The sequence below is a fragment of the Thermobia domestica genome, chromosome 5 (genome assembly GCF_964235325.1).
Source record: "Thermobia domestica chromosome 5, izTheDome1.hap1.1, whole genome shotgun sequence".
NCBI lineage: Eukaryota > Metazoa > Arthropoda > Insecta > Zygentoma > Lepismatidae > Thermobia > Thermobia domestica.
Window position 1 is genome coordinate 203,995,222 of NC_137458.1, and position 144,179 is coordinate 204,139,400.

A 144,179-nucleotide genomic window follows, 5' to 3' on the forward strand; every position below is an offset into this window, starting at 1 on the left:
AGAATGGAAATAAAAATTCTTTATTGAAAATAAACAGGATGGGCCTTATGCAGAGTCGTTTTGACGTATGATTAGCGTCATACTAAAGGCCTGACTACTGCAGGAAACATATGTTAGTGGAACACTTTAGTATGTCGCTAATCGCGCGTCAGAACGACTCTGCATAAGGCCCATTGTGTCCTAGCATTTTTTAAAATTCTCCTATATGGGGGAGAGGGGGAACTTTCTATATATGGAAAATTTGTAGTTTGTTTATAAAAATGATCGAAAACGATCGATATTAGTAAAGAAAAAATTCAGAAACAAAAAATACAGTGCTTCGCTTCATATATCCATTGCTTTCTACTATAATAATTGCTGAAGTTTATGTTTATTATATGGAGCGCTTGCAACACAGGGCAATCAACCCATAAAATTGTGAGAAAAATACACAAAATTTGTACTGTAAGCTTAATTACACGGAAATTTTAAGTTTGGATTATACGCATAATTATATGGAATATTTTACACTTTTTTCCCTTTACGTTAGTCTACTTACCTTGATTTGGGACTTTCAAATATCATCCTTTTTTCACTGAAAAGTATCGATAATTCAACAAGGAAATAATTATAGTGTAATAATTTAATTGAAATTCATCGTAATTTGGCCCATGACAAACAAGTGTGGTAATTGAAGGGGAAGAAGGAGGTAAATTCCCATTCACCTCTCAACACTTTCCCGGAACTCGTTCTTTCTGGGGGGAAGGGAAGTTGGTAATGACATCAAACCTTCATGTGTAATTACAAAAATTAAATTTATAAACAAATAAGAAATCATCATTTATCAGGCTTTAATTGATAATTTATGCACAAGATTCTCTATCGAAGGCGTGGTAGATGAAGTTTCTGTTCTCCATGAGTTGACATTGCCAACTGACATGGGCGATATGGAAAAGATGTTGTATAATGATAGAGAGATTACACTTCTTGCTGAGTATTTCAAAACTGACCGAGAAAAATCGTTATCAGACTTAAGTCTAACAAGCAGATTGTCGACGAGGAGCTGCAGAAATTTCTACGTATTACCAGTTTCCACGACAGAGTGCGAACAGGAATTTCCCCTTATGACTTTACAGATGACTGATATTAGAAATAGACTAAGTACTCAAACATTGTCTAACTTGTTGATCATCAATGCTAATGGCCCTCCGCTAAACAACCTCAAAGTAAATGAACTAATTATTTCTTGGCTGAAGGATGGACATCATTCCGCTGATGATGATTTACCACGAAAAAGCTCTGGAGACGAACAGGAAGGAAACCGGATTTCAGATTTGTTTTAAGTTGGCAAATTACGAGTTATGGAAAATGTATACTTGTTTTACTAATGGCTTATTTGTGTTATTCAACTTTGTATCTAATTTTTAATAAGTATCTTCTTTGCTTTTTATAAACTTCAAGGTAAACTACTTTGAATAAATATTCATAATAATTGCAGTTATGTATATTTGTAACTTAAATTTAACGTGGTGTTTTAATGATTACACAAATTATAATTATGTGCATACTTTATGGAAATGCTCTCACAGAGGGTACCCGAGCACCTTTATACGCCATGAAAAACTGATTTTTCAAGTCTTTAGTGAGAAAAATACTGTGAACTGAGAAATCATAACCTTTTCCATATTGTACAAAGGTATTTCCCTTCGAATAGAAGTTTCTTTTGGAATACGTTGAGAAATTAACACTTGCAAGAATACTCTCTTAGTATATATCTTGTAACCCATTGTGCAACAACACAGTTGAACTGCAGGCACATCTTTTGTAAGTACTTTATTTCAAATTAATAATGTTCATTAGTGGAAATATTCTTCAATCTTAGTTCAGCTGGTATTGTTTAAAAGATATAGGACTGCTTTTCCCTGCACGAAATAAATATATATAAAACAATACATTTGGTCTTAAGTTGCTATTTTTATTTAAATTTGTATATTGCGTATAATTCATTTCAAGATTGGGCCGTGGTGACGGATGCGCAATTAGTGTAAAAGGTTCTAGGTTTGAAACGGGACCATGCCACACCACATGAGATTTCTGACGTACAAATGCCGTATGCATTGCTTTTCTCGGGGCTTTCCTGTTTCTCTCTAGCCGATTCACATCTTTCATTCGCGTTTGATTTTTATTATCCTGCAATCAGTCACGTCAGTGACGTATGGCTGTCAGTTGTTCAAGCATTTCACTTCATTGGGGGACTTGCATTAAGCAGGATAAAGTGTAGTAATTTTCCTTTTTATTTTCATAATTCGTTTAAATATTGTGTGTTAAGCTGGATCGCTAGTCACCTTTAGGGTAAAACTTTCTCACTAGATGGCAGAGCACATTGCGATACATGCGATGTTGCCACATGAGTTACGGATAGAAAAGTGTTTAGACACGAAGCTATAGGGTCTGAATACTTTCTTTTCATTATAGGGAAAAAATCCAAGCTTTACGGTTTTATGAATTTTTAAATACTAACTAGAGAAGGTTGCGGGATATTACTCTGACTTCGCTTCGATATTATGCTCAGTTGACGCCTTTTTACATATGAAACAATAAGGCAACCGGAGAAATCCTCGATCGCAACCGTGTTCGAATTATGAGCGTTAAAAGTTCAAAATTGAACAGATTTTGCAGAAAGTTTGAAGTACCATTTCTTGAGATAGACGCTTCAGTTTTGATATCAGGGAGTTCTCCTGGATACCCAACACAGTAGTAAGATCAAAACGTATGCATTTTGCAAGATAAGGGCAATTATTTGGAATGGTGTGAAGGGTAATGGCGTCTTACACCATGCAAATTGCTTCCCATTTGGTGCCATTGGGCCAACCAGTGGTAAAAGTGGATTGGAAAAGGTGGGGAAACGGTAGGTAGCGGGATGACGCCACGCCATTCCCCTGCCTATCTATAACCATTATACTGTAGTTTCTTCGGAACTGGGGGGACGCCTTAATTTTTTCGAGGTGGGGGTACGGCGTCCCCGTATTCTTCTTCACTTTTAATTCTGGGGCCAATAGGCTAATAAAATGTATTTGATACCCCTATTCGACTATATTGTTACTCAAATATCACTTTCCTGTGTGGCCACCTTCAAATTGAACAATCACATTTGTCTTGGAAACGCTTTGCCAGGCGTGCAAAATTCAATGAACAACGAAGTGATATTCATAATTAAACTTGTGATGATCTGTATTGTTGTGTTCTTCCCAGGCCCGTATCCCGGGGGGTCTAGGAGGCCGGGCTCCCCCTAAATTTTTACTGTTCCCCTGAAATTTTCACGATAAGGTTGCAAATGAACAATAATATGGTGATGAACTATAATATGGTTGGATCGGCCCCCTAACTTCTACCGCTCCCCTGCAATTTTGGACTGACTACTGGCCTGGTTCTTCCCCTTCTGTAGCTAGGTCCAAACAGCTCGAGCAACGCCAGACAAGCTTGCCCTGCCGTGGTACTCCGAATCCTGTCGGCCTATGCTTATGCATCGCAGAATATGGTGTTCTAATACATCATCGCTAGCCATGTGCTTAGTTTTCAGCAATTGGAATGTCGATTATGGGGAAATATTGGTCAAACTCCAGGAAATATTTTAAAATATTCAACGAGAAAATAGACCGAAAAATTTAAAGAAGAAAAATATATTCACATAAAAAAACTACATACGTGTTACAGTTTCGCCAACTAACACGTATGTAGGTTTTTTATATGAATATATTGTTTTGCTCAGCAAATAGTTGTTTGTGTTTAAGTATATACAAAGCAAAGCTTCTACTTATGGAAAATATTAAAGAAAAAAATGGTTAGCGAGAATGTGCGCTCAAAGTTGTGAACCAGGTGACTTATTCTCGAGAAAACCGCTGTTTGCATACATCATCTCTAGCCGATTGTTTGTTTTTTGGTCACATTTCTCGCGAAATACCGTAAAATATTGTATGAAGTTTGGCCACTATTTTCAAACAATCGCCATTAAGATCCGTTGAAAATTTTAAAAAATGGCTAGCGATGAAATATTGAAACACCGTCTTTCACAATGGATACAATCATATCCATTGGTTTACTCGGGGTACTCCAGTTTTCTCCCTTCTTCTCATTCCATCAATTCTTCCATCATCATTCACTTGCCTTAATCATCATCTTCCTTAGCCTAAAGGGTATAATCATCGAATGTTAAACTGAAATATTTCATTTTTATCCACAGTGCATAGAGGTCAGCTGGGTTGGGAGTCGCGTTGAAGTTAGTCCCGCGGCAAAGCGTTTCGGAGACAAATGTCATTGTGTTTAGGTGGCTACACAGAACGTTACATTTGAATGACAATACAGTTGGTTTCAAATAAATTTTATTAGCCTATTTATCCGGTGTGCCAAATAGGATGCAATTTGCAAGTTGTAAGACGCCATTACCCTTCAACCCTTCCCCAATAAGTTCCCTTATCTTGCAAAATGTGTATGTTTTGACCTCACCATTCCCTCGAGTACCCAAGAAAACACTCCAGTATCAAAAATGAAGCGTGTATCTCAAAAAATGGTTTCTTCAAACTTTTTTCAAAATCTGTTCAATTTTGAAATTTTAATGCCCATAATTCGAACAAGCTTACGATCGAGGATTTCTCCGGTTGCCTAATTGTTTCATATGTAAAAAGGAGTCGACTGAGCATAGTATCAATATGAAGTCAGAGTAACACCCCACGATCTTCCCTAGTAAGTTGGATTAATTACTATTTTCCACTAACGGGTTCATCAACTATTCGTGTATGTATGAAAGCTCAAAAACATATATAGATTATTCTCGAGAAGATATAATATTTTTACCTAAGCAAATTAAGTTTCAGCAAAAATAAAGAAAGGAAAGAAGAAAAAGAAAGAACACATATTAGACTACATATTTAACGTTCAAAATGATCGTCAAAATAAACTGTCTTTGTATTACGTGGAAACAAATAGCTAAAAATTGAAAAGCGCTTAGCTGTTTCTTCAATTTATTCTCCCTTTCTCTTTGCTTCCTTTCGCTCTTCGATCTTTTACTTGGAGTTGGATTCTTCTTTACATATATATATATATATATATATATATATATATATATATATATATATATATATATATATATATATATATATATATATATATATATAAATTCCTTCCATTTCCCCATTTTCCACTTTTATTAACTATAATAGTTTTATCACAATTCACAGGTTTCGCCTCTGGACTTCAAACGCTAACAAGGAATTGCCCTACTACTCTGACTGTAACAGTACATATGTAAGTTTGGCAACGAAGCATTATGGCGTCCTGCGTAAGCATGAGATTCAGCCGCTAAAACTATTTCCGTAAACATAGAATAATATTTTTATAAAATGTAAAACATAACACGAAAAATGGTAATATAATATCCATATTCCGTAATGAGACAACTACTTGTAAAATAATTTATGCTTGTAAGTAAAAATTTCATAAAACTGAGCACAGGAGTAGTAGAATCTAACAGCAAGCGCCATCTTGCGTACCCATCTTAAAACTGATCAAGTTTTCCTCTTATATGTTATTTTTTTAGCTAACAGAATACATAAGCACAGAAAATAGTATCTCATGTTGTAGCTGACGTATAACTCTATTTTATAGTGTAATACTTATAATATGTCCCATTTCTTTACGCGTTGGTTAAGGCAAAGAACTAATGCTTATACTGACTTCCGGGTAGTGATCCACCTTAATATTACGTTTTCATAAATATGTAACATATGTAATAGTACATATTCAAGGGCGCCCATGTTGTGGTTTCCAAGGGGGGGGGGGCAAATATAAGCGAGGTTTCAAATATAGTTTCAAATTTTGCTATAACTAATGTAAAAAATCTATTGGGTTTTCGATATTTCGAAGTACGATTTTCTCTTAGGGGGAGCGAGCGCCCCACCTTGCCCCCCTGATGGGCGCCCTTGTACATATTCTTATATAATATTACATATTTCTTACATTTTAAGCGATTTTTGTTACATATTTATGTACATATTTAAGGGGTTGATATTACATAAAAATCCGGACTCTACTAATCAGCATAACTTTCGATACAAATGCTGTGTGACATGTGAAATTAAATAAAATTCTGATTTAAAAAAATAATGCAGAACATTTTATCCGATTAGTCACTTTATTTAATTAGTAAGTTCATTCTCCTCTTTCTCTCTGATTGGAGTAAATTTGTCTAATACATGCTGGTTAAACACTAGTATTCCCATTATGAGGTCTTTTTCGATGGAAAGTATCCTTAAAAGTGTGAATTCTTTTCGATATGGAAAAACACCTATCTCCTTTTGCTGACGTCATAGGTACAGTTAGTATTAATTTCAGAAGCTTTGTAAATTCACTAAATATTTTTCTAGATTATTGCGAACAATTCATTCTAGCAAACCCAGTCCCTGAAAGTGATCCAGATTCATCTGCAATGTAGACTGAAGAGAGTTCGTGGTTCACAAATTGCTGTACAAGAAGCCTTCATTATCTATATAAGCTAAGAGTTAACTTGCAAATGCGTGTTTACTTTAATTTGTTTTCTACTCTATTACATATGTTCTATCTTATTTTGTAATTCTGCAATCACTTTTTTTTTTTTTTTTTTTTTTTTTTGTCATTATATTGATTTGCTTCAGTATAGTCCCGTAATTTAAAAGTAGGAATGCATAAAAATAAATTCCATTTGCAATTGGTAGTGAAACAAAATTCAGAAATCTTATTTAGTGCGAAAAAAACCTTCTCGTTCACTGGAAACCGCTTTGTTGCAGAAGCACTGCAACGATCAGAGCCTTTAACTGCTGAGATAGGGGAAAGGAGACTTAACATTTGTTCCAATTGCCGCACTGAAGAAATTTGGTCGTTGTATGCTCGCTGCAACGCAATATAAATTAGAGACTCTATGACGGATTGTGTTTCGCTTTTTAAAACGGATTTTACAGTTATAGAAGTAAAAAAATGTTATTTAAAATATATGGAAGTGTTAGAAAGTATTTTTTTCTGTTCTTTACTACTACTGCTAATAATATTTTTTCTCGAAATACTTTGGTCGTTGCGCAACGGTGCAACACTAACATTACCCGCCACTGCCTTGCACCGTTCCCAAAAGAAGGCGCCCAGACAAAACGCACCTTTGTTGCAGTAGAAATGTCCACCAGGTTTTGTGTCACAAAAGTTATAATATTATTACCGTGGAAGCCATAGAGAAATTTCCCATCGAAGACTTGATCCTAGGCTATGGTTCGTTCTTTTATTTAGCCCTAATAGACGTCCATTCATAATGATAAGGGACTCCAAAAATTTGGCAAAACTTTACAATTTTGAATTCAAGTTTTATCCAGCTTATAATCACAGTGAACTTGCGATTATTGAAATTTTCAAAAAAAAATAAAAAATAAATAAATAAATAAATAAATAAAATAATAATAATAATAATAATAATAATAATAAATACAGAATTCGCTTAATTTTTTGTACAGGAAAATCAATCAATATGGCCAAATCGAGTACTACATATAACTTTTGGAATAAGTAACACAATTCAAATAGGAAATAAATATTATAGTTTCTTTCTTGTCCATGGAATTGAACTGCGTACGATTTTGTGACTCTAAACTGAAAGCAACACCACAGTCAAGTGAAAAGGGAACTCTTAAATAAAACACGAAAAACTGTGAAACTAAATCTTTTAAAAGTGCACACACTCCTAAAAATATTACAATAAGAAACATACGAAAACCGAGTACAGTCCAGGCGATAAAATCTTAATCTTCTTCCCTTTCCGCACGAAGAAAATCGTCCAATTCTAGTTTTGTAGGCCTTACTCCTATTATTGAAAAATTAAACTCCAATTTATATAGAGTTCGTTTACCCGATACCTTTAAAAACGAGATCAAAGATATATCTATTGTGCGTTTGAAGCCATATTACGAAGAATAACACAAGTGCGGAAGGCGAGGCGTATGTACATCGCATCTACTGAAGAAAAAATAGCATTTCAACAAAATAAACATTCACATGTCTAGGCGAACGAGAAAACAGAGGAAGAAGAAAAGAAAAAGAAAACAAATAAAAGATGTCACCGCTACCCAGGAAGAGCTATGAAATTCTGAGGATCACCACAAATGTATCAGACACACTCTTAGTTTGTAGTGGAGCTCTGACAGAACCTTAAACACTCCAAGCCTCAGCTTGCACAAGAGCTCTCCTTCCCACTTAGTTTCCAGCTGAGCTCTGTTGAAAACTTAACCCCACTCTTAGCTTGCAGTGGAGCTTTGAGAAATTCCTCGCCACAAACCACCCAGCTTGCTGTGGAGCTTCATGGTTCTTCTTTTCCTGCCTAGCATGCTGTGGAGCTCTGCGGAACTGAAGAGGAAACGAACTCAAGATCTTCACAGCTTTCTGACTCGTGTTTGCTTCGGGAATTATCAGCTTCTTTAGCTTTGTAGCACGTACAGGGTGTCCGAGAAGTCCTTCCCTGATTACAGAAATTGATAACTCAGGCTAGAAATAAGATAGAAATATAAAACTGGTGTTGAATTGTTTACAAACTATAAAAGTTTTGGTCACATCAGTATACTTCCACATGAGCACCCTTGGTAGCACGTAGCACCAAACATTCACCTTTGGACTGCCTCTGGTGAACTCCCTGACCTCCCTGGGGGGTTCTGAACCCCAAATGCGTACATTATGGCGATTCACTACTCCACTGACAAAGAATGTCGCTTCGTCGGAAAAGGCAATTCGTCTGAGATAACCATTATCGTCCTCAATACGTGATAGCATTTCGACCGCAAAGTCATATCGACGTGTACCGTCGTCGGGCAACAAGGCCTGAACGAGTTGCACTTTGTAAGCACGAAACAATAAACGTTTGTGTAAAATGTCATGGATAGAGCTTTTTGGCATCTGTAATTCACGTGAGGCCCTGCGCACCGATTTCTTAGGACTTCTCAGAAAAGACTGCCGCACAGCCTCCACCGTGTCTGCTGAGGTTCTTGGTCGACCAGACCTCGGAAGGTCAGCAACCGACCCTGTGTTCTTGAACTTCTCATACCAGGCTTTAATGCTCTTGACATCAGGTGGAGTCCTCCCAAATGTTGTCTGGAACTGTCTCTGCACCGTGGTTGGTGATCGTGTCTCATGGTACCACAGGACACACTGTGCCTTCTCCTGGTTGGTTGGCATGGCTTCTTGGGCTTCTTACTTACGTACTACAAACCTAAAAAAAAAAAAAAAAGAAAAAAAAGAAAGAGACTTGGTAAAACAGAACAAACTAACACAGACAAAAGCTTTTATAGTTTGTAAACAATTCAACACCAGTTTCATATTTCTATCTTATTTCTAGCCTGAGTTATCAATGTCTGTAACCAGGGAAGGACTTCTCGGACACCCTGTATTTGTAAAGAGCGTGGCGTTGTTAAACTTAAGACATGCAGTGTTGCCAGTGCACTCGGAAAATTTTCGTATTAACAACTAATATTTTCAAGATAGTAATTTCCACCCCTATAAGTTCCAAAATGATACCTCTAAAAATAGATTATAACAATGTTTTAATAATAATTAGGTACTGGCAACATTGAACTCTCAAAACTCAAATTATATAAACTTACTATCTCCGCCATTTATCAACGTATTTAAAAAAAAATCAAACGAAGTTAAAAAGCTTATTAAACACACAACTTAATGAGTACATTGGCAGCTGTTTACCTCTAAAGGCAACACCACAAAAAGTTATATATTATCGCTATTTATAAAAAAATTTGAAAATTAAAAATAAGAGCATAATATTAATAAAATACCAAGACTTTTATGGGGAGTAACATTTTTCCGACAAGTATAACCCGGTAAAAAGTCCTGAATTTTTTATTTCGCATATCTTGGATTGTTATGGACCAAATTTAAGAATTCAAACGACAATCAATAGAAGATTAAAACTGAAGCTTCCTGAGTGTATTGATGGGTGCGTAAATGCATGGACAAAATCATAAAAATGTATTATTTGTTTTTATGGCTTTTATAACCTTAAAGATCATATAATTTTGCATAATAATTGCGATAATTATCTCGTAATGGAATCTTCTGTGAACTTCGTTTTCACTTAGAAATAATGATTTTTAAATTTAGTTTAATGGTCATAGTTTAATGCGAAGAAAATCTATTAATTTCGAATACCAATTATGTGTTACCTTGGACATCTTTCACAATTTCATTGAAACTATTAGTAAGAATAAATTTCTTTTGAAGTTCGATACTAAAAACTTCTTTTTCCTTAGAGAATTGTAAAAATTTCATTTTAGGCTCATTTCTAAATATAACCGATGCATTCGACATCCATTAGAAAGGCCCTTTATACCGTGATAATGCATCAACAGTTTCTTTGTCTTGAACACTCCATCTTGTTTTGCATCATTAGACCTTTATGGTATTAGGGTTTGATAGTGTAGTTTCCATCTAAATGCACTAATACTATCTCAATTGGTCTTGTTTGGATCGATTTCCATGAGCTTATATGGTTCACCTTTCTCTAAATTTTGTACATTAACATTTCTTAAAACTTTAATGCTGTGTTTGTTTAACTGCGATACCATTACATAGAAAATCTTTTTTAAAATATGCAGTTTTACTAATACAAAATTCTAAAGTCGGATAATCATCTTTTAATTTAATACATTTAACAGATAACCTATCTTCAATTATCTCATCTATCATATGTTTAATAAATCTAGGAAGAAGAAATATTCTAATTCCTCACATTCGACTAAAATACGTTACCTAAACTTTGTTTCTATGCTCTCCAACTTCTTAATCTTATATTCTATGCTTACTTCTAGTAATTTAAAACCAATAACTAGTTCTCGAACAACATTTCTAATTTTATTTACGAAACCAATATTTTGCAATTATTTTTTATATGAAACATCTTCATTTATGATTTTTATGGAATATATCCATAGTCAATACATACCACATTACAACATAATTAAAATTCTTCAATCGTTTCCCCATTTTTCGAATCATATACCTAGGTATAAAGTTCTGATCGATTATTACCGCATAACAAATTGTATTATCAGCTAGAGCTTGTGCAAAATTTACAATAATTTTTATATATTTGTTCTTTCATTTACAGATATAATTTTCTAATACAACAATTAATTACATACATTGGTCTATTTTTAATGGATTCATCAGGTTCAAAATATATTTCTACATGTTATTCTCTTGAAAGCAGCATAATCTTCATACATCTTACAATAATAATTATTAGTAATACCTAAATTTCTATTTTCTTTAGGAAATTTCATTCCGACCGTAGCATCTATAGTTTGATCTTGACTTCTACCAGTTTGGGAAGTTACAAATACAAAATAAAGCATGTCGAATTCTCTTGAGTTAACACGTGTAGATACGTCAAACTCATATAATGGACCTGTTGCTGTTTTTTCAATACATTCATACATATTCAATAAACACACGGTTTTAGTTTTTTAATATTTCTAATTTTATCTTCCCTCATAATTAGGCTCGTATTGTTATTCTTATTTCCATGTTGCTTATTGTTAACTTTTCATTATGAGGCGGAGTTGCGCTGGCTCCTGTTCCAGTCCATTTATCCGAAACATCATTATTGCTATTAGTTTTAGTAAATTTTACTCTCAATCCTCCTTTCCACATTATATGTTTTTAACCGTTAAAAGTAGGGATGGCCACATGTTTTCGAAAACGAAAAATGGAAAACGAAATTTTTTTTCGATAAACGAATTTTTTTTTTTCGAGAAGCGGAAAACGAAAACTGCCGAGAAACGGAAAACGGATAATTTTCGTAAAACAAATTGAATTCATTTGATTTGTTAGTACTTCCAAACTATAGTATACTATTCATACGTATAGGAAGTTCTATAGAACGGCTATGTTAATCTGTCTGTCTTGTCTACCCATCCGTTCGTCTGTCGGCTGGCATCAGAGCAAGAGCGGTAAGAAATAGCGAGAAGCATAGGTTTGCAACACGAATAGATTCATCTAATGCATTTGACTTTTATTTAATCCAGAAGTGGTAGAGATCTATCGCTTTCTGCTACATTGTTCATCACCACAGAACACAAACAGTAATATATAGAAAGACGCGGTTTTCCAGAACCAATTCAGTGTCCCAAGAATATATTCAATGTTCGCCCCTATTACAGTTGCAGATTAAGCTATGCGTAAGTGTCGAGAGTCTTTAGAATGGCTTTGTCCGTCTGTCTGTCGACAGGTGTGAGAGCAAAAACAGTAACAGATATTGAGAAGTCGTTTCTTGCGGTCGATTTAGAGCCCCTAAAATAGGTTCGATCTCCTCCATTAACCCTCCATTCAAACCGTAAGTGGTTCAAATACCCTTTTTTGCTTACGAAAAGAGTAATAGATAGCGAGAAGCGATTTATTGCAATCAATTTAGCGTCTTAAGACAACATATAACTATCCACAACATTCAATCAAAAACAGAGAATGTTTATATTTACTATTATTTCCGGTTTCAACACTGAATTACGAGATATCGAGATGTAGATTTTTGCAATCGATTCAGCGACCAAGAAATAGGTCTATCTTTTCCGTTAATCCTCTATTCAGATCGGAAGTTGTTTAAAATATCCATTTTCGGTTTCAACATTTATCGATATAGAACAAAAATAGTAATAGACAGCCACAAGTGTTTTTTTCTTCAATCGAATCCACACAGCGTCTCAAGAGTATATAAGCTATACATCATCTCAACGCACAATACTATCGAAACCGTAAGTGGCTGAATTTACTAGTATATTGTTTCAATACTAATTTTTATAAAGCAAAAACTTGGAGAAATCATGATGCTGTTTTTCGCGATCGACTAAGCGTTCTAAGAATAGGCTCTACCTTCTCCCTTGATCTCTATTCACATCAGAAGTGGTCCAAATTAACGATTACAAGTTTCAATATTTATCGTCACAGAACAAAATTGGTAATATATAGCGAGAAGTGGTTCACCTACAATCGATTCAGGATCTCAAGAGGAAATACCATTCAATCCGCAACACTCCACAAGGGCAGAAATTATTGAAGTTTATTACTATTTTTGATTTTATAGGTAATACTAATTTTCATAGAGCAAAATCGGTGAAAGATATCGAGATGCATTTTTTAATCAATCCAGCATCCCAAGAATAGATTCCACCTTCTTCGTTAACACTTTATTTGAACCGAAAGGTTCAAATTAACCATTTCCGGTTTTAATACTTGTCGCGATAAAACAAAAATTGTAATAGATAGCGACAAGCAATTTTCTGGAATCAATTCAGGGTTTTAAAAGAACATATCGTCATAACCTGCTTCACTCTTTTGTAACCGGAAATGCTTGAAATTTACTACTACTTTCGGTTCCAATACTTATATTCATAGAGCAAAAACTATAAAAGATATCGAGAAGAGGTTTTTCTGAAATCGATTTAGCGTCCTAAGAATAGATTCCATCTCCACCCTTAACCCTCTATTTAAGCCGGAAGTGGTTCAAATTAACCATTCCTGCTTTCAATCTTTATCGCCATAGAACAAAAACGATAAGTGATAGTTAATAATGGCTTTTTGATACGAATTCAGCATCCGAGAAACAGATTCTATCTTTGACCTTATTAATATATTCCAACCAGGAGTTTTAGTTGTGCTACTTGTTGTACTGAAGTTTGAGTATTCAATTCGCATAGATTGGAAGTCTACCGTAGTTTTACACTATGGAACGAAACTCACTTGTTTCTCTACAAAAACAGGAAGTAGGAAAAATGTATCACAACCAGGGACGGATCCAGGGCGGCGATCGGGGCAATAGCCCCTTCTCCCCCAAAAGAGGACACTTTCTTATTTTATATATAAACTAGGAAGCGACAAACTCTCTTTTAAATATATAATTTCATAAATCCAAGAAAGGATTTCAAGCCCTGCCCACTGGTCTAGTGGCTAACGCGTATTCCTTTGATGCACAGGGTCCCGAGTGGGAAAACATTGAACGTGTTATGGTGGTTCGGATTCCACTTTAAAATGTAGGTCCACGTCTCGTAGAGTCTCACTCGATACTAAAAAGGGACGCTGAACTTCAACAAACAACCAAATAAAAAATATTTCATCTTAGTAGTATTCTTCTACTGAAGTTAGTAGCAGTAAAAACTAATACGAAAACGAAGACCCACCTCTTTAAAATTTGAATTCTCGTTTGATGAGATTATTATAGTCAGATACTTAGTTCTTTGTCCTACCGTATAAAAAACATCTTTAGAACAAATAAACCATTCAATAGTATTTTGTTAGTATTAAATTGCCTATTTTCTGAAAGCAATCAAATTGTTTTTGATAGTGGTAGAGCGTTCACCTCTGGTGCTTGGGGTCCCGGGTTCGATCCCAGCCCCCGCCAAGTGAACTGTGGTGGACAAACACCGTGTGCGTGGGTTTTCTCGGGGTTCTCCCGTTTCCTCCGACTTTTTTCATTTCACCATTTCATTCATCACTCATCATCACCGTCTCCTTTAGCCTAATCGGCATAACGTGGGACGTAAAACTTAAAAGGTTTCATTTCATATTTTTGTTTTTGATACTGACTTAATTAGTTATAGAAAATAAGAGAAATGAATGGGGGATCTTAGTGAGAAGTCTTTAGAATCAGTATCAGTACATATAATCACTTAATGTTTCATATTTTGTTAAAATCAATTGTTAAAAGTCAAATTTATTACAGAGTTGTCTGATACTATCACGATCAGTTTATACAGGATCCTTCTATTTGGAAATTTACCGGGTCAATTGGAGAATTTATTTAAGTTTATGAGGAAGAGTGATTGAAAGTCAGGTAAGGGGAATAGTAAAAGCTCAGAAAGTGATTGTATTTGCTGGTTATTTTTGATGCTGTAAGCGGCACTGTATGTGGAGGCGGATGGACTATTTCGCGGAGAGGTACACTTGTTTTACTATACGGATCCATAGATTGTAAAATGTACAGAAAAATTTGGGCAAATCTTTAATCTGCACATTTCATGTTGAGAACAGAACCCAACCAACCCCTGCGGGGCTTCTAACCCGTTCTTATTACTACTACTTCTACCACTACCCCTACTCCTCCTCCTCCTACTACTACTACTACTGGTACTCATACTCCTCCTACTACACCGTTCGATTATCACCTGTTCCATTCCTTGGACAGTCAGCTTAGAGGACGTCAGTTGAGATCTCTAGTAGAGGTGCAAAATGCATTTGATACCTTCTTCGCTTCACGGCCCACCAAGTTCTACCGCGATGGAATACATGGCCTTCCAAAAACGTTGGCAGAAGGTCGTCGATGCTGATGGAGACTATTTTTGATCTATTTTTGGTATGTCTTAGGTTACATATGATGTTTGAAGGTGTTGGGTGAAAAAGCGACAGATCTTTCTTGGTTGCCTTTATAGTTACTAAGCTCGTCAAGATCTACCACCTTGCCAGGATTGGTAAAAATTGGATGAGTTCCATCTTTCGCGCTTTAATGAAATTTCTTGATTTCACTGATTCCAAACCTAACATTGATAGCTAATATCTCAGGAACAAAAAGTCTGTACACCATAATATTTTATACTGAGCTTCCATGCATACCAAGCTTGTCAATATTTACGATCCTACCAACTTTCGTCAAGCTGGAACTAAAGTCCAGAACACTTGCGTACTAAATACATCGCAGTCCATAACCATACTAATTTTGGTCGTAATTGGATGAGTTTTGTCAATAGTAGGCATTATGCACTATCCTTTCATTAAATCCAAATCCAAGGGAGCACGGTAGCTGTGTTAGAACGCTTACCTCTTGTGCATTTGATCCCAGGTCAAAACATCGTGTCCGTGTGTTTTCCCGGGGTACTCTCATTTCCTCCCACATTATCATTCCACGAATTCCGAAACCTTTTCGAAAAACGAAAAATCATCGAAAAACGGAAAACGATTTTTTTCGATAAAACAAAAACCGAAATTTCCGATAATCGAAAAACAGATTTTTCGAAAAAGGCCATCCCTAGTTAAAAGACCGAGTATCAGTCTTAATGGTAATACAACAGTATTGCTTTTTGTCAGTATTCATTTAAAAATTCTTTATTTAAATAAATGTTATAGGGGACTTTGCAAGGTAGCTGTAAATGTCAATAAAGTCATTGGTAGGACAGAAAGAAATAGAATAATACGTTAGGATCAAGAAAAACGTGAGACTCAAAAAGTACTTTAAATACAACCTCTGGATTTACAAAAAAATTTTTTTTCGAACGAAGCATAAAATCAATATACTGAGCAACTAACGTAACACAAAAACACAGAAAGGAATATCTACTAATAGTTTTATATGTTAACAAAGGAACTTTTCTTAATTTATACAACTTAATAATAAATTATGGTATAATATTAAGAATTTTAGAAACAAAATCAGCAAAAGTAGTTTATTAACCAACGTTTGAGTGTTGAAATTTAACCTAGCAATAATATCGGTGCATGCAGTTATCGATCGAGCGCCGTTCGAGATTTTTTTTTATGTGTGTGTGTAACTTCCCTTTAGAAGAAGCTAAATTATTCCTTTAAAATTTCTTCTTGTAACCTAAGAGCCACACATCTCACTCTATACCCAGTAGCCCAAGCAGTAGATGAATGAAGTCAGCGTTTCAGAAGTCAGTATGTTATAAAAAAAACAACCTTGTATTATGTGTAATAATTACCACGTCGTGTCCCTCGCATACTTTACATGAATAACGGTACAGCGAATTTAGATTATTTTTTATATTCTGCATACATCATAAATACTTGTAATTTTCCCATTTGGTATATTTAAATAGTATGTTTAATTTAGTTTGTTAAAGTGTAAATAATATTGCGTGTACCAAAAGTTTCCTAGTAATTCTCTACTATAAATTGTTTCCGGAAATTTCATTAAACTCCCTTTGTTTATACACGTTAATGAAGGACGAGGGAACGAACACAGACACAGAATAAAAATTTTAGCTACAAAGTTATCTTTTATATTTATTGCCAAATTAGTTACAATATATATATATATAATTTGAGTAAGTCATATGTACAATCTGTACAAGTCATATATACAATATATATGAGGAAAAAAAGAACATGATAACGAATATTAACATACGTATAGAAAACTTGTTTTGAAAACAGTTTTATTGAAAAAAAATCTACTTCATTTAGTAAACTTTCTGATAAACGTAAAATCATTATTTAGTTTGGGTACAAAATCTCGCAGGCGAAAACTCGCAGACAGAACCTCAACTGGCCAAAACATCGCCCACCAACGTCTCGTCTACTCAGAACTTCGCGGGACGAAATCTTGCCTAGCACAAAATCTCGCTACAGCGATTTGTTCAGGGTAAAATGTTCAAAATATTGCTTTATATATATTAAAAATGACATATACAATGGAACTTCAATTAGCAGACACCTCTCAATAACAGACATAATAATATGGACCATTTTTAGTCCCTGCGAAAATATATACAGTTTAGATATATATTGTCACGGAAATTCTATTTGACGGACAATCTCTTTCCCTCCCCTAATATTTTAGTAACTTCTTCATAACCGACAAAAAACTATTCACACATTAAATATACTGAGCACAGAAAACACTTTCTGCAATTAAAAAAACGGTACAGTTTAGTCGAGAGAAAATACAATTTCCAGAAAATCTCTTCATCATATGTTAATTACCTGGTGAATCACCACACAACAGTTAGAAGCTGAACTTTATTATTATTTTTTTTTTTTCTCTGTGCATAGTAACTTTTCATTATTTATAATGTTACACGTTCTTATTGCGTTACATTTAGTACAGCCAATACGTGAATTAAAGAATTTTTACAGGGGAAAGGACAACATGAGCTCGAGATCAGGCTCTCTTCCAGAAGATTTTGTTCGAGGTGGGAATCAAATTCATAGGGGGTGACTGGGATCTTAGAATTCCTTGATCGTACCACTGAAGATTCGAACAACGTGGAGTTTTGCTCTAACACGGATTTTATTAAATGTATTTACGAACTGGCAATAGGTTTTTCAATTATTTTTTTTTTAAATAACCACTTTTCTTACTATCCTAAATTTTTGTGATAAAAAAATTCGATTTAAATCCATCATAAACAGACTTCGAACAACGCGATTTTGCATAACAAGAAACCAATTAACTGATTTGCAAAGGACTGTTGTATATCCATATTTGCCATTGAAGCTCTTAGGATTTTGACAAACACTGATTACGTTCTCGTGCACCACCCTGTATTTACTGCATGATCTACACAATTACCGTATGAGCTGTCAGTAACCTAAATTTGTGTAACCTGTCTGCAACGGCACCTCTCATTTATAGACAAATAATCACGGCCCATCGGTGTCCGTTATGTTTAGAGTTCACAACAATTACATTGAAACAATACGTAAGATAATTTCCAATGTACTTTTAGAAAATAATTATTATTATAAATAAAGGACAAGACATACAACATAAGCGATTTTACTAATTTTAAAAAGAGAATGAAGGAAAGAAAGCGTAGCAGTTACTTCCCTATACATATAACACTGCCTTCAAAAATTATCGCAGTTCACATTCAATAAATAATTTAACCGAACTGGAATTAATGGATAAGGTTTCTATAGTCATTCACTTTGAACCCTTCATTTTTTTTTACCCTTGTCATGTTTAAAGTAAGCAATTCTGATCCCATGTTATGTAAGTCATCATCATCATTATTATTATTATTATTATTATTAGTTTTACATCTCACGATGACTTTTAGGCAAAGAAAACGGATGATTAATGAAAGTGAATGATTGTGAAATTAATTTTTTGTATTCTCCCACTGGAATCGTACCCGGGACCATGTGTACAAAAGACTCATGCACTAGCCAGCGGAGGGAGCTATTATCATTAGTATTATTGTTACGATTATTATTATTATTCCGTAATTACATGTTGTTATGGTGGGGTTATAGCCACGCGAGATTTTGAGCGGCGATGTTTTGGCCAAGAGATTTTGTCCGTATACTTCATTATTATAGAATTCAGAACGAAAAGAATAATTTGATCATCTCCTCTTTCCTTTCAACTTGATTAATATTTATCATTGTTATGTATAAATTGAATATATAAATTAAAGAGTAACTAATTAAACATACAACATTTGTCCTTGAGTGCCTGCCATGATGATTAAGCGACATAAACACGGACATCTTTCGGATCACTTCACCGTCTCTCATGCGAGTACAATAAATAACTACTTTGTAATTAATATGGTTACACTATTCGCTTTATTTCATACAGGGCAGAAAAGAAAATCTAAATACAACACTGCTTATACTTGCATAGGCAAAAAGATTATCTAAACTTAGCTTCTTACAATGCAAACTGAGAGATAATATTGGCAGATCTTTGAAGAACAAATAAAATTCTTACGAGGATTTGAAAGTACATAAAATTGAAAGTGCCGCCAAATTTGTATCCCAAATTTGGTTGTGATTAAACTGACCTGAACTTACCAGGTTGTTCGGAAAATATTGGCCGATTTGGAAATGAAATATACACATCACAGCACATTTCTTTGAAATTGGCTTCGTTAGCAAGTCTGTTGGTGAGTGACAGTGCTTAAACATTAGTTTAGAACACATACGGCTGCTGAATGGGAAAACAATTCTAGAAAGTAATTTTCGGTCTTTCCTCGGTTTCTGAAGAATCTACCCTTCAGATAGCTGGTCACATTCATGAAAAAGGGGAAATTAGTAAATGACATTAAAGGAGAGTATACAGGACGTAGGAGGATTTGTACCTCAGATAATATACGACTTTTCATCACTTGCGACATATGAGGCTTTGTGCTACCATTGAATAGATGATAATCTTCTCTTTCATCAACAGTCGTTTGGAACAACTGGTTCTGCACAGCATATGATAGCAGCTTTCAAAAACTAATTTTGTGAAGCATCATGCATAATTCAGCTGTCGCAGTTGGTGTACGATAGGCATGTGAAACTCGCAGCCCACATGCCACCCTTGGTCGTCCCAACGTTGAGAAAGTGACAGCCCATTTACAGATGAAAGCGATAGAAATCCAGTGCGACTCAACTCTAAAGCAAAAATTCAATGAAGTGGGTATCCACAAATTTTACAAATGCATTCCTGAGTAGTTCCCCGCAACCTGCAAATTTGCATCGTACGTGATTTTTATGTTTAGTCGTATGAGTCAATTGAACAACTTTTCTCATTTATGAAAAGGAACAAGTTCCTAGTGAGATCCAGTTAACTGAAACTCATCTGACTTCGGTTCTGAAAATCGATAGTGAGGCCATCATGTCTCTAGACACTCAAAAGCTGGTTGCAGGAAAAATTGCCAGGTGGCGGGAAAGAAAAAACAGGTATCCACCAAGTACCAGGATTTTCCTTTGTTCCTTCTATTTAAAAATAATAATAATAATAATAATAATAATCATAATAATAATAATAATAATAATAAAAACTACAGTATTAGGTACGCTTTATGTATTTAGTCACTTTTTAAATGCATTACTCAATAAAAAAATGGCTTTTATTTTCTTGCGGCCCGCACAATTGTACGCTGATGAACATATGCCCTACACTGGGAATATAAGATACGTAACTGATTTTGACATTCCTAACTCAGGATGTTTCAATAGACCAAGGTTGTCCAAATTTTTCCAATTTTCTTGCATAAATTAGTTCCTTATCACAAAGTTAAGGGACTCTCTTTCATTCCAAAACAGACTTTTACTGCTAACCTTGAACACGCTCTGCTGCTCAGCCAAATGTACGGTTCTTAGTCTTACACAGTTGATGATATTCGGATATTATTTACACTGACACAATGAACCGTCCCGACAAGTTCTCACAGTGTATCGTGACCTTTCGAACATTATTCTCATGCCTCGTCATATTCAAACTCAAAACTCGTGTCAATAGAAAGAAATTTTTCAAACCACAGACTAAAAGACGTTACCATCTCGTCAAATCCTTCGACCACATTACGAAAGATTTGTCCCGTACGCGTATTACAGACAATTACTTCCTAACAGGTTACGCAAATCGCTTTTACAAGATTAAATAGCAGCTATAGCTCAATCACCTACATGAACATCATGCGAACACTAGTAAAAATCGCGCTATAATTGAATTGGTCGCAGGGCTTAAGGAGCAGTGCAATGGAAAACCTCTGAAAATCGGCCATTATTATTATTTTCGAACAATATGGTTTGGTATGTCTTGTATTTAATACATTACTTCAGAAACAAACTTTCATATCCAGCGGGTAGCATACATATGTATCTCATGTCAGCTCTTGGTTTGGGAAACTTGTGAGTGTTTTTATTTTCTACACTGCTAAAAAAAACCTTGAAAATCACTGCTATTCTTTGGTATAAAACGCAGACTACTTTACACAGTTATTAAACCACCTTAAGCTTTTCTTGACCGCTACAACTAGCAAAGTTGAGATGATTACATTCTATATGAATGCAACAGTTTGTATATTCCTCCTTACTTTAAGAATAATAAACAAAAGACACGTATTTATATTGAAATACAATTTAAGACTTTTGTACTCTTCTTACATTTTAAAAGTTTCCTTAAATAGTAACACCCATCTGAAGAATAAGTACCTGCATTAATCTTGCGCTAAGATGGTGACTTACTAACACTTTGGACCTTGACTACGCACTGTGTAAGTTTATTACCTCCCTGTTGCATTGGACTCGTTATCCTGCAACGTCGGGCTGCATGGTGAAGCGTTGCGACTGGAATGTTGAAAGCTCTCGCCGCTGGTTTTATACCCATTTCCCCTTTCCTTATCATTTCCAGAGCATCCTTTAAAAACAAAAAACAAAATTAATTGTGAGAATTCAAAATCGCATTCATAAGAATTTAACTAGTATATAACATACGATAGACAACTATGTTTTGCTACGTATATTACGAAGTGAACGCTGAGTTTTTCAGTAAGATAATTCTATGCCACTTTATGCCATGTGGTAGTCTACGATGTATAAAGGAGCATCTTATGTGGGTGATAACTGACAAGAAAAAAGTATGTGAGTGTCACAGCAACAATATTAAAATAACGATTAGCTGTAAAATGGACAGTGTAGTAATTAACGTATCGACAAGTCGGAGACCCGGGTTCGATGTGCATTTTTTCACACTTCGTGTATTAACGAATATCAGGTTGTCTATTAAGTACTGAGCCTTTGGAAGTCCGTGCTATACGGTGGATGCCTTAAAATCTCTCAGCCAAGTTCTCGCGATTTCTAACGGGTTATTTAAGATGTACGCTGCCTGTCGTTGACAGTGTGACATAAGACACCCATTCTGTTGCGAATTCCGGTAGTTTCTTGAAATGAAATGAAATCTAAGTTTTACGTCCCACGATTATGCCGGCTAGGCTAAAGGAAACGGTGATGATAAGAAATGAATGAAATGGTGGAATGAAGAAAAAAGGAGGAAACAGAACCCCGAGAAAACACGCACACGGTGTTTGTCCACCACAAAGTTCACTTGCGCGAGCTGGGATCGAACAAACGACTCCACGAACCAAAAGTGAACGCTCTACCACTGAGCCACCGCAGCCCCCAGCAGTTTCCTTTGAATTGCTACGTGCACTTGGTGCTAGTTGCCGACAGTACAGATCCAAGTCTATTATTCTGCCCCGCAGCAGCAGCTTGTGATGCACGATGCTCTTCTAATCCCATCAAAACTGCACAGCATAATTTTCTTGTAGCTGTTGTTGTGGGTTTTGCGACAGACTGTGGACCTTCTTCTCATTTCGACCACGATCTTTCTGACACATTGTTGTCGTAGGTTACCTACTTTTCATCACTCGTAAGCAACGGTTACGAAGTGACTGGAGTTCGTTACGTTTCAAGAGATTCGCAGACGGAAATTCAATCGAGTTAATGTTTTTGAGTCTGATGATGTGGCACCCAAAGTTGAACTTCTTTCTGTAGCCAGCTTCAAATAGTTTAGTGATGGATGTTTAGGCCACTGCCGAAGTCATGACTACGTGCTATCCCATATGCCGCTCTTGGTCGACATATTTTTTTTATTTTAAATAATATCATCCATTTTTTTCTGTGATTGGTCGTCCACTTCGTGGAGCATCTTGGACATCGAAATTTCCGAAACGAATGCGATTGAACGACTTTTTGTCTGTTAAGTTTAATAACGTATCTTAGCAGTAAACAACACAAATATTTTCACGGGCTACGCAATATCTGCGTCTTCATCGAAATGAAATTGCATAACGTAGTGAAGTTGTGCGGACAGTTCACTCAACTTCACGGCGCAACATCTTACGTCTGGTTACAAGATTTGCAACATTTTTTGCACATCAACTAGTTTCAACTGTCAAATAACGTTAGGCCTGACTCGCTCCGACTCGTACATCTTGAGATTTGGGACACTAACATCACCTTGTGCGCAGAAGTCTCAATAGCTTTTCGATACCTTAAATATTTATATATGGTTTCTATGTTTTCGTTGATTTTTTTTTTTTTTTTTTTTTGTCTGAAAATTTACATATCTTTATTCAATTCTTAATCATGTCGCCCACATGATGTAGTATCAACATCCCTTCAGACCAAAAATAATCTTATACTGCTGAGCTTCTGTACTTCCCCAAGAAAATCAGAAGATACAGAAGGTCCATCCACATTTATGGAAACGAAGTGGAACGTCCGCCAGGGGCGCTGGCAGACAGGAAGCACAGCAGAGCAATCAGAAACCAGTTGTGTAGAGAATTCGGTAGCAGGAAGTGAAGTGCTCCGAGTGTAAAATGCCTCCAAATGTGACCCCATTCTGGAAGGGGTACTGCCAAGAGTTATTGCCAATGTACTCAAACGCAACAAAAATGCAGTCAGGGGAAGCGGATGTGCGCACAGTGGTACGAAAACAACACCCCCGTTCCAAACATACAATGGATGTGGTTCGACAAGTGCAGAAGTTGGTGACCCAGAAGAATCCGCGGCCACAAAGAGACATTGCCAAGAGTACTAGAAGATCCAAATCAACTATGCAGAGGATAATCAGCCAGGATTTACGCCTGCAAATGAAGCATAAGCCACGTGTTCACACTCACAGCCAAACACATCCGGGAACGCAGGGTCCATTGCAAACGGCTCTATGAATGGTATTTAGCGGGTAACAAATGGAAATATGTGGTTATGTTAGACGAGGCCTGAATCTACTTGTCAAACTCCAAGCTGGTTCCAGCCACTTACTATCATCCCAAGGATGCCAAGGATCATGCCAATTGGGTCTGCACGTGCCGCGAGTTTTTCCAGTGGCTTCACAGTGGTTGCAGGATTTTGCCATAGAGGGAAACTTCCCCTGTATAAAGTTGCACGAAATGTGAAAATTAACGCAGCATACTATCAACAGCACGTTCTGGAGCCATTATACCGGCAGCGTATTTAGTCGTTGTATGGTGCTGAGGTGTCGAAAGTATTAGACAAAGCAGCCAGCCACACAGCTCGAACAACTGTGGCATACATGGCTCGCAAAGCGCGTGAAACTGGAATCCATGCTATCCCATATTCAGACATCCCTGTCAAGTCTCCCGACGCTGCACCAATGGACTTTTGTGCTTTCGGGTGTTTGAAGCGAGCGATTTCCTTACGTCGCCCACGCACATTGATTGGCTTGTGGAAAGTTTGTAAGGAGGAGTGGCCCAAACTTGATCAGATTTTTCTGAACAGAAGCCTACGTCAATGGAAACTTCAGTGTCGGGCTATAGCTTATAGTCAGGGTCGTCATATAGAGCACAAACGCTGGTAGAAATACGGCTTTACGCCCTATTGTAGGGGGACACAAAATCGTTTCCGTAAATGTGGACCAATCTTCTGTACTTCGAAATGTATTTCAGGATAAATCCCGATATACTGAATTATTTTAGCTAGATGAAGCATGTCCAACATCTTGGTAATGATTCATGCTAATGTTCGACCTTCACAGCAGTGACACTGCAATATTTTAACGAATCGCGCCACTCGTCAAACTAACATAGATATATATCCTGTCTAAACATCGATATGAACTAAATTCAAATTATCTTGTATGATCATTTTGGTGTCCAGGAACATGCTGCAGATATATTCCTTATGAACTATTAATGGAGGAAAATCGCACGTGTACTAGTACAGGAAAATGTCAAACTAGGAATTTTATACTTGAAAGGAGACCTTTGATGCATTAGTTTTCACATGTAAATATTAACGAAGTAATTCCAAAACGGAAAATTGAGTGCTGAGGATGCAAAAATAAAAGTAAAATAAAATATAATAAATAAAACTATCAATTCACTATATCCTCTGTCTTTCTAAAGATGGCAGGAAGAATGGGGGGGGGGGATATAAATTTACTAGTCAAAATAATCTACAAAATCTGCATTACAGTTCACGATCAACTATTTTTGTTTTTTAAGCGTAAATGAAGATGTAGAGCAAATTGCTGCATTTTATAGGTGGATCCATCTGTTGACAGCCACTGTAACTGATGTAGTACGGGTGTGCTGTGGCCAGTCAAATAAAACGGCTAATGTTGATAAGTTGTTTTGCTAGCGTGCACTACTTGAATTCCTGGTCAGTGGTACGCACTCACGTCTGGTTCGAGAAAGTTATGGTAAAATACAAAGGAGTCAATAGCGTTAGTAAATACGCAAAGCATTTTAAGGATGAAAACAGAGATCAGCAACTATTCGCGTACAAATCACCGCTGAAGAACAACCTCCAATGGAACGCGGTTGTGTGTAGGAAGAAACTCTTCCAAGCAGATATTCGCATTTCTGTTAGGAAGTTCTATGCATTGTTGAAATAGGACACACTTCTATCCAGGAGCTGGTTAGCGTATAAAAATGCCGGGAAGTGTATTGCACGATGAGCGCCATGCATTGGGAGATTATATGACAGGGCTATTCTACACACAATTAGCGAGGGATGTGGTTGCCAGATTTGGGTGGGAAATTGTCCCACACTCTCTGAAGTCCCAATCTGACTCCATGAAACTACCACTTATTTGATTTAGTACTAAAAGCACAAATACAGGTAACAGGTACGCCAGCAACAAGGAAGATTTCTGCGAAATGCTACAATAAACGTTACCTGTGTAAAGGAAGTTTTGACCTACCAAAACTTGACATAAACGTGCCCAACTCAATGGAACCCATGACGAAAACTAATATATGTATGTACTTGTGCAAGAATACACCTTTCAATATTTCTGTAGTCTCGTTAAAATATCTAAATATTACACTATGCAGAATCCTGGGTGTAAACTACACAGGAGAAAATATTGATGAAAAGGTTTTGTAGATAGTAAATTTGCATTATTATTTACCTGTTAATTCTTTTATCTTTCATTTCTTTTCTCGTGTCTATTTGTTATTAGTTATTTAAGTTCTCAAAGCTTCTTAAATATGCTATAGAAGAACTTTGGAGTTTAACTAATGAAAATATTATAATGCAAAACAATAAAATATTTTCATATTGAGAATCATCAGATTGTTTCTTCATATTATATTCGTTTTCCGTGTATCATACAAAAATAGAGATGCATTGATTGTCTTTCAGCACAAGCCTATAACGGTGCGCACTAACTATTAGTCAATTTTATATAGTTTGATTGATTGGTTAGAGTTTAACGTCCCTTTCAGTACGAAACTTATATAAGACACGGATCTACAGTTTAACGATCCGAACCGCATGAGCTTCCAGCGGGAGTCGAACCCGGGTCTCCCGCGCCGAAGATGTGTGCACTGACCATATGACTGTGATAGAGCCACTCTTTGATTTGAAGTTGTTGTAAAATCAGAACATATAGGAGTATGTTGAAATATACGGTGCTAGTGAATACATTCTCAAAACGTTTGTTTCTTGTTTATCTGCAGAATCCTTGTACTATTAGGAGGCAGTGAAATCAACTTCAAGATGACACTCACCAATGGCAATGCAACTGGTGTGTGATTTTAATTCAACAAAAAAGTGTTGAATTGGTGCAGCGTGCTTTCAATCACAAATTTTATCTGAACTTATCTAGGAACAAGTCAATTTTGAAATAGTATAATAATTTTATTGCGAAGAATACATTTGTGACCAGAAAAAGGAACATTCAGACTAACCACCAGTTTCAAATCAAGTTTTGATCGCATCAGATAAACCATTTTGCGAAGCCCGGAAAAGTCAACCGAGCTAATAAAGAGTTACAAATCCCAAACCGCCTGGTAAGCAAGATCTTACGCAATCGCTTCCACTTCCAGCTTACAAACTATGATTTGTGCTATAGTTCAAACCGGATAAAATCCAAAGAGACTTAAATTCTGCACTGATCTCCAGCAATTAATGGACAAAAAAGACAACCTGTTATCAAAGATTTTTTTTTTTTATATTTTATTTTATTTTTTTTAAGTGATGAGCCAACATTCCATGTATAAGGAAAGTGAACAGACACAATGTGCGAATATAGGTGAGTGAGAATCCGCATCCCATACTGGTAGTTGAGGATTTAGGATTTAGATTTCTGGGCTTTCGGCATCTAAGGCCATTTAGCCCGTCACGATTTGAGGGATGACGTCCCTCGGCGAGCACACAATCCGGGGAAAGGAAAGGAAGAAAGGATTGGGGAGGGAAGGAGGCGGCCTGGGACCTATAAGTTAGGTACCACCCCGGCATTTGCCTGTTGTGAATGAGGAAAACCCAGGAAAACCTCATTCAGGGTGGCTGGCCTGAAAAAGCGTGTTACACTTTTTTGACCGAGTGACCCCACCGGGAATCGAACCCGGGACCGCTCGCACCCATACTGGTAGTTGAAAGTGACTCTATAAAACGCAATGTATCACTGAGTCTCAATTTGGACACACTGGATATGCTTTGGTGAGCGTGGTCCGAGCTTGATGATCGCATGGATGTTTGCCGGGTAACACGTGGAACGCATCTCGAGTGTCTGTAATGAACTGATACCACATAAAACCTGACGAACTGATGAAACTTATCCACAAAAGTAAAAATATTTTAATAAATTTTGATCTTATGGTTACTTCAAATCAAGAAATCTGTAGACATGCTGTATATTATCAATACTGAGGAGAAAAAGGGCAGGAAATACACCTCTTTGAAAGCATGAAATTCGTAGTTTATATTCGTGAAGTTTTTAATGAACTCGAAAGCATTCAACGTGCACTTCGTGAGTCAACCTACAAATATCTTGTTGGTATTTCTATTCTTGCTAAATCTTTTGTATTCTTGTCTTGAGGATAGGGGCTTTGGGGTTTTGATCCCTGTTCGTTATTAGGCAGTGTAAAGATGTAAACATTGTCCTTTACAAATGAAAAGATTAACATCTGTCATCAAGGAAAAGGTAACAAAGGATGATTCGTTCCAACAAACCTTCGTTTTCTCACTTAATTGCAAGGTATCGCAGAACGCCGGACGTTTGGTTAGATCAGACTATATTTTTTGTGCCAGGTGCACTTTGTACGGGTACAATCTCAATCGTTTGATTAGAAGCTTCCTTATTGTGGACTCAGAGATATTCAATACCCGACAAGCTCTCCGCACAGATTTCTTGGAACTCAGAATCGACATTTTACGCAATGTTTTGACTATTTCTTCGGTAACACCTGGCCTTTACGCGTCATCTTCCCTCAATGATAGATGCATCACCCTCGTTTGTAAAATATATTGTTTACGTTCCTCTACCGGCATTACGAAGGTGAATCAAAATCGCTAACCATTTCACTCAAAACCTGCTGCAAGACGTTTGGCAAGAATGGAGTACCGACTGAATATTTATAGGATAATATGTAGGGGCATACATTGAATTAATTTGATTAATTAAAAACGTCATAAACGTACACTATTGTGACACATGACTCCGATGCTGACATCTCCACTAACCCATATCCCAATTCAATCAATCAAATGTACCCTGCGAACTTCACTCTTTCAAATGGTATGTATTATGTATTTATATATCTCTCTTTAGTATTGGTGAACATGAAGTTGTACAAATTCAACAAGAATTTGTGTGCTCCGAGCTCCCACTCGTAACCCAAATCTTCTTGTTCAAGGTGCGTACATTAACCATATAGTTACTGGGGAAATCTAGTGATACATTTGTCTGTCCCTACACTTACCTGCATATCTTTTTTCGTATATTGTCTCTTATGTCTTGGTGGTGATGGATTTTGCTGTACTTTAGTAACCAAAGAAACTGGAACAGAAGAAATTTTGATGTTGGGTGACAACACTGTAACAGCATTTTCACTTGATGTCACGCTAAGTTGAGACGAACTCTGCAATACAAGAAAACGGCAACGTCACATCTATTCGAAATCTTCAATAAAAATGTAATGTGGAAATACTGCTAAAACAAAATAATACTAATAAAATTACAATAAAAACAAAATACAATACTAAAGATAAATCTAAAATAATAATAAAAATAACAATAGATAAATGAGAAACGGATGGAGGGAAGTGCCGTAGTCTTGTTATAGACTATTACGACAAGGGATGTGGTTCGTGGGAAGAAAAGTACTATGTTTTCCCATCTATTTCTGAGGAACATGGAAGAACCGGAGAAAATGATTTTGAGTATACATACTAAGAGTTGATGGATAATGCCAGTCGAAGATATAATTATTCTTCACTCAATACTTGTTTACTTATTTTAGGTTTAGTTTTGCCTTATCTATTTACATAGTATTTAGCATCAGTAATTACACTTTTCCACTATCTCCTCTATTGTTGCCACAATTTTTGCTCTTCTTCTCATTTTAAATTTGCACTTTCAATTTTTATTTTATTCACTTGATATTTATTCAACCGTTAACTTTTTCAAATAGCAGAGTTTTGGTTTTCCTGTTTTCACACAAATAAATCTAAACTAAACCGTTGCCGCAACAGCTTTTAGGAGGTCAGGATCTACCAGCCGCCTAGTGGCATTCATGCTTTTGGAATGATGTATGATCACCGTAACGGCTCCTCCGCCATTAATCGAAATTAGACACTCTTTCTTTCAAAATGAAATTTTTCAGTTTAAAGTCCCATGATTGTGCCTATTAGGCTAAGGGAGACAATGATTTAGGGAAGTGAATGATGATGGAAGAATTGGTGGAATGAGAAAGTGGGAGGAAACGGGAATACCCCGAGAAAACCCACGGACACAATGCTGTCACCACAAACTTTCTTGGTTGGGGATCGAACCAGGGATCCCGCGCTCAAAAGGTAAGCGCTCTATCACTGAGCTACTGTGTCCCCCCCAACTCTTTCTTTCAAGTAGCTCTGCTGAGTACAATAGTCTTTCCTGAACAGATCCAATACTGCTAGAATTTGCTAATCTCACGAGATGTAGTATTTCAGTGCGGCTTGGGCGTTTTTTTTTTTTTTTTTTTTTTTTTAATATCCTAACCAAAATTTCGCTACATATTCATACTTGTTCATATTGAATTTTTTCAATCCTACTTAAATCTGGGACTGCATCCCACAGGTCTAATCCTACCAAGGCATTTTTCAATTTTCTTCCGTCAACAATCCAGTCATATTCTTTATGTCAATCCACTGCATTCAACTTTTATTGTATCAACTCTTGAATTGCACATATCTTATACAAATCTCTTTTCATTGAAATTCGGTTCCTCTTGAGAATACTCATATCCGTTCCGATATCCCACACTGCCGGTTTACAATGCTCATGTTGGGATTTTTTTCTAATCTACTTGAACTTCAAAACGAATACTTATCTAAACTCTTCTGACTTCGTCTCACCACCTTATCCGTGTGTCACTCAGTTGAGTATGCCTTGTTTATTCAAATGTTGAAACACGGTTGGTGGTTCTTCCTAATCACAATTGTTTTAAACCTGTGTTTTCTTGAGACTGCCGTCAATTGCCAAAATCTCATTGTATCTTAAATTCGCCTTTAAAAACGTTCTCGATAGTTCTGCTTTCAAAGAGTTGATATCTGGACAGCAGTACACCAATTGTACGTCAAGCATTTCAACAAACAAATACAAAGGTATCTTTTAAGCTTAAATTTCCATGTTTACACGCTAAAATCAAGCACTTCTCATCATTACTCACAAGTGCAAGAAGCTATTACGTTACAATGTTTCGTGTAGTTAAGGCCATTTATCACAAAAACTACAGAGAGTGATAAGTTGCGGTTAATCAATTCCATCTAATGCCAATTACACTGGTATACAATAAATAAATAAAATAAAGTTTCTGTCACAACAAAACAAGCTGTTTCTGGACGATAATTGACCCTGAATCCAGATCAAATTGCACAATTTCTCCATCGGCCTCAGTTGTCATGTGAAAGTGGTTTTGTGCATGCCTATGGCAGCTTACGTATTATATGTATTTGCCAGAAAGACATTGTCTCGCAACAATAGTTTCTTACATAAAGTTTTTAAAAATAGATATTGGTACACAAAGGAATCAAAGGAATGAGATGCATAGAAGTAAATAAAAATTAACAAACTTATCTAAAAATATTTTCTACCCGATTTCCTGCGAAAATTCGCCTCAGGAAAGTCCCGTCGTAAGGTCCAGCAATAGTCAGGCCACATTGGTTCACTCCACTTCCCTTGACAACGCTCGTCACTAACGGCACCAAAGTTATTCGGGAAAAAGTCCAAAAGGTCGTCCAGGAAATGCAGTTTAAGTGACATATTACATTCCATACGGTGATATGATCTCACTGGTTCATGTACACTATCGCCATAATTCATTGCCTTATGGTTGCCTAAAAAGTTCTTGCGCACACTTACAAAGAATAGCCATGCTATTTTCTCAACATTACTCAACAAGTCAACAAAATTCTCCTCATTCTTTAATTCCCTAATTTGCGGGCCTACAAATATTTCTTCCTTTATTTAGCATCTCTAATCTTTGGGAACTTTTGTCGCAAGTATATGAATGCACGTGATGTTTGGTCCATATCATTCACAAAGTTTTTGATAAGTCCCAATTTAATGTGCAGTGGAGGTAAATACACATTTTTTTAGGGTCAACAAAAGGAGTGTTCGCCACATTTTTATGTCCAGGCAGCAGGTCATTTTTTTCCACAATAGTGATTTTTTTCTGTCCCCGCTGTCCCACTCGAATAAAAAGCAGCAGTACTTTGTGCACCCCAGTTGCATGCCAAGCAGAATAGCAATTACCTTTTAGATATCCACAGATATTCCATTTGTATTTGTCATATTGGATAAGAGTGAGAAGCAGTTTAAGTCTCATAAGTCGCCTTAAGGTTAATTGCGTGAGCAATCGGAACAGAAGGAAATTTATTCCCGTTGTGGAGAACTACTTTGACACTCAATTTACTAGAATCTATGAACAGACGCCACTCGTTTACACTGTATGCATGGCCGAAAGTCTCCATACGGATTCGATATTGTTACAAAAAACCACGTCACCTTCTTTGGAGAAATATTCAGAAAAAAGAGCATGGTGGTCACGAAAAACGATCACTTTTGGATCGCGACAGAGAAGATTCCATCCTTTCAATCGCGAAGTTACAAGCTAAGATTGCTGCTTAGATAAATTTAAATCACGAACAAGATCGTTGAGATCACCTTGTATCAAAATGTGTGGGGTACTTGATTTACAGGGCAATTCAAATGTTGGGTCGGCATGAGTGGATCCTCCATCTTGGAGGCACTGGTACCGGTAATTCCTCGCTGTGGCATACAGTTCTCACAGTAGATGGTAAATTCGGGTATTGCAAACTCTCTGTTTTCGACGTGATTCTAGCTATTTTTGTTAGACAAAAATAACAGTCTGTTGTGTGTTTTGTTGGTTCCCGCCAAATCATGGGAACAGCGAATGGCATATGTCGTGATCCTTTTGCTCAGACTGTCAGGAGTCTAACACGTGTCAAGCATCATATGTGGGGGATCCATTTCTTGTCTTGGTCGCCAACGTTACACCCGACATAAAGTTTGTAGCATTTCATTACGAACGGGGTCAATTATTTTTGTAACTTGAGAGTCACCTCTCCACAGACAACAAAAAGAATTTGTATTATTGACACAGATATGAGGCATTTTTTTTCTTCTGAATGACCATAACACTCAAATTTCATTAATCTAGAAACAACATGCAACCACTTCCCACGCTATCAGAATTCACAATGCTGCGACACAGGTGGTAAGAATCACAATGTAATTCTATGTGATTGAATATGACTCATCGGCAATGTTGTCAAACGTCATTCATTTCCTGGAGTGTGTTTTCTTTGACCTCAGAGGCATGCATCCGAATTCCTTGCACTTTTCTGGATTTTATCTCACTTTCCCTCAACCTTATTTCAATCAGTAAATCTGCAAGTTACTTAAATTCAGCCATGGCATAATAAACCATACGCAGCGTTTTTGCCGATTTTCAAGGATTTCAATACGGAGGGGGTAGCATATCAAACACACACACACAAAACAGCCCGATAGACAAAAACTGATTTCATTTTCGAATACTCTCGGCTTAGCTTAGAACACTATTCAGATTCCCTGTGACAAAAACCTTGTTGACCAGTGTTATTAATAGGAGCTGAAACAAGTCCTGAGTAGACAAAAGCGGTTTCGGTATCCATTATTCGGTGTTGATTCAGCATTGTGAGGCCAGTGGAAAGTTACTTGAAATAGAAGGCAGCAGATTCCGGCCTAGAATCAGAATAACGATGCTGGCAGTCAATCCACCAGCTATGAATCATCCATTGAACTCATACAACTATTCAAGGCCTGCATAGCAGGGTATTTGATTTAATAGCAAGTATTTCGTTACTGTTCCAATTAAGGTGGTTTCCCATCATGTATTTCTTTTAAGACGATCAACTTGCATTATTTTTGTTTAACAACGTCTGATTGCATATTATACATTTCTCTCTCTGTTTCAAAGAACACTCGCTGTTAATTACGTGGAATTTCCCTGAACTTCAATAACTGAGGCATCACACTTAAAGGTTTCTTAGTACGTACTAAGTCGATCGTCAAGTGCATGTTGTCAGCACATTTATTTCATCCACTTTCAACCCTGACCTTTACACGGTCCACTTTCGTGTACGGAATAGGAGATTTCAACTTTGTGTGTTATTCACTCGTAACTCTTAGGTGAGAGCTAGCCATTGCTGCAGAAAGGAGCACGAGGAAAGATCCCGCAGTACCAACCGGGAAAACCACATATATAAATTCAAGTGGGTCTATTGGTATCGCTTCTGACGAGAAGACCACGTTTAACAATTATTCTTCAAAATAATTTTCTGACTGCAGCGCTGAATGCAGGGAACCACTGTGACCAACTCACTGATTGGGGGGTCCCCAAAAAACCTTCATGTGGCAGCGCACCGAAGATTTGTTAGGGCGCTGAGTATGTTATATGCAGTACTCGAAATGGGTTGTATATTCCAACACTTCTTTCCATTAATTTTTATACCAGCATCTTTCATACAAAGTTTATAACTGGACATTACACTCGAAAATTCATACGTAAAATATATAGGCTACGGGCGCTGGCGTTTGGCATTTCCCGTTTCGAGAACTGGTTATATAAGAATTGTTTCGAAACCTAGAGGATTGGTAATCTTGAAGAAATTAAAAGGAAGGAACGCCGTTTCTCCTAATTCGAGCATCCTTGTTTGAATGAAACCATTTCTGTAATGGAGAGACGACAAAAACTGTCAGTGGTTGTAGGGTTTTGAAAAAAAATTATTATTTCAAAACCGAAATTCAATTTCGATTTTTATACCAGATGTTTGATTTCAAAAACTGAAAATCAGTTTCTGAAACCAAAAAAATTATTTAAATTTTCAAAACCGAAAACTGATTTCTGTTCCTGAAACCGAAAGCCGGTTTCGGTTTTCCGAATTAGATAAAAACAATTTTGGTCTTCAGATATTCTATTTTTTAAAAGAACGAAAATCGAAAATATAAAATGTGAGCAGCATTATTAGAGACATTAAATTTGATATTTGGACTTTTTAATTAAAATAATTAAACACTTGTTCCAGCGTTTTTTGAAATCTGACTTAGAAGGGAGAAAAAGGGGATATGTGTGGTTCACTATGATCTATTCGACTTTTGTAGGAGATTTGGAGTTTAGAGGTATCTTATATGAAAGATGTAACAAGAGGAGGAACCAAAAATACACCTAACTGTGGCCTATGGATCCCGGAGGTTCAATGTCACGTTCACAAAAGCTCTCTACTGACTTCTGTCCTTAGACAACTGGATCCAGTTTCTACTTTGTATTCCAATTTCTGCGACATTCATTTTAATGTTGTCCTTCCATCCCGCCTAGATCTTCCTAATAGTCGTTTTCTGATTGGATTCTCAGTTAAAATTTTGAAAGCGTTTTAACCAACGCTCTTCCTTTTTCTATTTTTATTTATTTTATTTTTTTTTTAATTAAAGATAGCTGGGGTCGACTTTTAGGATCGCTGTCCGCCAGTTTCTATCTTGTGTCATATCCGCTGAGACACCACACTGCACCATATCGTTCTTAACACAATCTCCTCGCTCCTTTTTTGGCCGGCCACGGACTCGTTTCCCATTCAGTTCTATAGCATCCACTCTGTGAGCTATATATTTCAAAGGTCTTCTTACATGCCCAAACCATCTCAGTCTACTTTCTTGCAGTTTTTCTACTACTGGTATCACCTTTACTGTTCCCCGGACAACTTCATTCTTAAATTTTTCTTCATTTTCACATCTCATCTAGTTTCGGTGTTGAAAGGGACAATAAACTCCAATCCAATCAATCAAACAAAGCTTGGCTTGTCTTACTTGTATATTAAAACTGCACCTCAATATACTCATTCAGTTTCCTATACACCTATTTTTATCTTGATACGACTTGGAGTAACATTAATTCCTTTATCAATTACAATTTGTTTCATGTGACTCTTTCAAACTACTTTTTCCGCTTGTACATTCTAATTCTTCATTTCTAAAGTAATCTAGTGAAATAAAAAAAAAAGTTACGTACGTAACAGCTTAAAATTATTACCTGGCAATCCATTACATCCGATATCATAATCTCCTGCCCTGCTGGTAAAATTGACACAGAGTTCCTGAAAAAGACATTCACGAATGAAACTGTTTAAACTAAATACGAGTCTGTGCGAGTAACTGTTTGAATAGTCTGTGTGAGTAAGAAACAAACAAGATATTATAAAGAAATGTCGTTGGGGACGGACAATACTAAGATATGAAATCTATATTGTTATAGGATGTTATTAAATGCTATGGTATTTGGGTTCAATTCTTGGTAACGCTATGATACATTATGTTATTGAAAGTAATTTAACTTAATTTTATTTGCATAATCACTTGTGTTTACTAAAATCATGTTCTTGACAAAGGAAAGAGGAAACAGCGTTATGAAAATTATTTACATTGTTCATGAATTGTTATCTTTGTTACGAAAAGCAAAAACTGCAACTTAGTCAGATTACGTTAAAGAGAATTTACATAATGAAGTTATTATATAACTGTTAAATAATCACTATTAAATCAGCATTTTATTTTCAGAATTGTGTACGGAAATGTTTGTAGCACTGTAAGAATTTTATTGTAGAAGAATATTCATCTTTTCCAGAAATTTCTTAGACTGACAAAATTTAAATTATCCGGAAGATTGCATCTGGAGATTTTAAGGATTTTTGGTCAGCAGAATGTTCTTTCTCAACTGAGTTTTCTCAAGTTCCACGTGCTGGCTGGAGTCATTGTTGTCCTGAAACATCTCTGAAATCTGCAATCTCATGTTTTCGATTATATAAAACTGTTTCCTTGGAAAGAGAGTAGTTAGTAAAAGACCGGGAACAGAGTGAGTAAGAGATCAGAACCGAGAGAGTAAAGATTGAGAGTCGAGAGAGCGCAGACCGTAGAAATAGACGCGACGAACTAGTAAACGCGATGAGTCGTAAGTTATAAACAAAACGAACATGTCACTTTGTGATACGGAACTATACTCTTAAGTAACGAGATAGAATTAATCATTTCAGTTCAGTGTTCGAAATGCTCGTGCACAATTCTTATTCGAGAGTGTTTTACGATTACAAAGTTTCAATCTTCCGAGGACATTTTGTAACATCCAAAGCAGAGCTGCAGAGGAGGATTCTTAACAACATGGACCCAGAAGTACTCAAGGTATGACATTCTTTTTGGCCAGATTTCCTTTCTTTTCTTCTAGACAATCTTTCAGATATTTAAAAACGTCAACTCTGAGAACACTAAATTCTATGTCCAATAAACTGATTTGAAATGAACGCTAAGCTTTTCTCTAAATTAAACACCAGTTTCATTAATTGCAACTTGAATTAGTTTTAGTTTTCATTGTACACAATTTTGCCTAACTTTCAGGGGCTTGTTTATGAGAGAAATTTCAGATATTTTTCTAAGTTTAGTTTGGTCTTCTCCTTTAAGCTACAATCCCCACATTCACTTTAAACTAGAGTAAACCAGGCTAACAATATGAATCGTAATTAAGAGAAAGGTTCAGATCATAAAGATAACCATAATAGGAACGATAACCTGAGTAAAATAAGATTACTGATGAGAGTAAATGATTTAGTAGTCTAAGATAACTAAGAATTAAGCGCATTTCAAACCTTTAATTTTATAACTATATTACAAAGTAATGGCGCAGTCCCGCTCAGCCAATCTACACTCTGTCCTTTGGGAACAAATCCAGAAGTTGGTTGACATTAATGTAAGAATGTGCACTGCAGCAGAACTTCAACAGCGAGACTACCAAATTGCGTTATTAGAGAAGGGCATACATTAACACAAGCATCCAGATACAAAAGTTTATAGTGTAAAGAGCAAGGATATCAAGCATTTCTGAAAAGCCCAAATTTTGGAAAAAATTTCAACAGTTCACGCAGATAAGAGTTGCCCAGCCGATATCCAAAAGATGTTATCCATGTCTTTTCATTGGATATTACGCTACGGCACATTTTTCTAAAAACTGATACCCAAATTAAAATGGAAACAGCCTATGAAAAACTTGGAAGTGTCTTTGCTATTCGAGGAGGAACAAGTAATGCAAGAATCTGATCCTAGTATTGTGAAGAGATGTTATATACGGACATTTGGAATCATAGAAATACTTCTGTAACACCCACTTATCCCGATGACAAGACAAGAAAGAATTTCATAAATATGTTAAGTCACTCTCTTTCATACTTGTAAATGGAATGGAAATAAACTAGCAGGCTATTTAGTCATGTTCTGCATTCCTAAACTCAGGCGTGTATGTGATGTATCTTTCTTGTAAGTACCTTTCGAAGGAACGTGGAACGTCACCAAGTATCAATGAACGACAGGGCACCGACCTAGGGACTGGAAGAAACCAAGGTGGACAGTGGTTTACAGAGGATTGTTAGGTAGGATGGTGTGAAGTAATGTGGTCCGAGGAGCCAAGCAAATCAACTAGAACACTGTCATCCAAGGTCTAGACAGAGATGCCTGTGTTAGACATCAAAGAGGTTCATCACCACAGAAGTGAAGTTTCATATGGATATGGAAAGAATTTAATCTTCCAAGTTTTCAAATATCTAACTATCTATCAACGCCTTTGGCAACTGACTCTGATACATCGTTGCTTTGGTTGTAGACGGAATGACGGAAGGATATTCGTCCGGCCATAGCCCTCGAAGCCGACCACTAACCATCAGATAGAGGGAACTATGTCTGGGAGCCGTCTACATCTAACCGCTGAGGTACCATGCTAGAATTAATCCCTTCTCTTTCCCTTTTTTCGCCCTACATCACATAATTTGCTTTACTTTTTTGGAAGTATTAAGTTTCATTTCATGCAACCGCAGTCCATGATCCTAGTTTGCAGAACATAATCCTGGGACTGTTATCCTAAATCCCCAATTATCCCCGATTCTGCTATCTAAGACGAGCTCAAGAGCTATCAACCCCCTACCTGTAGAGTATCTCTACGGCAGCAGCAGATGCGAATGCACAACATGCGTCACCCTTAATAGTGTTCAAAAAGAAACAAATACGGAAGAAGGGGACAAGAAGCTGGAGGCAAACATGCTGATTGTTAACAAGAAGCGTCACTTTGCTGACGTTGGGTCAAGTGGCAAGGAGTAGTTCAGATGCTACTTTTGGTTATGAAAACTAACAGGTACGGCAACCAGGAAGATCAAGCAGAAGAGTTCCAGATTTCAACGGAATGTAGTAGCTTATATATATATATATATATATATATATATATATATATATATATATACAGTAAAACCTGTCTTCAACGGACCCTTTATTAAACGGAAAACTGTCTTAAACGGAAATATTTCACGGTCCCATGAATTTTGGAGAACAAAACGTGTAAAAAGTCCCTTCACTAAGCGGAAACTGTGTTACGCGGACAACGGAAAGAAAAATAAACATTTAACGGAAAATTCTGAGTTCCGGACTACATCGTTTAGAAGATGTTTAGACATTTTGTGAGACATATACATTACACTGTCTGCGATAAAATATTCGTTCTTTTGTTAAATATTTCTGGACAGTGTTTATCTTCCTCAACCACTACTCATATTCACCCCCACAAATTGTCCTTAATCTCCGCAACTTAATCAAGAATCATACGGAATGTCGGAAAGAAGAAAACGAGATAGAGGAAGAAGAGGAATATGATACCCAGTTCGAAGAAGAGTGTAGAATAAATACATATCAAGATGCTCTTAGAAGTTTAAAGGAACTGCAAAAATTTCCCTTACGAAAAAATGATTCTGATTCACTTAGTATAATTTCTCAGGGTAAAGTGTATGCGGAAAGTCAAGCAGCCAAGCAGCAATGTACACAGAAAACGCTGCTTGGCTATTAGAAAAATAAAGAAAACGTGTGCATAGTATATTTTGTATTCATTTTATTTATTCATTCATTTATTTTTGTGTATTTATTCGTAGAAGAAAGAAGTGCTGTAATCGAACAATGTACGTACAGCAATATATTTTCTCAGTATGCCCCTTTATAAGCATGTATTTAAAAAAAAAAAGAAAGAAAGAAAGGAAAGGTCTACCTCCATTAAGCGGAAACCTGACTTTAACGGAAATTTTTGCAAGTCCCTCTCGATTCCGCTAAAGACAGTTTTCACTAATATATATATATATATATATATATATATATATATAAATATATAAGAGTTCTAAGATGTTCAAAAAGATGTACAGGTGGAGAGTGTTGACAGGAAATGTTTGGAAATAATGTGCATGCCGAGTTTCGCAGCAATTGCCAGGTAGATAGTCTGTGCGAATAAGAAACAAACAAGATATTATAATTAAACAGCGTTAGGAACAGATGATGTAAGTTTTGGGATTTATAAGAATTGTAATTACAAAAAGTGTTCAGATTATGAAGATAATCACAATAAGAAATACCAGGGTGGGAAAAAATCATGATTTTTTTAAAAAAAATCATTTTTGTTGATTTTTTTGATTTAAATCGATTTTTTTGATTTAAATCAAATCTTTTTCCTCGTATAATACAAGTCGCGAACTGAAGAAAAAGCATTAGGAATTAGTATTAAATGCTAATTATGCCATTTAAGTGAAAGTATTGGGGTTGAATTTTGAATTATCCCCAATCGTTAACCTATATCAATCCCAAACAATGTTTCTTAACCCTTTTAAATTATGGCTCTTTTTAAAGGTAAATTAAAGACTTTCAGTCAAGCAGCTACAGCATCGTCCCTATTTATCATAGGATCATGGTACATTCATCACTCTCTTTAGAATAGAACAACTGTTGAAACGGTAATATTCACATTTCCCTATCATGTCCCTGAAGCGGGAAATTTTGAGAGTAATCGGCATTTTTTTAAAATTTTGATCCCCTCTGGATCCCCTGTGTTAACACACAGATCTCAAAATCAACTAGGAAACACTAAGGGCTGTACTAAATGTGTATACAAAATTTCATGATTCTATCTTGAGTAGTAAGGGTGAGGAAACTATTTAACAATGAGCTAAGAACATTCCCACAATGCCCAAGATGACCCGGATGTAATATAAAAATTTCCTCAGAAATTGCTATTTATCCTAGGATCATGATTTGTACATTATTCTCTTCAGAATAAAACAAATTTTCAAAGGGTACCCTTCAAATGTCTCCATCATGTATCTGGGGCGGGTAAATCACGAAAAAAGGAATTTTCTGTTAAAATATCTTTTTTCTTAAATTTTTACCGCTGTGGACCCCTTCCCCTGTTTTAAGGCAGAGATCTGAAACAAATCTGAAAAATACTGAGGGGTGCACTGAGTAAATGTGCAAATTTCAGTCTTGTAGGTGCAAAAGTAAGCCCGCGAAAAATAATATTCCCCAAATACCCCAGATTCCCGTAGGATCTCAGATAACAGTTTACTGAAACATCCCTATTTATCCTAGGAGCATAGTACGTAGATAATTTTCTTCAGAATAGAACAGCCTTTCAAACGGTACCATTCATATGTCTCCATCTGAGGCGGGAAAATCACGAAAAAAAGCTGTTTTTGTTAAAAATATCCTTTTTTAAAAAACATTTTTGCCCCTCTGGACCCAGCTGTTTCCACGCAGAGACCTGAAAACATCTGAAAATTATAAAGGGGTGCACTGAACTAGTGTGCAAAATTTGTCTTCTGAATGCAAAATGTAACCCGCCAAATAATAATAATAATAGGCATAACCAAAAATATCTTTTTAAATTTATGACGTCATCACACACTATGCCTCAACGCAGAAAGGCATGGAAGCATATGTAACGTGTTCTAAAATGCCTCCAGTCTTGAAGAAAATGAAGTAAAAAGCCTTATTGGTACTTTTTAAATCGAATAATGAAGATTCTGCCCTATCACCTAAAAATAGGTGATATAATTTAAAATGTTAAGCATTAAGGAAAAAGTACAGCAACGTTTATCAAAATGACACTTTTTTTTTTTAACAAAAGTTACTGATATTTGGAAGGAGCCTATTTTTAAAAACTCAGAACTAGCTTGCGGCATGAAATACATAAATTTCGCCTAAAGTTATAAAATTAACAAAAAAATTGGAGACGCGATAGGACCCCTCTAAATACGCCCTATTATCTGGGAACAAACAAATAGACACACACAAAAAAGATTTTTCGTCTTAAATGTCGATGGTGATTTCTTCGTTGGAATAGTTAACGATTTTAAAACCCAAACCCAATGCTACGAAAAGAAGAAAGCAGGATTGCTCCGTTACCTGTTCAAAACGGGATTTTCCCTAATCATCCTCTGCATGACACTTGTTTTCATACTGTTGTATTATGATTATTAACTTCCATAATAGAAATAACAGAACAGAAACGGGATTTTACTTATTTTCACTTTAAATTAATTTATTTCGGAATTCGATTTAAATCAACGATTTTTATTTAAAAAATCAAGTGATTTAAATCGTGATTTAAATCAGACTGATTTAAATCAATCCACCCTGAGAAATACTAAATGAGTAGGATAAGATTACCGATGAGAGTAAGTGTCTGTCTGCAACAGTCTACGATAATTAAGGATTAAGTACAACGTATCTCAAACCCTTACTTAAGTTGTAACGATCTGAAAAACGATCGTTACAAATCTGATTTGTTTGGTCTACATTATTATTATTTGATTGTTTTATTTTATTGTAAATACTTGTTCATTTCATTATAAGATTGCTGTTAATAATTTTTAAATGTTATAATCAATTTTCAACTCAAACTTTATTAAAACGAGTCTTTGAATTATAGTTTCTATTATAGCTGGGATACTAAATGAATCACTGGGCGGAAAGTGCTTTAAATTCTGTATATATGCATTTTTATCTTTTTCTTATGATTGATCGATTGATGGATATACAAAATAAATAGTGAAAGTTGATAAACGTAAAATCGAATTAATTTGACGTTTAAAGCCAAGTTTTAAGTGCTAATTAATCAAACTGCCATAAAATATTGAAAATTATATTATTTTGTGCAGTAACTAAATATAAATGGTAAGACGTGTTTGTGGAATATCGTTGAAATGTACCATAATATGAATTGCTAAGAGCCTAGCACCGCCTACTTCCGTATCCCAGATGATTCCCAATGCTAAATTATTAAGTTATATTTTGTATGAAGTAACTATTGTATTAAATAATATGGAGTTTCTTGAATATAGAAGGCTAATATTACAGCTTATGTTCAAACTACGAGATGGATGTTACGGATGTTTTATATGTATTCGTAGCCATTGTTTATAAAGCTTCGCAGTCGTGTGGAAATACGTCGTTGTCTTGAAATAATATATGTACTGGCTGTAGGAAGTAAAGTGGTGAGATAACTGGTGTATCCTAAAATCCGGATCGTTTAAAAGCAAACAGCTGTAATATGGCTCTTCTATCCTGGTAATTGAAATAAGCATTAAAATTTTGGAACTGAGATTTGGAATCTGTATTATTATTGTTATGATTGTTAAATGCTGTGAATCTACTTCCACGCATGATATCCGGACCTGTTCTACTGGTGCTACTCCTAATGGAAGTCCGAAATACAAATTGTCTAAAAGTTAAAGTTTTCTTAGGGCAACGAATGGTTGTTCCTATAGAAAGAAAATGGGAAGTACTAGTGAGTGTTTTTAGAAGATAATTTTTACAGCTACACAAAGTTTAGAGTAGCTAACAACCATATTACAAAGGAATAATTTCATTTGAATTTGAATGTCTAGACGGATCTGTCACTGCACCGTCTATCTCAAATACAATGAATGATTTCTCCAATAACAACAGGAAGGGGAAATGATGTGAAAAGAAAGGATAACGATCTGTACTGAAATATTTCAGAAATATCAAACAGAATCGCTATACCTCGATTCGTTCAAGCTACAATACATTTAACACTAAAGGCAATATATTATTTGTGCCTATTGAAAAACACCAGGCAGTTATAGGATTCCTATCAAACTTTTTGATGCCACGGGACTGATCGATAGCACATAAGGTGGACAAAGGTACCTGCTTCGGATAAAGACCTCAGTAATAGTTACAACTCCATTCTGAGCAGTACATTATGTCTGTTTCATATAACCTCGGTGTTGAAAAGGTATTTCAACGTCAATTAATCAAGCAACCAAGAGTACGAAAAACGTATTATTCAGTAATTTCGTTTAATCTTTTTTTATGTGTTGATTTACTATTTAACTGCCCAAATACAACGTCCATGCATATAATCTAATATATAAAATTGAAAGTGACTATGTCTGTGGCTTAATAACTCTTGAACCATCAGACCGAACTCGATCAAATTTTCAACATAGATGAAGTTCAGGCCTGGGATGGCTTTTATCATTTCACTTTGACAATGGAACTTAGGGGATGGGGACCGGGGGAAGATATTTAAAAATGATCGAAGATGACCGACATTAGTGTTGAATCCAGTTTTCGGAATTGCTGAGATGAACTTTTCACTTCTGATGCTGTTTAAGTGCAAATTCAGCCCCGCAACTTCGGGGAGGGTATGATATATATATCCTCCAGCGTTTTGGTGAGACAAAGTAATTTAGGTAGATCTCAATTTTCGGAATTCTACGTCGAAGAGAGAAAGAGAAAAAAAATCATTCAATTATGATTATTATAATTATTTTAAATTAACAATATCTAATCGTTGGAAATAAATACATAAAACTGGTACGTGGGAATTTTGTGCTTCAAAGATTATGAATACGTCTTCCTTTGGATAGATTAGAATTTAGCGTACCTTCCAGCAGCAAGTATACATGAGACGTGGATCTACAGCTTAACATAGGATTCGAACAACATGAACTCCCGGTGAGAATTGAATCCGAGTTTCCCACGCCAAAGACACTATGGTAACTACATAATCACGAGAGAGTTCTTTCATTTCTACGTATTCAATATAGACAACACAGAGGAAAGATGTGCAAGGAGAGAAGGGAATACATTTTGTTTATTTTTAATGTTTAATAAAGTAAATTGTCTTCATTACTACAGAGTGATAATTTATCGTCGCTACATTGATAACTAACAATATCTTTTTCGTGGTGGTGGTGTAACTAACACGCGCAGTCCTGGATTTGATTCTCGGTAGTGTACTTCCTTGCATACAAACCCGAGTAGTGGTTGGGATCTGATTTTAGAAGTAGAACCTGTCTTATTATAGTCTCGGTATTGAAAAAAGACAAACTCAATTCAATACAACACCTAGAAATTTATTAAACGTGTTATAGTATTCAATTTGCATATTCAGCCAAACTGTGTAAACCATCAGGAGTACGGAAGAAGGGAAAAAGCATTATTATGAGCCTTAACTGACTCGAAGTCGGTAAAGTGATAGTCTCTTTCTAAATCATACTCAACACTGGCTCAAATCAATCACCTATTTTGACTTTTCTCTGACTTCAGTTAAGATACAAAATACCCCGATTTGCTTCGGTTTGTACTTACTTAGAAATGTTCATTTTCGTTAAGTATCATTTATCATTACATAATAGCACATAATCAGTTGAATATATTCAAGTTAGCTGAACATGTTACATGAGTTTATTTGAAAGAGAAAATTTGTTAATATGTGGAACAGTGCTGAGAATTGCATATCTACAAGCACCAGACTCACATACCATACAACTTTATTCTGTTGGAAGTTTGTGTAAATTATATACTTAGGTATGAACAATAAGCACTTCATAAATCACGCTACTTAAGACTATCAAATGTCCCGATGTTTCTTGAACGTAAATCAACGTGTAATTGTAGAATTGATTCTACTTGATCTAATTCTGAAAGAAATTAATAATAATAATAATAATAATAATAATAATACAGGAATAAGAGAAAAGAATACGAAAAAGCACTGATACCTCCTTACATAATTGTCTCCACATATCGGTATCCTTATTGAGAGCCTGAACCTGTGTTCAAGCATTAAACACGAAGCACATATTTGGGTATAAACATGTAAGATGTCTTCGTGTTTTGCCACTCTATTTCATGTTACTTCTATTTTATTGTTATCATTATAACCTAGCAAAGCTTTCAAAATTAGATCGAAAATGGTGCAAATTGCACGTTGATTTACTACAGCCTACAAGGATCATCGGAATTTTCTTTTTAAATTAGTATTGAATTCTACTTACTCAGTCTCCGTTGTTACATTGTCACTTGTGTCATTTTTATACTCAATCGTATTTGTTTGAGACTTGGAATCACTTGACTTTTCCTTATATCCCCCTTCGACGTTCTGTATTTTAAGTGATGATTTTGGACATGTTTCAGGATCTACAAAAATAAAGTTACCTCATAACCCCACATTTCGAAACTTTCATATTTTAAAATAGCAGTAATTTAATCTCCAAACAAATCGAAAGTTCTTAAATTCTTAAACGTAAGTCCATGAACTTTTACATATCTGGTCATTTCATGTCAATTCAAGGGGAGCTGCTCAAACATCAGGTATTTTTTGTGATATTTTCATTGAATGTTATCTTATTAATAATGTGCTGAGATTATCAATTTTTTCTTTTATTTGCCACAATCTTGGACTTAAATTCATTTTTCTTCGCTGTAGGGTGTGAAATAGAAGTTTCCAGTAATATAGAAACAGGCTCCTGCACGGTTACTTGGAAAGATGGAAAGCTGCGGTTTATGGTAACTTAAAGTAGAGATATTACTTTTTCATACAACAATATAAAGGCCCGATAATGTTTCGATGAAAGAGATTTTTAAGATCTCGAATACAGTCATAGAAAGTACAAAATTTATCAATTTCGAAAGCCTTCAAAATCAAAAGTAATTGGACCCACAGAATAAGGTTTTCTGGAAAAGAACTATGGCCAGAATGTGAAATATGGCTGGAGTCATGCCAATTTTTTGGCTCCGAAAATTAAAACTCCAAATTTCAAATTCTTAAAAAAGTAACAAGAAGAAATTTGAAATTTTGTTCTGAACTGTGAAAAACTGGAACTCTCAATGTTACTCCATTATCTGTATTTTATACCATGAGTAACTTTGTACGGGTGAAAGCAATCGTCAGGTATTTGTTCTAGATTATAATGGATATGCAAAATTCGTATAAATACTTATTTGTATTACTGTTTGCACTTCTATACTGTCAAATGTGCATGCTTTAACAGGATAGATATATTCGTGCAAGCTGTGACAAACCAAAACAAGGTAAATTAAAGGTAGCTACCAGTCCCGTATTTATATATTGTGCGCCCCTGGACTCTAAATAATAGCACTTACCTAAATACGGGCCTGGTAGCTACACTTCTGTTGTGAATCAATGCTGAATGCAGAAGTATCACTCTGTGTTTCTGTGTACTTGGAGTCTGCTAGACTTCATTATTTGTGCTACTAATTATACACGATATCATGGAATGCTCTATAAGTTGCTATGTTAGTGAAACCTGTGAAAGGTGCCTTCCATTTCAACTCAGGCAAAAAAAAAATAAATAAATAAAAATATAAAAATAAATAAATAGATAAAAAATAAATAAAAATAAAAAAATAAAATTGTACCGCCACCATCTCAGATATTGTTGAAACTTTTTTTATAGCAACTAGATATGTTTTAAGACCATTTTTTTTTTCGAAAAAAAATTTCCCGCCAAGTAATGGGCCATCAAAGACGGGGAATACAATTAATGAATTGTAGAAGACATGGATAATGGTCAACTTTGGAGCTCCACCATTCGCTTATGGAGACAGGTAGAGTTATAATTCTTGTCGTGGTATGTACATAGGGATATAAATAAACTATATTTTATTATAGTTTGGTTTGCGCATGCGTATCTTTTTGTACATAAATTAACAAATGAACGTCAGTTTATCTGAAAGTCGAAGTTTGCGAATTTTTTTCGAGAACTTCCGGTTGGAATTTTAAAATTCTGTTTTCATGGTTGGCAAAACCTAATTACCCGCTTTCAGGAAAAAAAAAAATGTATCGCATCTGTGTTAAACCGTTTTGTCGTAAAAAAATTCGAGAAATTGTAAAATTTTTAAAAATCGCCATTTTTGGGCGCCATTTTCTCAAAAACATCATCTTTTAAAATTCTAAAATTTTGTCAGATGGTTCAACTTTACATGAATAATAAACACACCAAATACCATTCTCGACCAATGCTTCATGAATTAACTGCAGCCTTTTGAAGTTAGCGAAGTTTCGTCAATCTTGATGTCACAGTTAGCAATACTGGAAACAATAAAAGAGCAATAATTTGATAATGTTTGTAGTTCATATTCATTAAATGAAGAATAAAAGGTTTTCCTGACTGGTTTTTTATTATTTTGATCAAAAAAAGCTCTCTGAAATAGTAAAATGAGCCTCCTCCTACCCCTCCGTTTTCTTAAAGCGAAATAATCTGAGGTGGAAATTACGATTACGAAACACACAAATTTCAAGTTCACTTACTTAAAATGGTCTTCGGAAACAAACAAAAAAAAAAAATATATCACTGATTTTTCTTTTTTCACGTCGACCAATCATTTGCTTGCTTGGGTTCTTCGCTAATAGTATGTAACCGTGCAGATGCTTCAATAGGTGTTCGTGCACTCACAACTCGTCCAGGGGTGGATCCAGGGGGACGATCGCTCCCCAGAAGAAGAAACTTTCTTATTATATATATAAATAAAACCCATCCTAGAGTTTGGAGCTCTTAAAAGTAACTCTAAGCAGTAGTATTAACCCACCCCCCAGAAGTGCATCCTGGGTCCGCCCCTGTGTAGCACATTGTCGATGTGGTTTTCCCGTGTGTTGTGTAGGCTGTCATCACCTTCGACACTCCCACGCGACACACCTAACACAGTAGCCACTGCCGTCACACTCACTCCACATAACCGCGCACCAACAATTTGCCCTCTTTGAAAATCTGAGAGGTCTCCCATTTTACACTACCTCCGTCTGCTGCAGCCACTGGACACTGCTGTTCCACTGCGCCTGACGTAGTATGGAGACCGACCTAACACACCACCACCAGCGGTCCGGCACTGCGGGCGCCACGACACCACTGCCAACCCATACATCTGACGTGTTGCCAACTACAGGTGTTTCCATTTTTCTGATCACCATCTGTATGTAACGAAAGTTCTTTTTTGCAGACTTCTTAAATCTACACTTTGAACTGCAGAAGCTCGATTTTGAGGGAAGAATGAAGTTAGTTCATGGTGACCCGTTACTGCCATTTTCTGAATGCCAAAGGTGATTTCGTTGAATACCAGTTACCAATCGCATACTTTCCCATTCTTTTTTTTTTTTTTTTTTTTTTTCGGAAATTATTGAATTCAGTTTTAGGCAACAAAACGAGAGTAATACCCGGAGTTTGTACTTGCACTATACTCACGAATTCTTCTGCGGTTTTAATACTATGTATCTGTTTTATCTAAGGTTATGCCGCGTTGCCACATTCTTTATCCCCCCCCCCTTCCCCCCTTCCTAATACCGTCGCAGAGAACCCTTGCATGTCCGGTTTCACTGCAAAACCACTGCTTTATCGGACCTGTCTCCATCTCGAACATCTGAAAACAATTTTTAAAGTAGGATGCAGCACCATCAGAAATCACTGACACGCAGGGTTGGCAAAAACCATGGTTTTTATTGAAAAAACAAAAACAGGTATTTTTTTGTTTAAATATTTTACTATATTTATTTATATTAGATATGGACAGAAATTAGTTTGTTTCGCCTTGGTGTTATTATGCAACAACAAGGTTATGCCGGAAGGAGTCACATAAGCTTAAAGCGGAATGCAAACCGCTTCTCGGCTTATATCCAAGAGAAATTGTCCATTTGGACACAAAACCGAGACTAATTGGTCACAAATGTGATTGCCGACTTGCTCACGAAGGACTCCTGATAAAAAATACGTTGTACTGATCTTTACATAGGCCTACTTGTTAATATAATTGTCAAGAGGCATTTCAGAAGGACAAAAAGATAAACAGTTACACAAGTAAAAACATTATACAGAATTACATATAAAAGAAACTCGCGCCATAGCCATTGGGAAAATCCTGTTATTACTTTAAATGTATTTCTATGTAAAATTTTAAGGTCAACATATCATAATCACTACCCTAAAACTGAGTTATCAAATTACAAATTTGGTATGTAGATATCATTCAATAACATCAAAACAAAGTTCAATCTAAGCTGATATTCGAAACTACGTAGGCAGTTGATAAATTTTGCCAATTTCTATCAATATATTTAAGCAACCTTGACTTCTTTATAAAACAACAAGCACTCAGGCAAGTAGAAATATATAATATGGTTTCATTTCGTATGTTTAGGCTTAACATCCTTATGAAATACCAAGGTTATCAGGGAGAAGACTTTCGCTTAAAGGGATACCTCGAATTGCTACTTGGTTTACACTTGAAAGATGGGTTGTGGTTCGACCGAGAATTGAACACGGGACTCCTTGATTAAAAGGTGAAAAGTAAATAAACGTAATGCGGATGGTTTGATATGTGGAAATGTCACCACGAAGTTCACACGATTTACAGCTTTTTTTTTTTTTTGGTTTAATTTTCTTTTTAAACCAGCTCGTTTAAACCACCTTGGTTTAAACCAGCCAACCCTGCTAACACGGTTTGGAAAATTGTAGACACTTATTTTCACGTATTCGAACCTTTTTCTATTTTATAAAAATATATTTTCGTTTTTCTTCGAGTATTTTTAGAATATTCTTTATGACTATGAGTACATGAGCCGAATCGTGTGTTTTGTCGTCGCTTATTACAACAAAACTGTCAGTTGTTTCATATTCCGGTGATAACTCTGAATTTCACTTTGCAGAATAACAGTCCACTTTTCACCGAAGTCCACATGAAGTAAAATAGAATTTGTATCTTGAAATTTTATACGATGCTTTTCGGTAGCAATTAATTCTCTTTGGATTTTCTTGATGTAGTCATGAATTATAATTCTTACAGTTAAACCAGCAATGTACGATACGAAAACAGAAAGTGGCACAGTTTTTTTTAACAAGATCAGTGTTTTCCCATATGGCATACGTAACACTTTCATTTTCATCAGCGGATCAATAATTAAAGACTCCACACTTATTCCTTCCACTCCAGGACATCATTCACCACATTCTTGAATAAGACAGCTGTCATTTTCTACGGATCATACTACTAAAGGAAATAGGCCACTCATGACAGCTTCAATACAGGCTGCACCTTTGATTTGTTGCAAACGCAGTAGCAGCTAACTTAAAATTTGCACTATATATATATATATATATATATATATATATACTCACTCTCTCTCTCTCTCACTTCCCTCGCAGGTTGCGGACTGATCCACTTTAGTCGAATACTATAAAATTCCGAGTGATCCATTCTTATGCTGAGATTGTTCTGTTCAAAACGTCAGTAAATTTCTTTCGAACGCGTAAGAAAACGTTCCAATATATATTTTTTTTAACTTTTTGTCCTTTTTCGATCACTGTAATGACATCGCACTTGAGACTTTGTCTAGAGCATTCCAAATCATCACTGAGGTAATAGTTCAAGCTTTTTATAGATCATCAGAATTTATTGGATGGCCTTGTCAAGTAACATAAAATTTGTGTTTCGTAATCGTAATTTCCACCTCAGATTACTTCGGTTTAAGAAAACGGAGGAGTAGGAAGAAGGCTTATTTTACTATTTCAGAGAGCCTTTTTGATCAAAATAATAAAAAAACATTCAAGAAAACCTTTTATTTTTCATTTAATGAATGTGAACCACAAACATTATCAAATCACTGCACTTTTATTGTTTCCAGTGTTGCTAACTGTGACATCAAATTTAACGAAACTTCACTAACTTCAAAAGGCTGCAGTTAATTCATGAAGCATTATACGAGAATGGTATTTGGTGTGTGTATTATTCATGTAAAGTTGCACCATCTGACAAAATTTCAGAATTTTAAAAGATGGTGTTTTCGAGAAAATGGCGATTTTTGAAAATTTTACTATTTCTCGAATTTACGGTTGCACACAGAAGTGATACATTTTTTTTCTGAAAGCGGATAACTAGGTCTTACCAACCGTGAAAACAGAATTTTAAAATTTCAACCGGAAGTTGTCGAAAAAAATTCGAAAACTTCAACTTTTCAGATAAACTGACATTCATTTGTTAATTTATGTACAAAAAGATACGCATGCGCAAACCAAACTATAATAAAATATAGTTTATTTATATCCCTATGTACACTCATGTCCAAAATTATTGTCGTATGTCTATAAATATGTTGTTGTAAGAATATAATTTGATAACGAATTCGACCGGTATTTTTTATAAGGTTAGTATATGTACAATCGGCAAAGACATGTATGTGGAAAATTGCATACCAAAAGAGCAGTAAATTAGAACAATAAAACGAAAATAAAATTTTCTTGTCCATTTAGCAACATTTTGTTTTACTCACTCTAATTTTTGTATTTATAATTCTTTTTCTATGAAATTTACCACAAATATACATTTCCCGAATATACACATAGTATCAGTATTAAAAATACTCTGCAAAATCATTATCAAAATATATTCTTACAAGAAGACAGTTATAGATATACGTCAATAATTTTGGACATGAGTGTACATACCACAACAAGAATTATAACTCTACCTGTCTCCATAGCCGAATGGTGGGGCTCCGAAGTTGACCATTTTCCATGTCTTCTACAATTCATAAATTGTACTCCCCGTCTTTGATGGCCCATTACTTGGCGGGATTTTTTTTTTTCGACAAAACAAAACCAAAAAAATATGGGTCTCTTAAAAACATGTCTAGTTGCTATCTGAGATGGTGATGGTACATGCTCTGCCTGAATTGAAATGGAAGGCACCGAAAATAATTTTTACGGACAGTCAATTATCAGGACAGCAGCAAATATAAATAAAGTAGAACTTTTTCTTTAGAAAAAATGAGTTGGAATTGAGGAAAGAAATCCCATTTGCATGTGTCATTTATAAAAAGTATTGGACAAATACCAACATCTGTTTGAAACTCGTGCTGTGATTCATTTACATTCCATAAAAAAGTGATAAAAAGAACTTGAGAACAGTAACTGTGGAAATGTGTGAAAAGTGGACACTATTAAAACTTATACCAGGAAAATCAGTGTATTTCATGCTAAAACCGAGTTTTAAAAAGCTTCGACATCAGAATTATTGCAGTTAAATTTCACCATTTCACTGCGCAGAATCAGTCAGTTTCTGAAAACAGAAGAAAACATATTGTCTGTAAATTGTTCTTTGTACGAAAGAAAAAAAAAAAGCAATAGGAGATGTAAATTACCGGTAGAGGGTCCGGTAATACAGAAATGAAATACGTTGCTGACGACGTTCCCAACGAGGAAAGATACATTTAGTTAAATGAACAAATGCGGAGGACCAAGGTAAGTTACTTTTCTTATAAATATATGGCTATGACTTTTATCAGTGGATATAATTAATTCAGATTCTATTTCCCTGTTAATTATTATTAATGTAAAGTTCTGAAGTACTCATACAGTAATTTTCTTAGATTTTTCTTTCTTTCTTCATTATTTGGGTGTTCACATATTTGACTCTTTCTGTTTTCCAATTAATGTAAATTTGGCTGTTATACAATTGCAATCCCTAAAAGCACTGGATTTTGACTTCGATTATCTAAATTTCTGATACTAAATGACAAGAGTGAATGTATTGATAATGCCATAGCTTTCTTGTTTCGTAGCTATCGTGTATGTGGCTCACAGTTAGCTCATTGTGAGCACTGACGAAACTCGTTAAGTTTGTCATAGCTAACAGCTAATGAATAATTCGTTAAGCAAATAGTTAAAGTATACTAAAAGTAACCAATATGACTTAATTCTCTACCTGTAAATTTTATATATGTAAGGTTTTTTTTTTTTTTAATTTAATTTTAATTTTTACATATTTTGTATACTTATAGTGTGTTATACTGTTCTAATATTTCTCTGCTATATTGCAATAATTTTAGGAACTATTTCAAATACATTTCATTCGTCAGCTGTTGATTAGGGATTGATGTGTAAGATCATTATTCATTCTTTCCCTCTAGTGAAGCTTTAAAAAAAAAAAAAATCTTATTAGCAATGTATTATCTTATTTTACTAACACATGATAACTGAAGCTTCTAGAGTAAGAGTATAGCTGATAAATGAAAATGAAAAATACTGCCCAGTTTATTATTTCTACATAAACTCCTCTCGTGATTATATATGAATTAGGTGTCTTTGTGCTGGAATCTGTGACCCAGATCCCTTGGAGACCTAGATAATGTGACAGACGAGAATAATCTGGATCCATAAAAGACACCTTCAAGAGTGATCTGTACATTTGCCAACTGCATGTCCGGGTAAGATTCCAGAGCTATTTAGACAACAAGTTCCATCTTTCATAATCATCGTGTTATTTAAGGGCGACAGTAAAAATCAACTAATTGTATAATTAAAAGGGTTGGTCACACAATCAATCAATGTACCTTCGTTTTCATGTAATTGTACTTCGATATCATCGGCCGCTGAGATAACTGATTGTTGCTTGGATACCTGTGCTTCCTGCTGTTCACCTACATCTGTGTACATCCAATTCGAGCAAATATTGGTCAAACCTAAAACGAAATTTAAAAACACAATTAACAATGACTTAAATCTTGTACGTTTTTATGAATATTTTTAGACTACCTCAAGTCTAAAGGTTAATGGATGATAAAAGCATAGCACTGAATATTTAGAAGCCATTTCAGTATTTACTAAATGACACCAAGAAAAGCTCAGGAAAATAATAAAATTAATAATAATAGGACTAGAATCAAAGCAGTATCCATAGAGATGAAGGGGCTTGGGCTTTAGAAAAGCCCAAGCATATAGATATATTTCTTATGTGCATGTTGGTTCTATTATTATTATTATTATTATTATTATTAATTCTTCTTAAAATATTTGTGAACGAGAATTAAGTTCTAGGTAAGGATTAAACATGAGCCTCCATATACATTGTTGAATTAAAATTTCATATTTACACATAATATAGTTTTCTTGCAGTAATAATAATAATAATAATGATGATGGCGGACGTTAAGATCTAGAACCAATGGAGTACTATACGCAGGTCTAAGATTTCATTCCCCTTGAAACTACGAACGATTTAGCGGAAAGATTTGCTCGATACTTTCAATCCGTATACACAGATAGTTCTATACAACATACATACCACGAAAATATTCTACCGTTATCACTGAACTCATTATCATTAGGTCTAATTACTGATGTTCAGTATGCAACTGCTATAAGAAAACTAAAACCAAAACGTTCATGTGGTCCAGATGAAATATTTCCATATTTACTAAAAGCGCGTTCAAATGTTTTAATGCGTCCACTATGTACAGTTTTTAATCTTATAATAAAAACTCAAGCATTTCCTGAAGAGTGGAAAATAACACGAATTTGTCCAATATTTAAGTCGGGTGATACGTGCAATATTGAAAATTAGAGGTGAATTGTTCTAATTTGCGCTCCAGCTAAGCAGGGTTGGCAAAAACCATGGTTTTTTATTGAAAAAAAAAGTTTTTTTTTTTTGTTTAAACCAGGTTTTTTTGGTTTAAATCATTTGCTCTATGTATTTATATCACATATGGACAGAAATTAGTTTGTTTCACCTTGGTGTTATTATGCAACAACCGGGTTATGCTGGAAGGGTCACATAAGCTTAAAGCGGAGTCCAAATCGTTTCTCGACTTACATCCGAAACAAATTGCCTTCCATTTGAACTCGAAACCGGGAATAATTGGCCACAAATGCGATACGTCTGCCGACTCACTCACGAAGGACTCCTGATACGTTGTACTGATCTTTATATACTTGTTAATATAATTCTCAAGTGTCATTTCAAAAGTACAAAAAGATAAACAGTTGCACAAGTGAAACCATTATACAGAATTACATATGAACAATTTCAAAATACTGCAGAGTACAGAAGAACTAATTAAGTCCAAGTAAGTTCACCATGACTTTTATTAGTCCAAGTTAAAGAAATGTAAGAAAAGTGAATAAAGATAAGAATTGAGTCCACTTTGGCTCTGACCCATTTATACATAAATAGATACCAAAGATACTTCTGGTTTCAGTAAATGCCTCTCGTGGGGTTTGTATGACTCCTCCCCCCCTCCCAAAGAAGTACGGTATTTCGATGTATTTTATCAATAGTAAACATTATTAAAAGAAAACAATATTTTAAATTTTTCTTTGGTTGCAGTTGCGTAACAAGAATAATAAACTATAAAAAAAAAAAATCACAAAAGAAACATTCATAAACTTATATATAAAAAAAAAGTTGCTTTTGTAGTATGATCCCTTGAGTAATGAATGGGGAATTTAGGTCTGAATATAATACGAATAATATGCGGGAGTGACATGTGATAATCCCCAAATGTGTGTTCATCAAGATTTTAGGAACACTTACACTTTTACGAACATTTTTCGGTTTTTGGTTTAAACCTTTTTTTAAAAAAAAAAAAAAAACAAAAACAGCTGATTTAAACCACCTTCGTTTAAACCAGCCAACCCTACAGCTAAGGTTTTGGAATATATTCTATATACTAGAATTTTTAATCATATAAAATGTTTTATAGATGTCAATCAACATGGAACTTTTACTCTGGTCGATCTACAACTACAAACTTAATTAATTTCGTTAAAGATATATACAGTTCATTTTAACACAAAACTAGTACACATACGATTTACGTGGACTTTAGTAAAGCCTTTGACAAAATAAACCATAATATATTTTTAAATAATTTATCATCATATTGATTAACTCAACAGTTTTTAAATTTAATGAAATCATACATATCCAGAGGGAAATATTACGTTCAATACAATCAAAATAATCAGAATACATAGCTATCTTGGGAGTACCTCAAGGGTCAAACCTGGGGCCATTATTTTTTCTATTGTATATTAATGACTTAAAATTCTCAATAAAATATTTCAAATACCTTATTTAAGCAGACTATGTAAAATTATATAAAGAAGTAAGATATGATAGAACTGCAAGACGACCTTGATTCAGTATATATATATATATATATATATATATATATATATATGGAGTATAGAAAATAAGCTTAATCTCAATATTTAAAAATGTAAATTTATGATTATGTTAAGAGTGAAAAAACGTGTTATTAGTTATTCATATACTCTTAATGGTGAAAAATGGAAGAAATCACCACATGTAAAGATTTAGCTGTAAAAATTACATGTATTTATCATTTGATAGACACATCACTAAGTCATTCTTGACGCTTATAGGCAGCTTGGTTTTGTTTTACGGAACACCAGAAATTTAAATGATGCTGCTGCTATTTTAGTGTTGTATAATAGCCTGGTTCGGAGCAAAATAAAATATGCATGCGTTGTTTGGGCTCCATATTATAAATGCCTTCAAAAGAAATTCTTAAGATATCTCTATTTTAAAACAATAGGAGTTTCCGCTGTAAAAAACAAAGTATCGTATAAAACCCTTCTACGTAGATAAATTTAACTACATTAGTCTGAGTAACAGACATGAGTTTTTTCAACAATTATTTTTTTTATATAAAATTATGAATTATGTTGACAATAGTCAGACATATATTGTGTTAGAATGTAAATGTGTGATTGTATACAAATGTGTAAATCGAATATTTGCTTCTGTAATATTTTCTTTATTTGTAATATTGTTAACATTTAATTCTCTTATACTCTTACAATAGTCATTATTTGTATGGTGTGTATTTTTGTCAATATGTTTATATTCACTGTTATGTATAATAGTATAAATATTATTATAGTGTATAAAATATCTATGTACCTTTTGTAATTGGAGATTCTATTCTCCGTTGAAGGACAATAAATAAATTAGCAACGTGTATACTTGGAAAATCCATGCTCATTATTATTTATTTATTTATTGCCTTTTATCTATAAAGGCGATATTCATTAAATTTATTATACTTTGTTCAACGCAGGTATGAATATCTACATACTGTTCAAAATATTCATGCAACACAACAGTCAAACTGAATAGTTTTCACACTTTTTTTCTACACATGGTCGAATCTGCAAAAAAATAATGCCAATCACTTGTATTAAAATACACCGTGTTACTTTTTTATGAATCATCATCAATTTCTCTCCCAATAATTTACGGAACACTAGTTCATTATGGCATCAAAGTGATTTAAGAAATGTTATCCCCACTTCCGAATTCAAGTAATCAAAAACAAACACTGCCAAATTCATAAGTTTTCCCTATTCAACCAAATTTAACTTTACTCCGAACAAAAGTCCTTTGCTAATTTGAATAACTGGATTAAAAGAATCATTGTCACAAATTAACTTGATTTCCATAGAATTTAGACCATATTCCACGATCAACAAGTTATCTTTCTTAGCTAAAATAGTTTATGCTCAAGCACTCGTAGACATGTTATTGCAACAAAGGTTTACCAGACAGTAATCTCACTATGCACAATGCATGCATGTGTAACATCTGCGCACACATAAAGAAGAAAAATTAAGTTTCAACTTGTTTGTAGTCCGCAGCAAAAAACCTGCAACATGAGCATGTGTGTTTATTGTGAAACTACGCTTAACAGCCCAGGGAATCAACATAACGTCTAAGTGGCATGAATCACGCCAGGAGAAATCTCGGCGTCCTCCCCTGCATACTTATTTTGGAGCAAAAGACTCCGTCGTTTCACAATAAACTTACACGTTCATGTTGCAGGTTTTTTGTTGCGGACTGTACATGTTTGTTGCACACTTATGACATTACTTTGATTAATTTCAAGTCACGGATGTTACGTCCAGATAAATTTATCTTCTTTCTCTTATAAATTAAAGCAACGTTATTACTTGCGAATATTATATTAATGCTCCATTGTCTGATTCTAATTTTTCCGAATAGCGACTAATGTCATCTCTGTCCTTCTTGCAATGTTACGCAGACCTTTTTTTACATATACTGTTTATATTATCTTACAGTATATAATCATGTACGTTACACCAAGTTCCAAATCTTGTAAACGATACCAACGTCATAATGTTGAGTTTAGCTAATAAAGTCAGAGATGATGCCATCTTTAATAGTATCTTCCCAGTAGCAGCTAGCAGAATGCCCCGCTTTACATATACGCGTGCGCGCCTAACGTCCACCCTATGATGTCACATGGCACACTTTCGTTCCCTATTTTCTCCATTTAGCTCCGTCCTTCCCTACTAAGTCACATTAGATCATCATCACGTGACCCATCTACCTCCCACACAACAAATCACTATATAGAACTGCTGACTTAGCATAATTTGATAGATCAAGTCGGCAAATGGTATCATGGTGACAAATTCAATTACGTTACCAACTAGAACAAACCAAAGAAAACCACCCAACTATGTTATGAAACATTATGGAAGAATAAAGGAATCCCCCGTATAAGTTTTAGAAGTGGGTGTTTTAAAGATATTTTGGTGACTACAGTGAGGAAGAGTAAAATGAAAATCTTGAAATACGATAAAATTAGGAACAGGGGCGATTCACACAGTGAAATGACATACTGAAACCGTTTTGAGATTAGAATAATAACGAAGTTATTGCAATCCTGTGACATAGCCTGTTTGTCTCTACATCACTTCTTGCTTTTGACATTAACCGCAGAATGACACCTCGAAGCAGCTATGAGTCCATGTATACGCTAGAGTTAAACTGTGTGAGATGTGATCCCACTCTTCTGATGAACATCAGTGCAGCATTTGTCTATACAAGTAAAGATAACGTAGCTTAAGTTACTTTAAGGTTAATCTGAAAGTATCCCTTTTATATTCGATGGAAGATACTGCGATTGTAGGCAAACTGTGCTTTGAAGGACATAATACGTATGAGACTCTATTTTCCTGAAAATACTCACGCAAACCACGAACTGCTTCTCTCCTTTAAGCAGAATTCAAGCGGCTGCAAAGTCAAGTGACAAAATATAAGAAGTAGAAGCAATCAGCGGGTAGTGCAAACTGTGATCGTATTACCTTTTAAATGTAGTGTTGTTTCAGCCTTCAAATCAATTTAAATTTGCTTCATAAATACAAAAATAAAAAATACCTTCAGAAATTGAGTTTTCAGCATTTCTTTGTATTTCAAGAAAAAGTAGCCGGTATTATGTACTATCTGCGATTACAATTTACAACAAAAAATTAAAAATAATACTTAATTATGGTAAAAGAGAATAAATTATATTTTTTTTGTCTCACCTTTTATACATAATGCCTCTGCAGTTTTCATGACACCACCAATATTTTCTTGAGATACACACACCTCTCCTTTGTAAATAAAATCAAGAATCGCTTTCATTTCCACATACTTCACATCTTTCATAAATATGATTGGATGAAGATGTGTATTTGTTTGCAAGATCGAGTTGAAGTACGGACTAAAACAATAATAATAATAATAAAAATTAATATCATAAAATATGAGCTTTCACCTTACATTTACTATTCTATATGTACTTTGTATGGCAGCGTCTACGTAAATAGTAACTGCTTCTGCATTCGATAGTCGCTAGAACGATTAATGACCACTACCAAGAACGTAATAAGCGATGATAGCACGGCCTAGTAGAACTTCCAGCAAACACTTTTGGAATATTTCTAAATTTTATGTACAAACAAATGAAAACACCAACTCTACCACTGAACTCAATTCTACGAAAGTAAATATGGGTGTATTCATATTGAAATACGGAAAAGCTGGTCAACTTGGAAATGTTCTAGACGAAAGAAGTCAATTTATTCTAAAATAAAGAGTGCAATCTCAATTTGAGTCTTGTACAATCCGCGGCAAAAAACCTGCAACATGAGGATGTAAGTTTATTGTGTAACTATGCCTAACAGCACAGGGAATGAACATAACGTCTAAGTGGAATTAATCACGCCAGCATAATCCTCGGCTTCCTCCCGTGCACACTTATTTTGGAACAAAAGACTTCGTCATTTCACAATAAACTTATATGCTCATGTTGCAGGTTTTTTGCCGCGCATTGTACACTCATCCAAAATACAATTGTACATGTGAATTTTTCTAAGTTCCTTAAAACAGTCAGTTTGGCAACAACGCATTTAAAGGGGTAATAGGAAAATAATACCGAGATTTCGTACACATCTCACAGCTTGCTGTGCTGTTTGAAATACTCAAGCTCTTCTTTCGTTACTTATTGGAATGTAATTTTCAGAACAAAATAGTACCTTTGCAAATGCAGGAAACTTTGTTGCAGTTAAGAAAAAATAATCTTTAAAAAACACAGGGTTTTCGAAAGCCGTGCTTCTTTTTGTTGTGAGTCAATACTTTTGAACTTAGTTCGAATCCCACTGGGTAAATGTATTTATTATTTCTAACTTTTCTGCTATTCTTTCCCTACAGTTTTTTTTAGTAATATGTATTACACAGGGGTGATGGATAAATTTCTAACCTAATTAAAAATTAAAAAGTCGCCTTTCCTGTATTTCCCAACGTACTTCCTCCTTAGCAAAAATCACTTCTTACATGGATCCATAAGATTTTCGTAAACCTTAAAAAATCTAGTGTTCCATCTGATTTGGTCTAATTTGATTTTCAGTTTAGCGTACCTTTCCACAGCGAGGATATATGAGACGTAGACCTACAGCTTAACATAGAATTCGAACCACACGCCGGGAATCTAACCCGAGTCTCAGTTCTAGTACTTAAGAAATTACCATCAAGCATATATAACCATCACTATTAGAACGAGACTTCATCACTCTTCTTCTTATTATTATTATTAAGAGGAAATGAATTATAGAATCAGAAACTGTAAACCAAGAGCAGCGCAAAAGTTTTTTTTTTTTTTTTCACCCAGCGAGATTCGATCCAAATTCAAAAGTACTGAGTGCCAACACAAATAAACAATGTAACACGCAGGGTATCGACACAGCTGTAGCGTTATCTTTCAGTTGCAATGATAGATAAAAGACATTCTTAACATTCTTTTTTTAAATCATCTTTTCTGCTTTCAGGCGTCGCAAAACGTGTGTTTTCTTTAACTACAACAAAGTTTTCTGCATTCGCTAAACTACTATTTTACTCTGAAAGTAACATTAAATTTAATTATAAAATACGAGTGAATATTTCAAACAGCAAACAGCGAAAGATGTTAGGAATGCTTCCTACTCTGACTCCTTCCCCTTCGAATGTATTTCTGCCAAAGTTCCTATTTTAAGGGTATTGGAAATATTTGCGCGCAATTATATTTTGGAAAAGTGTACACTAAGCAGAATTTAGATGATTGAACCTGCTGTAGAAAACATGATGTGAAAACTATTGCGAGAGGAGTAATGATACTATACCAGTAGTTAACGTTATACGACACAAATACTATAGTCATTCCATCTACTGTTCAACCAGAATTAACATACTCTCACTAATTATATTTGTACTTATTGTAATTGTACTTGAGAACAGAAGGAAAGGAGCTTCAGTCCAAACTTCATTTTATAAAATCACCACATACTGTTTACTAACCTGAATTCGTTTTGTGTGAGATATCTCTACAGCTTCAAGTATTTTAGGTTACGCTACGACTTCAAATTCCTTTCACCCTTGCTTCCATCAGAGGAAAAAGCATGTTTACTTCATGTTTGAATAAATTCTTTTATTTTATTTATATCAAGACCACCCTAATACATTTACTAAGACCTAATCTTATCTTTTAAGTTTGTGCAATTGATGTGTAACAACAAATTGTATACATCGTTCATGACAAGTCTTCTGCACATCTGAAATTGCTATTCTCACAAGTTCGCTCTGTTTCGAGTAATTGGTGGACAAAATCTGGTTAAATAAAATGGCCACATACTGCTTACTAACCCGATAGTTGATTTGTTGTTAAAATTCCGTTATTATACAATTTTAAGGTACAAGCAAAGTTAATGGCTATCACAATTGGTGAATTTGTAGATAGAATTTATTTTAAGCGAGGTAAATTATCATATTCTCTCCCCTCTTTTATTCAACTTTACCGTTTATTACAGATGAAATCTATGAACAATTGCTTCCTACAAACCCCTAAGTGTGTAGAGCCCACGAAACACATATGCCAGTTTAAATCGCTAGTACGATTCTTTTCATAACATGACTCTCCAATCGTATTGTTGTCTGCAAGAACAATCAGAACTTTCCAGCTGAACGCACAGTTGTGAGATATAAGTATCAATACAAAACATCGCATAAAGTTAGGGGAATCATAATGTAATTAAACAACTACATATTATGTAAGCTTACAAAATATTATATCAGGGTTGGCAAAAGCCATGTTAAAAAAAAAAATTAAGGTCAACGTATCATAATCAGTATGTTAAAACTGAGGTATTAAATTACAAATTTAGTATGTAGATATCATTCAATAAAATTACAACAAAGTCCAAACCAACCTACCGTTGGAAGCTACATAGGCAGTAGATAAATTTTGCCGATTTCTATCAATATATTTAAGCAACCTTGGCTTCTTTATAAACCAACAACAGGCATGTAGGCAAGCAGAAATACATAATTTGGTTTTGTTTCGTATGTTTATGCTTAATATCATTATGTAATACCAAGGTTATCCAAGACTTTCGTTTGAAGTGACATTCTAACTGCTACTTGGTTTACACTTGAAAGAAGTGTTGTGGTTTGACCGAGAATTGAACATGAACGCCTTGATTAAAAGTTGAAAAGGAGATAAAACTAATGCAGATGGTTTTATATAAGGAAACATTACCATGAAGTTCACAAGATTTAAAGCATTCTCTTTTTATTATTATTATTATTATTGTTTGTTTGTTTAAACCACCTTGGTTTAAACCAGCCAAACCTGTAGTATATAGAGCCAGCTTCTACCGTTCGGCGCTTTAACCCTACGCTACTCACATATTTCCCCTGTCCTACCCGTTAGTCCAATTGCTATTGTGTGTGCCTTTGGTACAGTCACGTCCAAAATTATTGTCGCATGTCTATAAATATGTTGTCGGAATATAACTTGATAACGATTTCGCCCGGTATTTCCTATAATGTTAGTATGCGTATAGTCGGCAAAGACACGTATGTGGTAAATTTCATGTCAAAAGAGCACTAAATAAGAACAATATAACCAAAAAAAAAAAGTCCATTTAGCAACATTTTGTTTTACTCGTTCTAATTTTCGTACTTAAAATTCTTTTCCTATGAAATTTACCACAAATATACATTTCCCGATTATACACACAGTAACAGTATTAAAAGTACGCTGCAAAACCATTATCAAATTATATTTCTACAACAAGACAGTTATAGATACGCGACTATCATTTTAGACATGAGTGTACATGGAATCCCGGGTTCAATTCCAGTGGGACTACCTTAAAATTTACACCCATTACGGTAGTTCGAATTCCACCTTAAACAATAGATTCACGTATCTCATAGCCTCGGTTCTGATGCTAAACGCCAACTACCCAATCACTACTCCTCCTCATTCTGTCTAACATTTCCTGCTGAGCTGAGAGATTAATTCTTTTTTGTAGCATAGTTAGTAAAGTGTAAAGTCGACAATAAAATTCGGGTTTTTACGTTATTAGGAGACAAATGCTGCAAAAACAATAAATAGCTTATTTATAGTAATATGTACGCTGACCTATTGTCAAGATATATAAAAAGAATATGGAATCTATAATGGTGCTGAAACAACACATGAAGAACAGCTTTTTAAGATGATGGTATATTTTTAGCTATTTTTAGCAATTAATAACCATATTTGTAGCCATAATATGTATAGTTACTTATTGCTAAAGTGCACATCAAAGTGTGTGCAAACTGCAAAACTCAACTACAAATATATGAGCTTCGAAACCACTGGGATTTTTGTTTCAGAATAGGCTGCATTTATAACTATAATATGTTGGGGGATATCGGTAATCTGCACGTTATCGGCTATCCAAAGTGAGAACGGTTACCGTTCAAGTATTCAGTAGCAAGTGCGATACATGGGGCTCATTAGACCTATCACTGACGTAGTCAGCGGTAAGCAATGATGTTACGCTTGGCCGTATTACCAATTACGGAAAGTATGAACGGTTACTGTTTACGTAGCCCCCTGCCATTTTTGATAAGTACGTATCACATTCATTTAAACTGTTTTTGAATTGTAAACTTTCTGCCGAATACTTCATCTATTGTTTACAGATTTCACCTTTCTCGCTTTTTTTAATAGTATAATTTGGAAGCAAATAGGCCATCTTTCCGATCCTTTCGATTTTGTAACTTGTTCAAATTCAACTGATAAGCAGAAAATAAATACGTCCGTCTTGATTACTCTTAAGACTGTAGTTATTTTACATATACAAATAATACCCACAGAATTCTCATACTTTGCTCACCACTTATAATGAACATTTAGGCTAAACTAATAAGTACGGTAATTCTTAAAGCAAATGCAAAGAAATTGCACAACGACCAGGCAGCCAATATCGCAACATTTGTCAAGTATTAACTGAAATTACTGTCATTTGTTGCTGTTCCCAAAGCCATACTGTCGCAGTGTTTTTTACAGCTAATACACTATTTACTTAGAAGAGTACAATGAACTCATTTTGGGTTTTAATGCCACTCATTTGTTGATAGAATTCTTTGCGACACACGGATACACATACATTGTTGAAAATCGAGACAAAATACGCAAATGACATATTAACACAGATAGTTCGATTATTCGAAGTTTTCTAAGTCACACAAAACGTAATGGAAACGACGGGGTCTTGGTACTGTAACGGTTAACAGTGAATAGTATAATCTTTGATTCTATGTTAAATATTACAATGAAACATATGTTGGTCAGCATCGTTTCGTCATTGAAATCGATATATTTTCTTATAATGTAGAAACTAATCATTATATGCGTACAATTCGTAGTTTGTATACGAAAATCATTTCATCAATATAAAATCAGTAATATTCCTCTTAGTTTGCCATTCGCAGACAAGATTTAAGTGTTGTAAATTCAACATGCTAATTACCTACAAAATGCTACAGGATCTCCTTAATTCTTTCTTTTTTTACCTTTCGGCATATAACAACAGATGCAGAAGATTCTTAATTCCAAGAATTACTCGGCACGTATATTCTTTTTCACCCTCTCCAAGTAGTGACACAACAAAAGTAATCATTAGTTATGGATTTATAAACCACCCTACATTTATTCTGATATTGGGAGTTGATTAGTGAACAGCGGATGAAACGAGAGCTTGTGCCGTTATCATCGTTGTTCTTACACTCAACAACGCGAGTCCGATAGTCATTTGTTGGTAATCTGTAAATATTCCCCGGAAGGAAAATGTTTCGAACATGTGAAAGAAACGAAGGACATGCATATCTTAATACATCCATCTGGATTAACTACCAAATGCTATGAATTATAAATACGAATAAGGAAACTGAATGGCACCTAATTCTTTCACACTATTCGACAATTGGGATAAAAAGAAATAAACAGTACAATAACCTCGAGTAATTTAAAGAAAATAATCACTTTCAATAGACAAGTCTTTCCTCCATATCCCTACCGATCTTTTGGAAGATGAATCGTAAAGGCTCTTCCGACAGATTTCCAAGAATTGAAAACATCACTATAAAGTCGAATGTTTGGTTTAGTACTTTACATGTCCAATATCAAGAAATAAATTTAATGTCAACAGTATACAAATACCTTACTTAAATGCGGACAGTTTTCAAAGTACAAAGGTATCAAACTTATCGAGTACTTGGCAATTCACATCTAATGGGAAAATGCATATCCGACACCAATCTGCCCAAGTTAGCTAAATTAACAGTTTTACTAGATAAGTTAAGTTACAGTTGCATTGACTAAGTTAACAGTTTTACTATATTGAAGAACCTCATAGAAATTGAAGAATTCTTAAATATTTTATATTCTTGAACAATAATTTATTTTTTATCTTCAATATTTTTAAAATTTTTTTAATGCAGTAGATACCTAAACAATAATCGTCCAATATTTCGGTAGCCGCAAACACATGACGAGATGTCATAAATAAAAAACTTCCATTCACTTATTCCGCGTTAAAAAACAGGCTACCAATCGCCTATTTACAGACTGGTAATCAATCCCAATATTCCGCCTGGCAATCAATATTTGACACAGGTTCAATTTTCAATGGAGGTGTGCATAACAGTTATCTTATCGATTGCGTCTGTAAGAATTTTCCTAAATGGTTTCGGCAACACTTAATTATGTAGCATGACTTCAACCGCGATGATATCAACGATTTTCATAACATCCAAGGTGGAGAATAATCTATATGTACGTGTCCAAGGTCATTATGAACAACAATTTTGTATTAATGTGTATGCTTGTATGTTAAATGACACTTCACTATGGCCATGATTGTTACCACTACACCTGACCGAGTCGAGTTATCTATGTTTCTGCAGGAGTCATTATGTGTGCGGTTAGCAGCATTGTTCCTCGTGGCATGCAAATATTGTATTGCTCTTGTGGCGTCTGCTCGTTGTTCAGGAGTCGTAACATTTTGTATCTCGGTCAATATGATCAATCTCTATTTCTGTCTTATCTGATTGCACTGCCCCTGAAAAAGCCCTCTTTGTGTGCCCGCTGGGGTCCCTGTTTGTACATTGTTGCAGCTTCTGTATCTCCCTGCGCATCGTGACACTTTTTTCTGGTCTATATCTATTCTTCATTAGGGATTCCTTACCTGCCTTGAGAGATCTTCGCTGCACAGCGACCGCCCCGCTCCCATCATAACACCATTGCATCTGTCAATTGCGACTAATCTCTCGAACTAACAACGGCAGTTTCCCATGTTTGTGAGAACTCGACATTACATCAGCAACTAATCCACTTTTTCAAGGATTTTCACGTCAAAACGGTGCCGCTTTCGACCCATATTCATTTGACAATTTTTTCTTAATTTTGTCTATTATCACTTAATCCAGGTGCAAAACCGGAGGAAACCAAACAGAAATCACATAGGAGAGAAACAAATGACCGTAACAATAACACAAATAAGCACAATAAGACACAGCCCAATTTACAGATGCGTGGATAGTGGCGATAGAACTAAGAGCACAAATCGGCAACTTCTAATATTGGAAACTGCTATCGTCAAACTAGCCTAGAAAATGACCGTTTTTTAATAAATTTGACCAACTTTTGTGAATCTTTTAAAAATGATACATTCTTATATGCATGGATGTAAATGCTAAATCCCCATTATGGCATAATAGAATAACAAATGACAATGGACGGAAGCTAGAAGACATGTTGATATAAAATGAACTAGTAATAATAAATGGAGAAGGTCATCCATCAACTTTCAGGAATACTCAACGTGGTGAACCAACACAGACGTAATCTTATCAACGTTACAGTTAAGCAGCAGGTTTATAAATTTAGAAGGTATTAGCTACGGCTACCCTAAGTGAATATAATGTAATTCTATTCGAAATAATCAGTGTTAAAGTAAATAAAATACATTTGTCAGATATAGAAAATAATGGTAGTAAAGTGGATGTACTAGCAGAGAAAACAGAAAAAGAAATAATTAATGCAGTAACGCACACAACCAAAATAAAAATGCAACGTGGAAAACAAAATAAGAAACTTCTGGAAGAGAGCTGCAAAACCTATAAACAAAAACAAGATTATCAAGCTACATGGGATTTAGAACTGAAAGAAAGAAGAATAAAGAAATATAGAGAATTAAAGGAAAACTACCACAGCAGAATTAAAGAGGTAAAACTGGATAATTGGAAAGAATACATAAAAGAAATTATAAATTTAGATCTATAGGAGTGAACCATACAAAATCATCAGCTAAAAAATAATGGAACCTACCATATTATCAACAATGAAAATGAAGAATATACAAAAGGATGGGAAAATACTGTCAATTACTTAATTAAGAAAAATTCTACCACAGGATGAACAGGCAGATGATGATGAAATGCACGAACATATGAGAGCTCAGATGAAAATTTTACCCAATCATGACGTAAAAATCGAAGAAATTCAAATGATGAAACAATAGGATATATTAACCAACTCAAAAGAAGAAAGGCAGCAGGGCCAGATATGAGAAAACCGGGAATATTTAAGGAATAAATAGAAGTGTGGGCTCCATATTTGTCAAGGCTGTACTATCTGTGCTTAAGATAGAAATAAATATCAAGAAACTGCAGCTTCTCACCTACATTTTTATAGATTCAGAATCGTTCTTTTGTATTTGTATATTTCAAATTTGATGCATGTTTTTCTTACCATCACTTATAACAAGTTCATACCAAAGGAGAAGGGATTTTGGGTTTTACGTCCTTTTGAGTTTCGTAACAGCAGCAACGGTTAAACATCCCTCTATGTTGTTTTAAAATGTGCTCCCTTTCTCTATTCCGGGGTGTTTGCCAGATTGATTTTCCCATGCATCGATTATAGTAATATTAAAGACAATATTATTTCATGACTTATTCACAGTATATCAAAATTGACTTCGTAAAATTTTAGAAAAATATTACAAACGGAAAACGTCTTACCTAAAAGCTGATAAAATTACTCTGTGCGCTTTCAATGTTTTACCTTCGACCGCTATATTGACATCAACGAAGCTCTCCGAGGTTAAAAACGTTTCCAATGACCCCAACAAGTCTTGATGAATATTCCATTTCAACCAAAAATACTGAACCGTAGCCATCTCAATATGGGAAATACTGTATTATGACCCTGAAAGAACGAAGAAACAAAAATTAGAAACGATAATACGATAATTCGTCCAAGTGAAGAAAACGCTTATTTATGAAACATGTTCGACCAAATGATAAATTAAAATTGCAAAACCATAGCTACTACTACTATTATAAAAGGAAACGAAAAAGAAAAAAAGTGAAATATCCCTTCACACAATCTTAATTTACTCTGCATTTATACAATTTAATTAAATTACCTCACCAACCATAGTACGTTGCTAAACAAGTCACACGGGAACATTGCTTGAATTATTATTTAACTACTAACTAACGATGTTTTATAAAGAACTTAACTTTTATTCGATATTCCTTATGACTATGTAATCTGACAGCCCGTAACTTCGTAATAATAATGTGGCCCCTGATTTACTAAGTAATGCGTTCCGCAATCTTGACGTAATTTGAAATTTATGTAACTCGAATTTACAAAACTGCGTAGTGTAATTTTGTAAGAAGTTGCAATATATATTACAATGTTATTTTATAAATGAAACATTATTCAGCAATACTTAATTGAATATATACGCGATAGAAGTACGAAAAATGTACTGCTTATATACTTATGTCGCACTGCAATGCATGTCAAAGATGCAAATTTCATTCGCGCTAGAGGTTGTAATTTTCGAGATTTAACTGCAAACTAACCCAAGCAGCGTATTAGACAAGTCGGTGGATTATTATACTTTAAAATGTAACATGAAATGAAATTTTAGTTTAACGTTTCACGATAGGCTAAACACCACGGATGATTACTTAAAGTGAATGACAGTGAAACTAAATTTTGTGCGCTCTCCCACCGGGAATTGAACCCGGGACTAAGTGCACCAAAGGCGCACGCACTGGTCACTAGAACAGCAGGTAGATCTTTAAAATGTAGCAAGAACTAGTGATACTGTAGTACCCAATGTAACAGTTGTAACGGAAACTGTCGTTAAACGTATTTTTTTCTTAGCTGCAAGAGGGAAAGGAAGTAATTCATTCCACGTGACGTGGCCGAATTCATTGTTCATTCTTAACTAATTTAATCCTAAGCACTATGTCAAAATGCTTAGATGATTCAGACCAGCACTTTCCTTTGTATTTCCAGATATACCAGATGTGCTCTCATGCCTGCTTGTGACATAATTTCTCTTCTTGATTTCATAACGGTAACTGGTCATACATAACGCTCAGTAACAAAGAGATGCAAGAGGCCAGTCGACACAGGCACCATTGACAATTGATCACTTCCAGCAGGTCAGTAATACCTAAATATTTCTTACACCTTACTTCATTAATATTGACAAATTGGTAAGTTGTTACATTGGCACTCCAGGTGTCTCTCTCCCGACATGGTCACACGAAAATCATTGTACATTCTAGGACTATTCTTCACCCAAGTTGACATTTGGCACACTTATGCAGGACATATGGGGCTACCTTGGTACCCAATTTCAAGGAAATCAAATGGGCACTCTGAGATATCACTGATCCAAAATTTTCCCGGGATTTCCCCCCCAAAAAATAAATTTGATTTATAAATAAATATTCCTGACATATCTTGTAGCCTATTCCTTCTAGGCCAATATTTACGGGAGATATGACCAACTGAAGCTAATAAGATTCTACAAAAAACATCAAATTTGTTCATTTTTTACCACCCTGTACTCTGAAACTACAGGGGATACAGGGCTACAATTTGGTGCATGATCATCTCTCATAAAGTTCTACATGTACAAAAAGTTCCATTGAAATCTGACACCATGAGGTTTTGGTCTTTGTTGATTTCACAGGGAATGGTCTAACTATAAATGATCGTTTCTTGCATAAAACTCTGCACTTACAGCCACAACGACTATGTCGACGATGCGATGCCCCTTTAAATTACACGGTTAAGTGCCCCGAAATAATAATACGGGAAATGAAGAGAATCATCCGAAATGTCAGCACAAGAATAAGAAGAAAAGGTAATAAACGTTTCACTGTACAGTGAGTAACTACCGAGAAAAACGAAGTTAAATTGTGGAGTATAAGAATTCATGTATTGATGCAGTAGTATGTAAACAGGTAATAGAGTGTAACGTATAAGTGTTTCAAACCCACTGTCTTAGAAACGAGTCAAGTGCTGTATTGTCGCCGGACCAATTTTTGGAAATTTACCAGATGGACTGGAGAATTTAATTTGGTTTGGGAGAAAGAGTGAGTGGAAGTCAGGTGAGGAAAATAGCTGAAGTTAAAAAAGTGATTGTTGTAGGCTGCTTTTGATGCAAGCGGCACCGTGTGTACAGGCGGAATGGACTATTTGGCGGAGAGGTACACTTGTTGTTTTATTGGTGGGAAAAGTAGTGTGGAAATGGCGCATATATGTCAAGATTATGATATACTGTATTTGAGTTTTATAGAATTATACAAAAATAACGAGCGTCAGTTGTTGAAATTGTGTGAAAGACATGATGTACTGTTTACAAGTGGAGCGTTGGGAGTATGAATCCAACCAAAACCTACAGTCGCTGACGCGCCCGCTCCTTTCGGACACACTCCCTCGTCATTGCATCAAATCCAGGGTCGGATCTTGAATCCTGCGAACAACACATTCGTAAAAGGCGCCAGGTGAGGAGGGCGCCAAACTGGGAAATTAATTTTGGGTTTTTTAAATGTAAATATTTATTAAAGAAAGTGTTACTATGAAAAATTTCCAGATAGCTTCAAATAACTATTGTACAGACTGAGATACAGAAAAAATACATCAAAAGAACAATAAAGTCGAATCTTTGTGTGGTTGACTGTAAAACACTTCACAACTGATATAGGTTCGTACATCAATTGGCGCCAATGCCACACTTACAAGTGATGCTAGTTTGAGGAAAATTTCCCGCGATGAAGGGAGTTTTAGGAAAGATTATTTAAAAAGAGTAAAAGAGATATTTTACGAATATGAGATAAAATGTAGGGAAATTTACCTTTCCAATAGATTTTATATTAAGCACTACGGCAGTACGATTAAAGACGACGACATTCTTTCCACAATTCCACCATATGCACAAAACACAAATGTAACACTCATCAATCGTTTCGCACACTTCAACAACCTTGCTAAAGGATGTCATTACCAAATATATCTTTGAAATGGGAATGGATCATAAACAAAAGGAAGTTAACTGCACGTGTTTCTTATGGATTGGGTGGTATTATCACAGTAGAAAGAAGGGTGCTCCCGCCTTGCCATAAACAGTGTCCCCACATAGTGATTCGGTTCAATTACCACAGTTAAGGGTTGAGAAAGGTCAGTGTAAATGAAGTGCACATTATCGAAGTTCAAGCGCTTTTGTTGTCCATTGGTCCAAAGAGGGGGAGGGGGGGCGAATACTAAGAAAAGATGGGCAGTACGAATGGAATTTTTGGTCATTTCTGAGGGAATTTTTAACTCAATTTCGTAATATCACTGGCTCAAAATCGATGCCCACTGCTTAATGCTCACTTTGTCTATTAGTCCATTTGTCATTTGTAAACATTTTCGTTTCTATCCTGAGTCGTTTTGTTTTGCTTTTTTTTTATTTATTTATAATAATGTGTATTTTCACTTTCAATACCTAGGTAGTACGTACTTTGTTTTTCGTGTAATAATAATAATGGCCGAAGATTTAAAAAAAAAAAAGTACAGCATTTTATCGGAAATCTACGAAACTTGAAGATGGGATGCATGCGAAGGCTCTAAAAAGTTTCTTTCGAGTTCTGGACAAAATATCAAGTGATAATCATACAAATGTCGAGGTGGGAGAGTTGTCAATAATAGTTACTGTTTATGAAGCATTTGTAAGTCGCCAAACTTTTGAAACTTTATTTTACTTGATTATAGTAATTTAATTGTTATATTAAAATTGAATGAATACGGCCTCTTCGGTTACAGCTGAGTTAAATTTAATGTATTTCAAAATTTGTTTGAATACAATTAAGTTTTCCCACAATGTATGCGTATATAATTCGAAAGGGTAAGAAATTGAGGAGTTCTATGTAATAAGGGCCGATAACGGGAATCCATGTTTTGAAAAAATTGCATGTAAACATTTCAAAGATAGATATATCTTTTATTTAACGTTTGTATATGTGCACCTTACCAGAGCAACATACATTTGAAGGGTAAGGGGAAAAAACAGGGAATGTCCATGTGTGTGCTTTATCGGGTGTTTTGTCCTATCTGATGGTGACTCTTCGTACTATTTGACAGTATATGATATGCATGCGTAGATGTCCAAATGTCCGTGCAAAAAGAGGCAAAAGATATCACTACCCTATTCTTTTTTACGCGGTTTAAAATATAAAAACGCCGTTTTCTCGAAAATGCAGTTTTGACATTTCTTGTTTTTTCTCCTTTCCCTGCATTTATTCTTTTTCTTCCACAAAATACACAAAGAAACTAACAGTTCGTTTCACTATGTCACAAATATGAATGTTTTAAAAAAGGCTTTTATAGGCCCTTTTTAGGGAGAACGACTTTGTAGGATTCTCGTGTACATGTATCACAGCAGTCGTATGATAAACGTTGTGAAAATGAATAAAGAAACGTAATTACAAAGTAAGGAACACAGATAAACATAACAATAGGTGTATAACAATAATACATTGAAGTAGTCCATGTATTATGTAGAAACTAGACATGTAACAATCCTGAACACTGGAAACTAAAGATGTGGCTGCATCTTTACTAAGAAATGGAACTGAAACTTCATACAATTTGTTGTATTTACTATTCCTTCTTTCGATACTACTGTGTTTTAACATCGGTGTGGACACTGGTTTGCACTCATTGAGGTTAAACCTTTGAAGGATTTTCCTTGTATAAGCTTGTTGACTTATTTTGATTGAACCGTCGATTGCGCGTTCTATCTCTTGGCTTGATTGTGACCTTGAATTCAGTCTTCAGTTCTTCTCTAATTCGCACTTTTCTGTTGAACTAACTAGACCGTCATCAACATACAACACTACAAAAACCTTTCTCCCGTTTCGTTCCCTGATGTACAGGCAAGGATCAGCCTCACTTACTTTGAAGCCTAACTTTACAAAACAAAACGAAAAACTTGTTCCAACACGTTGGAACCTGTTTCAGCCCGTACAAACTTCTTTACGAAGTTTACATAAACGATTCGCGCCATCACTATAGCCTTTTGGTTGTTTCATGTATATAACTTCTTCTAACTCACCGTAGAGAAACGCGGTTGAAACATCGAATTGAGCTAAGTGCATGTTTTCACTCGCTGCGACACTTAACAAGGAGAGAATTGTGCCTAACTTAGCGACACGGTTGAAGGTTTGACTAAAGTCAACACCCTGACGCTCACTGAATCCTTTCACCACAAGTCTTGCTTTATACTTGTCAATGGTTCCGTCTGGATTCGTTTTTACACGGTACACCCACTTATTTCAAATTGCCTTGCATCCTTCTGGCAGATTCACTAGCTCCTACGTTTTTCTTTCAATGAAGATATCTCACTGCCCATTGCTTTACGCCAGTAGATACTTTCCTTGCTGCTGACAGCGTCTTCATACGTTTCTGGAGTACTCTCTCATTAACTACTACTTCTACCGACATTACGTAATCGTTGAAACGTTCTGGTTTGTTTATTTTTGAGCGATCTCCTAAGTTCCGAAAGATCAGTGATTTTGGTACTTCTTTTTCATCACTTTCTTCTGTGTAGTCGTTCTCTTCTTCCGTTGCTTGCCTTCCTTGGTGTTGACCTTCATTTGGTTTCTCGGATTTCACATCACGAAGGGGTAACTGAACATGTTCTTCGCACTCGAGACAAGTTTTTCTTGAAACGTAACGGCTCTGGACAAAATAACCTTTTGTTCTTCTTTCACCCAGATTCTATATCGTTCACCACCATCGTAGCCTACAAGAAAACCTTTTACCACCTTCTTATCCATTTTCTTTCGTTTCTGCACTGGAATGTGCGCATAACATGTAGACCCAATAATACGTAGATGTTTTAACCTTGGCTTCTTGCCTAGTCAAAGCTCGTATGGGCTCATACCTTCCACTAATGACTTTCCTGTTCTATTGAGGACATAAATCGCCGTAGAAACTAACTCAGCCCATATTGCTGAGGGAAATGCAGCTTCTTCATTTGCATAGTTGAAAATTCTTGCCATTTCAACTATTGTTCGTAGGCACTTACACCGTTTTGTTCTGGAGTATACGGTGCTGTTAGACTTTGTACAACACCTTCTTCACTAAGAACTGCACGAACATCTTCATTATCAAACTCGCCTCCATTGTCACTTAGGAACTCTTTGATTACGTGTCCCGAAGTTCTAGCACATGCCTGAGCACCGTTTTTACTTCAGATTTTTCTTTGATAAGAGCCATAGCGAAACTTTGTATAGCTATCTTTGAACACAACTAGATACCGTTTCTTCTGAAACGATTCATCGAACGGTCCGCACACGTCTCCCGACACGAATTCACCTGCTACTTTTGATGCTTGTCTGCTGCCAAAAGGTAACCGATGCGATTTACCGTAGATGCAGGGTTAACAAATGTCACTTTCTAATCGAACATTTGCACCTAACTCCTTCTGTAGTATTGCTCTTACATGACGCTTGTCCTGGTGTCCCCACCTTTCATGGTATAACTGCAATAAGGTACTTTCACTCTTTGCAATATTCACTTCTACTGCCCTTTTCCGGTACTAACGGTTGTATACTTGCCTTGTACAGCGGGGGACACTTCTAAATGGTACAGCCATATGGAGATTTACGGCTAAGTTGTACCATTTAGAAGTGTCCCCCGCTGTACAAGCAGTCACCTATCTTGTGGAATCCACACAAGAACACTTCACCGTTCACCTTAAGTGAACAATCCGTTGCTGAAGACGTAAATTCACTTTTTGAGTTCCGATCTTGGGCTGCTAGCACTGAGAACAAATTTCTGTTAATGTTCGGGACATACCAAACATCTTTTAGTGTCACTTCTTTGCAATTATTGTTCACAGAGGACAATACACGTATGGTACCTCTTCCCATTGCCATTAATTTCTCTTTTCCGGTGGATTTAATACTACAAGGGCTTTCGATATGTTCAAAATCAACAAAATGATCTGCACAATCTGCGACATGTTTCGTTGCACCGTTATCTACCCACCAAGCAGTTGAGTCTATTTCAACCGAACATGCATCTACACAAAAAGTTGTAAACGCTACACTTGTTGCTGCGGTATTTTCACTACTTCCCGTTTTGTTCTTTGCAGGTTTACCGTCTGCGATAAACTTTCTGCACTGCCTATCCCAATGACCATGTGAACAGTAATTACACACGTCATTTCCTTTTGGTTTCTTCCCTTTTTGCTTTATCACTTAATTTTTATTTGTTCGATTTTGCAACTAATGCTTCTTGAACAACTTTGGAACGGGATACGGCTGTTTCGGTGTAGGACGTTTTGGTGTACGGATGTTTCGGTGTAAGGACGTTTAGGTGTGAGGCTGGTTCGGTGTAAAAGTTCCAATGTTTACACCGAAACATCCACTCTTCAAAATGAAAATTATTCGTTAGGGAGAAATAAATTCATGAAATAGAAAATATAATTTAATAAATAAAATAAAAATTAAATGCTGCTATAATTGGAAGGGAGAAGGTTGCAGACCAATTTGAAACCCCTTTCGGTACTTATTTTAATGGGATGCTTGATTAAAGTAAGTCTCTACCTCCCACTATTCGAGGTGCTTATTTATAGTGAGTCCCCTCGCCTCACTCTGTTAGAACTTCATATATCCTCAAATGTTATAATTATGAATTGATTGAGAAAACGTTTTACGGTAATGATACTCCGTAAAAACGTGTGTGATGCATAAAGATTGTTTACACCGCACATACCTTATTACGGCAAGAACTGTGCACGAATCGCGAATCGCAAAGTGCTGCACAATCTTTGAAAGGAAATTTTTAAACACAGGTGGTTTTTTCTTCCAAATAACCACTTTTATATCATGCATACTCAATAAGATTAGAAAATCTAGGAGAAGAAAAATGATTATGAATCAGTGATGGGATCTTAATTATATTATTACGGAGATGTAAATTCATGCTATAGTTGTAGAGGACAGTGTCAGGAAAATGTCTCAAGAAGTTTTTCCACGGCTTAAAGAATAACACATCAAGAGGCTGAATCCTGCCAGTTGTTATTACAGGAATGGTTTCTATTATGAGTTACTCTTTTGTTCTTAAAACAGGTTCAAAGTTGGTGAATTGTGACCACTCCACGAAGCTAATAACAAAATGAACTTTTCATTAAACTCTTGAAGAAAAATGTCTTGAAACCATGATCTCACAAGACTTGATGTTAATATTTCCGGATTTGATGCTTTCACAAGGATATTTTCAAATTTAAAGAGGCTGTTTTGGACTATAAGATCAAATGTTCCATTGTTTTCCTACAAAACAATTAACAGCGGTGATAACAAAACACTATTTGCAGAAATTAAAGCCTGTATAGTGTAGCTACGAGACATAGAATTTACTGACTGTGCCACACTTTCTACTGTTTGTGTTCCTGTAAACACTAGAGTAAGTCCCGTCTGAATTTCCAAACTAAACCATATTTTTCAGAGTTATAAATATTTTCTTTTCCAACAACATGTGTTGCTTCACACTCGCGACAAATGCATTGGGTCTGGCTTCTAAATAATTTGGCTATAGATTTACTTTAATCAAGCGTCCTGTTAAAATAACTACAGAAAGGGGTTTCAAATCAGTCTGTACCTTCTCGCATTAGCCCCTGTCAATTATAATTGTTCTTGGCTAACTGCAGAGCATTTCAAACCAGAAGATTATTTGTAATTGTAGTCATCATATTGGGTCCACCAATTTCAATTTTGTAATTTTAACGTCAGATTCTGAATCACCTGTCCTAAAACCCTCTTGGCAGTAAGCTGGCCGTATCATTTAACCTTCTAATTTAATTATTATTTTCTGTTTATGCTTGGAGGCCACCCCTAACATTCAAAGGGTGGTTTCTACCCTTAAACCCGCACCATTGCCGAAATAAAAAAAGTACGTGTCGATTATTTTTTGATATTCTACAAGTATGCAAATTTCATTCAAATCATTAAATTACACTTCCGTAAGTCTCCTTGTTAGTGCTGTTCAAATGGAACAAATAATTGGCGGGCATAAAGTCAGAACAAAGAAAAATAGCCGATGTTACGAAGAGAATGAGCAACGTTTGGGAAAATTACAAATCTGATGTAATTTCATTCTTAAAAGGAATTGCGTGCAATTTTAGATTCTGAGTTGAGTGATTCTATGTATCTTTATTTTTTCAACAAAATTCCTTTGAGGTATTATTCAGTTTGTATGTATTATTACTGTATCTTAGGAACTTTGTGCAATATATTTATTTCTATTCAGAAATTAAGCTGATTACTTTGCAGTAAATTTGACTTTGAATTAGATTTGATTATTATTCTATAAAATTCGTCTATGGATACTTCTGAATCGAAATTATTGTTACGAATGGATTGATGTTGTATTATCATACTGTCTCAATAACAATGAGACTCAATAACAATGTTAATCAGTTTAAACTATTGCAGAGTAGCTACACTGACACTTCATGACTGTTCTTTACAACCATATGATTAATACAATCAAATATTAGGCTATTTACCGAAACATCCTTTACAGCTAAGTGTCCTTACACCGAAACGCCCGAACACCGTAACATCCGTACACCGAAACGTCCTACACCGAAACATCCTAGACCCCTTTGGAACTGTCTGTATTTAACGCAAAGTTCCTTTCGAACATACACAGCTGAGTTGTAAGTTCGTCGGACGTCTTATTTTCATCTTTAGTTAGTAGCATCCAACCTGACTCAGTCTCAAACTTACTCGGAAGTATATGTAACGTTTTACACACGAGCAAAAGATCTGACAACGTGTTTTCACCTTTTGCTTTCAAACCATTATTCATTTCGTTACACAGACCCTTCAGTTTTGCTATATGGGTAGAAACATCTTCACCTAATGTCCAGCTGAACCCGAAAAAATCACTGCAGATTTTAAACAGCTGACCTTTGGACGCGGCTTCGAACTGTTGTTTTAACACTTCCCACATTTCATGTGCGGCCTCTTTGTCCATTATCTTTTGATATATCGAGTCTGTAACTGAACTACTTAGATATTTTGTTGGTATCACTTCAGTCCACGATACTACTATTGATATCTTCAAACAAACCGGGTTGATAATTTTCGTCTTTTTTTTTTCTCTCTCTCTTTCTTTCTCACACTACAGCACTGCAACTGTTCTAAATTAGGTTAGGTCTCAGACTGTTCCAACTAAACAGCACGCACTTCTAACCTATCACTTTAGATGCAACCTTTCTTCTTAACTGTCCTTGTTTGTTAGATGTAACTTTAACACAGTTCCTCAGCCCATAACCTGAAGATGTGGCTGCATCTTGACTGAGAAATGGAACTGAAACTTCATAGTTTGTTGTATTTATTCCACTTCGTGCGTACATCTAAACAAACAAAACAAGAAAGAACACTAAACACTTCAGCTCATCAAAGCGTTCATAAAACCATGCTTTTAGGACGAGATCTATTTGCGTTTAGGTTACCATAGTAAGTTACCCAACTGAACGTCCTAACGTAACCAATAGCGAACTTTTACCAAAACACTTTTTTTTTTTTTTTTTTTTTAAACAAAACCCATTTGGACTCATTAACATTTTGTCCTTTGCCTTAACAGAAACAAGTCTATGAATTATGTACAGGTGGTAAATTTTACTCATGAAGATCATCCTCTGCATCCCTGATGCATATCTTCACGGAACACTTCCTCGTATCAAACAACAGCATCTGGATCTAGAAAGCGGACAAACTCCGTATGTCTCGTTCTTTAGTTGGGTTCGGTTGCACTTGACTTCCAAACATAGTATCTACAAGATATAAATCACGGTCCGATCGAGCAAAGTACTTAATCGGCATGTATGCTGGGTTTGAAAAACCCGGGTATTTTTTGGAAAAACCAAACCCACCTGGGTCCATGTGGGTTTTTTCGGGTATTTTCGGGTTTAATTGGATTTTTTCGAAATATTTCAATGTCTTTGGGGTAAAAATGATAAAATATGATTTACATTTCAAGATTGTTATTGTCACAACTTGCAACAATTTTCTATTCACTGCTGTTTTGAAAAAAATACCACCATTTTGAAATTTTATATTGGAAAGGTGAAAAAATCTATATAGCAAATTTAGAATATCTTGTGCTTCTACCCTCAAAATTTCAACTTAAAAAGTCTGAAAATTGCACCCTATAGCACGGATACCCACTATTTTGAAAAATGGCCGCCAAAATATATACAGCTAATTTAGTCTCTCGTGCTTCTACTCTGAAAATTTCAACTTGAAAGACCGAAAGCTGCCCTCTGTAGCGTGGATATCCGCTATTTTGTAATTTTAACGTTGGTATGCCGCCAAAATCTATACAGAAAATTTAGAGTGTCTCCAGCTTGTATCCTGAAAATTTAAAAGACCGAAAGTTGAACACTGTGTGGTACACGCAGACAGGCGAACAAATGTAAATCGAGTCATCCCAGGAGCCTCAGACCAAATATAAATACTAAATAGCTATATTAATTTAAAACAAAGACATAATCAATCAAAATGTCTTATATAAAATAAATATTTTTCAACGTAAAATAAATATTTTTAAACCTAAAATAAATGGTTTTATTGTTGAAGTTCACTTTCGATGATTTGTGCGATCAATTACGGGAATTTCCCGAGCACTTGTTGCAAGACGGTTCTTTTCTGAAAATTAGTTGAAAACAATTAAGAATGATAGGCCTATAATTCATATTTTATAAAGTAAATGTTTCAAAATGTCATAAATGAAATTAAATATCTTCCAGCAAAAAATAAATAGTTTTATTGTTGAAGTATTCACTTCCGATGCTTTGTGCGTTCAATTGCGGGAATGTCCCGAATACTTCTTTCACGACACTTTTTCCCTGAAAATGCAGCTTGCTTTACTGTACATTGAATCTTCCATTAATACTGAAGTTTGAATTCAGCACTTAAAATGGTAAGTGTTACGTAGTCTTAGGAGCTCCGAGCATTAAGCTTCTTAATTTTGACAAGAATTTTTACGGTATTGCTGGTGTTGATTCTACAGAATGCTTATCTGAAGGGTAGCAACAAATGACTGAACCAAATTGTTGTTGTTGTTGTAAAACCAGTATTACTGAAGAATACTTGTATCATCAATAGTAAGAAATAATACTAAGTTTTACTAATGTATTTACTATTTACTGTTACTACCGGCAACTATCACCTTAAACCCGTCAACGTATCAGGGATAACGTCCCTCGGCGGCGCCGAGTCAAGAAGCACGGGAAGTATTTTCTAAAATATAAAATTGCTTATTTTACTTCAAATAGGCTATAAGCATAATCCACACATTAATTTTGTTCTATAATTATCTCAAGCTAAGGCGAGTTTTTTATTCATTCATTCAATGCATTCAGAACTTTATAAAGGTCTTATGTTGAATGTTGTTGTCTACCGTAACGTCAAAGCATATAATTCTCCCAAAGAAAGTTCAAACAGAAACTTTCAATGTAATCACCTTAGTTGTACCAATAATATACTAACAAAAACGTAAAATACCCAGGCGGGTTTTTTCAGGTGGATCCAGGTTTTTTTCGGGCTGGGCCCACTTGGGCAAACCCTGCATGTATGCAGCAATATATGCATCAGCAGCTAGAATACCACCTGATGGTTTGAAACACAGTCGTACACAGGACTGAATCTTGAAAGAATGTCGAGTTGTTGATGCTTTACTTTTAATTATAGTTGTGAATCGATCCTTCCACGGTTTGATAACAGGTGGCCCATGTATTACCATAAAAGGACGGGTTGTTTTCGAATTGCTTTCAGCGCTTCTTACTTATCAGGGGTAAACACTTTTTCATCCATGGCCATTTTCAGACGCCACACAGCAACATTCCTATAACATTAATTGAAAGAATGATCTCTGACAAGAAATACACGTTTCACTGTAACAGCAAATTTCATGGTAATCCAGGAGCAAAATTTTACCTTGAGCATATTTAACTGTCCCTTCTGTTTCTTGGAATTATATCGAATTCGTGCTAACGCATTGTAACATGTTCAACGCTGTTTAAACAACTACCTCACCAACATTAACTACAGCTGATACTTGCTTTCGTCTCACGACAATCTCAATTCCTTCACCGTAGCAACATCAAGACTTACGATATCGGAATGAAATTTTGTAGGTTTATAGAATTAATACAAAGAATTTAAAAATGCAATTTCCCTTTTAAAAAAAATAATAAATAATAAATAAATAAATAAAGCCTATGTGGGACCCTATTACATAGAACTCAATTGTAATCGAAAGGTCATTAGGATTATACTAAGTAATATTTTTTCAAAACTTGCACTGTCAATCACAGAAGCTTATATGTATGCTCGTTGCATTATTACAATGTAACAAACATTATGAATTCATTCTCACACATTAAATTCAGATGGAGCGATATTTTTAAACATTTGGTAATTGTTTGATTATTAGTTACTTGTGTTCAGGGATGCACCGATGAAGGTGGTCCGAGAGTCTGGATAACCTCGAACTTTTAATTTTTAATAAAATTAGCACAATTTCAGAGGGCAAATACTTAAAATTATTTGGCTTTGTAGACTACTCCGAAAAATCTTTGGACCCCGCCCAAAATATCTTGGGTGCGCCATTGCTTGTGTTTACATTGAGTTACTCATTGCCTGATTTCGAATGTCTATGTCGGAGACATGAAAAGGCTGATTGTTTTATGGGCCTAAGGGGCCCTGAAACGAATTTCTGCGAAGGCAGGTTAAGAATTTTGCAGAGGAAAATGATTTTGAAAGTCTGCCACTTGATCGAAGACAAATAAAATATCACTTAAAGCACACACTTATATTACTTCTTGTGTTTCAAACAAATTCAGCTAAAACTAATAAAGAATTATTTGTGATCATTTATATCTCATAAACGATTAAATGAACTAGCTTTGATGGCCAGTGAAAACGACATACTCAATGAAATGGATACGAATGCAATGATAAGAGAGTTTACCAAATTGAAAGCCAGAAAAAGTCTTTTTAACATGAACTACTCAGTAACAAAGAAAATGAGAAATTAAGCTAATTACCATAATCACTTTAATAGAAAATACTATGTAAATAAGCTTTTAATGAAGCATAAGAGCATGCATCTTTGTCAAAATCAAACCTGGTGTCTTCCATTTCAATTCAGGCAGAGCATGTACCATCACCATCTCAGATATAGTTGAAACTTTTTTATAGCAACTAGACAAGTTTTTAAGAGACCCATATTTTTTTGTTTTGTCGAAAAAAATTTTCCCACCAAGTAATGGGCCATCAAAGACAGAGAGTACAATTTAGTTAGCAACACTGGGAACAATAAAAGTGCAATGATTTGATGATGTTTGTGGTTCACATTCATTAAATGAAGAATAAAAGGTTTTCTTGAATGTTTTTTTTTTATTATTATTATTATTATTTTGATCAAAAAGGCTCTCTGAAATAGTAAAATGAGCCTTCCCCTACTCCTCCGTTTTCTTAAACCGATGTAATCTGAGGTGGAAATTACGATTACGAAACACAAATTTTAAGTTTACTTGAAATGGCCATCCACTAAATTCTGATGATCTATAAAAAGCCTGAACTATTACCTCAGTGATGATTTGGAATGCTACTGACAGTCTCAATTAAGTGCGATGTCATTACAGTGATCGAAAAAGGACAAAAAGTTAAAAAAGTCGAAACGTTTTCTTACGCGTTCCATAGAAATTTACTGACTTTTTAAACAGAACAATCTCAGCATAAAAATGGGTCACTCGGAATTTTATAGTATTCGACTAAAGTGTGTCAATCCGCAACCTGCGAGGGAAGTGTGTGTGTATTGTGCAAATTTTAAGTTACCTGCTACTGCGTTGCTACAAATCAAAGGTGCAGCCTGTATTGAAGTTGTCATGAGTGACCTATTTCCTTTAGTAGTATGATCCGTAGAAAATGATAGCTAGTGATGGGTAATTCCGGAACGAAGGATCGAATCTCTGAAAGGAACCGGATTGACTTCGGCGGAATCAAAAGATGGATTCGCTCAGCGAAAGGAAGACAGTGGAGTCGGTTAGTAAAAGCAAAGGTCGGAACCAAACAAGTGTGGACCCAGTTGATGCATTGATATAGATGGAATCGGACAAAAGCAATACTGCAGAACAGATGGACAATGTATAACAGAAAAAGATAAAAAGATAAAAAGGACCTACTTCGCATGTCTAGAAACAACCAAGCCTTCTTTATGTCTCCCTTTTCAGAATATTCTGATCACCAACCTGCTCTGGGAGTGGAGAGCAACCAATGGAGGGGATGGGAAGGGTGGCTACTAGTCTTATCAGAGTGCTTGTTGACTGTTTTCTCTTCCACACGTGTTCAGGGTTGCCAGGTCTAGATTTTTTGTTTTGTAATTAAGAAAATGAGCTTTTTGGTGTAACCTATGTTGATTCCATTGTCACGTATCCTAATGTAAAATTCGAAATCGATTGTTTGATTGTTGAGAGTTCTGTCCCAGGTCTTTTTACCGGGATAAGATCATGAATAAACTGACACAGGAGAAAATGGAATAAAAGAGGGAGAAAATACTTCGACGTTAAGTGAATTACTGGCATATGTAATGGAGTTTTCGAGGTTTAAACATCCCCTGACTAAGATGATAATGAAAAATACTAAAATTATACCAACTTTGGAGCTTGAAGCGCCCTTGACTAAACTCTGCGTACGTCTTGCGGTGAACTAATATAATTTCCAAAATTCTGATCTTTCTACGACTAGGTTTCTAAGGCAAAGTTGCCAATATTTAAGAAAAATCTTCAGTTAAATGTCTCTTTCCTAAGGTTCTAACGAAAGTAAATGATTATGAAAGGGATTAACGAAATTTGATTGTATGAAAATGTGGGAGGAAACAGGATAACCCCAAGAAAAACCCAGTAACAAAATGTTATCCATCACGAACTCTCATGGTATGGGTTCGCACCAAGAGTGACACTCTACTACTGCGACACCGCAACCCCTCAGCTAAAAAAAGACATCACTGTTGAACTCCATCAAGCAACCGCAAGCGGAAGAAAATGGGGTAATCCCGAAGGTAAACCCACGCACACAGATGAGGGATAGGATCGAACCAAGGATCCAACGCACCAGTGATGGGTGCTCTACCACAGCCACCACGGTCTAACATTAAAATTTCTCTGTATTTATTTTATTAATTAGAAAAAGTACTTAATAACGTATTTTATATTGTCGAAAAGGGTGTGTAAAAGTTATTCTACAACCAGCATTAGCGTTACAACGTTGCTAGACTTAAGGAACGCAAAAACCGTAATCAAGGTCAGAATGGATTGTTTTATTGTCTGGAGAACCGAATAATAAAATTTCTCGCGTAAGTAAGGACTTTAACACGTAACATTTTGTTGCTTATATCCAGATATCTCTAGTGCATGGGGTCCATGGTTCGTTTCAGCTCGCGTCAAGTAAAATTTTGTGCTGCACAAACGCCATGTGCTTGGTTTTTCTCGAGGTTCTCTTGTTTCTTTCCGCTTTCTTCATTTTAACATTTATTTTATTAACACTATCACCATCTTCCTTAGCCTCGCGGAGCATTTACGTGGGAAGTTAAATTTTAAAAAAAACTATATCCTGGCATTTTTGTTTTGCTTTGAAATTGTACAAATAAAAAAAAAGTAAAAAGCATTATTACAATAATTTGAAAATGTAATATTAAAGTTAGTTTTAGTACCTTGAATCGAACCAATGGTGTACGCAAGAAGTTTGAGGTTTAAACCCTCCTGAGCAAGATATAGAATAATAAACTTTTACTTTGTTAACTTATATATTCAAAAATCACGCTTGTCTTAAAAGAATGAGATTTACTGGATAAACACCCCTTGATGAAATTCTGCATACGCCATTGGTTCGAACTATACAGGATACAACCCATGGAGTTTAGCTTACTTTGAAATTGTATGAAACTGTCACATACGGGTCCGCTGACATATCCACGGGGAGGGCAGTGGGGATGACCTCTCCTCCCCCTAAAGACCACCGTTCTATAGGCGTATATCTAAAATAATGTATTACGTTATTCAAAATTGATCTAAAACTCTTGTATTTTAAGCCTACATTATTCGTCCGGGAGGTAATCTGCCCCCACCAAACGACGTTTTTCGATCCGCTAGTCTGTGGATCCGTCATGATGCACAGACCGATTGTTAGAACGTAGATTGTATAAGAAGATAGAACGTACATTGTCGAGATAATAAGTTTATTTACATTTTTCATCTTTTCAAACTCAGTGATGATTTCGATTCCCACCGGATACGTCCAGGATCCAAGCCCTTATCCGGAAAATTGTTTGGGATTAACTAATGTCCGAAAATTTCGGATTATTTAACGGAAGACCGGGAAATTTCACTGTGTTTGGACAAGCGATTCGGTTGCAAAGCTATCTCGTGCGGACATTTATGAAAAAATCAATAGTATAAGGTATTCTTAGGAAGAATACTTTACATAGAAAAATAAAATTTTAATCAAAAAATTATTTGGAAAATAACTAAGACAGTTATAAAACATACTTCAATTAAAGAAAATGGGTATAAACAGAAATAGGGTCATTTGCCCAAGTGTCTATTTCCTCAAGTCTCTAAATTAGAGTCATTTCCTACAGTGGTAATCTTATTTCTTAATCTGATGATCATCAACCGAAACAGAAGGGACACCTGCCGCATTCTTAGCAAATATCAGAAAGGGAAAGGAAGATATTCCGCTACAGGCTATTATGAAATATCTCTGATAGACAGGGTTGCAGTGTGTCAGATAAAATTGTGTGTGAGATTTTTTTTTTTTTTTTTTTTTAAATATCGTAAACTAAGCATAGTTGTTTCAGTGTTTAAAAACGGGGTTATGAGTGAAATAATAACATAATTTTCCCACTGACATTCAGGTTTACTAATATACAGTGCATTATGTATCTATTCATAATTCAATTTGGCCCAAAATGACAAGTAATCCCTTTTAACAATGACTGATTCAATTTTACAATGCAGTATTTAAACACGCAGCATATCTGAACATTGAAATAATAAATAATATGTATAATTTTTACGTGCGTTAAGTATTATTTGTATTATATTTCAATTTAGATTTATTAATTGTAACTAACATTCTTCAGTAATGTTCATACTTTACGCTTCGTGCTCGCATGTCACTAGCGTCCAACCTACATAAACCAAAAGTTGCAGGTTGACAATAAAAAAAGGAATTTAATATTATTTTTCGAAATAATTAAGCTTATTTCAAACACTTCTTCTAGACTGAAACAATACACGGATACAACCCACTCAGAACTGTTCTAGTGCACACATTCATTTATTTCTTAGCAAAGGAAACATTGTATATTTTTTTTCGCTTAATAAGTACAATATATTTTGATTATGCCTAGTTTGTTACCTAATTGAAAGGAAAAGGAAAGATCAATATTCATAACTAGGAATTTTGAAGGAGGAAAAGTAGTCTCTTGCAAAATTCAATTCTCTGGGACTTTATCACCAGCAAAAGGGACAATAGTTTTTTGTCGCTACATTAATTATGTATTTGTATCATTCAGAAATAGTGATATGCACTCATGTTCAAGGAACTCAGACATTCACTTTCGGAAACTTTATGTTGGAGGGATTTCAGAAAACATAGGCACATGTTCTTCATTCCTTTGAAGTTTTTCGTGCATCAGTATCTCTATATATGTGCCAACATGTTCTGCAAAGCCCTTCCGTATATGTCTGTTATCTGCATTTCTTCCTTGCTTCTTGGTTAAAATTCCTTTAGCAACAGTATATAAGGGACGTACCTAATGGGGATTGTAACCCATTGCATTGAACTTTCATGTACTAGTTAAATAGAGTGGATTTCAGACTTAAATTTTGGAAAAGTGACAATCTTAATGTGTGAAGGAGGTTAATTTATAGGTATTTCATTACATCGCTTCCAAATGTTTAGAAAATTTTTAACAGGCTACAGTATATACTTATCCAGGGAAAGGAATATTTTAACCAAACCGAGAAGGAAATGTAGAGACGATTACTTCAAACATTACACGATAACTGCATTTGACAGGAGACCTGGATGAGATCCCAGATTGTATTTTATACATTTCCAAAATTTTCCAGAGTAGCGTATTGTATTCCATAGTGTACTTCAAGAACTTATGAAAGGGGGAGGCAAGATACAATTCCAAATATTTTATTATTTGTAAATAAAGAAGGAAAATCAAGTTGACTCATTTTAGTTAAATAAACAAATAACAGGGAGAGAAACTAACGGAATTTGGTATTTGGAACCTGAATATCAAGGAGTGGAGGAAATATATGAAGAGTGCGCGAGAAGAATGATGAAAGTCAATTTTCCCGTGTAAAACAGTTTTTAAAAAATCTGGTATCTCAGAAATGTGAAAATATGACTTTCATCGTTTGTCCCAAGTACTCTCCATATTTATGTGGAGATGGAGAGTGTCGGGAAGAAAAGTGAACATGCGCTCTACGAAACACAACAGGAAGATATTATTATCATAGTTATTACATATCCCCTCCCATCGAATATTTCTGTCTAAGCCTCTGTAGTATATATATTAAGATTTAACTTCTCTCAATTACGCTCAAAGGCTATGAAAACACTGATGAATGAAAGAAATTAATGATAATGCAAGAATCGATTACATAAACAATATTCTCACGAGAGACCATCCCCACGAGGTTTGTTTACCACAAACTATAACTTGCACTTGCCGGGATTAAACAGCCCTCATCAGAAGTGAGCTACTGTATGTACCACAAGTGTTGCTTGAAAACAAGATTTGGGGGTATCTATTTAGGAAAAATACATATTGTTATTGGATTTTGCTTTTTTGTCTTGTATTGCCTCGAAATCTACAGGCAGGTTTTAGGGCGCAACCTTTAATTGTACCATAATGATACTGTTAAGAGTGGGGAAAAAAAAATCCGAAATTGAATAAAGGTCTACATAGCAAGTTATCATGGTTTAATCAAAAACAACAACTGTTTCATCTATTACTTTCGCAAGGCGAGAATTGTAATGTTTCGAGAGCGTTGTATCCATGGTAAACTGGGAATCTCAGTGAAGCCAAGATATGAAATTATTAGAACTTAACACTTTAAAGTTTTAAATTTCACAGGTAGGAAAGGAAAATGTCCCTCATAATATAGAACATCTCGTCACGTTCTGGCAGAATTTATTAGACAAATCAATGCTATTGCAACTTTCCCTCGTGAAATACAGAAAATAGGCTGCTTAAAAGTTGCAGGAAATTGCTTTGGTCAAAAACTACAATTACAAGATTTGCAAGCTATTTCCTTTGTCAAATTATGTACACGTGAAGCAATTCTCAAAAATTTTCACTATTTTACTGTCGTTTCTGAAAAATTATACATATGTGAAGCACTCCTTAAGAAATTTCACTGGTTTTACTCTAGTTTTTGAATGTAAGCCATCTTTTTGAGAAACTACCTAATATCTCTGTCAACTTCATATTCTGCGCACGTCTTTCTAATATTCTCATCTGATTTGTCATATTTTCTCTTTCCCTTCTCAATTTCAGGTTGGAGACTTGAAATTTGGTGTTTGTCTTTCTCGTTTAAACTAATTTGAGATGTGTTTAAGCGATTTCTGATATTTTAGTGAAAAGAGAAAGAAAAGTAGTGGTAAATGAGGTAGGGACTGCAATAATATAATGTCACCCTATTCGTATTTTATATATCAGGCTTAGAAGGAAAGTAAAAAAGGTGAGGATCACAATTAAAATATGTTCATATTTCCGGATCTCTGAAGATTAGAGGCATGAAACTTGGTATTTGAACTGAAATTCGGTACTCTATAGGTTCATGGGATGTGAATCCGGAGGCCGATCGGACGCGGGTTTGCGGGCGAAGCCCCCTGGTACTTGAAATGTTCAGTGTATCGCGGCATTCAGGAGGGTTAGTATTTGAACTGAAATTCGGTATGCATGTAGGTTTATAAGGTGCTAGGCAGTAACTGAACAAATGCAAGAGTCTGAGGGTGAACCACCCAGCTAGTCGAAGTATTACAATTATTAGGATCACGTAGTGGTACCTATAAGATTATAATGTTAGTACGTCTGTCCGTCCGTACATCCGTTACTCCGCACGCTAACTTTTGAACGGATGCGATTATTTTAATTCTGTTTTTTGCCATAGATAGATAAAGTGATTATCTCAAGGGAGTTTGTTGATGGAGGCGATTCGCCCACCGGAAGTAGCAGAAATGAGCCATTTCCAGTTAACATATTTATCACTGTAAATAAAAACAGTAATAGACAGAGATAAACGGTTTTCGGAAATCGATTACATGTTTCAAGGAAAACTTTCCTCTTCATCCTTAACACTCTAGTGAAACCAGAAGTTGTAGAAGTAAGCCACTTCTAATTTTAACATTAATCACTGTATAGCAAAAATGGTAATAGATAGCGAAAACCTGTTTTCGCGATCGATTAAACGTTTCAAGTACAATTTTCATGTTCATCCTTAACACTCTAGTATAACCGGAAGTAGACATTACTCACTTCCGGTTATAATGTTGATCACTATAAATTAAAAACGGTAATAGATAGCGAGAAGCGATTTTCTTTAATCATTCAAGTGCCCCAAGAATATATTCCATCTCAACACTAATCTTTCTCCTCAAACCAGAATTGAAAGAACCATACAACTTCCATATTCCATATTAAATGATAAAATATTACGTAATCCTCTTTATGGTCTTTCAGTTTATTATAATAATACATTCATATCTGGAGATCCCGAAAGTTAGAATGAATCTTGATTTTTGAACTGAGATTCGGTATGCTTGCAGGTGTATGAGATGTGAGGCCATAGGCCGAGAAAACACGGCGGTTTCTGGGCGAAGTCCCCACATAACCGAAGGCTAGTTAGTAAATACATATTTTTATCGTATTCTGATTATACATACAGTAGCAAAAGTTTCCGTTCTCCTCACAGGAAGATAAGGTGTAATAAATATAAAACCTGAAATTTAAATTGTCATGCTCGGCACTTTATGTATAAATAAAAGGAAATTTCAAAATAATAAATATGACCTTCCTTCCGTGTCGCCACGTTTCGCCTAATTAATTATCTGACACTTTTATGACAGATAAATGATAAGATTTGTGTCCGTCATTTTATGCGAAAAATAGATCCTCGTTTGGCCTAATCTTCGTTACGCCTAAAATGGCGGGAAATAAGAAAAAATTGTGGAAATTCAAGTAGAGGGAAATTATAGCAGAAAATTCTCTAGTATATGAAGAATTAAGAAATGCAAAATACATTATTAATATTAATATCATTAACTATTTTATATATCGATATGTTCTCTATCGATCCAAAAGATGTATGGATCGCTTCATTCTTCTATTGAAGCCAGACGTAGTACAACTTCCGGTTTCAATATTGATTCCTAAATATTAAAAATCGTAAGAGATAGCGAAAGATAGTTTTTGATGAGAACTCAGCTTCTGATAAATAGCTTCTGTTACATGTCTCACATTATCACTCTATTGTTGCCGGAAGTTATAGATATATTTCAAGTTTCAATATTGAATGTGCATAATTTGAAAATCTACAGGAGTTTAACAATGTGAAGAGAAACACATATTTTGAATATAAAATTAAGTAATAGTATAAACAAGGAGTTTGCATTAACATTTTATACAATGTGTAACTGAATAACTGATACAACGCGTGGCTAAGGAAACGACAATTCTTAGAAAACAATATTCCAAGTTTGGTCTATTTTAATGTTGGAAATAAAATATTGTATTTTATTTATTTAATTTCACGTATATATGACATTATAAACGAAAAGTGATGTTTAGAGGGAATTTCGGGTGCCAACTACAATAAGAGAACAAGGCATAAATATTTTCATAACTTTGCTTACTACACCGAACACCAGCAAATCTTAGCCTAGATAGCCACCAAACTGAATAAGGGGTTCAGTCGGATACTTAGTAGACAATGTTTGCTTCACTTTATGGACTTCAGAAGCCGATAACCCACGAAGTTATCACTTGCCATTACATGTCACTGCAGTTAATGTCTTACATTGGCAACAGAATGCCGTGACAGGACCATAAAAACTAGTAGCATGGTGTGATGAGTCTCGAGTCTCGATTCACAGTGATAGCGATCTACAGTTTGGCTTCAGTCCCACGAAACCATGGATCCAGCATGTCAAGTTAGAACTGTACAAAATAATGGCGACTCCATGTTGATTTGGAGTGCTTTTCTGTAAGCAATGTTTTGGATATTTGGAACATGTACTATGCACCCCTATTGTTTCGAAGTATGAAGATCTCAGTCATACGAGTGGAAATGGAGTGTACCAGCAGGGCAACCACACTCGTAACAGATCCCACTTAGCTAAGAGCATTCCACTTCTTCCTGTTGAAATAACCACCCAGAATCCCGAATTTCAATCTCATTGTACAGTCACGAACATTAATAAATGGAGGCTGAAGCCATTATTTCTTATGGCTCCAATCTCCATTTATTAATGTTCGTGACTGTACATCAATGGGATGATTTGATCAGAGACATACCATGGACGTTCCCGGTAGTATGTGAAACGAGTGGAAATCCAACTCAAAAGTTGTAATTTAAAAAGTAATAATAAGATTGAAATATATATTTATTCTTTCTTTGTTAGTAACACATTGAGATGTTTGGATTGTGGAATTATCCAAAGAGCAATTTGCCAGTGGAGTGATTTGTTACAAATCACTCATTTCGATCACAGTTGTCCATTGTTAAGTTATGAGCAAAATTCTTTTGTCAGAAATAGCTCGAAATATTTACAAATTTCCTATGAATTAAAATTACAATAGAATCACAATAGGATCCCTTATAATACATTAACAATTTCAAAAAAGCATTAAAACTAGAACGAAATCCTCTGCAAGATGAGCAAAACCTACAACAAAATAACATTTGCGTTCACATAAGAACGAAACAAACAAATATAAAATCCAAGTGATATTTCCTTTTATACTGACACAAACTATTAGTGGTGGGCACAAAAACCGGGTTTTCGGTTTTTGAAAATTTTCAAAAAACCGGTTTCGGTTTTCTTCGAAACCGGTTCGGTTTTCGCCGAAACCGGTTATCGGTTTTCTCCAAAACCGGTTCGGTTTTTCACCTGATCCGGTTTCGGTTTTCTTCAAAACCGATTCCGGTTTTTTTTCTCAAAATTTGTTCTATTTCTGACCAGAATGGTGTTTCGTTGTTCTCCGGAAACCGAATCCATTTCCACAGAAATAGTCTATGTTTTCGAAAAGTTTTCACCGAAACCAGTTTCGGTGAAAACCGAAGCGGTTTTGGAGAAAACCGAAACCGGTTTCGGTGAAAAACCTAACCAGTTTTGGAGAAAACCGAAATGTCGGATTTTCGGGTTTCGGTTTTTATAGAAACCGGTTTTCGGTTTCTATAAAAACCGGTTTTGCCCATCCCTACAAACTATATTTCCTTTAACATATTGATTAGCAGAATCATTTGACACTAAGATATTTGGAAACAAACTGCAAACTAAAAGTTACTCGTGAACAGCACTCATCTATAAACGAAATTAATAACAGGGTGTAACTTGTTCGTTTTTCATCTCAAATACTATAACCACTATACACACTGTGAGGGCATTAATATTCTCAAAATAGAACGGAAAGATAACCGTAACACAATTGTCGAAACATTTTTCCGAAACCAAATACTCGTATTACAAGTTAGTTATGGGAAAACTAATTTGTGTTTCTCAGCTCTTCACATAGTAGGCAATATTTTTTTTTTTTTTCGAAAAATTTGCCTCCAGTTTTATTTCCACGATTTTTGTTATAGTCCGCCATTTTAGGCAAAACGAGGATTAGACCAAACGAGTATTCTTATCTTATCCTTTATCTGTCATAAAATTGTCAGATAATTGGTTAGGCGAAACTAGAATTAGGGCAAAAGATGCAAGATCCTTCTTTTTCTGCTCTTGAAACGCGTGTTCCCTTATTTTTAATTAAGAATATATGTACCGAATTAAACACCTCCAACTTAAGCGAATCTTGACATTCGACTGTCTCTGAAGAAAGGAAGAAAAGTTTAAATATTATAGACATGTTTCCGTTAGAAACGGGATTTTTGAAAGCGCTTAAATATGTATTCCCTTATTTTAAAGAAGCGTTTATATACTGAGTTTCATCTCTCTAATTTCATGAATGTGTGAGATATAAAATTCTTAAAAAAAAAAAAAAAAAAAAAAACTTAACTTTAAAAATATCTCTACTTCCCTTGGAATACATACTCCAAAAAATCTTTTATTTCTTGCCTCCGTGATAAAAGGAATAGGCCTAGGCCGGGAGCGCACAAACAAGGGTTTGTGTGCGATCATGACATAAATAACAAACCTCAAGTGCACAAAAATTATGCGATGATACTCGATTGTGTCAATCAGTTTTTGGCAATAGTGATTTTTTTTTTTTTTTTTTCAAAATCATCATCCTCTACTACCCTCGAATCAAATATTGCATTATCACTAGGCACAAGATTAGTTAATTTATTTAGTGCTGGAGAAGAAAACAGAACTTGGAGATAATTAGGTCAACATATTGCGTGTCATATCTTTATACTTTCATATTATAAGCATATACTTAAAAAGAGTAAACTGTTATTTTCTATTAACATAAGGTAATCGTTTTCAAAGTAAACAGCAAGGATAATTGTGCATAAATGAAATTCAAGAATCCTATTTTAAATTTTCTAAAACTGGTGCACAAACAAACTTAAATCTTCCCCTTGACGAAAGTTACACATATACTGTGGTGGTAGCCCGTGGTGCTCACTTTTTTCTTTTTTATAGGTGTGAACTAAAAATTGGTAAATGTCAATTAAAGGCATATCATGGATATAGAATTTACTATATAATAATATCACGTACGTATGTTATACTTCTTGCTATGTACCCTTTCATACAAAAACATCTTCCCGTATTTTTGAAAAATCAAAATGTGGAAATTAATCGTGTTATAATAAACGTCTATTATATTTCTTGATATTTGCCTCTCTATGTAACAGAAACAATCTCTTATATAATTAGTAAAACAAATCCAAACATGACAACGCAGCATCAAATATTATATGCTCGCGACACCATAAGCACTTTCTTTCGTTTCTTTGTAAGCTAGTGGAGTACACCCAGGAACATTCTGTCCAAATTTCACGTTTCTTTTTAGCTAAAGAAGTATGATCTAGGCGATGATGAGCAAATCACTTCCACTTATTTATATAGATATGGTATTAGTGTTACCCAACATAATGTCGACGGAGAATTTTCGAGATGACACCGAACTCTTCCAATAAAAACGTTCTTAAAGACAACACTTTCATGCCTCTTTTAAAGATGAAACAGCCTTAAATCTCGTCTCCTGGCTATCACTATTCTTAATCTTTGTTATACTCTACGCATAAAACATTTTGTTTAAAACAATGGAAAATTTAATATAATTTCCTTCAATACAGCTCATTTGAATTATACTGACATAACCTAAGAAATTAATGTGATTTATTGAAGAATTCGTACATACGGTGTAAAAGGACAGTTTGTTTTAAATAAATATCGTCTGTAATTAATTATTCTCTTCTTCATAAGTCTTTTAAGCAATGAAAGAAATCCAGTTTGTGCCTTGAATTGCTCAGATACAGTGTTTTACCTTCGTAATATGGAACATATGATACTGAGAATGTGATAACTGCTAGGATTGAGTCCTAAATTGCAAGCGCATGCACATACTTTAGGAATATTCTGATCTTTTTGACATAAATGATTCATGAAAAACAATCTTATTTATATTAAAAAAACAGTAAAATTTTTATCTAACTTCTGGCAACCCTGCACATATTTTATCATATACGAAAATCTCAATCCCCGGTTCAGGCCATTAGCCAAGATTTACGTGTCCGTCATGGATTTCCAGTTCATGATCAATAACAAGATAAGATACTTGAGGAAATGTCCAACATTTTAATGGTTGAGCAAAACATACTTGAGCAAATGACGCGATTCCGTATAAACATATTTGAAATTTAAGATTAGGCTTTTTTAACTTCTCAATAATCCCACCCCATTCTAATAAATGTCCAGGGTTGGTGTCCCGAAATTCCGGTAATCCTACCGTGGGGGATTTTGAATACACGGAGGGCGAAAGTAGTACTGCAAAAATACTGGTAACCCACAGTAAATACGATTCAGATACGTCTCAGGGGAAATATTCCTCCTGGGCCACCCTTGAAATCAGGGTGGATTGATTTAAATCAGTCTGATTTAAATCACGATTTAAATCAAGATTTAAATCACTTGATTTTTTTAATAAAAATCGTTGATTTAAATCAAATTCCGAAATAATTTAAAGTGAAAATAAGTAAAGTCCCGTTTCTGTTCTGTTATTTCGATTATGGAAGATGATAATCATAATACAATGAGACTCAAATGTACAGTATGTACAGCATAGTATGAAAACAAGTGTCATGCAGAGGGTGATTAGGGAAAATCCCGTTTTGAACGGGTAACAGATCAATCCTGTTTTCTTCTCTTCGTAACATAGGGTTTAAATTGTAAATCGTTAACTATTTCAACGGGGAAATCACCATCGACATTTAAGACGAAGATTCTTTTGTGTGTGCGTCTATATATTTGTTTCCAGATAATAGGGCGTATTTAGAAGTGTCCTATCCCCTCTCCGAATTTTTTTTTTTGATTTTATAAGTTTAGGCAAAATTTATGCATTTCGTGCCGCAAGCTAGTTACAATTTCCTTAAAAATATACCTCTGCCAAATACCATAACTTTTGTGGAAAAAAAAAAGTGTCACTTTGATAAGCGTTGCTGTACCTTTTCCTTAACGCTTAACCTTTTAAATTATATTACCTATTTTTAGATGATAGGATAAAATCTTCATTATTCGATTATAAAAGTACCAATAAAGCTTTTTACTTCGCATTTTCAGGACTGAAGGCATTGCAGAGCACGTTACATATGCTTTCACGCCTCCCTGCGTCGAGATATAGGATGTGACGACGTCATAAATTTTAAAAAGATATTTTTTGTTGTGCCTATTTTTATTATTTTTTGGCGGGCCTAAATTTTGCATTCAGAAGCCTGAAATTCTGCACACTCATTCAGTGCACCCTTAGTATTTTTCAGATGATTTCAGATCTCTGCGTGAAAACAGGGGGTCCAGAGGGGCAAAACTGTAAAAATAAATGGCTATTTTTAACAAAAAATAGCTTTCTTCACGATTTTCCCGCCTAAGATGGAGACATATGAATGGTACCATTTGAAAGGCTGTTCTATTCTGAAGAGAATGATGTACGAACCATGAACTTAGGATAAATAGGGATGTTTCAGGAAACTGTTACCTGAGATCCTGTTTTGTACGGGAATCCGGGGTATTTGGGGATATGATTTTTCGCGTGCTTATTTTTGCATCTAGAAGTTTGAAATTTCGGACACTCATTCACTGCACCCCTTAGTATTTTTCAGATTTGTTTCAGATCTTTGCCTTTAAACAGAGGCGGTACAGAGGGGTAAAAAGTAAAAAAGGGGATATTTTTTAACAGAAAATCCCTTATTTTTTCGTGATTTTTCAGTCCCAGATAGCCTACGCGATGGAGACATTTGAATGGTACCGTTTGAAACTCTGTTTTATTCTGAAGAGAATAATGTACAAATCATGATTCTAGGATAAATAGGGATGTCTGAGGAAATTTTTATATTACATCCGGGTCATCTGGGGTATTGTGGGGATGTTCTTAGCTCATTGTTAAATATTTTTCCCGCCCTTACTATTCAAGATAGAAGCTTGAAATTTTGTACACACATTTAGTACATTCTTAGTATTTCCCAGTTGATTTTGAGATCTGTGCGTTAACACAAGGAGACCAGAGGAGATCAAATTTTTTTAAAAAATCCGAAAAAATCCCGACATATCTCAAAATTTTCCGCTTCAGGGACACGATAGGGAAAATGTGAATGTTACCGTTTTAAAGGCTATTCTATTCTGTAGAGAATGAGATATGAGCCATGATCCTAGGATAAATAGGGATGATGCTTGACTGAAAGTCTATAATTTACCAAAAAAAAAAAAAAAGCCATAATTTAAAATTGTTAAGAAACATTGTTTGGGATTGATATAGGTTAACGATTGGGGATTAATTCAAAATTCAACACCAATACTTTCACTTAAATGGTATAATTGGCATTTAATACTAATTCGTAATGATTTTTCTTCAGTTCGCGACTTGTATTATACGAAGAGAAAGATTTGATTTAAATCAAAAAAATCGATTTAAATCAAAAAAATCATCAAAAATGATTTTTTTAAAAAAATCATGATTTTTTTCCACCCTGCTTGAAATCACCACTGATTTAATTACATTTGTTTTAATGAAAGGGTGCTTGCGCCCACAGCACATCTGCTTGCGGCAATGTGTGAACTACTGGCTATTGAGAGAGAGAAAACACGACACAAGATAATACATTTTGCTTAAAAATATGTTGCTACAAAATTTTTGCAACACTGTAAATGATTAATACGGTTAAGAAGTCAAGCCGTATATCGTAAAGAGCAAATTACCCTATTTGTACGTTCAAAACTGTACGTCTGGCAACATTGGCACAATAGTTGGTCAGCAAATAAACAAGAGCTTCATTTCATGAAATTTTTTTGAGTTTTACGTCCCACGATTATGCCGGTTAGGCTAAAGGAGACGGTGATGATGAGTAATGAATGAAATGGTGGAATGAAGAAAGTGGGGGGAAACGGGATAACCCCGAGAAAACCCACGCACACGGTGTTTGTCCACCACAAAGTTCACTTGGCGGGAGCAGGGTTTGAACCAAGCTTCAATTCAGGGAGAATAACTTATCAGATGAAAAAAGTTGTTTGACTAGTTAGGCTGGAAGGAATCACATTGAAGAGGCGTTGGGAACTCGGAATTATTCTTCAATTCATTGGAACTAAAGGATTCGATCCAGAGAGGAAGGATCGAATCCTTATTTAGAGGAACCGGATTGAAAAACCAAGAAACTCGGAACCATACAACTTGCCGGAACCAAAAGATTCGATCCGGAGGAACGAATTCTTCTTTGGAGTGTATTCAAAGGAATCAATTTTGGAAAAGGAACGGAACTGCCCATCACTAGAAATAATAGACCAACACTGCATAACAGAGAAGCAAATAATGCACGTACTGCGCATGTCTGGAAACAAAAAATCTTTCTTACGCGCTCTCGTGTCACTTTTCCGCAATATTCTGACCACCGGAACTGCTCTCCCAACTGGAGGAGAGGTTTTTTTTTCTTTCTTTTTGTTTTTACTTTTTCATAGTTGTTCAGCGTTACCAGGTCTATAGATTTTCGTTGCAAGGCGGACAATAAAACTATTTGCTGTAACACACAAGCTCTTATTCAATACATTCTGATGTAATGCTCATATAACCCTATACTAAAATAAAATTCGCAATTGGTTGTTTGATTAGGTTTTAATGCTAATTTTAACACCAAGATAATATGAAATAGGATTAAATGGACAAGATGGGACTTCTATCCAAGGCAAATATCCTCACCGGGATCACTTGCACAAAGAGAAGGTGCATTAGCAACTCTCGACCACGAAGAGGAAAACCACAAGTCGAAATTTGATACAATGAATTTTGAAATGAAATGAAATCTTTAAGTATCACGTCCTACGTTATGTCGATTAGGCTAAAAGAGACGGTGATGATGAGAGCTGAATGATATGGTGGAATGAAGAAAGTGGAAGGAAACGGAAGAACCACGAGAAAACCCACGCACATTGTGTTTGTCCACCACAAAGTTCACTTAGCGGGAGCAGGGTTTGAACCCGGGACCCCAAGCACCAGAGATGAACGCTTTACTACTGAGCCAGGAGGCGGTGATGATGAGAAATGAGTGAAATGGTGGAATGAAGAAAGTGGGAAGAAACGGGAAAAACCCGAGGAAACCCATGAGCACGATGTTTGTCCACCACAAAGTCCACACGGCGCGAGCTGGGATCGAACCAGGGACACCAACCACCGGAGGTGGACCTTCTACCAATGAGCCACCGTACCCCCCTGAACCACACGAGTTGCCACTGGAAATACAATTCGAGTCTCCTGCGAGGAGATCCAAAATTCTGCGTAATGTTTATTATTATTATTATTATTATACAACTTATTAAAAATATGTAATTCTCAAAATCAGGATAGACAATTGCCCCTGCCCTCTCCAAATAACACTCCTACACAAGGAACCCCGAGATCTTCGTTTCTTGTTGCTGGTATTACGTAGTCATGTAAAAAAAAAAAAAAAAGAAAGAAAAAAAAAAGAAAAAAGAAAAAAAAGAACACCTGTTACTCTTTAACCGTTTCAACGTGCACTCTTAGCAACACGCTTTAATAAAACAGGAAAATTCAAAGAAACAAACAATATCTGTATCTACTCTTGTCCTATGTGCAATATTATCTCTGTCTTATCAGGAGAAAATAGAACCTTGTGAACATATTTCAAATTACCGTAATCCCTCCTCTTGCTTCTACTGATTCTAATTTCTAATTTCTCACACTACCACACTGCAGTAACTTCTCAGGCGATAAGAGTGGTTTGACAACTTTGGGTGAAAGGAGGAATCGAATTGGAGAGCCAGTTGAGAACTCAAATTATTCCGACCCATCGGAACCAAAGGGTTCGATCTAGAGAGGAACGAATCCTTGTTTGGGGGAATCAAATCGAAAAACCACGGAATCATTTAATTTTGCGGAACCAAAGGATTTGGTCCGAAGGAACGAATCCTTCTTCGGAACGGATTCAAAGGAATTGATTCCGGGAAAGGAACCAAACTGCCCATCACTAATGATAGCTGTCTTCTTCAAGAATGTGGTGAATGTCCTGGAGTGGAAGGAATAAGTGTAAAGTCTTTAATTAATTATCCTAATGAAAATGAAAGTGTTACGTATGCCATATGGGAAAATAATGATCTCGTTAAAAACTGTGCCAGTTTCTGTTTTCGTATCGTACATTGTTGGTTTAACTGTAAGAATTATAATTCATGACTACATCAAGAAAATCCAAAGAGAATTAAATACTACCGAAAAGCATCGTATAAAATTTCAAGATAAAAATTCTATTTTACTTCATGTGGACTTCGTTGAAAACTGGACTGTTATTCTGCAAAGTGAAATTCAGAGTTATCACCGGAATATGAAACAACTGACAGTTTTGTTGTAATAAACGACAATAAAACACACGATTCGGCTCATGTACTCACAGTCTTAGACAAGATTCTAAAAATACTCGAATAAAAGCGAAAATATATTTTATAGAAAAAGGTTTGAATACGTGAAAATAAGTGTCTACAATTACCCAAACCGTGTCAGTGATTTCTCACAGTGCTGCATCCCACTTTAAAAATCGCTTTCAGATGTTCGAGATGCACAGGTCCGATAAATCAGTGGTTTTGCAGTGAAACCGGCCATGCAAGAGTCTCTGCGACGGTATTGGGAGGGGGGAGGAGTAAAGAATGTGGCAACGCGGCATAACCTTAGGCTAAAACAGATACACAGTATTAAAACCGCAGAAGAAAAAATATGAAATGAAATCTTTAAGTTTTACGTCCCACGATTATGCAGGTTAGGCTAAAGGAGACGGTGATTATGAGAAATGAATGAAATGGTGGAATGGAGAAAGTGAGAGGAAACGGGATAACCTCGAGAAAACCCACGAGAACGGTGTTTGTCCACCACAAAGCTCACACGGCGCGAGCTGGGATCGAACCAGGGACCCCAAGCACCGGAAGTGAACGCTCTACCACTGAGCCACCGCGCCCGCTCTAAAACCACAGAAGAATTCGTGAGTATGGTGCAAGTACAAACTCCGGGTATTACTCTCGTTTTGTTGTCTGGAACTAAATTCCATAATTTCCGGAAAAAAAAATGGAAAGTATGCGACCGGTAACTGGTATTCAACGAAGTCATCTTTGACATTCAGAAAATGGCAAAGTTTTTATGGCAGTAACGGGTCACCATGAACTAACTTCATGCTTCCCTCAAAATCGAGCTTCTGCAGTTCAAAGTGTAGATTTAAGAAGTCTGCAAAAAAGAACTTCCGTTACATACATATACGTATAATAACCAGTGTGCGTAGCATAAATATTATGAATAAATCATGAATTACGTGAAGTTGAAGTGCTGTTTATGCTTTCACATGGATCTTGAGCAGGGTACAGGTTTCCAGAAGAGCATAAGAGATGTGAAAATAAGTGTTTTGTGACTATCAACAATGTGCTACGCAGGGGCGGACCCAGGACAGACTTCTGGGGGGTGGGTTAATACTACTGCTTAGAGTTACTTTTAAGAGCTCCTAACTCTGGGATGGGTTTTATTTATATATAAAATTACAAAGTTTCTTCTTCTGGGAGGGGGGGGCAATCGTCCCCCTAGGTCCTGGATGAGTTGTGAGTGAACCAACACCTATTGGAGCAACTGCACGGTTACATGCTATTAGCGAAGAAGAAGACGACGACACCAACCAAACAAATGATTGATCCACGAAAAAAAAAAATCAGTGAAATTTTGTTTCCGAAGACCATTTTAAGTAAGTGAACTTGAAATTTGTGTGTTTACTAATAGTAATTTTCATCTCAGATTACTTCAGTTTAAAGAAAAAACGGAGAAGGGTAGAGGCTCATTTTACTATTTCAGAGAGCATTTTTGATCAAAATAATAATAATAATTAGGGTTAGGATTTTATTGCACTATAAATGTGGGGAAAATGCAAAATAAAAAATGCAATTATGCACTAAAAATCTAAAAAAATGCACTATAATTTAAAAAAAATGCTTTCACAGAGAATTATCCGTTACTATTTATTAGTGTATTACCTATATATATATATATATATATATATATATATATATATATATGTGTGTGTGTGTGTGTGTGTGTGTGTGTGTGTGTGTGTGGTTTTACTCTGTTGTGTTTTTCTCAAAAGTTGCACCTAACACTGAGTTGCAATAAACAACAAAACAAAATATGAAGGTTGGTTTTCGAACTGGAATGCATGGCGGTTGTCTGCAAATAACGATTTGTACATTGAAAAGGTTCTTTCAGTTTCTACAGAAACCGCCGTAGCATATTCGAAATAGATCATATCACTAATTCCTAGATCACTTTCTAATTTGGGCAGTACAAATTTTCTGCCTGAAAGAATGTCCACTATCGCACAAAACATGGTAACCTGAGTTTTTTTCGATACATCTGTCATTTTTCTTGACAATACAAGTCCTACTACCCCAGGAACACTTTCTAATGCACTTGCTGTATTTTTGATTGAGTCAATTGAAGTCAACTTTTCTCCAGATTTCTCTAAAGAAGTAATCACACCTGGTAGAAATCCAAAATTAGATTGAATGTGCACAAGTTTACCTTGAATTTCAGGATTGACCAGTATTTCTTGTGCAGTTCGAATCACGGAAATTTCGGAGGAGTCAAAAGAGTCTATCGTTTTCTTCACAGCTTCGAAGTTTTGGCAATAGTATTTACAGGCTTCTAGCCACGTTCTCCACCTGGTAAGAACGGGGCTAGGTGGTAGAGGGAGTTCAGGATGCTCCGACTTAAAAGCAGCTACACGTGGTCGGGCCTTGCTGAACTCTTTCTTTACACTTCCTATGAGTTTATCAACATCAGGAAACTGCACACGTTTCTCTTTAGCCACTCCGTGGCAACCATGCGCGAGGCACGTAGTGTGAATCATTTTCGAATATAGCGCCTGAAGTGAGTTCGCTGCTTTTACCATATACGGTGCAGAATCGGTTACAAAGAGCAGCACGTTTTCGTGAAGGACGCCATTAGGCCATAAGAGATGCATTGATTTATCAAATAACTTACTGATCGTGGAATAATTGACCTTTTCCAGAACTTCGCAATTCAAAAGAAATGTTTTACCCGGCCCACCCTCATGCATCACTCCAACAACATTCACTACATTTCGTCCCTTCGAATCACAAGTTTCATCCATGGACACCCATATTTTCTTTCCAGCCATTTCTTGTCTAATGTACTGCATTGTTTTCTCGTAAAGTTTGTTCACGTAATTCTTCTTTAATGTCGAAGAATCGGGGAGGGGTTTACAAGTGTATTTTTCCAAAAAGGCACGCAATGTCACGTTGTCCACTTTGTTCAACGGAATGTCAGCTTTACACAAATCTTCGAAAAAAACAGAATGATTTTTAAATGTACCACACTGCGGGAGAAGTTGTTGCGCGGCGTTTGCCTCTCGTTTCGCACGTAACTTAAGTCCCCGTGTGTGTTTGTCCCTTGAAACATGCTGTTCAACGGTAAATTTTCTTTCGGCTGAAACTGCTGTATCACACACCTTGCAGTACAGAACACTTAGATCTGTTGTAAATACTTTTTCAGCTCCAAATTCACTTACAAATCGTTTAAGCTTGGAAGCACTATTCTCTTTTATCTTCGGCATTTTAACCAGATAAACTGCAGAATTAGGCGTCTACCAACAGCTCACCAAAACAGTGAATGCCACGGTCACTGAACTCTCGCTCCTTGGCTTCATGTGACTAATCACCAGAAACTGCAGTCTGCGGACATTGGCCACGCCTGCTCCAACGAATCTCCGAACTAGAATGATGTAGGAGGAAGCATTCTGCTTCAATTTATTGTTTTTATAAGAAAAATGAGAATTATGCGGTTAAAAGTAAGAATAAATACTAAATATGCACGTAAAATGCCCAAAACTTTAAAAAATGCACTTATACTCAGAAATGGGCAAAAAATGCAAAAAAATGCACAAACAAGTTTGTCTTAAATTACTTCTTTTTAATAAAACAGGATTTATAACACAACGAGCAATGTTTATACTAATCCAGAAAAAAGATGCAAAATCATCAAGATCCTAACCCTAATAATAATAAAAAAAAAAAGTCAAGAAAACCTTTTATTGTTCATTTAATGAACGTGAACCACAAACATCATCAAATCATTGCACTTTCATTGTTCCCAGTGTCCCTAACTGTGACATCAAAGTTAACGAAACTTCGCTAATTTTAAAAGGCTGCAGTTAATTCATGAAGCATTGGTCGAGAATGGTATTTGGTGTGTTTATTATTCGTGTAAAGTTGAACCATCTGACAAAATTTCGGAATTTTAAAAGATGGTGTTTTCGAGAAAATGGCGATTTTTGAAAATTTTACAATTTCTCGAATTTTTTGCGACAAAATGGTTGCACACAGAGGCGATACAATTTTTTTTTTTCGGAAAGCGGGTAACTAGGTCTTACCAACCGTGAAAACAGAATTTTAAAATTCGAACCGGAAGTGCTCGAAAAAAATTCGCACACATCGACTTTTTAGATAAATTGACGTTCATTTGTTAATTTATCTACAAAAAGATACGCATGTGCAAACCACACTATAATAAAATATAGTTTATTTATATCCCTATGTACATACCACAACAAGAATTGTAACTCGACCTGTCTCATAGCCGAATGGTGAGGCTCTGAAGTTGACCATTTTCCATGTCTTCTACAATTCATAAATTGTACTCCCTGTCTTTGATGGCTCATTACTTCGCGGGAAATTTTTTTTCGACAAACCAAAAAAAAAAAAAAAAAAAAAAAGGTCTTTTAAAAACATGTCTAGTTGCTATAAAAAAGTTTCTACAATATCTGAGATGGTGGTGGTACAATTTTATATTTTTTAGCCTGAGTTGAAATGGAAGGCACCACCTGTGTTAATGTTAGACTTGAAGCTCATGAGTTTCACTCGGTTTCGATTTTTATTTCAATTGTTCATGTCAAAATACATCTTAGGTATATATCTTAGTTGTGGTGCATTGTGCTTATTTAATAAAAAATGCTTGTTAATTATTAAAATCGGAACTTGTTCAGTATTCATCCACAGCCAATTAGTTATAATTTCTCCATTTTTTGTTAATATTCACAGGAAGGCTACTGATATTGAAGAAATTTGCAATTGTAACACTTATTTGAAGAATTTTTGTCCATTACAACTTTCTATTCTTTTCTTATCATTTAGGTGGGGGCACCGAAATATTGTTTGCTTACACTTACGAAATGTCTAGAACCGGCCTGATCAAACCTGACTTTCGTGGACAAAATTTTCTTTAAAATGCAGGATATATAATGCTGGCATCTATTAAGGCCCATATTCTCATCCTGAACCAATATTTTTATCAATTCTCAACCACAATTTCTACAAAGATGAATAGTTGGTCAAAATGTAGTTGTCCGAGCAATATTATTGAATAATTCCTTTTACGTATTTCCAAACATTGAGGAACTGAATCAGTTCCTTATCTATAGTATTACTCTTTATGAATTAGTAAATATTACAATGCCCGCTCCAGATGGTATTCCTACACAGACACAAAAAATTAAGACATATCCTTACCAAAATTGGTCCCAACTTCCCTGAAATTACGCTAACCTGATACTACTTTACCCTTCTAAAGCAGTCCTACTTATAGATGCGCAACTGGCGCGCGAACTCTAAAAGTTCGCCTTTAGTAGATTTTAATCGCAATGTGACACCAAGATACTTAACCTCCGCCATTTATATCCTAAATTCTGAAAATTTACGTAATTTTTGCTGTCCCATAGATAGTCAACCTAAACAAACCTTTGTTTATGTGTAGGTTATTTTCTATCGATTTGTAATAACTTCCAGTCAGTAAGTTTCCTACGCTATAATACAGTAAAAAAACACAGCACAATCTTTATTGCTTGTGTTTCTAGCTCGAAAGTTACCAGGCTAACGCTGAGACTACCAAATCTAGATATACTAACCCTATCAAAACCAGACAGACATGGGATATGGCAAAATATAAAGAAATGACTTCTTCTTTGAAAACATTAACGGTTATAAAAAAATCAATGCCTCAGACATATGTTCATATAGACTACAAGTACAAAATTCTTTGAGGCATACTTTAAAAGAAGATTTTTGAATAAATAAATAAATAAATAAATAAATAGTGTCAAAGTATTAAAGATTCCAACATCTGAGTGCCATGATGACTAAATTCAGAGTCAAAAATACCATCTTTATAGTTGACGTATTCTAGTTCTTTCTCTTCGTCTGCTAAAATTCTTCAGGCTGTTCAGTAGTGTGCGTGTATGAAGGATGCTTATGAAGGCAGTATGACAACAAGGGTAATAAGGAGGAGAGACTGCACTCGCTCACTGTGCGGTTTATCATTGCGTGTCTACAAGCAGTGGCATAATTAACGGACCTGCTATGCGGGGCCCTAGAGCAAATTATTATTATTATTATTATTATTATTATTATTATTATTATTATTATTATTATTATTATTATTATTATTATTATTATTATTATTATTTTATAAGGGGTCATTTAAGTTGCGAAGATTAACTTTATGATGTTAGAATATCTGATGTTGCAACTATATATATACCGTAATCTTCTGCCTGTCACGGCAGCATCACCTGAGCAATCATTCAGTAAACTAAAAACCAACAATACATGACCATTCACTTCTTTTTAAGCAAAGTCGTTGGGTTGATGTGGAGCACGGCAGAATCACTTGCCAATTGGTGACAACAATTTTACTCAACCAGTCAATGTGCTGTTTGAACGTAGAATGTGGAAGACCGGCGATATATGAGGATTTTAAGGGACCAGATTGTGATGGCATATGGCTGGCATTTTTTTGATGGCATATGGCATGATGGCATATGGCTGGGATACTCAACGTTTCAGTATTCGCGCGCTACCCTAGCCAGCAATTTTAAGTTGGTCATGTAAAATGTAAAAAAAAAAAAAAAAAAAAAAAAAAAAAATTAGAGCAAGTCTTTAATCTGCCCCTTTGATGTCGAGAACAGAACCTACCAACCCCAGCAGGGCTTCTAATCCGTTCCCACTACTACTCGGTATATCACTTTTTGAGTATTATTTTCAATCTTATTTTAATGAAAAAAGTGTTATAAAAATTTAAAAAATAAAAAATCTTTCCTTGGGTCGGATTTGAACCCACGCCAACAGTAACTTATATTACTAGCACGCTCGGCTACGAGAGGCAACCGTGTCTATGGTTTGTTTTCTGCTATATGTATGTTATGACTCTTGATGTCCTATCTGTATCGGCCAATAAGATCAGAGGATACCTAAAACGTTTGGAATCCACAAATATGCATACGGCTGGATACAAATATCTCGGAAACGGTGTGACTTGTTGGATGCTTGCGATCTGTCGTGGTTAGTGTCTTCCAAAGGTAGGAAAAGGACGGTGAAACTAGCAACAAACCACAAGATATGGGGACACACTTCATTAAAAATGTCAGACGTTGTAGACTGTCGAGTTTTGTACAACTAGATAGAACGCAAACTATGATACAATTATCAGCAAACTTTAACAGTGGATGAAGCGAGTGTGTCAGAGTGAATATATCACCGTATTTTATTAGATGTGATCCTCCGCACATGCAACCTCCCACATGTGTTAACCACACCATCATCGATAACGATTGCAATGAGTACGTGCCCATCGTCATTAGACCATAGAGCAATTCCACAATGCCGAATGGTCTGATGACTCACGATACTGCCTTCATCATATTGATGTCGGTTCAGAATCCGTTGTCTTCCAGAACAGTTGCTCGAGACGTGCATACTAGAGCCTGTCAATTCCACCTGTGCCCTCGGAAACTATGCGAACTATAATTCGGCCCCACCCCCGCCACCCTCTGGCTGATGAAACCCTTCCTTTGCGTAGGGAAAAGAAGTGAATGACATCAGCATGTTGCCAATTTGTCATTCAATCGTTTGGTCTTGACGAGTGAAGATTGTAGGTTACTTAGAGTGGCTAATAAGACGGAGCACAGTGAAGTCTGTGAAATAATTCATTGTGGCAACGCTTCCGCATCCAACAATTGAAAAATCTCGGCCACAGCAACTTATTCCTCCTCTTTCGAGGGAGGTACGGGAAATCACGTGTCGACAGCAGCGCCAGCAAGGACACAGTTGAAATAGAAAGGCTCTAGAAGAATGACAGATCAGTAGTGCCTCTACTATGATTTGGAAAACCTTTACTTGGTATTACATGAGCCCAATAATACGTGTGTAAAGGCACTATGGCGGCTCCTAGCTATCGGTAAGTCATTGCTATTGACGTACACTCATTAATATCAAGCATATTTCCAGCTTGGAATGGAATCTTTCAGCAGGACAAAGCTCCATGTTACAAAGCCAATGTTGTGTTGCTGTGGTTCGAGGAACAGTGGTGAATTTCGGTTGCTGCAATGGTCCCCAAACTCACACAATCTCGATCCAATTGAACACCTTTGAGATATCACTGAACGTCTGATCTGAGCTTGTCGAACTCTTCCGTAGAATTTGCGGTAACTAAGTTATTTATGCGCGCGATGTGGTGTAACATGCCTCCAGTCAAGTACCAAGGTCTCATTACATCCATGCCAAACCACCTTGCTGATGTACTGCTAGCCAAAAATATAAGTATCAGATACTAGGTAGGTAGTCATAATGTGGTTGATCAGCGAATATTCGTAACGTAATGTGGCAGATAGTTAACCTCTTGCTGAATCCTGAATATTGACAGCCAAGAAAGTCACCATGTTCATATTGACAAAATAGTCAACAAATTTCTCTTCCAAAAGGTTCACCGGTTTGGAAAGTTGTGAGCAGGATCCAGAAGTATTGATGTTTTCATTTTATGTGTTAATTTATTTTGGAAGAAACTGTATCTATTACGGAACTTGTTTTTAGTTCCATGAAATTGCTTAATAATCACTGCGAGGAGTATTAGTTGGTAGGCTGTTGTCAACTGGCACTGGAATAGTAGATGTAATAACGGTGCTTCTTCTTCACCCAGTAGTATAGAGCTGTAGGGCGATAACCTCATCGATAGTCTATATGATGTTTGTGAAATATCGAGATACAAACAATAAATAAACGTATATGCCTTCGCGACCAACCTACCGGAGTGTTCCATTGTCGAGTCGTACGTTGTAGGAAAAGAGTCCAATAGTATTTATGCTTGCTATGACGTGTTTGCTCCTGATAGTGATACCATTCTTGCTGTCGTTGTTTCCGGAGTTTCACCCGTAGTATCGCTGTTTGGATAAAGTAGTTTGTTATTCTGTTGTGTAACTTTCCCTCCTTAGCGAGAGTCTCTGCGGCAGTTACCAACTATGCCAAGATATGCAGCGACGAAAAAAATTAACTTGTTGATCTTCATCCTGAAAAGTCTTAAGTTGATGTTTTATAGTACTGTGAATCCAGGTCAAGCGTTTCGAAAGACTAAAATCTTGTAGGCTCTCTAATACACTAAGTCTGTCATTGCATATGCCAAAACATTGATAACTGTTTGCTATTGCGTGTCGTAAGCCGGCAAGAATAGCCCAGAGTTCTGCTAGGAAGCTCGTAATTTGATCTCGTAATTGGTGGGTAACAAATTGAGAAGAGAGGATTTCTTCTCCTGTAAACACTGTAGGGATGGTACCGAGACCGAGACCAGTCTCGGTCTCGTCTTGGTCTCGTCTCGAATTATCGAGACGAGACCGAGACCGAGACGGACTTTTATATACCGAGACGAGACCGAGACCGAGACGGACTTTTAAATACCGAGACGAGACCGAGACCGACCTCTATAAATCGAGACGAGACCGAGACGAGACTTAGGTCAGTCTCGAAAGTCTCGGTCTCGTCTCGAATATTGATATTAATAATACTAAAATTGCCTTCACAGAAAATTTGTTTCGTTGCTGTGTTAGATAATATGAGAACAGTTGACTGATGTACAGTGGCGTATTTACGGGGTGGTTATCGGGCTCAAACCCCTCCCAAAATAAATTTGTGATAATTTTTTGCATTGCACGTACAACGCAAATGTTTTTTACTCGTTCCTCAAGCATCTCCCGAAACAAAATCCACTGCTGATGCAAATAGATTTCTCTCTCTGTCTCTTTGTCTCTCTCTCTCGCTATATATATATATGGCCGCAGTGCCACCCAGGTCCGCCCTGTATGGGTTCCCGGAACCCAACTTTAATTTTAAATGGAAGCAAGGGGTGAGTGGTACCTCGTTCGATAGATCTTGAAAAACTAAAAAGCGTTGTGGCAAAAAAAATCTTTCATATTGGGCACTGCATTCAAAATGGGCGCCAATACATGTTGCCTCTATCAGATACAGTAAAACGTGCAGTACCACTAATATGAAAACGTTTGAACATAAATGAATCGAACAAAATCTCAAATAGAAAATGTCATGTGGCACATCTATTGATATTGTCGCGGAGACTCCCAGGGCCACCCGTCATGGGGGGCCCAGGGCGCAACTTCAAAATTGTAGATGGAAACATGGGGTGTGTGATACTTCGTTCGACTTATCTTTAAAACCTAAAGAGTGCTGTTGCAAAAGAATGTTCATATGAGTCACCGCTTTCAAAATGACCACCAAGACATGGTACCTGCATCAGGTAAAACGTCCAGTATCACTAATATGAAAACACCAGAACAAATATTCGAATAGGAAATCACAGAGTGTATTTATCATTCTATAGCTCTGGAATGTTGCAACAGTCGAAAAGATGATTAGAGTGAAAGTGCCATAATGGAGAGGAATAAATCTAATCCTAGAAAATTATCGCTCCAACCTCACTCTGTACGTGAGTGAAACAGGAAGAATCGGTGAAATTGCAAATGGGAGCCTTAGCTTTTGCAAATTGTATCTACGAAACAAAGTTACTTGAAATGTGTTTTTATAAGAGATAAATGTCTCTGTAATGGGATAAAGTATGTAAAATTCTTGTTAAATGGTACCTTCCATTTTGATTGCGGGCAATGGTTTGATGCAAAAATGAATCAACTGAAATGCGAAACCAATTTGTCGAGCAATGCAATTTTAGAACAATGTTTACAAACGTTGGTTTTGTTCAACAGTCGTCTGCATGATATTGGTTCGCTTCTTTTCCTTCTATGTCTTCTTGCATATGACAGAATATGAGTTTCACTCAGATGTCTACAGTTACATTCCGAATAACTTTCAACGGTAATTTCAGTTGTGATTCTTAGTAACGAAACGGTACATTCTGATGCAGATATGTCGCAAAAATCTTGCACGCAATGCGTTAAATTATCAGGGGCTAAGAGTCGGGTAAAATGTTATTAAACTTGAATTTCACCTTATTTTTATTCACCTTATTTCACTTTATGTTTATTCATTATAGTACCAGTCATTTGAACACAAGTGTGTCAGACAAACCATATCTATTGCAAATAAAACTGAGGTTCTCATTTGAGATTTTTACCATTCATTCCCGCTTCACCTATTTACGGACAGAGATCGGAAAGATAATTTTCTATCATTTCCTCTTTTGCATCATGTCAATTATACTTTAATAATCTTTTTCTCCGTTGCATTATACTCGAGCCGTGGAATGATAAATACCCTCTGTGCTTTCCTATATAAGTTTTATTCTGTTCATTTATCTCCAACTATTTTCATATTAGGGGTCTAGTTGTACTGGACGTTTTATCTGATACGGGCACCATGTCTGGCGGCCATTTTGAAAACGGTGACCCATATGAAAAATCTTTTGCTACAACACTGTTTAGTGTTTCAAGATTTATCCAACGACGTATCACTTGATCCATATTTCGGTTTAAAATTTCTAAGTTTGGCCCCCTTAAAAGGAAGCCCTGGGAGAACTGCGAGAACATTACTCGACGCGCCCCATGCCTTTCCTGTTTCATTTTCTGACTGTTCGTTTATCTCCAACTGTTTTCATAATAATGGTACTGGACGTTTTATCAGATACAGGCACCATGTCTTGGCGTCCATCTTGAATACGGTGACCGATATGAAAAATATTTTGTCACAACGCTTTTTACTTTTTAAAGATCTATGGAACGAGGTATTACTCGCCCCATCTTTCCATTTAAAATTTTAAAGTTTGGCCCTGGTATCCCATGAAAGGCGTCCCCGGGAGGCGCCGCGACGACACCATTCAGTGTGCCCCATGGCATTTTCTATTTGAGTTTTTGTTTGGTTCATTTATGTTCAACCGTTTTCGACATATGTCCGTGGAAACATTAAAATGGTCCATCCTGGATATATATATAGCCACGGACCAGTATATGATCAAGAGAGGGGCTAAACCATGGTTTGCTCTTTATCCAGTGTAAAGAATCTGCGATATATATATATATATATTGAAAATGCTGAAATTTTGTACCAAGTTGGGTAATTCTTCTTTATACTCTGCAGTATTACATATTTCTAATTTAGTTATTTAACAAAACCACAATAGCCCATACATTATTTAGTGTACCTTGGAAATCTCTAATAACGCAAATGGAATGGACGATGCAATGCGCATCAACTGTACCATAGCGTCAAATACTGTGATCATGGTATAATATATTTCGAATGAATGAAGGAACAAAGTTACAAGAAACGGAAAATTTAAATGTTTCTAGAGACTTTACTTCGAAAACGCTCTGATATATCACGTCTCATCATGCAGATGCTTCCAAAAGACTTAAATGATTATAACGCCATTTACAACAATTGTTATTTCAAATCGTTTCAGAGATACCAAACACATTGGTAGTGATTGTTATACTGCTTAAAATGACGTATTTGTATTAAATTTTTATAATGATTATTGCTTTCCTTTGCTTCTATAACATTACAACAATAGTTTTTGGTGGTTTTAATTATAAGTCGCAGTTACATTATTTTAAGCAGTGTTGTCCACTTAAATAAATTGCTAAATATTATTCTAAATATGTGCAAATAACGTAGATAAACTGCAAACTATTTTAAAATGGCTCGTAATTTGTTTCATGGTGCAAGAATGCTTTCAAGAGACGACGTTTTTCACAGTCTTTGGGCTACTTATAATGTTAATGTTTAAGTCTTCGTTCCAGCAACACATGTAAATGTAAATTGTAACTGATACATTTTCAGTAAGACTAGTTGTTCCCCCTAAGCTTTAGGCCTGGTGTACACTTTATATTAAGACCGTGCTTAATTAAAGGTACTAATTACACCCTAATTACATTTCACTTGCTTTAGTTTGACCACCGACCACCTCAAACTCGATCCATACCATATAGCTATATGCAATTATTCAAGGACTTACAGTTAGTAATACACAGTGTTCACTTTTGTTTTGTTTTGTTTTAGTTTAACGTCCCACAGTTATGCTAGGCCGGCTAAAGGAGACGTGGAGCTAATGATTATAGTGGAATCCGAACCACTTCAGTCGTTCAACTTTACCCCTACCAGAAATCGAACTCGGGACCACGCGAACCGAAATCAAGAGTGCTAGCCGCTAGACCAAATGGGGGTCCTCACATTGTGTTGATTTAAATCATTCAGTCAGTGTTGCCAGATCTGAAGATTAAAAAGTAGCGTGTTTGTAGGCCTACTCCGAAAGTAGCGAATTCGAACTATTTGTAGCCCAAATATATAGAAATTGATGGTGCTAATGAAATAATTTAATATGAGCTAGAAAGTGTGCTGGTCGTATTGCAAGAAGAAATTATGATCGACGGACGAAAACAATTCTAGACTGGATCTCACGGGACAAAAACAGCCTAGGAAACCTCCCCATACAATAAGGTGTGACGAAATCAAGAACCACGGAGGAGTAACCTGGAAAAGAATTGCCCAAGTTAGATAGTTGTGGAGAAGACTTGGAAAGACCTTAATCTAGCAATGGATTGATAATGGTTGATTATGATGATGGTGATGATTTTATTATATCTGGACCTCGGAGGTAAACTAAACCAAGTCATAATTTCGTAATTTTACAGAAGCGAAAAACCGGTTCCTCAACTAAGACTAAATATATAACTTTTACTAGGTAAGGTAGGGTAAAAATGGATCCAAAATTTACTGAAAGTCATAGAGCGAAAAAAATATTTTTGACTATTCAATCCATCATGTTGCAGCTAAACTACGAAAATTAATACAAAAGAAAACTAGAAAGTTAAGAATCACTTGTTTTGGCGAGTGAGAAAAAATAGATACAGATAACTCGAATTACCTATATACTTATATAATATGTATATCCATGTTTCGCAAGTCAGTTTTAATCAATATAAAATTTCAACGTAATGAACGCAAGATTAGTTTTCTCGGATAAAGATTGCATGCACCGTTGAGAGCTCAGGAATAAGATTAATCTATGTTACGGCACTGGATATGTGCTTACGTAATACATTACCACCTTATGAACTTGTATAAGAAACAGAATGCATTTAAAATAAGACGCGAATTATGCAAAACATCGGACTTTGAATCTAACTTGTTTTGTGATCCAACCCGAGACCTCACATAGCAAAGATGAGTGTAGTAGCTCCCACCACAAGGTTCAGGACGTTCGTGTTATAAAGTGTCAATTAAACACGGAGATGTGAAACGGTAATATAGCATTTCATCAATTTCAAACAAAATACGTATATTGTAGTAATTTTACCCTATTTGTTAAGATAATGAACGTTATATTTTGTTTTTAAAATGGCAGTCAAAGCAGAATGTATTGAATAATAAATGAGAAATTGTAAAGTTTCAATTTCGGTACGATTAAATACATTCGTGCTGCTATGTGTTGCGTTTGGAGTTAATTTAATAGAGTTTAATTGTATACGCAGTTCTGAGGCTATATTAGACAAAGTCTATTGCTGAAAGTGAAATCTGGGTTCTATTAGGGTTTTAGCGTGATATACCCACTGATCATTGAACCTGGAATACGCACATGGAAAGCATTGGCACTAGCAAATTAGCTACGAAGAGGTACACCATACCCTAATTCTAAGTCAAAATGGAAGGAAAAAATAAGCGGAAACGACAGACTGTACCTGAATAATACTTTCACTATTTTAATTTCACAGTATTTATTTCGAGACTTTCGAGACGAGACCGAGATTTGGTACTCGAGACCGAGACCGAGATCGAGACAAGCATCTGTTGACCGAGACGAGACCGAGACCGAGACGGTGATTTTTCACTCGAGACGAGACCGAGACCGAGACAGTTATTTATCAACCGAGACGAGACCGAGACTGTACAAAGTCTCGTCTCGTCTCGTCTCGATACCATCCCTAAAACACTGCACCATTCTACTTCCGATAGATGTATCCGTATAAATTAGGGATGGCCAAAATTTTCCGGAATCCGGATTCCGGAAATTTTGTTTTCCGGAACCGGAAAATTTGCTTTCCGGAATTCGGAAAAAATCCGGAATTCAGAAAAATTCCGGATTTAGGAAAAATTCCGGAATTCAGAAAAAATCCGGATTTCGGAAAAATTCCGGAATTTAGAAAAAATCCGGAATTTAGAAAAAATCGGAATTTTTCCGAAATCCGGAATTTTTCCGATTTTACTTTCCGGATTCCGGAAAGTAAAAATTCTGGAATTGGCCATCCCTAGCTAGTAGCTGTTAAAAGAGAAACACAATAATGAATATATATACTGTATTAGTTTCTTGTAGTTGGATATGTCTTTATCACTTACGTAGACAATTGCTACTGCAGTTATTTACTGCTTTATGAGAAAGGTCTTATTTTCACTCACAAAAAAGTCGCCGGTATGTCTCAAACATTATCACGTTCCCACCTGCAGCTGCTCCAAAGTACTGCAAACTACTTTTTAACCAGGCGAAAGGCAGTGAAGGAAAAGAAATCTCAACAAATATTCTAACAACATTCGCTTATTGTCAACATACCTACAGTGAGCGCAGAAAGTGTTCGTACACCGTGCATACTTTATATTGAAAACAGCTAGCATGAGAACGGGAGGTGGAAAATATATATATAACCAGAATTAAGACTAAACATTCATACATTTTATTTCTATATACAAGAGAAAGGCCAAACAAACACAATCACTGTTTTGTTCAGAAGGAAAGAGAGAATTCCTTTTTTGTAAACGCAAAAAGTCACCGTACACTTATGCTTGAATTAATGCTTATAAAGTATATTACGTTATTTAATTTTTTGTGGGATTACCCTGTGCGTTAATGATTGTCTGTAGTCTTCGTGGCATTGATTTCACCTGTAGTAGTTCGTAGTTCTGTAGCTTCGGGACTGATTATGTCCCATTCTTCTTGAATAGCTCTTCTCAGGCCTTCTTTAGTAGTGAAGCTATGCCTTCTGATTCTTGTCTCCAGAACAGACCATAGATGTTCTATGGCAGCGTTTCCCAACCTTTTTCAACTTGCGGCACACTACAGGTGTAATTTGAATTCTCGCGGCACACCCATATTTATATATATATATATATATATATATATATATATATATATATATATATATATATATATATATATATATATATATATATATATATATATATATATATAATTATTATTATTATTATTATTTCTAAATATAAAATACCTTGGTATTTTTCTATGATTACTGATCTTCTTACAGAGAAGAAAGCTCGATCATTGGTTTTCTCCCGTGGTAAATCATTAGTCGAGTCAAAATACGGTTTGACCTGGGCAAAATAGCAACCTTTAGTTTTACACTTGTATTTTGTTTAGGTACCTCACCTGATGAAAATATCCAAAATCCGACAAAATCGGACCACGGGAACACCCCCAAAAACGGTTTTCAAAATGGCAGACCATGGTTTTTCGAAAAAATCGTAGACCTTTACGTTGGCGGCTCTAGTAGCCCTCTTGATTGACACAGAGACATAAATGATACCTCGCTGAAACGCTCATAGACCACAAATTCCAATGAAGTGACTTTTGTACCCATCATGCCCAACCCGTAGAAGAAGAAGAAGGAAGTCGATTTTTTGTTTTTTTAATTGATATTTCTTGGACCCTGGCAATACTGTACGTCCTCATACGCCGGCAGAAAACTTCCTACGCGTAGACCAGACATTGGTAACAATAATATTAAAAAATGAAGGACGTAGGTACAACAGTAAGGGAGATAAAAATTCGGAACCGCGGACCAAGGAGGGTCACTGTATATTTTTTACTGTGGTCTAACTTCTGTTTCTTAGATCTAGCATCATCCCTAATTGTCACAGAGACATGAAGCATACCGCGTTGGAAAGCTTATGGAACTACCTTGCCAACGACGTATCGTTTGTGCCCCCTGTGCCCAACCTGTAGAAAAAGAAGAAGAAGAAACCTTTAAGACATTGAGAAAATCTACACTTTTACCTTTCTTGGACTCTGGCAACCCTGATTATCGTTCTACGCATGAAAAAATCTTGTTTCTTTCTTTAAATCAAAGGTCGCTTTAATATAAGTACTATACATAAAACAAAAATATTTTTAAGCAAAAGAATGGGAATAACGAAAGACTTTGGGAGGCAAATTACACATCTACATCGTCATTGCCTACGCTAACACTGTCCTCGCCATATTCGTTTAAACAGTTAAAACATTCAGTTTCTTGGCATACGCCACAAGCAATAGAAAATAGAAGGTCATACCATAATACAGTGTACAAGACAATGCGTTTTATAGAAACATAACTCATATATATATAAAGCAAAAATATTCTAAAGCAAAAGAATGGGAAGACGAAAGACTTTGGGAGGGAAATTATACATCTACATCGTCATCGCCTACGCTAACACTGTCCTCACCATATTCATTTAAAGTTAAAACATTCAGTTTCTTGGCACACACCACAAGCAATAGTATATGGAAGGGCATGCTTTCTGCAAGTACAATACGTTCTTGCACACCAGGTAGCGCAGTTGCAATGAACAATGGTGAGCAAATTCCATACCCATCAAACACGATGGTTGATGTGCCATATTTACGAACCGTACACTCAGCAAATGGTGCAGCGATATTGTATGAACTGCCTTTACACCATGGTAGTCTATGTAACTGAGATCCTCCGTCTAAGACATACAGAATATTGTCTGGCTCCGTTTCCTCAAACTGTGCGGTCTGCTGCTTGCTGAACTCTAGTATCGCATGGGCCAGTGGGGCTTTGTCTGCCTTACGTATCATGCTGGGTGACTCAAATAAAGCTGGTGGGTAGGCACATAATTCATGCGCTAAGGTCTCCTCTAAAGATGTGCTGCCTGCATTAGCAACAACTAACAGTCTTTGAAGCAAAAAATTCGAATCGACGGAGATATCGCTGCTGATTTTAACACCACTCGGGGATGCTAGAGTTTTGACTTTATCTGCACGTTTCCACTTCACAGTGAACAGGTCTTTGCCAGATAGTTTCTTCGCAAGCTCTTGTCCAACTGAAAATAAATTATGGACGTTGACCGAGGAATCCGCTGTGACGCCAGTGGCAATGTTTCTCAACGATTTGTCTCCGTCAAGTGGTGAAATGGGCTGCAATCCTACAAGAATGCGACGTGTGTCACTGATATCACGTGACATTCTTGACGTTTCGGCTTCTCTATGTTGTTCGCTAGTGACATATGCTGTATGAGTAAGAGTTTGCATCGCCAGATTGTACTCGGAGCATTCTGGCATTGAGAACACCCACAAAGATCATTGCATCTCTGACATTCCACTCCCAAGGGTTAGACCTCCAGTGGATTTTAGCGATCTCATCAGAACCTGCTCTATGACTAGATCAGAGGACAACCCAGTCCAATAACGGTTGCTTCTTCTAGTAACTCCGAACCCATTTTGAAAGCTTTCGTGAACTGTTGGATTAACCGATGGCAGCGTTAACATTGTTTGCAGGTACAAGCACGTCGACTTCAAATAATTGAAATGTCCTGCTGCAGCGAATATGGGAATGCACTCTGCTATAGCATCAAGGTGATCTTCCCAGCTTCCTGTTCGGTCTGCTGCCACAAATTTCCTTGCTGTAGTCAACATGCGCTGGTATGCAAGCCACAACTGACTTGTTTTTGATGTGTTAATAAGTTCTGACTTTCATGCTTCTATTTTTTTCTCGGGCTTCTTGAAGAAGAGGTGAAGAACTAGCTCCAGTTACAGTAATCTCACCCGACATCAGACTCTGGTAGAGAGAGTAAGCATCGTTGATTGTTCTGTGTGTTCCGTTATCGGTCTCCAGAAAAACATTCTCCACAAGCAATGCACTGAATGCGAGGTCAACCATCATGTGCGCATGGAAGGCTCTTGCTACGGATTTGCCACTTAACATATGTACAACCGAATTTTTTCCATAAACCTCATGCAAGATTTCACGTAAGTCTGAACCATCCATCAGGGAACCAATTGCTCCTAGAAGGTTTATCAGAGTATGAAATGAGCCCAACAGGAGAACCGTGTCCTTAATACTGGTGTTATGTGCTCTGTCATGCAGGATACGTGAAGCTTTCCAAAACAGTGGTTGATCTAAGGTGATGATTGGTGTGATTTTATATTTTCTCGCAAAATTATTCAGGGACACTAAAGTGGAATAAATGCATGACATTTCATATGGATGGAGGTCAACAATCGGTAAGCAAAGAACAGTGGATTTCCCTGAATGATGAAGAGATCTGCGTGAATGGCCTGCATCATTCCTGACCAGTTTGGTGTGCGTGACGGAAAGTGCCAGGAAAGTTTCCACAAAATATCCAGGGAGTTTTTGTTCGGTGATGGTGCTGTTACCAGTTTACAGTTGACCTTTTCAAGAATAGCCCTCGCTTCAGTGTATGCGTGAATAGGAACACTGGCAAGGGACTTCACATCAGCATCAGAGACGGGCTTCCGAAGAATGGTTAGACTGGTAGTAGTGGATGGAGTAATGGCCGCCAACATTTCCATACCATGGAATGTACCTAAACCACTCAGCGTTTGGAGATTATGGTCTACATTATCCGCTGCAAAGAGGAGAGTCTAGTCTGCTGGCATTTCGATCACCAAATGTACTTGCAGCACAGCGTTCAAACCGCTGCACTTCCGCGTATGAAGAGCAAAATCCCAGGCGATGCTGTAGTGCCCTTAGTAATTGTGTTATTTTATAATGGTAATATTTTTAAGTAGTATTGTTAATTCTCTTTTGTAAGATCTGGCAACATTGATACTTCCGCTTCTGTGGAGGGAAGACGAGCGGGTGACTTCCGCTGTACTACGAAGAAAGAGATTGTGTACCGCATGGCTTCTCGATATCTGTAAAAATGAAGCCTAAAATTATAGTTAATCTAGGTCTCTCGTAGCCATCCTCCTTTTATTAGTAATCAACAGTTTTGACAGAGCAACATTGAGTGTAAGTGAAGCTTTACGGTTACTTTTTCATCATAATTTTGGTGTGCAATTTCCAAGAGGAATTTATAAAGAAGAGCAAGTGGTCTCCCACGTGTTTTGTTACAGCTACAAGATTTTGTCTGTCAGTGTGTGCCTCTCTATTAATTATATTTCAAGTTTCTGTGTTCGTCCTAGTGACATTCTCCATTTAATACGATAATGGCAATTTTCATGAAGTTTTTCTTAGTTGTGATAATGTATGAAATCATAATGAAGCACTAAAAACTTCTGTGGGAACCCGCCCCATGCACGCTCTGTCCGGTATCATATCAGTGAAGGAAGCAATGTATTCAACCTCTAGCACAGAATCATCAAGAGTCCAGATCTTTACAAGGATTGTAACGAATCAGCAATGTACCTTCCCAGGAAGTAACTTGGTTTTCACGTACAAACGACTTAAATGCTGATTCCCATTCATATATTTGTTACAACACTACTTCCTTGAACTTAAACATGTACTTCAACAAATGTGGCTTCTTTACATTCTAGTGTACTTGTTACTGTACCAAGTATTGGATTATATAGCTACTTATGGCATTTTAGTAGCAAGTAGCATGTTTATTCCAAACTAATATCCTTTCATATGTGTTGTTGTGAACCAGTGCAGTTTCTTAAGTGAGCAGTATTAGTCTATTAACAAGCAGCTTGTAGAGTGGTGCAGGATTTATGCCAAACGCATATTCAGTTGGAATAATTTAGAGGCATTTTAGTGGCCCATAGCCCAGGTGAATGAGCAGCATGAAGAATCCACCCGTTATTTTCGCCGCCGCTCGCTCAGTGTTTAGTCGAGCGACAATGCAGTTCTGGGACATGTCATTTTACGCCACAATACATTTCTCTGGAGTTTTCCATACTTTTTTCCATTATTAAGGAGTTACCTTGGAGCCCCCTTTGGTTTAGCTTCGCCCAGCCTTGGCTCAGGATCAACTGGTAGTGAGATGAGATGCTGTTGTGTTAGTGTTTCTTATATGAAGATGAGCAGTTTAAAGGTGTTTTCCTGATAAAGGTTGCCTTCGTAGCAACCACATTCGTCATTTTTGATGAGTATGTTGTTTTTAGTTATGTTCAATTATGTTTGAGCATGTTGGTGCGTATTAAAGCTCATCTTTGATATAGCCTGTTAATTTATCAGGCCCAGTTAAGCTCTTCGAAAGCTTACTTTTTCTAAGCTCTCTTTAGTGTTCATAATGTTCAGTGCTCTCTGAGTTGAGTGAAAGTGGCATATTAGCCAGTGCTTTCTCATAATAATAGTGAATCCTCCAGCTATCTCTCCAAGCTCATTTCAGTGGTGTTCTTTGAAGAACTGTGTTTGCAAGTGTGGTGCACTACTTAATTATCTTGTTTTTATGTTGCTTCATAGCTGCAGTAAGCTGTACCCTCTACTATTTGTCAGTACTACTTCACGAATAGCTGTTTTGTGTTCTCACTGGTGCTAGGTGTCCCTTATAATCTCCATATAATGTTGGCCACTCGCATTTTAGTGCAGTTGTGTTGTTTACACAAAAGTGTCTTTATCTTATCTTATCTTATTGAGCATCAATCCTGAATACATGCATCATTCATTAGTAAGTATGCTTTGTGCATATTCTCAGGTAAGAATCACAATGTTGAATAAACAAGCTTAACGCTACATGTGTTCATGGCAGCTTCACTCCCAGCGGGGTGGAGCATAATGTTGCCAGTTCAATCAAGAAAAGGGCACAGAATGCCCATATGTGGAATGTAAAACTCATAGTAACAGGTAATCAGTCTCAATGGGTTATTAGATGAATGTGTATAATTTTATTGCATACCTTTTCTTAGTGGTAACAATTTTAATACTGAGTTTTGCACTTATGTATGGATAGTGCACATGTAGGCGCGCACCCGATGGTGGGTATACGTTGGCTAGTACCTTATAGCTATATTATTATCCTTTAAGTCTAGTTTCATCATCTTCAGAAGTGACAATTCTTCTGGAATTTGGTAAGAATCTAACTTGCATATTATTATGAAGTGTGTTAATGTTTCAATCATTATACAAGGGAGGTGAAGATGGTTGTCCCTCCTCAATTGTTTATAGCTGCAAGAATTTTGATGTAATTATGCATCAGTAACTGAATATTTTCACGCATGACTTTTTTTTTATTTTTTTTATAAATATACGAATATATGTTCTTGTGCATGATAGTATATGTACCTGTCATAAAGTACCTGTTCTATATCAAGCTTCCATGGCCCTAATACCAACTTTTGATAAAATAATAAATAATCTTTTCCATTTTAAGTGTTGTTGTTCAAGTGTAAGTCCCCAGTAGCTAGATAAGTTTAATTTAAGGTTAGCTATTTCTAAATTATGGTATACGCAGGAGCAAGAAGAGGAAGGGGGGTTTGTTCATGCCTTCTCGTAGAGCTGGTGTGGGCAAGCCTCGTGTTGTCGGACGTTGTCTGTGCGCCCTATACTTCATTGCCATTTCATCTTTCACAGACTGGCGACCCCTTGATACTCAGTTTTCTGGATTTTCTTTAGTCTGCGTTCTAAGTACGTTAGACGCCTTCCGCTCTGTAGCACTCAGAAGTTCCGGGCCATCCTCTGGGGCGCTACAGGGTGTGTGGGTTTTTGGCGACCTTCAGCCAGGATTTCAGCTGAAATCTTCTGATCCCTTTCTCATACCATTGCTCTGGCTCCCCTTAGCTAGGTTCTCTGCTGGATCGCTCTTTTTCATTGGTATTGACTATTTCGGTTCTTGTTAGTCATAACTTACGTTAAGGTGCCTGGAAGTCTTGATTCTTTTCTTGTGTTTATGAGTCAATTATCACATGTTATTAGTTGGTTTATTTAGTTGTGTTGGCCATGGAAAGCAGGTAAATATTCTCTACGTCAGCGCGTCATACTTTATAGTTAAATATTCTTTGAGATTCTTTTGAATATCATTTCTGGTTTGATGTAGTAATGTGGTTCCTAAAAAAAAAAAAAACAAGGCTGCTAAATCGCTGTTGAGACGGAACAGGAGTGCAAGGGTTACGGGTTCCCCATCTTCATGAATTGGTGTTCATATATATATATATATATATATATATATATAAACAGTATTGTGTAGTGCTAATATAGTGAACTTTATTTCTTTCTTTTATTGTGTTGAACTATTAGTGTCACAATGAACAAGAATAAAAAGAAAACGCGACAATGTGGCCATGCCGGCACATTGTTAGAGTGTACCTCCTGTAACACTTGGTACTGTAGACATTGCACCGAGTTAACAGAAGAGGAATTTAGTGAGAGAAGTAAACCTGAAGTCCTCTGGGATTGTAATAAATGTGTAGCACAACCCAGTAGGTCAATAAATGATTCCACTGAGAATGGAGATTCAAATGTTATAGTCGTAGTTACTAGGAATCAGGATGATACCATTAGTGAAAAAGGTAGTGATACCTCCAACTTTGCTGAATTGATGTCTCAGCTTTCCAGTCAAATAGACTCAATAAAGGTGGCCGTAACTGAAGAAGTTTCAGTGATGAAAGCCACCGTGACTGAAGAAGTCTCGCAGGTAAAAACAGTGGTCATTGGTGAAATGTCTGAGGTGGTAAATAAAGAGGTTTCCCAAGTAAAGGTAGCTATAAATTAGGGATGGCCAAAATTTTCCGGAATCCGGATTCCGGAAATTTTGTTTTCCGGAATCGGAAAACTTACTTTCCGGAATTCGGAAAAATTCCGGATTTCGGAAAAATTTTGGAATTCAGAAAAATTCCGGATTTCGGAAAAATTCCGGAATTCAGAAAAATTCCGGAATTCGGAAAAATTCCGGATTTCGGAAAAATTCCGGAATTCAGAAAAATTCCGAAATTCGGAAAAATTCCGGAATTCAGAAAAATTCCGACATTCGGAAAAAATCCGGAATTTAGAAAAAATCGGAATTTTTCCGAGATCCGGAATTTTTCCGATTTTACTTTCCGGATTCCGGAAAGTAAAAATTCTGGAATTGGCCATCCTTAGCTAGTAGCTGTTAAAAGAGAAACACAATAATGAATAGGCTATATATACTGTATTAATTTCTTGTAGTTGGATATGTCTTTATCATTTACGTAGACAATTGCTACTGCAGTTATTTACTACTTTATGAGAAAGGTCTTATTTTCACACACAAAAAAGTCGCCGGTATGTCTCAAACATTATCGCGTTCCCACCTGCAGCTGCACCAAAGCACTGTAAACTACTTTTTAACCAGGCGAAAGGCAGTGAAGGAAAATAAATCTCAACAAATATTCTAACAACATTCGCTTATTGTCAACATACCTACAGTGAGCGCAGAAAGTGTTCGTACACCGTGCATACTTTATATTGAAAACAGCTAGCATGAGAACGGAAGGTGGAAAATATATATTTAACCAGAATTAAGACTACACATTCATACATTTTATTTGTATATACAAGAGAAAGGCCAAACAAAGACAATCACTGTTTTGTTCAGAAGAAAAGAGAGAATTCCTTTTTTGTAAACGCAAAAAGTCACCGTACACTTATGATTGAATTAATGCTTATAAAGTATATTACGTTATTTAATATTTTGTGGGATTATCCTGTGTGTTAATGATTGTCTGTAGTCTTCGTGGCATTGATTTCACCTGTAGTAGTTCGTAGTTCTGTAGTTTCGGGACTGATTATGTCCCATTCTTCTTGAATAGCTTTTCTTAGGCCTTCTTTAGTAGACAAGCTGTGCCTTCTGATTCTTGTCTCCAGAACAGATCATAGATGTTCTATGGGGTTCATGTCTGGGGATTGGGGAGGTGTGCGAAGCTGTTTCAAGGTATTATAGAGTCAGGGGCGGATCCAGAGGGGGCGGTCGCTCCCCCCCACAAGAGGAAACTCTTATTTTATATATAAATAAACCCATCCATAACAAGTTTGGAGCTCCTAAAAGTAGCAGTATTACCGCCGACCGCCCCCCCCCCAGAAGTCCGTCCTGGATCCGCCCCTGGCAAACCTTGCAGACAGGCCTCGTTCAACAGTACAAACAATAATTGCGATGTATAATGTTTCTATCACTGTGCGAAACCATAAAAAAATAATAAAATAATAATAATAATAAAAAAAAAGAACTGGAAGACCAAGAGTGTTGAGTGAACAAGTTAAACGTTACATTATTAGGGAAAGAAAAAAGGTTCCAAAAAGTAGTGCTGTGCAATTGGCAACGGATCTGGAAACACGCGGTGTTAAAGTATCAGCCAGTACAGTGCGGAATATTTGCAGGGTATCATGGTCGGATAGCCAGGAAAATGTTCTGGGTGAACAAGACAAATCGTATAAAGAGACTAAAGTTTGAAAAAGAGTATAAAGATAAGGGATCAGGCTTCTTTCTGGAATAGGGTCATATTTTCGGACGAAAGTAAATTTAATTTTATCGAGTCCAATGGGAGGCGTATGGTATGGCGCAAGGTGAATACAGAGATGAATCCTCAAAATCTCGTCCCTAAAGTAAGACACGGAGGAGGGTCCGTGCTCGTCTGGGGTTGTATGAGTGCCTCAGGAGTGGGTCGTCTCCACCTTATCGATGGAGTGATGATCCACAAAGTGTATATTAACATATTAAAGGAATATCTTCATACTAGTGCGCAGAAGATGGTTCTTGAAAACAATTTATTGTTCAGCAAGACAACGACTCCAAACATACAGCGGAAAATACTCGATTGTGGCTACTCTATACAGGGTCGTACCAGGACGGACTTCTGGGGAAGGGGCGGTCGGCAGTAATACTGCTACTTTTAAGAGCTCCAAACTTGTTATGGATGGGTTTATTTATATATAAAATAAGAAAGTTTCCTCTTGTGGGGGGGGGCGATGGCCCCGATCGCCCCGCTCTGGATCTGCCCCTGAGGTTTGCTATCTTTCTCAAAGACTTACCCTTCTTATGCACTTTAATAATTACTTTTCTTGTCTTCTCATTTGTTTCTGTTCGGTTGCTTCCCATTTCGACAGCCCACCGTGCAGTTTTTTTCACTCCTATTCACAACTAAACTCATTCTGTTACTCGTCATACTATACAGAAGTGTATACTCAGGTGAATACTAGTGAACCCCAGTTGTGGTTTCTTTGTTTCGTATTCGTACGTCAGGTGTACGATCACTTTTTGCGTCTACTCTATACATTTTCTACGGAATTTATTTACTTTCTGACCATTAAACTTGTCTTTGTGGCTCTTTATTGATATATTTATAAAGCTTAGTTTTCATTATTCATATTGTGTGTGTTATTACACTTCTTAAATTTTCTGTTTCTTTTTCGCAGGCATTCTCGTTTCAATAGCATAGGTGTACGAACACTTTCTGCGCTCACTGTATGTACAGTAAATACAAATTTATAATTTTTGACTTTACGAAGTATACAATGTAATTGTTCAATAATTAACATAAGCAGGCATTCATTAATTTATATTAATATAATAGTTAACAAAACTAATAAGCGGGTGATTGATGACTCAGTGGTAGAGTTTTCATCTATGGTATTCTAACCCAGGACGTGTGGGTTTTCGATGGCTAGTTTTGTGTTCGAAAATTTTCCCGGTGGTACTCTTGGTTCCCTTTCTTATATTTGTTCCATCATCACTCATTAACGAATTTAGTTTATCGTAACTCTATAGCCATATATTCATTCTGTCCGTCAGTGAAACAAACAGTCTCAAGAACTATTTGATGGAATACCAATCAATTTTGGCCATGATGTACAGAGTCAATAGTTAAGAATCGAGTTCCCTGATGAATGTAATATTCAAACCGGAAGCGGTACAAATCAACCATTTCCGGTTTTAACGTTAATCATTATATAGTAAATATGGTAATAGATAGCGAGAAGCGGTTTCCAGTAATCGACATATATAACATTCATGTAGATAGAATGTTACCCAGTTTGTGCATCTGCTGAAAATAATGAGCTTAGATATTTAGAGAGCATTTCCCGCTTTAGAAAATGTGTGCTTGGTAAAGAATGTAGAGAATTAGCTGAGTCAGGCACGTAGCTAGAATATGGTAATAGGAAGGGGGGGGGTCTGTCACGAAATACTGTGGTTATTTACCAGGGGCTCAATCATTCTAAACTATTTTATTGGCAACATATATTGGTTCGTTTAGCCAAGATTTCTAATGGGGGGATGATATGAAATACTGTGGTTACACACCAGAGGCTCGATCAATCTAAATATTTTACTGACAACATACCCATATTGATTGGTTAGGACAATAAAATGAGGATATATTAGTAAGTATTTTAATAAGAAGCTATGAAGAAATCTCGAGTAAAAGAATATAAAAAAGTATTGAAAAAGATATAGTCTTCCGAGGTCATTCGAACGGTGTCGAGAATTTTGCGTCTGGGAAATTTGCGCCCTACCTCAAGATCAGGGAAAATTGCGCCTGCGATGTACCTCCACCGGGAAGTTTGAGCCCTGCGAAATAAAAAAACCTATTGGAGCTTACGCATTTCCTCGGAGGGGCTGACATTACAGCATAAACAATCCTCCCCCCACAACCATGCCATTTGTGATTTTCTTTTCATTGTGGCTATATAAGGGGAGAATAAACTTCAATATAAGCCAAAAGAACACAACGGATCAACGCAATCACTGCTTCTTCCAGAGATGATTTTGGGAGAACACTGGCCTCCCCAGAGCTCTCAGAGTGCCCCCTCGGAGGAGACCAAAATAATACGTCTATAATATAATAATAAATAGAATAGTACCAGCAGTGACCCCCATCCGGAATACTAAATGTGCCCCCCGGAACATTTTTCCTGAAAGGACGACTGAACGCAATTGTATGTTTGAAGTGTAATTCCAGCAAGTAAACACACTGTACATAGTTTTCTTGATAATATTACTGAACTGATTTTAGATTCACTTTACATTTTCTTTTCTATATTTTGTGTCCTGAAAAGCCAAACAACTCGCAAGGATTGTGAACAGAGATATCTGGATAGAGCCAAACAGCCTTTTGTAGATTAAATTATACTCTTTGATTATATTAATAAATAATTATATATCAGTCATTTATACGTTTATTGTAAATTTTGTAGTATAATGAAAAATTGTATTTGTATGGATTGCCCTTTAGTGAACTAAAATTGTATTTTTTTCATTTGTTCGGAATATTATAACGGATGGAGTAACTCACTGAGACGATGAGAGGCAAGCCTAGTTCAAGTGCGAGTGGAAATTACTTTACACAATACAATAATAAGTTGAATTGTAGGGCGCTAACATCCCAGTGCAAATATATAGCCTGCGCATTTTCCCCTCTTTTTGGGGTAGGGCGCAAACATCCCAGTGCAAATATATTGCGAGCGCATTTTTTCCTATTTTTGTGGTAGGGCGCAAATTTCCCGGGCGCAAAATTCTCGCATTCAAGGAAAATATAATGTCCGTGAAGTTGACAAGCCACTTATGTCAGACTCCAATTTCGACTTTAAACGTTGCTAGTGCTACGTTGGTGTTCGATAGTGACGCAAATCGTTAGTACTCCAACTGCATGCCAACACGCCCACTTCTAAGAATCATCTCAAAAATGTGGTTAACCGTTAGAGCAAGTAAGTGCTCATTGGTGCCATTAACATTAATGTTAAAGCCTCCATCGTACGGCCCTTTGAGTAATAATAACACCACGTTTTTTGCTAGTCTCAATGCGTCCCTATATTCTCGCGAACATTCTGACGTGCCCAAGTTAGTTACTTTTTTTGGGGGGGACTATTGTTTATCTGTTATTGTTTATTGTTTATTGCTAGTCTGCAGAGTAGTCCTTACATTAATATGCCATTGTCCTTGATAATCATTGCGTATTTACAAGCAATTTGTTATTACTGTTAGAAGATATCAAAAAACAACAGATAAAATCTACTAGTTAACGGTTCATATTTTTCTTTTACAGTACATAAACGATTAATAATAATAATAATAATAATAATAATAATAATAATAATAATAATAATAATAATAATAATAATAATAAGACCATTTCAGCATAAAAATTATCAATTGCATCACACTGGCAAAAAGCGACGCATATTTTAACTTCATAAAAAATCGTTTCTCACGATTTTCTGGAAAACTACGTATGATATCTTCATTGTGTCAAGTTGTTTATTTCAGTGTGATATATGTCTTACCTCTGGACAATATCACAGTAAAACAAAAATTAAATATTAGGAGTACATCGTACTTTTGGACTACATCTCATTAACCATGGGAAGATTGAGTAGTGTATACTTTAGGATGTAAGTTTCAGCTTAACTTGCATCATACATTCTTAGGATTACAAAAAGGAAATTTGTTCGTTTGCATTTGAACAAAATTCTTAGGATTACAAAAAGAAAAAATAATTTTTCCGAATTCCGGAATTTTTCAGAAATCCGGAATTTTTCCGAATTTCGGATTTTTTTCCGAATTCCGGAATTTTTCTGAATTCCGGATTTTTTCCGAATTCCGGATTTTTTCCGAATTCCGGAATTTTTCCGAATTCCGGAATTTTTCCGAATTCCGGAATTTTTCCGAAATCCGGAATTTTTCCGAAATCCGGATTATTCCCAAATTCCGGAATTTTTCCGAATTCCGGATTTTTTCCGAAATCCGGATTTTTTCCGAAATCCGGAATTTTTCCGAATTCCGGAATTTTTCTGAATTCCGGATTTTTTCCGAAATCCGGAATTTTTCTGAATTCCGGATTTTTTCCGAAATCCGGAATTTTTCCGAATTCCGGAATTTTCCGATTTTACTTTCCGGATTCCGGAAAGTAAAAATTCCGGAATTGGCCATCCCTACTATAAATAAAGAAGTGTCTAGTTTAAAAGAAACTGTTGATCGTCATCTCAAGGAACAGGATGACAGAATTACTTCTCTAAGTAATCGTTTGGAGAATAATACTGTAGAACTTACCCATCAAATTGAAGTTGTTAATGAAAATCTAGCCTCTCAAGAAGAAGCATTACTAAATGTCTTGAAGGACAACAGTGTTAGTAAGCGTCAATTAGATAGTTTGGCTAATCAGATGCAGGAAATTCAGCGTAATACTAATTCATGTCTTAATATGAGGGAAGACCTTGAGGTGTTGAAACAGAAATTGGATAGTTTATTTGAACAAGGTGAAGATGAAGAAGAAGAAAGTGGTGAACAGACTGGTTCAGTTATAAATGTGGAACCTAGGCATTTTGAAGATGTGGACCGTTTTTTGGGAATTTCTCATACTAGAAGTAACTCCTATGACACCATTCCGAAGGTCCCGGTGGTTGTTTCCACTCCATTAATGGGAACCACTTCATTTGTTACTACATCTTGTTTCCCATCCTCTTGTTTAGATGTCGTTACTGATACGTACAGGATTAATAGTGGTAATAATACTCACACTTCATTCTCTCATGCTCCAAGCCACGCTTGTTGTACTCATTCATGCTTTTTGCAGAATAGAGGTCAGTTAGACAGTGGGGATAGGAACTTCTCTGGAGTTAGCAGTCGCATTTCTATAAATCCTGTAGTCTCCTCATGCACAGTAGGTGTGAATAAGGTTCCTGGTGTGTCACTTGCTAATGCGAATAATGTTAATCCTGGTTGTTGTGGAATGTTGAGAGAGAACATGCCCAGTTCCTCTCTAGGGGCTGATAATTGTCCCATACTGGCTGCTTCCGATTCGTCCAATAAATGTCAAAAGTCATTAAAATTATCCGATCTTAGTCACTTTCCCGAATTTACAGGAAATGTGTTAGAAATTTCGCCTTTAGATTTCCTTCAGTAATTAGAGCAAAACTTTAAGTTAGACAATTTGTCCCCTGAGTACCAGATTTTGGTTGCAGTTAGGTCTATGAAAGAGTCAGCTGCTTGCTGGATTTCTCAGGTTAAAGATCAAATCTTTTCATACGATGGTTTCAAACGTTTGTTTCTTGCACAGTACCTTAATCCTAAGGTGTGTAGGGCCCAGTTGCGATATCTGCTGTCTACAAAGTACAATCCTAATGTTCACGGTAAGGCTTCAGAGTTCGTGTGGAAGCTGTCCAAAGGTATTAGAATGCTTAAAGGGAATATTCCTCAAGAAGAGTTGGTAGACTACCTTATTGATACCTTACCTCAGGAATATCAGTTTACTCTGAGTCAAGTGGATATTCCCTCTGTGTCAGAACTAGCTGCACGGTTAATGAGACTTGAAATTCCTGACAAGTCTAAGTTATTGAATTGTCCATTGATTTCACTAGAATCGGTAGGTACCAAGCGTAAGGTTGGATTAGACTCAGATAATTATCCTAGCAAAAATAAGAAACGTAATGTTCATTTTGACGTAAACTTGGCTACAGTCGTAGACAAGGAACCGGTTGATGATCAGGTTAGTTCAGTTCAAGTTAATAATAAGCAAGGCAAGGCGCAAACCAAGGACAAATGGGTTCAAACTAGTTACCCTAGTGTTAAAGATTATATTGATAATAAGCAACCTAATGCCAATTACAATAGTAATAAGAAAAGTTTTGGTTTAACAAACGAAGCAATAATAGTAATTTTAGGCCAAATACCAATAATTTTGCTAATAATAATAACAATCGCCCTAGGGGTAGGCCAAATAATGGTAATGTAAGACGAGCAAATGTAAGAAATCAGAATCAGAACAATGTTCACTCTGACCATACTGATAGCTCTGTGGCTCAATGTTTAGTTAATTCATGTGATCAATTTGAATCCAGAGTAGCACCTTGTGCTTGCGCTCATTGTCCTAACCTTAGAAGCAGCTATACTGAGGTTGGTGCAACCACTTCCACCTCTTCCGAGCCTTATGCTCAATGCAGCACTGCGTTAAACCAGTGAGGCAGGCTCCCGAATGGTCGCCTGGAGTCCGCCAAACTGAAACTCAGCGGCCAGAAGGTAATTTTTCCAATAGATGTAATGGCACTTGGTATACCCAAAAGCCCATGAATGTGTTTTTCATTTTGAAAGAGAGTGAATCTTTAGATAATGATGATGTTGGTTCTTTTATCAAATCCCCATTCTTATCAGGTAAAATAGCCGGTATCTTTCTTTCATGTATAATAGATAGTGGTTGTGAAGCTAATTTATTAAACTTTGGTGTTTGGAAAAGAATTGTAGAAACGTTGCCTAATGCTAAGTTATCTCCGGCTAGAAATGTAACATTGCAATCTTTTGTAGGTGATGAAAAGTATAATGTCAAAGGACAGAAAATATTGTATTTAGAATTTTCAGATCATGTTTTAGAAATTCCTTTCTTTATTGTAGAAGGAATGAAGTCGGACGTCTTGTTAGGTACTCCTTTCCTAACCAAATATAATTGTGTAGTTGATTTTTCAAAGCAAATCTTAACGTTGGATGATTTGGATGGTAAACCTGTTAAATTAAATTTAAATTCTCTCTGGGTTAGTTCGGTAGAATCTGAACCTCTGATACAGGAAGTTAGTAAAGAGGAAGACTACTTAGTATCTGAAAGTGAAATTCGAAATACAATTTTCCAAAGAACAGATTTAACATCTGAAGTTAAGAGTAAATTAGTGGAACTACTTCTTCGCTATAGATCATTGTTTTCTGAACGCCCTAGGCCTGCTAAGGTTAAGCCTTTAAAGATAGAATTAACAGACAACGAACCTGTTGTATGTAAACCGTACCCCATACCATATGCTATGCGGGAACCTTTCAGAAAGCTCATTCAAAAATGGCTTGAGTGGGGAGTGATCGAAGAAAGGTTATCTCCTTATCTCAATCCAATTCATTGTGTTTATAAAGCTGACAAACAATCAGTAAGACCCACCTTAGATTTAAGACATCTAAATACTAAAGTGGTATCTTTTAATGTTAAGGTAGAGCCAATTCAAGACATATTAGCACGTCTCAAAGGTTCAGTAGTTTTCTCTTCTTTTGATTGCCGAGACGGTTATTACTGTTTGCCTTTAGAGGAAGATTCATATGAAAAAAACAGCATTTTTATTCGAAGGTAGGCAATATTGTTTCAAATATTTAGTCATGGGACTTAAATCTGCCACTAGTCTATTTCAATTTGTAATGAATAGCATTTTCGATTTAAGCACTAAGCATTTTGTTTCTTGTTATCTAGATGACTTACTTTGTCTAGATGACTTACTTTGATTCTATCAGTAAGCATTTTGAGCATTTGGAATTCGTGTTGTATACCTTGAATAACTTAAACTTTTCCTTAAATTTTCAGAAATGTAAGTTCATGTTTTCCGAATTGTTGTTCTTAGGTCACATTATATCAGGTAAAGAAGTTAAAGTTAATCCTAAACTTAATGAAACCATACAGAGATTTCCAATTCCCAAGAATCGTAAGCAATTGAGACAATTTTTAGGTCTAGCAAATTGGAGAAGGAAATTTATTCACAATTACGCAGACCTCACTGAATGTTTGGTAACTTTATTGCGTAAGGGCGTAAAGTTTCACTTTGGTCCTGAACAGATGCATTCATTTGAACTGTTAAAGAAAGCGTTGGTTTTTCCGCCAGCTTTAGTACTCCCAGACATGAATAAGGCATTTCATTTGTTCTCAGATTCCTCCATAATTGCCATTGGAGGCTATATAGGGCAGTATGAAGGAGATGATTTTCAGGTTATCTCGTATGCCAGCAGGCGCATTAAACCTACGGAAAGATCTCTGTCCATCTTTCAAACTGAACTATTAGCAGTAGTGTTTCTATGCGAGCGTTTTGCTGATTACATTCTAGGAAAAGAGGTAATTGTTCACACAGATAACAAAGCTATTACTCATCTGAAAACTATTAGAAATTTGGATGTTAGAACAACCAGACTATTATTAAAGTTGCAAGATTTTAACCTTAAGTTTGAACATCTCTCCTCAGCAGAGAACCGTATTGCAGACATTATTTCACGCAATCCTCCTGACGAGGAGAATACGATTAATTCTACTTTCATGATAAACGCTGTATTTCGAAATTTAAGTCAATCTTCTTTTGTTAAGCTGTTATTGGAAGAACAAACCTCTGATGAGTTTGTAGCTAGATGTTCTGCTAAACTGGAAAAGGGTAATCCTAACTTTTGTAAGCATTAGATTTAGTGTATATTAAGCAAGATGATACTTGGAAATTAATAATTCTTAAGAGTCTAGTAAACATTGTTATAGAAGAAATTCACAAGGAAGCTCATTTCGGCTCACGCAAATGTTATCTACATTGTAAAAAGTTATTTCACTGGCCGAACATGAGACGAGATATAGCTAGGTTCATTAATGATTGTGAAACTTGTGCTAGAACTAAAAGTAAATCTCAAATCTTTGTACATCAAATTTGCCATGTGGATGCTGACAGCCCACATGCCAAGCTGAGTGTGGACCTCGTTGGCAAGTTACCAAAAAGTAATGGTTATTATTATATATTATCTATCTTAGATGTGTACAGTAAATTTCTTGTATTATACCCTGTTAGGAATGCTAGCACCAAGGAAATCACTTCTATAATCTCTAGGAGATACTTTTATCATTTTCCAATCCCTCAGGAAATCATAACTGACAGAGGCGCCCAGTTCCTCTCGTCCCTCTGGCGACGTTTTTGTCGCAGGAATGGTATACATCACTTACTTTTGAGTCCGTACAACCCCAAAGCTAATCCGGTGGAACGTTATCATTCAGAGATATCTAGGTTACTAAGGGTATTTATAAGTCATGATCACACTCAATGGAGTCAACACTTATCTGAGGTGCAAACGCTGTTGAACAACTCTGTGTCACTTACCACAGGGTACGCACCTTCAGAACTTTTTCTAAATCATTCAGCTTTGGAAAATTTTAAAAAGGAGCTAAATTGGCCTCCTGAATTTGGTAATGTAGACCATGCCTTTCGGCATCAACATGTGTTATTGAATACTAAGAAAAGTCATAAGAAGAATGAAACCAAGGTATAAAAAACAGGCACTGAGATTAAAATCGGTGACCTTGTATTTGTTAAAAATCGTAAACATAGCTCATTGTTAGATAAAACCATCAGTAAGTTTTTTGTCAAATATCTTGGACCTTTTTTGCTAATTGGTGTGGAAAGCAATACCGTAGATTTAGTAAATTTAAATAATGAATGGGTTGGTACTCAAAACGTAGATAATGTAAAATTATTTAACTGTTCTTTACAGAAAAGACAGGAATTGCTGGTAAACACTTACCTGTAAAAAAAAACTTTGACAGCAAAGTTTCTTTTTTTTATTCAACTAGGGCGAGGATGTAGTGCCCTTAGTAATTGTGTTATTTTATAATGGTAATATTTTTAAGTAGTATTGTTAATTCTCTTTTGTAAGATCTGGCAACATTGACACTTCCGCTTCTGTGGAGGGAAGACGAGCGGGTGACTTCCGCTGTACTACGAAGAAAGAGATTGTGTACCGCATGGCTTCTCGATATCTGTAAAAATGAAGCCTAAAATTATAGTTAATCTAGGTCTCTCGTAGCCATCCTCCTTTTATTAGTAATCAACAGTTTTGACAGAGCAACATTGAGTGTAAGTGAAGCTTTACGGTTACTTTTTCATCATAATTTTGGTGTGCAATTTCCAAGAGGAATTTATAAAGAAGAGCAAGTGGTCTCCCACGTGTTTTGTTACAGCTACAAGATTTTGTCTGTCAGTGTGTGCCTCTCTATTAATTATATTTCAAGTTTCTGTGTTCGTCCTAGTGACATTCTCCATTTAATACGATAATGGCAATTTTCATGAAGTTTTTCTTAGTTGTGATAATGTATGAAATCATAATGAAGCACTAAAAACTTCTGTGGGAACCCGCCCCATGCACGCTCTGTCCGGTATCATATCAGTGAAGGAAGCAATGTATTCAACCTCTAGCACAGAATCATCAAGAGTCCAGATCTTTACAAGGATTGTAACGAATCAGCAATGTACCTTCCCAGGAAGTAACTTGGTTTTCACGTACAAACGACTTAAATGCTGATTCCCATTCATATATTTGTTACAACACTACTTCCTTGAACTTAAACATGTACTTCAACAAATGTGGCTTCTTTACATTCTAGTGTACTTGTTACTGTACCAAGTATTGGATTATATAGCTACTTATGGCATTTTAGTAGCAAGTAGCATGTTTATTCCAAACTAATATCCTTTCATATGTGTTGTTGTGAACCAGTGCAGTTTCTTAAGTGAGCAGTATTAGTCTATTAACAAGCAGCTTGTAGAGTGGTGCAGGATTTATGCCAAACGCATATTCAGTTGGAATAATTTAGAGGCATTTTAGTGGCCCATAGCCCAGGTGAATGAGCAGCATGAAGAATCCACCCGTTATTTTCGCCGCCGCTCGCTCAGTGTTTAGTCGAGCGACAATGCAGTTCTGGGACATGTCATTTTACGCCACAATACATTTCTCTGGAGTTTTCCATACTTTTTTCCATTATTAAGGAGTTACCTTGGAGCCCCCTTTGGTTTAGCTTCGCCCAGCCTTGGCTCAGGATCAACTGGTAGTGAGATGAGATGCTGTTGTGTTAGTGTTTCTTATATGAAGATGGGCAGTTTAAAGGTGTTTTCCTGATAAAGGTTGCCTTCGTAGCAACCACATTCGTCATTTTTGATGAGTATGTTGTTTTTAGTTATGTTCAATTATGTTTGAGCATGTTGGTGCGTATTAAAGCTCATCTTTGATATAGCCTGTTAATTTATCAGGCCCAGTTAAGCTCTTCGAAAGCTTACTTTTTCTAAGCTCTCTTTAGTGTTCATAATGTTCAGTGCTCTCTGAGTTGAGTGAAAGTGGCATATTAGCCAGTGCTTTCTCATAATAATAGTGAATCCTCCAGCTATCTCTCCAAGCTCATTTCAGTGGTGTTCTTTGAAGAACTGTGTTTGCAAGTGTGGTGCACTACTTAATTATCTTGTTTTTATGTTGCTTCATAGCTGCAGTAAGCTGTACCCGCTACTATTTGTCAGTACTACTTCACGAATAGCTGTTTTGTGTTCTCACTGGTGCTAGGTGTCCCTTATAATCTCCATATAATGTTGGCCACTCGCATTTTAGTGCAGTTGTGTTGTTTACACAAAAGTGTCTTTATCTTATCTTATCTTATTGAGCATCAATCCTGAATACATGCATCATTCATTAGTAAGTATGCTTTGTGCATATTCTCAGGTAAGAATCACAATGTTGAATAAACAAGCTTAACGCTACATGTGTTCATGGCAGCTTCACTCTCACCGGGGTGGAGCATAATGTTGCCAGTTCAATCAAGAAAAGGGCACAGAATGCCCATATGTGGAATGTAAAACTCATAGTAACAGGTAATCAGTCTCAATGGGTTATTAGATGAATGTGTATAATTTTATTGCATACCTTTTCTTAGTGGTAACAATTTTAATACTGAGTTTTGCACTTATGTATGGATAGTGCACATGTAGGCGCGCACCCGATGGTGGGTATACGTTGGCTAGTACCTTATAGCTATATTATTATCCTTTAAGTCTTGTTGCAGTGTACAACAATTAACAATTATGATACGATATTATCTTTTGCATAATAAATTTAAACTATTTCTTTCATCATCTTCAGAAGTGACAATTCTTCTGGAATTTGGTAAGAATCTAACTTGCATATTATTATGAAGTGTGTTAATGTTTCAACCATTATACAAGGGAGGTGAAGATGGTTGTCCCTCCTCAATTGTTTATAGCTGCAAGAATTTTGATGTAATTATGCATCAGTAACTGAATATTTTCACGCATGACTTTTTTTTTATTGTTTTTATAAATATACGAATATATGTTCTTGTGCATGATAGTATATGTACCTGTCATAAAGTACCTGTTCTATATCAAGCTTCCATGGCCCTAATACCAACTTTTGATAAAATAATAAATAATCTTTTCCATTTTAAGTGTTGTTGTTGAAGTGTAAGTCCCCAGTAGCTAGATAAGTTTAATTTAAGGTTAGCTATTTCTAAATTATGGTATACGCAGGAGCAAGAAGAGGAAGGGGGGTTTGTTCATGCCTTCTCGTAGAGCTGGTGTGGGCAAGCCTCGTGTTGTCGGACGTTGTCTGTGCGCCCTATACTTCATTGCCATTTCATCTTTCACAGACTGGCGACCCCTTGATACTCAGTTTTCTGGATTTTCTTTAGTCTGCGTTCTAAGTACGTTAGACGCCTTCCGCTCTGTAGCACTCAGAAGTTCCGGGCCATCCTCTGGGGCGCTACAATGCAGCGTGTCAATCAGGTGTTTCGATCGATAGTGCTGGTGCAGCTGCACAGCAACACCTAACTGCAGAGGAGCTAACATATCTCTTGGTCTGGCTGCTTGCATCAAACACTGGCCAATTGATGCTATTTTGGTTTCATTGTCCTTTCCGGCAAAAAGTGTGGTATAGAATACTTTTAGGCTAGGTACTGAAGGAATTCCTGAATGGTCAAGTCACTGGGTGAAGGATATGTATTACTTCCAGTTTGTAGTTTGGATTTTATGTCGCTTTTGATCAGTCGAGCTACGGTTTCTATTATTCTATTTTTTTCCTTTTCTTCACCATACTCTCGTGGTAAATCACGATATGCCCGTAGAATGTGATTGGCAGTTTCTCGAAGTGTAATGAAGTCGTTTTTTCCACTGTCACTAGAAATTATAATTTTTTCACCGAAGTACTCCATTAGTTGACGGTTCATGTGCCGTCTGTCATATGCAATGTGATCGGTCCCTTCAAGAAATGTGCCCATGTTTGTAACAAGTTCTCCCACAGTCAGTTGCTCATCATCGTGCTCTTCCAAATAACTACAGATGCGCTGAAATGCTCGGATTCTCTCATCATTTGTAGGTCGGCCAGCCCGGAATTTTTTTGACGCTGACTAATTGTCGGTGCAGTATTGTTGAGGAATTGCTTTACCTGTTTGAAAGTTGATACTACATTATCTGTGATAGACACAATCTCCTGCATGAAGATCAGATGAGAAGTACTCAATTCGACCTCGGACAGTTTGTGACCCGGAATCATTTCGTTTATTGCAACAGTTTAAAATACTGTGTGGCAATGCTTGTGTTTTCACTCGCACATTTTCTGATTTCAACATGTGACGGTGATCAAATAAGACAGACGTTCCGCAAAACAGGCAGTCACTGTTCCTGTTGAAGGACCCATCCGACGAGCGAGTAACTCGTTTTTGATTTGGCGATGATGTTTTTCTTTTTAGGGCAATCGCAATATCTTTTTTATCAATATAACGTTTGTAACAAGAGACATGAACCATCATACTTGTAGCGGCGAGAATGTTACTACCGCGAGCCTTACTGGCATTGTTCACTCCTTCACCTCCCTTTTCTTGAAGTGTGATGAGGTTATCGTCAGGATCTAGGCTTCTGCAGATGATACACAAACGTGTAAGGGAATCATTCATGGTTCTTCAGTGCCTAGGTTCATGCAAGACTATGATATGTAGAAAATCTTATGGAACCCCATTTCCAACGACGTATTGTTTGTGCCCCCTATACCCAACGATTATCAGGGTTGCCAGAGTCCAAGAAAGGTAAAAGTGTAGATTTTCCCAATGTTTTAAAGGTTTCTTCTTCTTCCTTTTCTACAGGTTGGGCACAGGGGGTTGGGTACAGGGGGCACAAACCATACGTCGTTGGCAAGGTGGTTCCATAAGCTTTCCAACGCAGTATGCTTCATGTCTCTTTGACAATTAAGGAGGATGCTAGATCTAAGAAACAGAAGTTAGACCACAGTAAAAAATACACAGAGTAACCCTCCTTGGTCCGCGGTTCCGAATCTTTATCTCCCTTATTGTTGAACCTACGTCCTTCATTTTTTAATATTATTGTTACCAATTTCTGGTCTACGCGTAGGAAGTTTTCTGCCGGCGTATGAGGACGCACAGTGTTGCCAGGGTCCAAGAAATATCAATTAAAAAAACAAAAATCGATTTTCTTCTTCTTCTTCTTCTTCTACGGGTTGGGCATGATGGGTACAAAAGTCACTTCGTTGGAATTTCTGGTCTATGAGCGTTCCAACGAGGTATCATTTATGTCTCTGTGTCAATTAAGAGGGTTACTAGAGCCGCCAACGTAAAGGTCTACGATTTTTTCGAAAAACCATGGTCCGCCATTTTGAATCCGTTTTTGGGGGTGTTCCCGTGGTCCGATTTTGTCGGATTTTGAATATGTTATGCAGTAGTAATTCCTGAATCGAAAACTGTTTAAAAAGCTTGTGTTGCAATTTTGCCCAGGTTGAGGGTAAAATTGCTCTAGATTTCCTGGACTATTATGCTTATTTTTCATTCTAATTTTAAAATAGAAAACAATTGCAATGAAATATAGGACTCGGGTTTTTAAAAATCCACTTTCTCTTTCGAAAACTGTATCTAAACTTTCACTAAATAACGAACAAATAAACAAATCTCCTATATCTTTAAAACACAAATGTAGGTAATTTGTATGGATGTTTGCTTTGTTGAATTTATTGAATGATATGTTAAAATTTCAAGTTACGAAATAGTCTGCAACAATAAAGAAGCAATAATGGTCATGACAATGATAAATACGTTATCCAACAATAAAAATATACAGAAAAGTAAGGCAGTATGCAACTTAAAATTGGAGATTTATAGTAGAGGTTCATAGTAATGTGAAATACAAATATACATTTTCCCCTATGTCTTGCAATTTGGTTCCTATAGAATTAATAATTTGTTTCGATTTCCTCGCTGCACACCAGTGTGCCGCGGCACACCAGTTGGGAAACGCTGTTCTATGGGGTTCATGTCTGGGGATTGGGAAGGTGTGCGAAGCTGTTTCAAGGTATTATAGAGTAGCCACAATCGAGTATTTTCCGCTGTATGTTTGGAGTCGTTGTCTTGCTGAACAATAAATTGTTTTCAAGAACCATCTTCTGCGCACTAGTATGGAGATTTTCCTTTAATATGTTAATATACACTTTGTGGATCATCACTCCATGGATAAGGTGGAGACGACCCACTCCTGAGGCACTCATACAACCCCAGACGAGCACGGACCCTCCTCCGTGTCTTACTTTAGGGACGAGATTTTGAGGATTCATCTCTGTATTCACCTTGCGCCATACCATACGCCTCCCATTGGACTCGATAAAATTAAATTTACTTTCGTCCGAAAATATGACCCTATTCCAGAAAGAAGCCTGATCCCTTATCTTTATACTCTTTTTCAAACTTTAGTCTCTTTATACGATTTGTCTTGTTTACCCAGAACATTTTCCTGGCTATCCGACCATGATATCCATTCTCTCTGCAAATATTCCGTACTGTACTGGCTGATACTTTAACACCGCGTGTTTCCAGATCCGTTGCCAATTGCACAGCACTACTTTTTGGAACCTTTTTTCTTTCCCTAATAATGTAACGTTTATCTTGTTCACTCAACACTCTTGGTCTTCCAGGTTTTTTTTTTCCGCACAGTGATAGAAACATTATACATCGCAATTATTGTTTGTACTGTTGAACGAGGCCTGTCTGCAAGGTTTGCTATCTTTCTCAAAGACTTACCCTTCTTATGCAATTTAATAATTACTTTTCTTGTTTCCTCATTTGTTTCTGTTCGGTTACTTCCCATTTTGACAGCCCACCGTGCAGTTTTTTCACTCCTATTCACAACTAAACTCATTCTGTTACTCGTCATGCTATACAGAGGTGTATACTCAGGTGAATACTAGTGAACCCCAGTTGTGGTTTCTTTGTTTCGTATTCGTACGTCAAGTGTACGATCACTTTTTGCGTCTACTCTATACACTTTCTACGGAATTTATTTACTTTCTGACCATTAAACTTGTCTTTGTGGTGCTTTATTGATATATTCATAAAGCTTAGTTTTCATTATTCATATTGTTTGTGCTATTA

The 144,179-nt window shown here is 36.0% G+C and overlaps 1 protein-coding gene across 3 annotated transcripts; it reads right to left on the minus strand.

The window, feature by feature from the left end:
- Positions 1-17,042: 17,042 nt before the first annotated feature.
- On the minus strand, positions 17,043-108,108 carry LOC145686354 (uncharacterized). Of its 3 annotated transcripts, none has more exons than XM_081759607.1 (8): positions 107,965-108,108; positions 69,698-69,884; positions 60,355-60,533; positions 54,552-54,680; positions 46,210-46,351; positions 36,090-36,153; positions 29,223-29,381; positions 17,043-21,907 (listed from the first exon to the last, which is right to left on the minus strand). In XM_081759607.1, the coding sequence occupies exons 2-8, from the start codon at positions 69,853-69,855 to the stop codon at positions 21,719-21,721; spliced, it is 1,020 nt and encodes a 339-aa protein (XP_081615733.1). In that variant the 5' UTR covers positions 69,856-69,884; positions 107,965-108,108; the 3' UTR covers positions 17,043-21,718. The 3 variants fall into 3 exon arrangements, with proteins under 3 accessions (XP_081615733.1, XP_081615732.1, XP_081615734.1); XM_081759606.1 differs by lacking the exon at positions 107,965-108,108 and adding an exon at positions 107,798-107,953; XM_081759608.1 differs by lacking the exon at positions 107,965-108,108 and adding an exon at positions 107,570-107,686.
- Positions 108,109-144,179: the final 36,071 nt, after the last annotated feature.

Excerpts from the sequence above, each read along its gene's own strand:
- LOC145686354 (XM_081759607.1), bottom strand. The coding sequence starts at position 69,855 with ATGGCTACGGTTCAGTATTTTTGGTTGAAATGGAATATTCATCAAGAC. Across the intron at positions 29,382-36,089 it reads CGGATGTAATGGATTGCCAG|AGTTCGTCTCAACTTAGCGT; the intron begins GTAATAATTTTA and ends CTTGTATTGCAG. Across the intron at positions 21,908-29,222 it reads ATACGAAAAAAGATATGCAG|GATGCTCTGGAAATGATAAG; the intron begins GTAAGTGTAGGG and ends TTGTTTTTAAAG.